Source organism: Prionailurus bengalensis, chromosome D4 (genome assembly GCF_016509475.1).
Source record: "Prionailurus bengalensis isolate Pbe53 chromosome D4, Fcat_Pben_1.1_paternal_pri, whole genome shotgun sequence".
Classification (NCBI taxonomy): Eukaryota; Metazoa; Chordata; class Mammalia; order Carnivora; family Felidae; genus Prionailurus; species Prionailurus bengalensis.
The window spans coordinates 54,336,000-54,480,178 of record NC_057359.1 but is presented as its reverse complement, the minus strand read 5'-3'; the positions used below and the strand labels follow the sequence as shown (position 1 = coordinate 54,480,178).

At 37.9% G+C, this 144,179-nt stretch overlaps 1 pseudogene; it reads right to left on the bottom strand.

Annotated features, from left to right (window-relative positions):
* Positions 1-28,785: 28,785 nt before the first annotated feature.
* Positions 28,786-30,607, bottom strand: LOC122474402 (annotated as a pseudogene).
* Positions 30,608-144,179: the final 113,572 nt, after the last annotated feature.

The window sequence follows — 144,179 nt, the reverse complement described above, 5'->3', positions numbered from 1 at the left end:
TTCAGAGATTTATCAATTTTTACATACTTAATATTATATCTTATGTAGACAAAAGAAGATAGGATACATTGTCCTTGGCCTCAGGAAGCTTCCGCCTAATTTCATGAAGGTATTTTTAGCTTTTTGACATTGAAAGCAATGCCTATAGACATAGCCATTCCTTGTGGACAATATATTGTGAAGGGGGTGTGCTAACATAAGACCCTGAATTTTTGGATAAGTGTAACAAGAATCTTTTATGATACATGAAAATACATGCCACATATATAGGTTACATAAGCTTTCTTAAGCTTATATAACAGAACACAAAATGATCCCAGTTTTGTGAAAGTTACTTGTTAAATGTATATTTATGCAAGGAAGAAATCCAGAAGGCCAAGTAGAGCACATAGTAGGTCTTTAGTAATATTAGTTGAAATTATAAATGAATGACCAAATAGGTAAGAATATGTCATTATTGATTTTTGAGTACTGGAATCAAGATTAAAAAAAAATATTTTCCTCTTGATAGTCCAAACTTTTCATAATAAATAGTATTTTATAATTTTAAAAATTAAATGTGTTTTAAAATATATTTAAGAAGAACAGTTACAGGGGATCAAGTTAAGAGGTATCTCCAGAACAAGTTAAGGTGGGGATAATCTGCTTTCTTCATGACTGAAAAGGCAGGAAAAATAAGAGTGCAATTTATGGGTTGATTACATGCATAACAGTTTTAAACCTATATAAGACTAGCTGTAACGGGTAGGTGGTTACTTTACACTCACTACTACTTCTACCCATCAATAAATGATAAGGAAGATGAAAATTTTGCTTTACCCTTTCCTAGGAGCCTCTCTACTAATTTAATGGCTGTTCACTCTTCATATACCAAATAAACCCAACTGGCACACCATCAGAGCATTCAATGACATTTCTTTATGGGACTGTGAACTCTTAGGGGTTAGATATTGTGCCTTATTCATCTTTCTAGATCCAGCAAAGCATTAGGCAAATACTGGGTATTTTTAAAAGGCCTGTTGGATTTTCCTATTACCCCTTTCCCAGCACTGGCCCCAAATTATTGTAAATCTTTCTTTCAAGTCTAGAATCCTAGGCTATCAAAAATAAGTCTATAGGAGAGAGGGCTTTGGTGGCAGTGCCAGATGGTGGCCGTGAAGCAAAAGAAGGGACCTTTTGAACATCAGATTTATGCTGTTAGTATCATGTCATTAGAAATTATACATTACAGAAGTATACAGGATAAGGAGAAATTGGTACCCATTGGTACTGCCTCTGCCCCTGCATGCACACATGCATTCACTTGTGCCCAAGCCTAGAGTTTTCAAGGAGGAATATAAATTCTGTTAGAATTAATTGGAAAACAATGGTCTGATACAAATATAACTAGAACACTCTAGCTGGCAAGTCAAAACACTTTTGGAAGTCTAGCACCAGAAAACAAGTTTTCTTACATGCATAAGCTGACTTACAGTTTTGTTCTGACTCCTTTCTTTCATGCACCATTACCTTCCTCAATCAGAAATCACATATAATTTTGTATCCTCTCTGTTTGAATTGTCTTTCTGTACCTTGAAGTCAATGAAGCTACTGGACAGTGGCTGTTAACATTGTTTAACCTCCCCTGGGGGTTATCTCCACATCTCATTAACAATAAATTTATTTCTCATATTAAATCAGCACTGCATCAAGTGCAGAATACACCCAGTTCTTCAGTTAACCAAGTTCAGGAGCTGTGTACTGGATGGGGTATTCAGTGATACTGTTAATTGATCATTTTTTGTCTTCTCTTTATTCCCAAACCTATAATAATTTATTTTTCTTTGTAATTATTTCAGAGTTGGGGTAATTCTTAGAGGCTCTCCTATCCCACACCTTTGAAAACATACTTCAGAATCTACTTTTTCCTCATGGAAGAATCTTAAGTTTAAGCTCATAGGGAATTCTTGTATAACCTCTTTCTCTAGAAACTCAAATCAAGAGTTACATTTGAAGTAAGATTTACATATTCTTTAATGAGAAGGCTAGTTAAAGCAAAAAAAGATGATGATGAGATACTTGTACTTTTAATTAAAACATTGAAAGATACTTTAACTTTTTTAGTCTGTGCTTTTTCATATTCTGTAATGTACAAAATATGGATTTATTGGTTAGCTGTGAGTTTATTTCCCAAATGTACAAAAACCTTTTTTTTAAACCATTATTCTCTTGCAAAGGGCTATAAATTAAGACTGAGGCTTTACAACTATTAAAAAAAATTTTTTTTAATGTTTTGTTAGTTTTGAGAGAGAGAGAGACAGAGACAGAGACAGAGATAGTGGGGAGAGGCAGCGAGAGGTGGAGACAGAATCTGAAGCAAGCTTTGGACCTGGAACTCACAAACTGCGAGATCATGACCTGAGCCGAAGTCAGATGCTTAATGGAATGAGCCACCCAGGTGCCCCAAGACTGAGGTTTTATAAAGCAGTAGTTAGTAAAATCATGGGAATGACTTTTAGGCCACAGGAGACTTAGGCCTCCTGGCTAGAGTGTTGCACTAGTGGTAAGGAGGAGATTTCTAGTTTGAATTTTGCTAGCAGATAAATATATCACCATGGGATAACTATTTAACCTTTGTATTCTCTGTATCTCACATGTTAAATAAGAATGATAGATGAAATGATCTTTATGGGCCATACTGTGAGACTAGGATTCTAAATCAGATGCTCGTATAAATGTTACTGACTTTGGTTATTTATAATGTATTTGATTTTTATGGAAATTATCATTTATATAGTATGGGGTATGGGAATTATGTGTTAGCTATAAAAATGAGTAAGTGAATATGTTGTGTTTGTGGGATATTTAAAATTTTATTCAATGTTTAGTTTCTTGAGAGAGAGAGAGAGCCAATCTGAAGCAAGCTCCAGGCTCTGAGCTATCAGCACAGAGCCTGATGTGGGGCTCAAACCCAAAAGCTGTGAAATCATGACCTGAGCCGAAGTTGGACGCTTAACCAACTGAGCCAACCAGGCGTCCCTGTGGAATATTTAGAAGAGGGAAGGCAAATACCTGGCAGAGAACCCACTTTTCTCTTTGAGCCATGTAGAAATGATAAGTATCATTAATTGCTCATACTCTATGACTCTATTGAGAATCCTGAGGTTGGGCTTGAGGCCAAATACTCAAGTATTCACTGCATATAGATGATAAAACTAAAATTCAGAGTGGTAAATGATCACTGAAAGTCACAACATCTTGTGAATGACAGCCCTTGGAGCTAAAGCTGGAAACAAGGTCATTAGATTTCTCATCTGTAACAAGTAAAATCCATTCATTAACAGCTTAATTTTATTAATATTTCAGCCCTTTTGAGCTAGTAATGGATGAGACATAACCAGACAACCTAATTTAAAACAGTATGCAAGTTTAGGAGAAAGTGCACGTGCGTGCACGCACACACACACACACACACACACACACACACACACGGTGTACATGCATTAGTTAGCTATTACCACAATAATGCTGTGTAACAAACCAAAAAGTTTCAATAACATTTAACAATTTATTCACTCCTATGGGAGATAACAAAGGGGTCTTATTTATTTAATTTTGTTTTTCAAAAAAATTGTTAAGTTTATTTATTTATTTTGAGAGAGGGCATGTGAGCAGGGGAGGGGCAGAGAGAGAGGGAGCTAATCCCAAGAAGGCTCCACACTGTCAGTGCAGAGCCCTACAGAGGGCTTCACATGAATCATGAGATCATGACCTGAGCTGAAATCAAGAGTCGCGTTGTTAACTGACTGAGCCACTAGGTGCGCCCAACAGGATCTTATTTAGATAGAACTGGTGTGTCCCAGTTGGGCCCTGTTACATGTCTCTGGTTCAGCTTATCTGGGCTACGACAAATAAAGAGGCTTTGTTTCATGCTCCAGTTCCTTGAGTCTGTTGTGTGTGTTTCCCATTCACCTTGGATTACTATATTATCCATGAATATTCTTCCAATAGCAATGACAGAATCCTAAGAATCCTTGTCAAAATGGGTAAAACCCCTTAAAGCCTGGGGTCTGAACTGGCACACTTTATATCTATCAGTCAGTTGGCCAAAGCAAGACAGATGGCTTCGCCCAAAGTCAAGGGGAAGAACTCCAAAGTCACATAACCAAAGGTGTGGATGCAGGAAAAGAGTGAAGAGTTGTGGTCAATGATGCAAACTACCATACCATATAGTATTAGCTACCTTCCTAAAAGTGGTTTGGAATTCTTTAGAGATAATCATGAATTTAAAATGATAATAATAGAGATTTTACAATGGAGATAAGAGAAGAAGGTAAGTAGAAAATAAAAATGAAGGTGATAGTCATATACCATATGTTCTCTACAGTTATTGAAAGAGACACGCGTGTGCAGCCTTTGTGCTTCATAGTGTCGAGAATAATGAAAGAAATGTGTTTATTCAGAAACTTTAAAAAATTGATTATATCGGAGGAAAAAGGCTATACAATATAATATGTGAAGTAAAAATCTTTACTCTTAAGAAGAGTGTATATCCATTATTGAGAAAAGGTTATAAGAAAGGCAAAAAAACAATAATGCATTTCTGTGTGTGTTTAATAGAAAAATAACTATTATTGGATTCTATTTCTTCTTAGTTGTAAGTTCATTCCTAATTGTCCCTTAAGATATATTTAATAAAGACTAACTCAGTCAAATAAAACGTAAAAAAACAAAGATCGTTAATTTATCTTGGGATACAGAATAGCAAATATCAGAAATGTTTGACTGTTTGTTGTCCAGTACACCAACTTAGGCTTAAATTCACTGTATCTGAGCAAATTTTGCTTATAATTAATATTTCCTTTTCCATACATAATTAGATAATACTTTCAAAGTGTGATTTCTGTTCCACTGCAGCCTGTTTGAGGACATCAGTAATCTGTGTATTATTATATATAATATATATACACATATACGTATAACCTACATATATAATATATGTGTACATATATAAACATATATTACTGATATATATATATGTTATATAAAAATTTTTTTAATGTTTATTTTTGATAGAGCACAAGCAGGGGAGGGGGAGAGAGAGAAGGAAACACGGAATCTGAAGCAGGCTCCAGGCTCTGAGCTGTCAGCACAGAGCCTGATTCAGGGCTTGAACCCATGGACCGTGAGATCATGACCTGAGCTGAAGTTGGACACTCAGCCAACTGAGCCACCCAGGCACCCCACGACATCAGTAATTTTCAAGCTGACAGTTCTCCTTCTATGAGTGCTAGCATCAGCTAACATAAATGAAGCTTGGTTACTTAAATATAGATTCTGCCTAGGTAATAGTGATATGACATTCCAATTCATTAGTTGAATTACTGTGATTTAGACTGACTTTCTGTTTTTCTCATTTCAGAGTAGGTTAACATTAGTGATAAAAACAAACTGGTTTTGAAATCAAATTTAGCTTTACATGGAAGGAATGTTAGCTTTATGCATTTGTCTCCTGAGATGTATAAGTCTATATAAAGTTAAATTCCCTAAAATGTATTTTTAAATGAGATAAAGACATGACATGTGAACATTATCCTTACTACATTGTTTGTTAATGTGTTATTGTTAGAGATTTAGGGAGCTAGTAATAGGCCAAAAATAATCTGATTGTGTCTGTTCCATTTACATGAGGAATGTATCCTTGAACACAGTTCTTTTACTTCTTGGTGTGATTCTGGAATTTAAAATAGTAAAATTGAAAATACCCATATGTACGAATGGGACCAATCAAAATATGATAATGCTGTACCATGGAATATCTCACAGCAATTAAAAATAATGAGGGAATGTGTATGTTCTTATGTGGTAAGATTCTCAAAGTATTGTACAATATCATATATGTGTAAGTATGTATATATGACTAAATCCTAATCTATATAAATGGAAGTATGTGTATAAATCTGTTTACACACACACACACTAGTATAGGGAAATATTTTGAAAACAATCTGGGAGCATATATATCTCAGAACAGCATCTAACTCTGGAAGGAAGTAAAATTTAAGAGTGGTGGTCAAGGAAGATGCTAGCTTTGTCTGCATTATCTGTATTTTACTAGTATAGATAATAAATATTTTCACAGGAACATTGAATTGAAATTCATTTTTGCAAGTGAATGAGCAGTCCCAGGAAGAGCTGGATAAGAAGTGAATAAACTTTATTAAGATTGTGCATAAGTGTTGGAATCAAGTGTTGCAAACGTGTTGTTGAATCTCTCCATACTTCCATTTAGTTATTGTTAAAAAGGGGTGTTAATAGTACTCATGTTGTAAGGATGTGTGTCAGGCATCTTCTGTGCCCTGTCTCACCTCTCAGTTTACCTTTTGGCCTCTGGCCGTTGACTCAACAAGATGTAGCTTGATAGGAATCTTGATTCAGCTTCTTTAGGTATATTGTGAGTTAAGTAACCATGTGAGAGGTTTGTGGAAGCCAGGTTAACTAGTGTGGCACATACGCACACCAGAAAGTTCAGGGTGACAGATTAGAGGCCCTCAGGGATCTCCAGACAGGTTAGGTCATGGCAGCTACACTTGGATTGGATTTTCCTGTTTGACTCTTCTAGTTTCCCTTGCAATTGTCTCTTAAATTGGCATATAGTTGACATACAGTGTTATATTAGTTTCAAGAGTACAACATAGAGATTTGACAATTCTAGACATTAAGCTATGCTCACGTTGGTAAGAGCAGTTACCATCTATCATCATACAACATTATTACAATGTTACTGACTATATTCCTCCCCCCCCCCCACCCCCCATAACTATATGAAAATAGTTACTGTTTTCATCCCCATGACTTATTTTATAACTGGAAGTTTGTACCTCTTAGTCCCCTTCACCTATTGTATGTATCCCTTCCTTACAATTCTCGTTCCCTAAAACTGATTCCAAAAACACTTAGATGCACTCAAACTATTTGTCTCAGGCATTGTTTTGGGGGGTAACATGGTCTGAAACAGGATATGAGGACAATTCACCCTGGGAAGAGCATAGAACTGTCTGGCAATAGTGGTAAACGTTATCACTGTTACCTTGTCATTGTTATGCAACACAGGGTTGAAGTGACTCTTAAAGGATTACAGAGGTATAATTGATGCACAGTAAATTGATGCACATATTGAGTGTACCATTTGATGAGTTCTGACTTACAGGTGCATTCATGAAACCACCACCACCACAAAAAAGACAGCAAACATTTCGATCTCTCCCCCAGATTTCCTCGTGCCCATTTGCAATCCATCCCTTCCTCCACCACTGACCATTCACAACCCCGACTCTGCTTTCTGTCACTGCAAATTCATTCAGTTAATTTCCTACGAATTCATACAGATGGAATCATATGCTCTTTTCTGTCTGGCTTCTTCCAGCGTAATGATTCTGAGAAATAATCACGTTGAATGTATCAACAGTTCATTCCTTCTTATTGGTGAATAGTATTTCATTTTATGGTGTACCATAGTCTATCTGTTGATGGACATTTAGTTTGTTTTCACTTTGGAGCTTTTACAAATAAAGTGGGTATGGATATTCATGTATAAGGCTCTGAGTGAATATATGCTTTTATTTCTTAGGAATAAATACCTAGAAGTGGTATGAGGTCACATGAAAGATATGTTTAACTTTTCGAGAAAGTGCCGTAATGCTTTCTAAAGTTGTTCTACCATTTTGTATTTCTTCTGGCAGAATGAGAGTTGCAGTTTCTCCACAACCTAACTTTTGGTCCCTTTTTCCCTCCCCCAGCCATTCTATTGGTCAGTAGTGGTGTCTCATTGTGAATTTAATTTGCCTTCTCATGATGACTAAGAATGTTGAACGTCTTTTCATGTGTGTATTTTCCATTCATATGTCTTTTGTGAAGTATAAGAATCTTTTGCCTTTAGGGGCGCCTGAGTGACTCAGTTAAACGTCTGACTTTGGCTCACCTCATGATCTCATGGTTCGTGAATTCGAGCCACGTGTCGGTCTCTGTGCTGACAGCTCAGAGCCTGGAGGCTGCTTTGGATTCTGTGTCTCCCTCTCTCTCTGCCCCTTCCCTGCTCACACTCTGTCTTTCTCTCTCTGTCTCAAAAATAAATAAATATTAAAAAAATAAAAGAATCTTTTGCCTTTTTTATTGGTTGTCTTCTCTTATGGATTTCAAATGTATATACATTTAATATTTATTATACGTTAAGATATTAACATATATAAATTAAATACCATAAATATTTGATAAAATATCAACTGAATATATAAAATATATATATCAATTAAATATATATAAAATCTATACCTTAATTATATTTCATATATATAATTATATATATAATACATAATATATAACTATAATATATATTATATATATCTGTAACTTAAATAATTATATATTATATTTCATATATATAATTATATACATAATACATAATATATATTATAACTATAGTATATATTACATATAAAATCTATAACTTAAATAATTATATATATTTCAAGATAAAATATGGATAAAATATGAACATATGCCCTTTGTGGGTATCTACTTTTGTAAATACTTTCTGTGACTTGCCTTTGTCTTTTCTTTTAAAAAAATTTTTTTTAATGTTTATTTTTGAGACAGAGAGAGAGACAGAGTACAAGCAGGAGACGCGCGCGCGCGCGCGCGAGAGAGAGAGAGAGAGAGAGAGGCAGGCACAGAGTCTGAAGCAGGGTCCAGTCTCCAAGCTGTCAGCCCAGAGCCCGACACGGGGCTTGAACCCACAAACCGTGAGATCATGACCTGAGCTTAAGTCAGATGCTTAACTGACTGATCCACTCAAGCACCCCTGCCTTTGTATTTTCTTAATAGTGTCTTTTGAAGAATAAGACTTTATAATATCCAACTTATTTTAATTTATACTTAATGAATATCATGTCTTATTTATCAAATCTTTGCCTACACTATTGTGATTAAAATGTTCTCATATTTTGTTAAACATGTTTCGTAGTTTGAGCTACAGGTAAATCTAACTGTCTTGGTCTCCCATCTCCAAATTCTATCTTCTGACCTCAAGAGACCACTAGTCTCAGTCCGTGTTTCCTCCTCCATGCACTGAGGCCTGGAGACACTTGAGAAGTGAGCTGGGACAATTTTAGGGCTCATCTCATTTCTTTCTCTTAGGAACTACTGTCCTGGTGTGCTTGGGTGCCTCAGTCTGTTAAGCATCTGACTTCAGCTCAGGTCATGATCTTACAGTTCGTGGGTTCGAGCCTCACATTGGGCTCTGTGCTGAGCCTACTTGGGATTCTCTCTGCCCCTCCCCTGCTCATGCACACTGTCTGTCAAAAATAAATATTTAAAAACAAAAAGGAACCACTGTCCTGTGCTACCTTTTGCCTAATGTCTGAAAAGTGTCATTTATATATTTTGTCTGGCCCTTTAGTTGTTTAAAGAGGGAGGGTAAATCCAGTTCCTGGTCCTACATCATGACTTCAAGCTGAAGTCTTGAAATGCTTTTTGAAGGTCTAAAGAATCTTGCATTTCAATAGGTTATTTGTATTTTGTTCTTTTTTTCTTTCAATTTTAAGCTTCACAGTTCATTAAAGATAGAGCTAGGATCTATTTAATCCTGTTTTGGAAGCCTTTCCATTTATATTGGAAGATGCTACTAATATTTAATAATCATAATGGTGATAGTGGTCATCATTATCAAGCACTCATGTCAAGGCCAGTTCAAGGTGCTTTATGTGTGTTCTCGTTTACTACAACATCCCATGAGGTAAGCAATCTTCCAATTTCTATTTGGCCTACGAGAGAGTTGAGCCTAGTGACCTAAGATAGGGTACAGTGTCAGAATTCCAAACCAGGTGATCTGAATCTCTTAACCTCATTATTTTGTAGTTTCCAAATTTTATTCAGATGTGTGCTCTGTACCAGAAGTTTTGCAATGAATAAAGTAGGCAAGCTCTCTAGCCTCTTTGAACTTACACATTATTTTGTCCCTTGCTTATTAGTATTTATCAAAGGCTTATTGGTGATATTGGTGAATGTTCCAGATCCTGGCGAATATAACAGACCTAGTTCTTGCTTTTGTGGACTTTGCATTCTGGAGGAATGTGAAGAAGGAGATAATCTGGACATATGGACAACAGATGAGAACTGCCAAGCAAAGAGGCAGACGGTTTGGGTAGATAGTGGATGTACAAACTGTGTTTTTATGGTGACAACTGAAGTGGACAGGACAAGGAATATAGCCTTATGGATTGCAAGTGAAACCTGCTTTTTCCAATGATAATGGGGAAGCCTCGTATTATCATGACAATGGTAATACCTAAAGTTCATTGAATACTTACTAAATGATAAATATGGTTCTAAAAACTATATGAGTATTTCTCATTTAATTCACATGGAAATCCACTGATGTCATTATTATCACCATATTATGGTTGAGGAAATTGAGACTTAATGTGGTTTGACTCCATAGACAGGGAAAATGCAGAAACTATACTCAAATCCAGTTTTTCTGACTCCATAATCCATAATATTAATCACTAGAAGCAAGATGAGTGTTAGGAAGTCAGTGCAGAAATATAAAAGATGTTAGAAGGGAAAGATTCCGGGCGGAGTTGACTGAACAGAAACTCTTGGAATTGAGAAGACTATAAAATCCGAAAATGACTTTGCCATTTCATTTTGTTTTGGTGGAAGTGGGAGTTGTACTGGGACTAGGTTTAGAATGGGGGAAATGTCTTAAAGTATCTAAAGACCAATTAAAGAAGGAGGTCTCGGGGCACCTGGATGGCTCAGTAGGTTAAGCGTCCAACTTTAGCTCAGGTCATCATCTCCTGGTTTGTGAGTTCGAATCCTGTATCTGGCTCTCTGCTGTCATCACAGAGCTTACTTCGGATCCTGTGTCTCCCTCTCTCTCTGCCCCTTTCCTGCTTGCATACACTCTATCTCTTTCTCTCTCAAAAATAAATAAACATTAAAAAAGAACGTCTCTTGTGCAGAATATTATGATTTAGAGTCCTTAGGAATTAACAAGTATGTACATGAATTAAAATAGACTTTGACATAGAATTGTGGCTGTCTGCCTAATTAGATAGTTATCTTTGGGAGATGTTTCTCATAATTTTTATCTCTGCTATGACATGCTATTATAACAGACACTTTATATTTTAATGATTTTATTTTTGCTTCAATATAACATGCATACACATACATACATATACATACACATATCTTTATATATGGCAAAGCCTGTCAAAGCAGAAAGGGCAAATGTAATTGGTGAAATGTTGGGCCAGCAATTGAGAAAAATTATAGATTTAATGAAAATGTCTAAGAGCTTTGAGTGGAAGCTAGTGCCAGTAAGGTACTCAACAAGTCTATTTAAACAATGGTAAATGACCATAAAGTATAAAATGTTAACTATGAATTCCATTGCCTTAGCCAGCTAAAGTCCCAGTATTCATTAGTGTCAGAAACACAAATGGTTGAGAAGTTCTTCACAGTCCTTTTGGGTTTTAATAGTGTTGTAGCCAAGATAGATAATTAGGAAAGGAAGAAAATTGTGAAAGAAGACATTTAACTACCCTTTGCTTAGGTTTCTGTTGAATAAATGAAGGATTGGATTTGGGAGTACTATTGGTAAATTGGAACACACAGAAATGAGCTCAGTGTTGATAATTCAAGCTATTTTCTGACTGTATGTGAATAAGAAAGCAAGAATAACTGTGACAGAGGGAAATTATGAATGAATGAATGCATGAATGAATGAATGAATGAATGAATATATCTCAAACAGAATGAAAAATACCCTTCCATTTAGTGATAGGTATGCAGACATGCCCTGGACCGGGTTTAAGATAAGAGACCTGGGGCACCTGGGTGGCTTAGTTGGTTAAGCATCCGATTTCAGCTCAGGTCATGTCTCACAGTTTGTGAGTTCAAGTCCCGCATCGGGTTCTGTGCTGACAGCTCAGAGCCTGGAGCCTACTTTGGATTCTGTGTCTCCCTGTTTCTCTGTCCCTCCCTGGCCTGCACTCTGTCTCTCTCCCTCAAAAATGAATAAACATTAAAAAAATTTTTTTAAAAAGATAAGAGACCTAAATCTACCAACCTCACTGTGGATTCTAGGTTTTAGTATTTCATATTTTGGGCATCTACTTATGCTTAGTTTTAAGTATATAGTGATACTGCACAATATGATCCTCAAAAACAAATTGAATATTTCATTTGTTATGCAACTTAAACAATAGGTATTATCCATTTTAAGGATGGATGACAACTTTGCTGCACTGAATGTTTGTAAGGAAAAACTTGAGAGATACGTATAACATAACACCCACTTAACCAATCATGGCTATCAGTGTGAACATTTCTCACTCCCACTCTCCTTTCTCCCACTTTCAAAGAAATCTCTGTCTTAAATTTAATGTTCAATGTGCTTAAGAATATTTTAACACTTTTAAGTTATCTTGTGAAGTTATCAGTGAAGAAACAAATAATGTCATTGTTTCCTATGATATAACTTTTATGTAAATGGTATCATATTGCACATCTCCTTTTACAACTTGATTTTTTTTATTCAGTATTTTCCTTTTGATACTTATCCATGTTGAACATTTAGCTAAAACTGATTTCTTTGCTTTATGGTATCACACTATATGAATACACTGCAATTTATATATCCATCCTTCTGTGGATGGAAACTAAGTTTTATTTTTCAGTCTTTCACCATGCAAGAAATGTTACAGTGCACAGTCTGATACAGGTTTTTTTGTTCAAATTAGTATGTTTCTCTAGGTGAATAATCATCTGTATGTCTCTACATAAACTTTTGATGTAGAGAAGTTATCTAGATAGTCAAATTTATCAACTGTCTACTTGATAGTTGTGTTCTTTGTGGTGCGTTTAAGAAGTCTCCGATGGAATAAACATATTCTAAAATTTTTGAAGGGTTTTTACCTCTAAATTTGTATCTCTAAAGCAGCAAGAATACCATTTTCTTTTTTCTCCTTGATAGATATACAGTTGTCTTGGCAGAACGAGTTGGTGTGCAGTCCATTCTTTTCTTTGTTGAGTAACACCACCTTTGTCATATATGTGTCCGTCGTGTGACATTGGTCCATTTAGGTAAACCTGTGTAAGCAGCACCCTGTGTCGGTCATTATATGAAGCCCTGAGATTTAGGCTTCACCTTATTCTTTTGTAAGAGGGTGTTGGTTGTTTTTGGATTTCCATATAAACTGTAGAATCAATGGACAATTCCAAAAGAAAAAAACAATGTTTGGATTTGGATTCCTATAAATCAATTAGTGGATAATTAACTTTATTTATAAGATTTTATTTTTTTCTACCCAAGAACCTGGAAACTCTTCATTTCTTGAGATATTTATTTAATATATTTCAGTAAAATTTTATCCATATAGGTTTTACATGTGAGTAACTTGTGTGAATGTCTGCAAAATGAGCAAACATTTCTAATAACTTTTGTCTTGATAAACAAGTGATGTCTTGTAATAGGAGTATTATGTGACACTGAATGTCACATGGTCACAACAAACCAATGGTTCTCACTCTTGATGCGAGATTGTGGGTGATCGTCAATGCAATGTCACATTTCCATGAAATCCTCAAAAGGAGGCAAAAGCAAGTGTCATTGTATAGGTTCCTTGTCAAAGTTGCATGAGACGAAAAAGATTCCCTTGAGTCAGTAGGTAGCAGTGATTCTGTTAGTGATAGTGAAAGTTGTTCTACACAATAACCCTCCTCTCTCGTCTCCCTCACAACAGCCATGAAGCTTTTCAAAGGTAAGGGTAGGTTAGATTGTTTCTTTTTCTTTTTCTTTTGTATTTTCTTTATCATTTTGTATTGTATTACAGTATTGTAATAATTTTTATATGAATACTTTTGGGTTGTGGAACGAATCATCTGAGTTTCCGTGATTTCTTATGGGGAAATTCGCTCTGATATACAAGTGCTTTGGATTACAAGCATGTTTCCAGAATGAAATATGCTCACACACCAAGGTTTTACTGTATATCTAAATGTCTTTTTTTCTCTTATCAATACTATTTATTTCAATCTATTTTAATTATAAGTTCTAATCAATTGTTGCTGGAGTACAGAACAATGATTTTTGCATATTTCTCTTTTATAACATTGTGGAACACTGTGGAAATATGTAACAGTAGATGCTCTTGGATTTTATAGCAATCATAAACTTAGTAAATAGGTTGTCAATTTTTTTTTCAATGCTGTTTTGTATCTCTTGTCTTGATACAAAACAGTGTTGAATTGGAGTACCTAGAGAGACATCCTTGTCACGATCCTAAATTTAATTCTATAGCACTATAAAACCATAAAGGTAAATGGAAATGTAAACATTAAAGGTAAATGTTTGAATTATGTATTTACTTAATATATATTTTACAAACCACTTTAAAAATTGTGTTAGTGTTTTGTAGAAGTTAAACTACAGTTCTGTTGTAGTGAGCATGATTATGCATAGATAAAATCAAAGGGCATAATTCTTTTAACATGAAGTTTGTCTATTAAAAATAATTATGTATTAATACAGATATCAGTTTCTTAGGTATCATAATATTTTAGGAAGTTTCTGAAAGAATGATTCAAGGTCAGAATGACTTATGTTTTAAAGCAATTCTGAGTATGCCTATTGACATTTACATAAGCATGAAAAAAAGATGTGTAGCGATATATGCCAAACTATTAATAATAGTTGCTCCAAAGGAGGAGTGTAAGGAGGGGTGCATTTATGCAGATTATTAACTTTATACTTTGAATTATTTGACTTGGTAAAATAAGCAAGAAACTCTCACTGCAATTTAAACCATCAATGAAGTAAAACAAAAATTAGAAACTAAACCATTTAATGAAGGGATGTTAGAGTGCACCTTTATGCCTTCTATGAGTCATTGGAATAACCCGAGTGTACATTTCTTCACAACTCTGAGATCATATAATTCCAAATAGAATGACCCTAATTTCTCCTTTATTTGCTGTATGCATACCTATTTTTAATTTCTGTAACTCGAGTGAGTTTGTTGAGCTCCAGAGTCTGGGTTTCTACTGATGGTGTACTTTCTCAGGTGTACATGGCATAAGAGTAAGGTCACATCGAAAGAAATAGTCATAGGGAGATTATTTAACTCTTCAGATGGGAACACGAGAGCAGAAAGTCCATAGGGAAGTCATAAAAACACAGGAGTTAAATACCAAACTCCATATGCAAAAATTGTGCATTATCCTTCAAGACCACAAAAATAAATAAAAATTGACTTCTTAGTGATGCATTTTGGGAATAACATTTAAGTTATTACAAGTAAGCTGCCAATGATTTTTTAATAATAATAAAAAGAGCCTGAACCTAACACATATATTTTGAAATTTTACTGTGCTTCAAAAATGTTTTACATAAACCTAGAAGTAAATTATGATTATTTATTCATTAATCAGTAGAACACTTCTGAGCACCTTCTAAATGCCAAACATTAATTGCTTTAGGTATAAGAAAAGCAAAGATGAAATGTGTTTTCTACGCTGAGGGACTATTCATAAATGCATTACCTTATTTTTTCTGGTGATTTTCTTCATTGGAATTTTTCAGTATTATTTTTCTCTTCTTTTAAAACATCTCAAATGGGCTTCTTTTCTGCCAATAATAAACTTATACCATCCTCCACGTAGTTGTCCTCAGACCAAACACTATTGTTTTGTGACCTTGTCTATCCTTTTGGTTTTCTGATTGACTTTAGTGTTTATTTTAAATGTATTTTCTTGACATTTCATGGAAGATTCAGAGATGTGGGGCTTCAAATTGCTGGGTATTTTTTCTCAGGGATTACCAAGTTAGTGCTTTTGTGTAAATTCCCTCATCTCTGTGATTATTTGTTTCACACTCAAAATAGAATACGAAGGATACTCCCCTCCAAGAATCTGGATGAGAATCAGTTGAAGTAAAATATGAACATGCTTTGTTCACTTTAAAGAGTCATAAAATCTTAAGCCATAGAAGCACTTTTAAAGCCCTTACAAACTTTCAGTTATAAAATGAATACGTTTTGTGGATGTAATGTACGGCGTGGTGATTAGAGTAAATAGTACTGTGTTATATACATGAAAGTTGCTAAGAGAGTAGGTCTTATATATTGTTGCCACAAAAAAAGAAATGGTAATTGTATGAGGATGGAGGTATTCACTAACACCAGGCTGGTAATCATTTCACAGTATATAAGTGTATCAAATTAACATGCTGTACATCTTAAACTTTTACAATGTTATATGTCAATTATATTTCAGTAAAGCTGGAAAAATGCATGGAGGATAGTAGTATTACAACATTCCTTATAGCACTTTCAAAGACAGTTTCCTATAAAATTATTATTTTCTAAAGATAGAACCACATATAACCTCTGTAATGAAAACCCATGTTTCAAAAACAGTTTCAAACAAAAACAATCAAATATGTATTGAGCATCTTCTATGTTCCAAGCCCTGTGCTGGGAAGTCCCTGGAGATTCTGTCTCTGCCTTCACAGAGCTTATAGGTTTTCTATCAAAGTAATTGCTCCCACACATCAGATTCTGAATAAATCATGGAAGCATTGCAGAAAATTTACAGAGTAAACACAGATGAATATATCCTGCAGTTCATAATCAGGACCAAATTTAGGCATTGAAGCAGCTCCTCTTGGGGGGACAGGAATCCAAGATTGCACAGAAATAAAACTGTATCATAAGCAAAGGTGTCATAATAGTGATCGGCGTTCTGGGGGAGTTGTGGCTGAGGCCTGAGCCAGGTTTCCCAAAAGAATCACTCTCTGTGAGGCAAGAATGAGAGAATCTGGAATGCCACATATAAATGGACATCCAAAGTTCGTTGGCCATCTCTCTGTTAGACTTGCATGCTCATGTGGTAAGACCCCTCAACACACTACTTCGAGAACAGCTACAGATTTCCATTGCTTGCATTTCATATTACAAAATACACTCTGGGGGACGCCTGGGTGGCTCAGTCGGTTAAGCATCCAACTCTCAGTTTCGGCTCATGTCATGATCTCACAGTTCATGAGTTCCAGGCCCATGTCAGGCTCTGCACTGACAGTGCACTTGGGATTCTCTCTCCCTCCCCCTGCTTATGCTGTGTCTGTCTCTCTAAAAATAAATAAATTAATTAAAACAATACACTCTGCATCTTCTAAATAATAACACAAATAAATCTGTCACTTTAAGAAGAGGCCAAAGCACAAAAGCCACACATTTAATTCCAGAGGGAGAATGAGATGTGATAAAATCCAACTCCCGTTCCTGGTTTGCAAACAAAACACAGGTCCTAATAAAATGCTCCTTTGCTATGACTGTAAGAATATGTATATTGCTTCATAAGGAAGTATAAAACTGAGTATTTATAAAGCAATATTCAGCATCCTTAATAATTAAGTGCTAGAAGCAGTCTCCTAAAAGGATGAAAAGGAGGCACCGTCATTGATTATTTAACATCGCTCCAGATGTACTAGCCATTTCAATTAGAGAAGAGAAAGAAATATGAGGAAAACAAAAGAGAAAGGAGGCAACAAGATGATTATCTTTATTTGCAGATAATCAGGATGTGTTCCTAGAAATCTCTAGCCTAGCAGATGACATTGAACACTATTAGAGAACATAAAATAGGTACATAAAGGTACTGGTCATAAGATTGATATATAAAAATCGGTTTCCAAGACAGAAAGCAAAGAGCCACTTTTAAAATGTACACACACACTGACCATATGAATGAATTACTGCTTTCTTTGGGCAAGGAGTTCCTGGAATGGGGGGGGGGTGTGTATCCTGTCCTCAGTTCATGGGCCATTATTGTGTGGGGTCTGTGGCCCCTCTCTTGCTTATTTAGTGATATGTTTATTCCCTTTTACCTCTGTAGCCACCTCTCACTCCCCAGCATCCTAATAAATAACTATTCTAACGTGTTTAACGTGTTCTTGCAAAATGCTGTGATCACGTTGATTCCTATATATGATTCCTTGGTGTCCATGTATACATTTCACCTAGATACTCTCCCAGTCACTGCAATGGATTTTTTAATGTTCATTTTATTTATTTTTTAATATAATTTATTGTCAAATTGGCTTCCACACAACACCCAGTGCTCATCCCAACAAGTCCCCTCCTCACTGCCCATTACCCACTTTGTCCTCTCCCTCACCTCCCATCAACCCTCAGTTTGTTCTCTGCATTTGAGAGTCTCTTATGGTGTACCTCCTTCCCTCTCTGTTTGTAGCTATTTTTTTCCCCTTCCCTTCCCCATGGTTTTCTGTTAAATTTCTCAAGGTTGACATATAGGTGAAAACACATGATATCTGTCTGTCTCTGCCTGACTTATTTCACTTAGCATAATACCCTCCAGTTCCATCCACATCACTGCAAATGGCCAGATTTCATTCTTTCTCATTGCCAAGTAGTATTCCATTGAATATATAAACCACATCTTCTTTATGCACTCATAAGTTGATGCACATTTAGGATCTTTCCATAATTTGGCTATTGTTGAAAGCGCTGCTATAAACACTGGGGTACAAGTGCCCCTATGCACCAGCACTCCTGTATCCCTTGGGTAAATTCCCAGTAGTGCTATTGCTGGGTCATAGGGTAGCTGTGTTTTTAATTTTTTGAGAAACTGCCATACTGTTTTGCAATGGATTGATTTTTAACCAAAAAGTTATTTTGAACAGATTTGCTCTTAAAAATTGTATGTTTCCAGAGTGCCGGGATGGGTCAGTTGGTTAAGCGTCTGACTTCAGCTCAGGTCATTATCTCCTGGTTAATGGGTTCGAGCCCCGCATCTGGCTCTGTGGTGATGTCTCAGACCCTGGAGCCTGCTTCGGATTCTCTGTCTACCTCTGTCTCCGCCCCTCTTCTGCTTGTTCTCTCTCTCTCTAAAAAATAAACAAACATTAAAAAACAAATGTTTGTTTCTGACGTTCCAGTACAGGCTTGTGTTCTGATTACCTCCTATTCCTGCAGTTGGTGAGGGAGGGTCACATCCCCTAAATAGTATAAGGTGGGCAAACACATGACAATGGCACTCAACACCAGTCACCCTACTCACATTCCAGGAGCTCACAACACTGGAAGCTATGCAGGGACACATGGGGGATGCAATCCAGAGTTGGGCTATAGGAAACAGGCTTTGTAGTAAGGAGGAGGTGAGGTGCTCTCTGGTTTATACAGGAGGGTGTGATCGGCTTATTTGCACACTTCCCACGGGTTGTCAGGAAAGCTAAGCCCATTAGGCTGATGACCAGGTAGAGGGCAACTGTCCAGCTGAGAGATGGAACTAGTCTGTGGGGAGGCTTAGGCGTCAGGTGTGGAGTATATCTGGCCACAGCAGGGGACTGCGTGTCAGGCCTTCACAGCCCTGTGAAGCTAGAGATGTGGGCAGCACATTTTAGACTTCACAATACAGCTTAGAATTCTTGCCCTATTTCTTGTGTCAAGGTCTCTGAGGCACCATAAAGGTGATTCTTTCTGTTTTTTATTTCCTCCCTGGGCAGCATTAGAACAACACCCTATTAGTATCCAAAGTAAGACAACCCTCCTTCCTGCTTCACTGCATTCTTTCCCATGCAACATGGGTCCACTCTGACATTTCTAGTTTTCAAATACTTAAAACATTCATAGATGCTGATTTTCTTGCTAGATCTCACACAAACCTTATTATATTCAAAAGAAGACAAGTGGTTCATGAAGGGTCTGATTTCTCACAGCTTCCCACTAGAACGGGCTGAGAAAGGTTAAGTGGTTTTATGGACTTCTATCTCAGAGAAACAATTCCTATGCCAGAGAAGAAGTCTTTGGATTAGCAGACAATGTGGGACTGAAAGTACAGGTGGGAGGATGGGACGTTTACAGTTTCCAGGCCTACCTTTTCTTCTTCTTCTTCTTTTAAATCTTTATTTATTTTTGAGAGAGAGAGAGACAGGGTGTGATCAGGGGAGGGGCTGAGAGAGAGACACACACAGAATCCGAAGCAGGATACAGACCCTGAGCTGTCAGCACAGAGCCCGACATAGGGCTCGAATTCATGAACCATGATATCGTGACCTGAGTCGAAGTTGGATGCTCAACCGACTGAGCCACCAGGCGCCCCAAGCCAGGCCTACTTTGAAAAAATGAGAATTCACTGAAATGCAGAGAGAGGGTTACCTCATTCTGAGGATTTGCTAGAGTAGAAACAGAGGTGCTTTCCTGAGCAGTGTCCAGAAATTATCCCTAGGCTGCTCTTATCAGAGTGAAACAGGCCATGACATCTGACAAGAAGGGATTATCTGGGAGAGCAAGGCAGGTCGTGTGTCTGGGCAGCAGCCCCCGCCTGCAGCATGTGGGGCGTGGAGAGCAGGGTGGGAGGCAGAGGTCACTCGGGGGTCCCCTGGGGAAAGCCAAGAGAAGAGGGGCATCGCTGGGGTCATTCCTGTGAGCAAGACTTGATCGCTGTGCCTCCTGGGCACCAGGATGGATCTTCTCTACGTTGGCCTACAACCAAGTGTTTTGTAACACAACCTTCGTGAGGTTCCCGCAATCTTGGGGCAGGAAACTTGTGGTTTCATATTAGTGTCCTCCTCCTCTTCTGGAAGTGAGGGGTGCTCCCATCTCTTAGGGGCCCAGGAAAACGAGCTGCCCAATTCCTGAGCATCTCTCCTTGGGTACTCCAGTATAGACATGCACTAAACACAAGGTTCTAAGCAGATCAACAAATGTAAGTAGAGTTGATATCTGTCTCACAGCTTTTTATCCACACTCTTTATACCTGTCTACTTACTATTGCATTTTAAAATATGTCTTAATTTATCTAATGTGTAAATATGTTTTATGAATCATGAGGTACGGGGCATGTTGTATTTAGTAGTTTCTTAAATCAGGGTGATTTCGTGGAGGAGCAGAGGAGGGGAAAAAAGGAAATGACCTAATATTCACTGAAGAACTGTGTGTGCCTCAGCCTATAATAGGTTTTTCTTTTCTCCTTTTCTTTCTTTCTTTCTTTCTTTCTTTCTTTCTTTCTTTCTTTCTTTCTTTCTTTCTTTCTTTCTTTCTTTCTTTCAATTAATCCGAAATCCCAAGTTCAAATATCTTTGTCACATACTAGTTGAGGAGCCAATGTCAAGTTTCTTAACGTTTCCGAAACTCAGTTTCTTCACTGGTGAATGGCTGTCATGGGGCTGAAAAGTTAGGAACAGATAGGGAGAAAGTGAAGTTGACCTGTTCAAGCATTTCAGCTCAGTGCCTCATACAATGGGTGATCTGTGCTCATGGAAACGAAAGAAGGAAAGAACAGTTATTTAGTATAATGGAATATTGTATATTCAACCTAAGTATCTCTACTGAAAAAAAAAAATCTAAATGGTGCGTATAGGAAAGAGTAGGACAGAACCTAGTATAGAGAACAAAATTGAGTTTTATCATGTTGTATTTTCATATAAGAAAATATGAATTTATGGGGGTGCCTGTGTGGCTCAATTGGTTAAGCGACAGACTCTTGGTTTTGGCTCTGGTCATGATCTCACGGTTCATGGGTTCAAGTCCTGTGTTAGTCTCCACACTGTCAGTGCGATTGGGACTGTACTTGGGATTCTCCCTCCCTCTCTCTCTGCCCCTCCTCTGCTCTCTCTCTCAACAATAAATAAATAAACATAAAAAATATGAATTTAGTTAGAAACATGTGAAACTCAGTTCAGGGAAAAGTCTAACACTGCTATTGACCAGGTAGTATCTGTCATAAAAGGTAGCACTAGAGTTTTGGGAAAACATTAAAAGACTTATATTTTTCTAGAATTAGTCTGGGTCACAGGGAGAAAATTTCCCAGAGAGTTACACAACATTGCTCCATCCCAGGCCCTGCCATTAATGTGCTCTGGCTTGTTCACTCATTCTGTTAAGAGTCCCTTTTGATTTGCATTTTTAAAATGTGATTGAGATCTGTTTCATTGCCCAGAAATGAAAAACTATATTTGACCAATTAATTAATACTTCCAGTACCCTTCATCCTCTTGTTGATTAGAACTCCATTTATTATTACTTTGTTTTTGCCTAAGGGACTTTTCTGTCCTGAATTGATAGAACAGATGGATCTGTTTCCTCAACTACAAAAAGCAGAAAATAGCAACTATTTTTAGCAGCAGCAACATCCACCAATCATGTCTCAGCCTTCCCAAATTACTTCTCTAATATTTACTCACCATAGACTAGTATTTCCCAGGTATTTATATTTCATAGGAAAAAACCTTGATTGCAGTTATCTTTTCTGAATAAGAACCAAGGGCTTATACACCACCATTGTGTCTATCGCCAAAATTTTATAAAGAAGTATCTGAGAGTAAGAAGACTTGTTCTGTTACCAGAATAATTGTAACTTTTTGAAAATGCATGTTTCTTCTTCCTACTTCCCAAGAATTGGTGGAAGTTTGGTCTAGGCCCAGCCCTCATATGGGATGCATATGTTTTTTTTTATTTAAAATTTTGTTTAATGTTTATTTATTTTTGAGAGAGAGACAGAGAGAGAGAGAGAGAGAGAGAGAGAGAGAGAGAGAGGGAGAGAGGGAGGGTGGGTGAGGGGTATAGACAGAGGGAGACATAGAATCTGAAGCAGGCCCTAGGCTCTGAGTTGTCAGCACAGAGCCCAACGTGGGGCTCGAACTCACAAACCACAAGATCATGACCTGAGCCGAAGTTGGACACTTAACCGACTGAGCCACCTAGGCACCCCTGGGATTCATATTTGAGAGGCACGATCACAGAATATATGCAAAAGAATCTGAATCTAGGATGATGAACTGGCTTATCTGAGAAACAAAATAATGTCAAGGGGCAGGACTCGGTATCTTGGTCCCAAAGAGTCTGTTCTCCATTGCAGCCTCGGGATGGATTCAATTTCAAATTATATATTTTGTATTTTTCATTCACAGGGCTCATCCTCCCTTTCCCAGAAACTTGCACTTTTTAAAGTAGATGTCATCATGCTGAGCCCATCATGTCACATCATAAGTACCTCACATGCCTCCTAGGATGAACCCTACGGTTTCAGAGCGATGTGTCATTGCTCTTGGTTTCCAGGCTTGTGGATCCTGTTATCTAGGCTGAGGGTCTTTGTTGCATGCCTAAAGGAAGGGCGTGAGTTCTCTAGTCTATAAAACATATGAAAACTGGTCTGAAAATTTATAATTAATCTGAGTAATGAAGTATTAACCTTAGGTTTTAACCAAAATTTTAGGCACTCATTAGGTACGAAAGGAAACTTATGGCATAAATGAAAATCTCTTCACACCTCTGGGGCTCAATGGGTTACGCATCCGACTTCAGCTCAGGTTATGATCTCATGGTTTGTGGGTTTGAGCCCCACATCAGGCTCTGTGCTGATGGCATGGATCCTGCCTGGGATTCTCACTCTCTCCCCCTCTCAAAATAAATAAACTTAAAAAAAAATTACACCACTGACTTCCCCAAGTTCCTTCAGCTCTTACAGTAACGGGACAGACCTTGATTTTTTACAAAAATGAATAAACACACAAGTGGGTGCATATCTGAACAAGAATTTTTCAGATCTAATTTTATTAGATATACTGGGTAAGTTTTGCTAACTATCTGGGTTTCCTGAATCTTCCTCATGAGAAAGCTGAGGCCATATCAAGCCATCAGTTTTTAAATATTACTATTGCTTTGGTTTCTCCTAGGTCCATTAACCTTTTTACCTTCCTGGAATGAGAATGGTTACTTATTTTCAAGAATCATTTTTTTTTGGGGGGGGAGCCAAGTGAATTGTAGTGATTTAAGACCAGTTATTATTTCTAACCACTTAGTTCAGGATAAAGTATGTACTTTTATGGTGAGGCAGAGAATGGTCAAATTAAACCAATCAGTTTTTTTTTTTACTTGAATATTCATTTGTGTTTGCCATATAAATTGGAGGGAGGAAAATAATTTTCACTGCTGGAGCATAAAACAAATTAGATATAATGGTACATAAAAGGCAAACCATAATCACTCTTTTGAAAATTAATGCCTTTTATAGGATATGAAGCCATTAAAAAAAAAAACCTGTCACAACATTTTTAACCTGTTCCAGTTTTCATGTTCCAGCAACATATCCACTCTTTATTGACCACATTCTGGGAAGCTGGTACCAATAATTAAATAAATTGCATTGTACAAAACTTAGAGTCCTCTAACATGGCAGGATATCAGCTCTTTCTCTTTCACTTGAAAAAAAATTTTCAATTACTTTTCTATTTCCTGACTCTAGAAATTTCTTTTAACAAAATGGTTTCATTACAAAATTCACTTTTCTCAATGGAATATGTAACCTCTCCTCTGTGAAAGCTAGCTTGTGTTCACAGATTTATGGCCATGAAGTATGTGCTTGTAGTCATGTTTTCTCAGTACAGCTCACATACATGAGGCCTGAAGTATCCATATAATGTGATTATTAGACTTGCATGTAAACAGAGTCTCACATGGTTGTATTACCGATTTCAATGTCGATTTCCTAGACATCAATTTCAGGTGAGGTACTGCTCTAAATCTAAGCCACATTAACACTGTGCTGGCTGTATGTGACAGATGACTGTTTGGTATAGACTCATTCTAACTTACATATTACCTTCAGGTTTTAGGTGTAGCTGAAATTTATTTTTTTATGTGTGGTGGTGAAGGGATGAATCTATTTGCATTTATTTTCTAAATGTATAGGAATTATTCCAGAAGTACAATTGTGTCTCCATTCATATAATATACATATTATATAATATATAACATAAAATATATTATATAATATGTATATTATATTTTATATAATATATAAAATATAAAAATATATTAATACATTTATTAATATTAATATCAATATATTAATAAATACATAAGCATTTGTAGAATTTATATAAATATAAATATATTGTTTAATATATTTTATAAAAGTTATATTTTATATAATATGAAATATATAGTAAAATGGGTTAATACATATTATATAAATACATAAATATAAAGTATATAATATATATGTGGGTTATGGAGAGCATGCATAAATTAAAACAAAAGCAAAGGTAATAAAGACACTGAAAAATTGACTATGCCAAATTGTGTTCTTTAAAAAGATTTTTTTTAAATGTTTTATTTATTCTTAGCACGAGGAGGTGAGGGGCAGAGAGAGAGGGAGACACAGAATCCAAAGCAGGCTCCAGGCTCTGAGCTGTCAGCACAGAGCCCAAGGTGGGGCTCAAACTCACAAGCTATGAGATCATGACCTGAGCTGAAGTCGGATACTTAACCAACTGAATCACCCAGGCACCCCATCCAAATTGTATTCTTTATGCCAAAAAGTCACTATAAAAATGAAGACTACTTGGATAAAATATTTTGGATAAAAATAATTGTTTGTTAAAGATAAAGGTTAGTATTCAGAGTACATAAAGAGCCTCTAAAGATAAGTAAAAGATTTAAAAACTCAGTAAAAAAATAAACACATAAGAAGTTATTCTCTGAAGAGGAAATACAAATGGCCTGTAAACTTATGAAGAGATGCTTAACCTTGTCCACATTCTGAAAACTGAATTAAAACAACTCTCAGATGCCCACTTTCATAGATCAGATTATCAGAAGTTCAAAGATCCTATAATATCAAGTGATTGAGCAGTAGGTACTTTTGTGAACTTTCCATGTGGAGGTAAAATTTTGAGTATCATTTGGGCAAACTCTATTAAAGTGTAAACTGTGTATGCTCAAGCATTCTACTTCCCCATCTCTCCTGAGATTCACTTATAGTGATGCGTATAGAAAGATGTTCGTTGCAGTATTCTTTATAAAGCAAAGTATCAGAAACCCCCTACATAACGAATAATAGGTGTTAAACTTAGTATATGCACAGTATATAAAATTCTATGCAATAATCAAAGAGACACATAGGGTGGAAAAAAGAATGATGTGTATAGTGTAAATTCTTTATGCAAATAGAAAACACAAAACTATGAATTCTATGTGTATAAACAAGTGTACAACCACACACACACACACACACACACACACACACACACACACATTAAAGCTTTGTAAACAAATCAATAGAAAGGATCTGGGAGAATCACAAACATTCAACAGAAGTCACCCCTAGAGAGAACAGCAGCAAGTACTTCGACTTTATTTGTATTACTTGACTTTTTAACTATGTGAAAGATTCAATTATTTGGCTAATCAAAAATAGGTACTTATTTAAAAAATAAACCTAATCTACATTTCTAGCCAATACTACTATGCTAGTGAATTACTTTCTAGCTGGGAGAGTTGAAAAGTAGAACCAAAGTGGGGTTTGGAACAAACAAAATGACAGTTCAAAAAATTAACCTCAAGGGTTTATGAAGATCTCTACACTAAGATTACCTTTCTCTTTTGCACTGACATACAGCATGACAGGGACTTAGATTCAGGAACCTGAGATTAAAATATCCATTTATGGTGGTCGGGGTCAGATCTTTGTGTTAATGAAACTATGTCTGTGAAGAGTATAAGCATTCCCAGTGAGTTTAAATCTAAAACCTCCCTGTATATTCTGGGAGTTGCCAGTCTTTGGAATGCTACTCTTCTTTGGCTAAAAACTCAATTTATCGTATTTAAAATGAAATGGAACAGGGGTGCCTGGGTGGCTCAGTTGGTTAAACATCTGACTTTAGCTGAGGTCATGATCTCAGGGTTCGTGAGTTTGAACTCCGTGTTGGGCTCTGTGCTGACAGCTCAGAGCCTGGAGCCTGCTTCGGATTCTGTGCCTGCCTCCCTCTCCCTCTCCCTCCCCTACCCCCCCCAAATAAATAAAACACTAAAAAAATGAAATGTAACAAATTTAAATACATACATAGTGAGAGAAGAAGATTTCATATACTTTTATCAAATGATATTTGACTGTCATCTACATTTCTTCCAGCTCTCTGCTTGAAGTTGAGTATGTAGGGATTGATTTAGCTGTGAATAGCTACAAACCCACCAAATGTCTCAAATTGCAAAGATATTTAATATAGTAAAAAAAGACTAAAGGTAGGTATGTCCAGATTTATTTCAGAGGTGCAACAATGTCAAGGATGCAGGATCTCAACGCTTCTGTTTTATAGTGCTCAGAGTGTTGGCTTTTCATCCTTGGACTGTATTGCCTCACTGTGACAACATGGTTGTCACAGCTCCAGGCCTCACATTTTCATCCCTACATCTTAAGCAAAAAAAAACAGATCTAGGGAAAATGCCTTTCTTTTCTGAAAGTTATGCATATTTATCTGTAAAGATAATCTCTCTCCAGATTTCCCCTGCAGGACTTCTTATGTCATTTTGTATCTGAAAATACTTATATTTTCAGATATACATCCTAGCAAAAGAGGCTGGGAAAATACACAGAAAAGGGGATTGCACTTAGACTAATTTAATTTATTTACTAGGACCAGCAAAAGGACACATTTTCCCCAAATCTGAAGGATCTACACGAGCTTACATGAAGGAATCAGTTTCTTAGGGGAGGAGATTGTGGTGGGGGGAGTCTGTTTAGTAGGGTGATGACTGTTGCATAGATTCTGAAAAATGGGAATCTTTGGTTGTTCATATAATCATAGTTCCCAAAGTGTCATTGCTCTCTCAGTGCCAAGAATTAAAGGCCGATTGGTGTTTCAGCTCCTTCCGTATCCTCAACAAGGCAAAAGAAGTAAAGGTCTTCCAAACTTCTATTTCACTTCAAAGGGAAGAATTATAGAGCCACATAAGATTCCACTTGTGCCACCTTTTTACTGTATTTGGGATAGAATTCAGTTGTCTTGTTGCCAGGTTAAATACCAGTCTTTGGATTAAGGTATTCCTGCTTACAGCACTGAGTGCCAGGAACCGGGGAGGGTGTGTTTTCTTTACTGTCTCCTCGTGTAATTCTAACAAGAACCTAGCGAGATGGCAGTTCTCTGGGAGGTTTGCAAGACATTGCTGGTGTGAGGGCTCTGTGATTAGAAGATTGTAGTGAGCAGAAAATCAGAAGAGTTTTCAAGGGGCTTCTTCCATGGTTCATAAGAAAAAGAAAAACCTTGGGCACCTGGGTGGCGCAGTCGGTTAAGCGTCCGACTTCAGCCAGGTCACGATCTCGCGGTCCGTGAGTTCGAGCCCCCCGTCAGGCTATGGGCTGATGGCTCGGAGCCTGGAGCCTGTTTCCTATTCTGTGTCTCCCTCTCTCTCTGCCCCTCCCCCATTCATGCTCTGTCTCTCTCTGTCCCAAAAATAAATAAATGTTGAAAAAAAATTTAAAAAAAAAATAAAGAAAAAGAAAAACCTTGATGTACTCTTTTTTTCCTGTCTCACAGCAGACCTCAGGTATTTAAGGATCAGAATCCTCTTGTTTTCCAACTCCACTGTTATTTGGACGGTGCTAAATAAATGCTACAACGTTCTTCTTAACCCACCCCAGACTTAGTTCACTGAGTTCTACATTCTGTCTTCATGTTGTTAACAGTCTAATTATATTAGCTTTTTTTTTTTTCCCCGAATGACTTAGATGTAATCATTGGAAGCAAACTAAATGGAAAACTTACAAGAAAGAATTGCATGTCAGCTCCTTTTGCAGACTGAGCTGGGACAGAAAGGGGCTAGGGCTGCCCTTCAGCCTGATCCCTTCCAAACAAAGATGTTCAAAATGTCCCTGGCAGTCTGGCTCAAGGAAGAGAGATCCTCTGCTGGCTCTGTGTGTTGAGGTCGCCTTTCCTGCCACTCACTCTTCTTGGGCAGCACTGGGAGCCCCGCCTTGCTGGCTCTGGTCATCACCCTTCTTTTTGTGGCCTGAGATGATGTCATCAACCCGCAGTAGCCGAACTGCTTTCTCCATTGTTGTCGTGTATGTTTGCCGGTTGACAGCCGATGGTTCCCAGATGCCCAATTCTTTCATGACAACCAAGGTACCTTTCTCACCATTTATTTTCCAGGTGTCATGGTTGTCATAGATGTGCTTGGCTGCAGGGAGAGGTAATAAGAGAATGGTGCTAGCCCTCCAGTTCTGGATAAGTATACGAGGGATGCCCTCTAAGGTTTGGGCATTGGTCCTGTATGGCCATTGTTCCACATCAGTCATGGCTTTGGACTTTTCTGTCAAAGTATGGGCCATAGCCATTTCAGAGGTTCCACCCACTGGAACTAGCTAGGGGTCCAGGAAGACACTGTGGCACAATAACATGGCATCCTGGAGGGTGCATTCCACTTCTGAGAGGATCTCTTTGCTGGCCCCATGGAGGAGAATGGTTTAGACCTTGGGGTCTTTGCACTCAATGATGAGTTTAACGTACTCATTGACAATTTTCTTGACTTTCAACATGGCTGCTCCTATCCCGACATCTTCTCTCAGCTCTGGCGCTGTCTGGGCCCACAGGTTTTAGCAATGCAATTATTGTCTTCTGGACTCTGTTGACTGCTGTGTCATTGGTCTGGATGAGGCAGTACTGAGCTAAATCTGAGATGCTCTTTTCTGTGAGGACCACACTGAAATTCTCTAAGTCTTCAAAATGAGGACATACAAAATTGCTTCGCTACCAGAATAAGAAAACCTAAAACGAAGCCAGAAGCCAAGCTAGAAAAAGCATTTAAGATGTCTTTCAGTCTTGGTGAGGGAGTGTAGAATACACTGCCCTCTACCTTAGCTTCTTCTTCTAGAGAACTGTATCTTGTTTGTGCGATGTTTAAACACATTTGCATCCTTGCTTTCATTTTCCCTTCATTATTAAGTGAAAATGTCTTCCAAGCAAGTTACCTTAGAAAGACAAAAAGATTCTTAAAGGCCTAACCCCCTTACACATGTATTAGAAGAAAAAAAAATGTAAGTCAAGGAAATGCACTGAGATAAGTGAATACGTTAGTATGTTCGTGTAGACCTTGCCGTAAAAATGGACGCAACGCAGAAAAATCTGGAATTTACTAAGAAACCTAGATTTAGCAAAAAGATCAGTGAAAACAATAAATAATGGATATCTTCACAGTCACATAACTCATTACTAAGGGATTTGGTATTTGTCAGGATGAAGAGGAGAAGCCACAAAGAATCCTGCCAGAGATTTAAAAGTTACTTCATCTTTACGCAGGTGAGATGATGCGGAGATACCTGAGCGTGATCATGGTAAAAGCAGCCACACGACATTAAAAGTGTAATCGCAGGGGCTGCCTCCTATCCCTGGGAGGTGCCTCATCACCAGCAACGGGTCCCCATGCTGAGAGTTTTCACCCCGTGGCTCCTCCTACGGTACTAGAAGTAATGGGACCTGGTGGGCTGCCCAGAGCATCCGGGAGTGCTGGCGACACCCGCCAGTCTGAACAATAATGAAGCCTGGACTCGGAAGCAGCCTCAGTCCACGTGGCAGAAGAGCCGGAACTTCCTTGGCAGACCACAGAAGAACCACAGAAGGAGGAATCTGAAGGTCCTGGGGAGAGGGAACGTACACTCTGTCATCTGCTTGCTCATCCCTGATTATGCCCCGACCAGGAAGGCCCCAAAGGAGACTCCCTTGCCAGGCGTGAGGGTAAGTGTCGGTGAGAGAATACATCAACATCCTTACCTCCCATCCCATAGGTTGGCCTGTCACTCCGTGGATTCTTGGCTTTACTGTGCAGAAGCTTTTTAGTTTGGGACCCTCCCACTTGTCTATTTTTGCTTTTGTTGCCTGTTCTTTTCGTGTCATATTCAAGAAATGACTGCCTAGACCAGTGTCCTAAAACTTTCCCCCTATGTTTTCACGTAAGTATCACACTTTCAGGTCTTATGTTTAAGTCTTTAATCCATTTTGCGTTGGTTTTTTGTGTAGCGTGTAAAACAAGGATCCATTTGCATTCTTTTGCCTATCTAGTTTTATATCTAGTTTTCCTACCACCACTTGCTGGGAAGACTGTCCTTTGCCCATTGTGTATTCTTGGCACTTTGTGAAAGATGAGTTGCCTGTGTATGCACGGGTTTATTTCTGGGCTCTCTGTTCTATTCTATTGGTCTGTATATCTGTCTTTAGGCCAGTACCATACTGTTTTACTTCCTGTAAATAAACTCTCATTCCTACCTGTGTTTCTCCCTGAGTATAATTTGGCTTCTCTCTTTTTAAAGATTTTCTCTTTGTTATAAGTGTTAAGAAATTCATTTATCATGTGCATTTGTGTAGTTTTCTTTTGCTTTGGCCCTTTTTTTTTAACCTTCTTGTATCCGTAGGTTTATAGTTTTCATTAAGCTTGTAAAAATTGGACATTTCAAGTTTTTGTTTTTTAATTGTCCCTTGTCTTCTTGGAACTACAACTGTACACATATTAGGATGCTTGAAGCTTTTCTATAACATAACCCTGTGCATTGTCCCCACTCTTTTTCTCATTTTACATTTTAGATTCTTTTATTGTTAATTTCACTAACCCTTTATTCAATAGTTTCTAATATGCCATTAAACCCACCCAGTGTATATTTTTATATCAGACACTATTTTTCATCTCTTAAAGTTTGGGTTGTGTCTATTAAATCTTTCTTTCTTTCTTTCTTTCTTTCTTTCTTTCTTTCTTTCTTTCTTTCTTTCTTTCTTTCTTTCTTCCTCTCTCTCTCTCTCTCTCTAGAGAGAGTGTGAGTGGGAGAGAGGGGCAGAGGGAGGAAGGGAGATAGAGAAAGAGAGAGAGAGAAAGACAGAGGATATTAGCAGGCTCCACACTTGTGCAGTCTGATGAGGGGCTGGATCCTACCACCCTGGGATCATGATCTGAGCCAAAAGAGTTGGATGCTCACTGACTGAGCCACCCAGGCACCTCATATCTTCCATGTTTCTAACAGTGTCCGTTTTCTCCCCACTTTTTGTATATATGTAGTAAAGTGACCACAACTTAAAAAGTGTCCTTGTCTAATAATTCTCTCACCTGTGTCATTTTCGTAACCATTTCTAATAATTTACCCCCACCCCGCCCTTAATGGTTGTCTTTTCCTGCTGCTTTGCATTATGATTTTTTTAATTAAAATACAAATGTTACACGTCTTAACTTTTTTGCATTACACACACACACACAGCCCGCTCTCTGTGTGGTATTCTCCTCTCTAGCTCTCTAGAATCCTATATTCTAGTTGTGTTGGCCTCCCTGAGCTCCCAACTCTATCTCCCTCCCTCAGTGAAACTGCTGGGCTCCTCTGGGGTTCCTTCTCTTGCACCATGTGGTCTAGAAACTCGCTCCATTCAGGAAGCTATGGCAGCCACAGGGCTCATTTCACTTCCCCTTTCTCAGATGTCACTGTCATCTGCTGCTTGATGTCCAACATCCTTACTATTTATTTCATATATTTTGTCTACTTAGTATTTTTTTAATGTTTATTTTTGAGAGACAGAGACAGCATGAGTGGGAGAGGGCAGAGGGAGAGAGAGAGAGGGAGACCCTGAATTGGAAGCAGGCTCCAGGCTCTGAGCTGTCAGCAGAGCCCGACGTGGGGCTCGAACCCATGAAGAGTGAGATCGTGACCTGAGCCAAAAGTCGGACACTCCACCGACTGAGCCACCAGGTGCCCCTGTCTACTTAGTATTTTTATGTGACAGGGTAACTCCAACCCCTGCTACTCTACTTGGTCAAAAGTAGGATTATTATACCTTTTGTGTTTTGATTTTATGGAGTGACAGATGGAATGAACAGTAGGGTAAGTCACAGTTACTTTTCACAGGGAAATGACATGTTATTTAAAGATATACATTTTATAAGATCACTTATAAGCAAAACACCAGAAACGACCTCCATGTCTAGTGTGGGTCAGTTAAGTAAAATAAATCAAACCAAGGCTTCTCATTCCTCACTCTCACACTTAAATATAGAGGACTGCTCTTTATACTTAGGTTTGAGAGACACAAATCATAGGTCACTCTGACAGCTCCATTTTCTCCATTCACTTTGTCACCCCTCAGTGAGCTACAGATGTCTGTGCATTTGTTTAAAACATGGACAAAGCAGGTTGCACTGAAATAATAGTAGCAGCTAGACTTAATGTACTTTCTCTCATTAAGCTCTACATAGAGCTGACCTTTTATTTATAAATCCTCGTTGTATGCTTATTGTCTTCTGAGATTCAAAGTTTTTAAATTATGGTTAATAGGAACATCTGGTCTCTCTGGATCAGGAAATCAACTATTTAATCCTGAAGGCATTCTATAGGTGTTTTTTCTTTGCTAAATCACCATGGGCATCCTGGACATCAAGGAAAGGCACAAGCATTATGTTGTACTGAGTGACCGTGTTCTATTTTATTCAAGCTCCACAGCCAACCCAGCTACTTCAGAAGGATATCAGCAAATCCTTCTTGTTATAACTTGATATTTTCTCCCCATCGAATTGTAAATTTAAAAATATTCTCTTGACCTTTAAAGAATGGTATTTGAGAAACCTCATTCTTAATGTCCTTTCTGTTGATTGAGAAAATATACATAAAAATTAAGTGTTCACTACAACAAACAAACTTGCATCAATCTAGACACTCACATCCTTTCTATCTTTTACCCTTTTCCTAATTTGTCAGCCCTGTTCATTCACAGGAAAAAAAATCTCTCTCAACAAGATTTCCTCCTGGAGGTCTTCGAATGATTATTATTAATTCGATATACCAGTCATATAGAACCTCTTTAAACCCATTCCCTTTAATAAATAAATGAATTTTTAAAAATGTTTTCATTTAAGTCACTATATCCGAACACCATGGACTAGGTGGCTTAAGCAACAAACATATTCTAGTGCTGGAGGCTGGAAGTCCAAGGTCAAGGTATCAGCACGGTCAGTGACTGGTGAAGGCCCTTGTTGCTTTGCAGACGGCCACCTTGTTGATGTATTCTCACATAGCAGAGAGAGAGATCATTTCTCTTACATTTCTTATATGGACCCTAATATCCACCTTCATGAACTAGTTACCACCCAAAGGCCCCACCTTCATGTACCATGACAGTGGGGATTAGGGCTTCAACATAAGTACTTGCTGTTGGGCAGGGCGAGGAGGGAGCACAAAAACAAAAACAATTGTTTTCATGTGGAGAAAACCAGCCACCCACATTCTTCCTGCTGTCACACAGAGCTTGTTTTGCTGAGCTGGAAACCTTAAGAGAGTAGGGTGGCCATGATGTGACGGGCAGTGCCAACTGCTGAGTGGCTGAGTACTTCTGTGCCTTTTTGTAGTGCACTTTGATTCTCAACTCTTTCATGGTAGGTGGACTTTCCAACAGGTACAAGACATTTTCTTGTTCTTTCTCTTTTAGAAATAAAGTTTTGAAAACGTAGACCTACTGATTAAATGAACAAGCTTGCTAAACGCTGTAGAGTTAATTCATAGTTAGTAAAATATCACAATAGCCATAAGAGTCAAAACATTTTTTTTCTGGGAAATAGGCAGTGTTGTTTGACTAGAAATATCAAAACATTAAAGTTTTGGGATCTGGGTTCGAGTCTAGGTATTGAGACTAATGAGCATTGTGATATTACACAATCATTTAACCATCCTGTACCTCATTCTTCTCTTTAGTAAAATACAGGGATAACACTACATTATCTATAAGGCCCTTTTAGAACCTGAACTCCAGATCCATGGTTTATTTATTTGGTTAAAGAAGAGGGAAAGGAAACTATGTTTTACTCTGCATATGAAGTAGAGATCCATTATGAGATAGGAAATGAGGTGTAGAAGGCCATTTGAATCCACCTTTTGAGAACCAAATTAACAATGCTAAACTCTTCATTATGTGGTCTTGGTGAGTCATTTCTTTAATTTTACTTTTAAGATGTAGCATATAGGATGAATCGGTCAGAAATTTTTCTGGAGGTATTTTGCTTTTTCTGGGTTGATTCTGGCAGCTTCGTTGGCTTTGCTAAGTGGTGGATTTGTTGTTATTGGTATGGAGTCTTTGCTCAAAGTTCAGGGACTTTAAATCCTTAATTTATGAGAAATTGGTGATAGTTTTGCAGGCATCTTTAACTACAGAGTGAATTTTTAATTAAAGGGAATGATGGAAACATAATGAAGTAATTACTTGCTCATTGCAGGTTTATAATTCATATGTCACTAGTCACTGTCCTCTTTCTGAGATGACTGCTTGGGTATGTATTTATTTACTACAGAAGGAATGTAAACCACTAGCCAGGAGTGCATAAAATATAGCAAGATAACACCAGCCAAGGGTGAATGAGAAATAGAAAAACAAACAAACAAACAAACAAACAAAAAACCCCCAAAACTACCCCCAACAGGGGAAATATAGGAAGTAAGGCCAATAAATTACTAGCACAGAAATCTGAAACTAAAAGTTGAGGTAAGCAAGGTTCATCACAGCCATGGGTTCAAATGAGATCCTGGTAAATCTCACAGCCCCTAGTGTCTGTCAGGTACAAATAATCATTGTTCAGGACAAGGACACTAACTTCTGCTTCTTAGACAAGGAGGAAGAGCAGGGTACTGGAAAATCAGGATACTCTGGTTCAGTTCATAGATGTGCCCACATACTAGCTGTGTGACATTGGGAAAGTTGTTGTACTGTTCTGTACCTGGTAGCTTCATCATTAAATGAGGATGAAAATAATATCAACCTCAGCGTGTTGTTTTGATTAAATGAAATAACGCATGCAAAGTTAGCATGGTCTCTGAGACTTAACAGACTCAATATAGATAAGATTTAGCAATTTTCACTTTTTTTTAAGAGAACATGTGAATTGATCTAGTATTCTTTACTTAAAAAAAAAACAAAAACAAAAACACTGCAATATTAGGAGTATACCAGCATTCAGACTATTGTCAGAGACCTTGCTCCCCCTGGTTCCAGATTATTGTGAGTACTGAATGAGAACATTTTAGCCACAGCCCTTTGAAAAGACAAAATTTACCCTCATCTGTTTCCACAATAAATCCTTGCAGCCTACAACACAGGAATCAAAATTAACCAAATGATGACCTAGATCCATGAAACTTGATGTATATGCTTCTCTCATTGATAATTTAGCATCGTAATGCATTGCACTGCACACAAAATAACATACAGTATAATAGAACTGTATGTGATGTGTGACATTGTTTTAAATCTCTTCACCCCTTTCCCCTCTTTCTTCTGCCTTTCTTGTCATAAAACTCTTGCTTTATAGTGTTGGAAAGATCAGTGCATCACTACTCAGCTAGGAAATGTGTCACGGGTACTTCAGAAGGGGGCAGTGCAAGAACTCAAGTTTTTCTGAGGTTCTGTGGTTTATTCTACTTGGCCTATTTCGAGTCAAGAGGAGGAAATAGAAGATAATATGGTTCAAAAGAAAGAAAAAATGTTGTCAGGAAACCTGGGATCCTGATCCATCTCGCAAGAGTAATTTGCTCTATAAATTTGGTCTACTCTCCAGACCCCTCAGTTTTTGTTTGTTTGATTTCATGTACCAGGTCTGCTCACTCCTCTTAGGAATGATAAAATGGATTTGTACTCTTAACTGTATGTTAAATATTTGGAAAGAGAAGAGGATATAAATAGCTAGAGGTTATATGCTATGAGATACTGCAACACTGTTTCCATGCAAAGGTTCGATTCCCAGCTCCTATTAAATGAGCTGCATGACCATGGATGAATCGCTTAAACTCAGGGCTTTTTTTCCTCCTTGGGGTGTGTGTATGTGTGTGTGTGTGTGTGTGTGTGTGTGTGTGTGTGTGTGTGTTGTATAATGTCTATATATAATTATTCATATATGTGAATACTTACTTTTCAGAGTATTGAGTAAGCTGTTGGGGCTTATGTGTGACTTCAAAATAGGCTGCAAAATCAATAATGGTAACATATTGTGTGGTTCTTTAGAATGAGGAGGATGACAGTTTGCTTCCAAGGACCCAAGATAGTGCTTGCAGCACTATCTATCTGAAACAATTGCTGTGCTTCTCTCCACATTGAACTCCCTTTGTACACTTGTTGAGTCAGTCCAGGGTGAGCAAAAAGGATGGAATAAAATGAACCAACCTGCACGTGTTTGGAGTTACTTGGCAACTTAGGAATGTTCACCAAATCCAAATCAGGCAGCGCTCTGAACCAGCCATGTTTAACTAAACCTCTGCAAATAACATCTAAAATACATTGCATGTTTACCATGGGCGCTGGTTCTGTTCTAAGTGCTCATTCATAAGGATCCTGTAAAGAGACACTATCATTATCTGTGTTACATTTGTGAGGAAATGGGAGACCAAGTCTAAATAAGTTGCCCCAAATCACACAGTACAAGCTATCTCAATCCAGTGCTTGACTAATTATTAATCAGCATAATACATACCCAGGGGTCTTAAAAAGATGTTTGTATAGGTCAGACATTTGTATGTTTCAAAGAGAGAAAAGATCAAGATAGTATATAAGAAACAATTTGCCCTCATTCTCATCTTTTGGCCACCCATGTCACCTTGCTAATGCTAGTATTTTTACTTTCTCATGTATACTTTACAGATATGGCAAATGTTTCTTGGCTATTCCCCCCCCCCCCCCCCCCCGCTTTTTTTAAATTGAAGTATAAAAAAAGAGGCTAGAGTGGGAGAGAGCCAAAGCGTAAGAGGCTCTTAAAACTGAGAACAAACTGAGGGTTGATGGGGAGTGGGAGGGAGGGGAGGGTGGGGGATGGGTATTGAGGAGGACACTTTTTTGGATGAGCACTGGGTGTTGTATGGAAACCAATTTGACAATAAATTTCATATATTGAAAAAAAATAAAAAATAAAAACTGAGAACAAACTGAGGGTTGATGGGGGTGGGACGGAGGGGAGGGTAGGTGATGGGTATTGAAGAGGGCATCTTTTGGGATGAGCGCTGGGTGTGGTATGGAAACCAATTTGACGATAAATTTCATATATTAAAAAAAACCTAATAAAATAAAACATAAAATAAGAAAAATAAATTGAAGTATAGTTAACCCACAATATTAGATTTGTTTCAGGTGTGCAAAGTACAAAGTCTATCCTTTTTATACCAGTTAAAATATAAGCTGCATTTTGTTTTTATTCTTTTTCTGTTTATTTTTGAGAGAGAATGAGCGAGCAAGTGTGTGCACACAAGCAGTGTAGGGGAAGAGATCAGGGGGAGCAGAGAATCCAAATCCGGCTCTGCTGATAGCAAAGAGCCCAACGCAAGGCTCAGACCCAAGAATTGCAAGATCATGACCTGAGCTGAAGTCAGATGCTTCACCAACTGAGCCGCTCAGGCACCCCATTTTTTTTGTTTTTAGTCTTGAGGGATGTGTGTTTATGGGGTGTCTGTGTTCATAACAATATATTGAGGATTGTTTCATAGCCATGCATAAAGATATTTTGCTTTCTCTCTTAGATGAGCATAATATAACAAGTTTCTTGTTTCTAACATTAGGCTGCATTGAATTTATTGTTTTTATACCTTATGTGGAATAGTTTTGTGCACATGTCATTTGTCATTTGATTTTTCAGTGTAGTATTTTGGTAACAGCCTTATTGAAAAATAACTGATATCCCCTAAACTGAACATATTTAAAGTGTACAGTGTGACGGGTTGTGACATATATATATATGAACATGAAACCATTCCTGGGATCAAAATAATGAACATATCCACCACCCCTAAAGGTTTCCTCATGCTTCTGTGTAATCCTTCCCTCTCTTCCCTCCCTGTCTTTCATTGCCCACCCTCTCCCCACCAGCTAACCACGGATCTGCTTTCCGTCACTAGGATTGTTTTTCATTTCCCATAAAACTGTGTAAATGGAATCATAGAATTTGCTCTCTTCTTTAGTTTGTTTAGGCCAGTTTCTTTACTCAGCATAATTATTTTGAGATTCGTTCATATTAGTGCACTTATCAGCAATAGTTCAATGTTTTTTTCATTTCATTGATATTTTCTATTTTCCATTTCACTCATTCTGTCTTAATTTTTAGTGTTTCTTTTTCTTTTTTTTTTAAAAATTTTTTTTTTCAACGTTTATCTATTTTTGGGACAGAGAGAGACAGAGCATGAACGGGGGAGGGGCAGAGAGAGAGGGAGACACAGAATCAGAAACAAGCTCCAGGCTCCGAGCCATCAGCCCAGAGCCCGACGCGGGGCTCGAACTCCGGACCGCGAGATCGTGACCTGGCTGAAGTCGGACGCTTAACCGACTGCGCCACCCAGGCGCCCCGAGTGTTTCTTTTTCTTCTAATTACTTTGGGTTTAATTTTCTCCCGTTTTCCTAGTTTCTTAAGGTAGAAACTGATACCATTAACTTAAGAAATTTTTTTTTCTAATTAAAGGGTCCAGTGCTATAAGTTTACTCTTTTTAAAAAAAATTTTTTAAGTTTACTTATTCTAAGAGAGACACAGCGTGAGTGGTGGAGGGGCAGAGAGAGAGGGAGAGAGATAGAGAATCCCAAGCAGGCTCTGCACTGTCAGCACAGAGCCTGAAACTCACAAAACCATAAGATGGTGCCATGAGCTGAAATCAAGAGTCAGATGCCTAACCACCTGAGCCACCCAGGTGCCCCTATAAATTTACTCATAAATACTATGTAGCATGATATTTATGATATTTATGATGATATTTATGTATACATGATATCGTGTATACTATGATATTTTAAGATTCAGTTCAAGATTAGTTTTAAAATCTTTTTTTTTTTTTTTTGTGATTTACCCTCGACCCAGGTGTATTTGTAAATGTGTTACTTAGTTTCAAAATATTGGGGGATTTTCCTGAGATGCTTTCATTATTGATTTCTAACTTAATTTTTTTGTGGTTAGAGAACATAATATGTATGGCTTGTATATTTTCAACATTTGTTGAGATTTGTTTTGTAGTCCAGGGTATAGTCAACATTTTGTTACATGTTTCTTGTGCACCTAGAAGTAATGTGTATTCTGCTGTTTGGTATGAATGTTATATAAATACCAATTGGATCAAGTTGGCTAATGGTATAACTTAATGTTTCTATATTTTTACTGTACTTGTACCTATTTTTTTGTGTCGATTATTAAGAGAGCAGTATTGAAATCTCCAACTATAACTGTCAATGTAGTACTTTCCCTTGGAGTTCTGTTTTGTATTTGACAGCTCTGTTATTGAGTGCAAAAACATTCAGGGTTGTTAGGCCCTCTTGCTAAAATTATCCATTTGCTTTATGGAATTAACTTTTAAAACATCTTGATAACATTCATTGCTCTGAAATACTTTTTCTGAGACTAATATGTTTATTCCAGCTTTCTTTGGGTTAATGTGGGCATGGTATATACAATTTTTTCATGATTCAATTCTTTTTTTTTTCAACGTTTATTTATTTTTGGGACAGAGAGAGACAGAGCATGAACAGGGGAGGGGCAGAGAGAGAGGGAGACACAGAATCGGAAACAGGCTCCAGGCTCTGAGCCATCAGCCCAGAGCCTGACACAGGGCTCGAACTCACGGACTGCGAGATCGTGACCTGGCTGAAGTCGGACGCTTAACCGACTGCGCCACCCAGGCGCCCCTCATGATTCAATTCTTTAACTTATTTGTTGCTTGTATTTTAAGTTCTTTTCATGGAGGCAGCATATATTTGCACCTTACTTTGCAATCAATCTGATAATCTCTTCTTTTTAACGGTGGCATGTGTTATTGACATGATCTTCTTTACATATATTCTATAGCTTTTCTTATTTCCCCCATCTCTTCTTATATTCGTTTTTCATGTTTTATGCCTTCTTGTGTATTAGTTGAGTATTTTTATAATTTCTATCTCCTTTATCAACTTACTAGTCATAACTCTGTTCTTTAAACAACTACTTTAAGATTTTTGTTTATATACTTTGTGTCTGTCTACTTTCAGATGATATTATAACATTTTACATATAGTAGAAGAACCTTGCACCAGTGAACTTGCATATCTCCCCACCCTCCCCACCCAATCCTTGTGCTATTTTTGCATACTTTACTTCGATATAGGTTAAAAAGTTACACTGCGTTGTTACTGTCTTTGTTTCAAGTCCATTACATTTCAGGTTGATTTTAAAGATGAGAAAAATTTTATGTATTTATACATGTAGTTGCCCTTTGAGGCTCTTCATTTCTTTGTATAGATCTATATTTACATCCCTAATCACTTTCCTTCTGCCTGAAGCACTTCTTTTGACATTTCTATTTTGAGAGTGTGCTGCTGATGAATTCTTTTGCTTTTTATATTTTTGAAGAAGTATTTCACCTTTGTTTTTCTGACAGATATTTTTGCTGATTAAAGAATTCTTGGTTATCAATTCTTGTTTTCCTTTCAGAAAATTAAGGTATATTTGAGGAGACTTCCCCATGGCCAAAAAAAGAACCATCATTCCAAAAGATTAGAGGAAACAATTTCTGGTATTCATACAGCACCAAAAACAGTGTATGTTTTCATCAGTCTGGAAAACCTTATATTCACAGAACATTTGATAATGTACACAGAAGGATTTGTGTGACCAAAGGGGAATAATTAGCTTTCGTTTGACCACTGCTCTGGTTATATGTAACCAAAAAAAAATTTTTTTAGAAGACCAAAAAGGATCAAATTATTTCCAAGTTATTGAACCACATCCCAGAAAAAGCTCAAGGATGTTTATGAGAATGCAGAAACTATCTAGCACCCGACAGGAAAAAATTCACCATATCAGGTATCCAATCCAAAATTACCAGATATACAAATGAGCAAGAAAGTACTATCCATATGATAATAAAAATCAATGAATTGAAACTGACCCAGAACTGACACAGATGTTAGAATTAACGGACAGGGACACTAAAACAGTTACGTAACACTTTAGTATGTTCAGAAATTAAAAAGAGGAATAGGTGATATACAAAAGAATTAAAGTGAACTTCTAGAGATGAAAAATGTAATTCTGTGTGAGAAACAATATTACAAGGAGGGATTCAAGGCAGATTAGACATTGAAAATGAAAAAAAAAAAAAAAAGAACCTAAAGACCTAGCAGTAGAAACAATCTAAAATGAAATTCAGAGGAAAGAAAAACAAACAAACAAACAAACATTCCATGGGACAACTTCAAGCAGCCAAAAAAATACAAGTAATAGAAGCTTCAGAGGAGGGGTGTGTGTAGGGAAATAGAACAAATATTTGGAGAAATGATCATCAAACATTTTCAAAATCTGATGGAACTACAAACCCACAGAACCAAGAATATCAATGAAACTCAAGCATATGGAACATAAAACTACACCACGTTAAATCAAAATCAAATTGTTCAAAACCAGGGATAGGAGGAAAAAAAAATCTGAAACAGCCAGGGAAAAAGTGACATATTACTTACAGAGCAATGAAGACTTTTTTTTTTTTTAATTTTTGTTGAGAGTTTCTTTATTTTTGAGAGAGACGGACAGAATGTGAGCAGGGGAGGGGCAGAGAGAGAGGAAGATGCACAGAATCTGAAACAGGCTCCAGGCTCTGAGCTGTCAGCACAGAGCCTGATGTGGGACTCAAACCCAAACCGTGGGATCATGAGTTGAGTCAAATTTGGACGTGAAACTGATTGAGCCACACAGGTGCCCGCAATAATCTCTTAAAATCCGTGTAAGGAAACTACCAGAGGGAGATCGCTACAGCTTTCTAGAGTTCTCTCCTTGTGTAGCTCTGTCCTTTCTGAGGTGCTATCCTGAAAGTCGCAGCCACCTGGATCTCCAGTTTCTTGGCTCAATGTGCTGTGCTCAGACTATCTGCTGGTCAACAGCTCTGTTGCTTTCCGAAAGCAGTAAAGCTGTGGCTGCCAAGGGGTTCACCTTGTTTCTTTCCTACTTGTCACACCTGTGGTGTATGGTGTCTTGAAAATCCTGATTTCAGATATTGTGTCCATTTTTGGTTGTTTCACACAGGAGGGTAACTCTAGTTGTATCATCTGGTTGGAAGTTAAAGTCCTCGCTGTAGTTTTATCCTGCACCTGCCATATGGCGAATAAGGATAGGTCTCTTATATAAACTTAAAGACATAGCCATAGAAACTATTAAAAACAGAACGTAGAGGAAAAGGATGAGTAAAAAAAAAATCTAGGAATTACATAGTCTTTTGTATATGAACTTTCATGTTTTTGATTTGTTTGTATAGAGATTTTAGTGTTTCTTTTCTTGATTTGCTGGGTTTTTGTTTATTAGGGAATGTGAAATTTTGTTGTTGGTATGAGTTTTAGTGTCCTGTGCTTTTCAACTCAGAGATCTTTAATTCACTCAGACAATAGCCCTTGTATATGGGCAGGAATTTTAGGTGTGCCTAAGTTTACATTTACCTTTGATCCCTGACTCTTTCTACCTTCGTGGGGACACTATCTGGACCCCTCCTTGTCCTCACTGTCACTCCCTTTTGGTCATTCAGGTTCATCTTGATTCATTTTAATAAGTTTTATTCCCTGTTGGTAAAAAAGATGTTATTTATTAGAAGAAGAAGCCGAGGCTCAAAAAATAGACTCTAGACAACCTATGAAATTGTCTCCTCTAAGTAGCCTTTAACTCTTGCACGTCAATAATTTTTCTCAAAGAAAAGGAAATGTCACGAGAAATCCTGCTGTACAACAGAAATGGATAATGGTGCTGTTTTGAAACTTGTTTACCTCACTTTATTGTATATCTTTGGCATTCATATTTTGAATGTTGATTCTATCACCACTGAAAAATGATTGCTTAGTATAAATGTTAAGAAGAACCACAACGTGAAGATAACTCTTTGATGATCATTTGTTTCCAGATTTTTTTCTAATATTTGTCCACAGTCCCTTATTTTGCAATTCTGAAACCCCAAAAGCACTTGAAGTTGAAAATGTTGGAATTCAAACCTAAACTTACCAGAATTCCTTTGATGTCAAAACATGACTAGAACTTAGTTGAAATTATTTACGGTCTGTATTTATCCCGCTTACTGTGAATATTCAGAGGTTTTGCTGCAGAAATATTAATGTTGTTTGTTCATAAAATGCTTCTTTGAATTATATAATATATGTACCATGTGTATGTTCCAAAATCAGAAAATAATTTTGAATTATGAATTATTAGGGTTCCCAAGGGTGGGTCTATAGAAATTTTGCAGTAACTATCCTTAAACATATATTTGCTAATGCTAACATATTGTGTATTGTTTATTTTTTTATTCTAAGTTGAAATTTAAAAATAAAATTTTTAACGTTTATTTATTATTGAAAGATAGAGAGAGAGCATGAGCAGGAGAGGGGCTGAGAGACAGGGAGACACAGAATCTGAAGCAGGCTCCAGGCTCTGAGCTCTCAGCACAGAGCCTGACGCGGGGCTCGAACTCACAAACCGAGAGATCATGACCTGAGCCGAAGTTGGACACTTAACTGACTGACACCCAGGTACCCTAAGTTGAAAATTTTTATAATCTTACATTTACTTGTATTTAGGCCAATGTTTACCGGCAGCATTAACAAAAACTGAGAGTTTGTTAGAATGACAGACTAGTCTCCTAGGTGACTAGGTGGCTCAGTGGGCTAAGTGTCTGACTCTTGATCTCAGCTCTTGATCTCAGGGCTGTGAGTTAAAGCCCCACATTGGGCTCCATTCTGGGAGTGAAGCCTACTTAACAACAACAACAACAACAACAACAACAACAACAAAAGTCACCCAGAAACTTATGTTTTGACAAGGTCTTCAGATAATTTTTATGCCCACCAAAATTTCAGAAGCACTTTTTTGGGCTATCCTATAATATAGTTGAAGCAAAGTTTGAAATTACAATGACTTAACAGAATACAGGTATATTTTTGGTGACATCTTGGGTTAGATGGCTCTCCTTGGGAGCTGTTCTCCAAGGTTCAGATATCCTTTCATCTCATGATGCGGTCAATACATGTCCTCCATGGTCATTGAAGATAGAAAATGGATGATTGAGCAGGGGTTTCAAGGTAAAGCTTGAACATAGCATATATATCGTACATGCCTGCATGTCATTGGATACAACTTAGGCACGTGGCACCAATCTAACTGCAAGGGAGGCTGGGAAATGTGAGATCTATGTGGGTTTCATGGACACTAACAGCCTTTGCTACCCACTTACTGGCCTTTGCTTGGCTCACTCTACTGAACAGTTTCCGTAAATGTCTCACTTCCTCACGCTCATTTGATGCTGATGTCCATGTTTGCTCCTTGCTATAACTGAAGATACCTCAGATTTAATTCTGACTGAGCTATTTTATGTCTTAAATTTGGTCTATTGTATTAATAAGTTTCCCTTTAACTCTGTTTAAAAATGTGCACTCTCAAGAATTTTCATTTTGGCATAGGAAAAATCATTCTCCACCCTAATTTAAATTTAAATAAATTTATTAGGGATTTTTTTACATATTCTGATGACTTTGTGGATTTTTAGATATGTTCTTAACCTAGTTCAGCTGGGGCATTTCTTTATCTTTTTTGGGGAAGGGCTTTTGCCATTTCTGAGGATACTTATTTTTTCTCTGAGGTTATGTTTTGACTGCTTCCAGAGAGTTTTGAAGTTAGTTGTGGCTAGAAAAATGCTATCATTTGCATTTACCATGTTTCATCTTTTTGATGTTATTTAGTTTCGTATCCGGCTTAGAAAGGCCTTCCTTCCTTGCACATCATGTAAATGTCCTCTGTATTCCTCTACAAACTTCGTGGAAGAAAAAGAAAAATTTGATGGGAATTTAAGAACTTCTGATGGATATTTAGGATCCAATAAACCTGAGAAAAGAAGAATGTTCTTTAAAAAGACCTAAAATGGCTGGTTTTATAAAAGGCCAAAAGACAAAGTGACAGCACCATTGACACAGGAGTCCTTCAATAAGCCAACCTACAATTTGTGAGCAGTTGGCAAAAGGGACATTTATGAGAAATAAGGCTCATTTATGTCACTCTGAGCACAGGGTAGTTATTTGATTCAGTCTCTTTGCCAGAAAAATTGACTGTTCTTTTTTCTGGACTGTGCCTCCCCAAATGGTGTCCTGGTCAATAGCTCCTCGGTGGTCAGAAAAACTTATACCTAAGAATTTTCTCTCTCTGGTATACCTTATGTTTTATTCCCTGCATTGAATTTGACAATTAAACTAAAAACTTTATATCAGGTTACTTAAAAAAATTTTTTTTAAATGTTTATTTTTGAAAGAAAGAGAGACAGAGTGTGAGTAGGGGAGGGGCAGAAGAGAGGGAGACACAGAATCCGAAGCAGGCTCCAGGCTCTGAGCTGTCTGCACAGAGCCTGATGTGGGGCTCGAACCCATGAGGTGTGAGATCGTGACCTGAGCTGAAGTCAGATGCCTAACTGATTGAGTCACCCAGGTGCCCCTCAGGTTACTTTTTAAAAAATTTTAATGTTTATTTACTTTTGAGAGAGAGAGAGAGAGACAGAGCATAAGTGGGGAAGGAGCAGAGAGAGAGGGATATACGGATTCTGAAATGGGTTCTAGGCTCTGAGCTCTTAGCACAGAGCCTGATGCAGGACTTGAGCTCATGAACCTTGGGCTCATGATCTGAGCTGAAGTCTGACACTTAACCCACAGAGCCACCCGGGCCCCTCATATATCATGTTAATGCTACTTTGCTCTCCCTGTTGTAGTTACTTAGAGACCTTATTTTAGAAATGTGTAATCAGGTTTAATAGCTTCTACATTCCTCCACCAGAGGCACTTACTTGGCTGCCTCTGTAACCTCAGGAAAATGCCACAACAATGTCCTTTGTCCTGCTCTATCTCTATCCCATTCATCACCTGTTCTGTCTCAGTCTTCTTTCCAAAGAAAAATGACATGGTTAATTGTTTTATCCTTTTCCTCTGCCTGTACCCAAACTTCTTGCTCAACCTTGATTGTACACCTAAGTTCCACTTAACCCTGAATAAGTAGGACTCACTGTAATACTTGGTTTTTACATTTATTTATTTTTGAGAGACAGAGTGAGACAAAGTGAGAGTGGGGGAGAGGGCAGAGAGAGAGGGAGCCACAGGATTGGAAACAGGCTCCAGGCTCCAAGCTGTCAGCACAGAGCCTGACGTGGGGGTCAACCCATAGACCGTGAGATCATGACCTGAGCCGAAGTCGGACGCTCAACCAACTGAGCCACCCAGGAGCCCCTGTAATACTTGTTTTTTTTAAAAATTATAATGTCAGATAATCCACTTATTTCAAGTAGTTTCATTCTTAGGATTTTTTTTTTCAAACTCTGAAAATCAGTAGCTTCATAAGCTCTTTGCCCCAGAAAATTGAAATGAATTTTATTTAATAACAACTTTGTGCCAGCCGTTGAAAAAAATTTTAATTAAATATGTAATTATAAAGTTATATGAGTTCTACATCCATATGTTAATTATTCAGTGAATATAGAAAAATTAATACTTGCTCTTCTTTTAAATCTATAGAAGAAACTTGATTTATGTAGCCTCTTGCAGAAATTTTTTAGTGATTATATATTTTTTATGCATAATATTTATTTTTTTACAAATGAAATGCCATTTACGTCGCTCTGCTCTTTGTTACTTAACAACAGGTCTTGAAAATCTTTCTATTTCAAGGCACGTGGGTCTACTTCATCTCTTTAAGGGCTGCCTGGGGTTTCAGTGTCTGCTTCTAGCAATTACTTACCTGGTCCAGAGCAGAGACAGATTTTCAGTTTGCCTGACCTCAAAGCTAATGCTTTTTTTCTCCTACAACATAATGCCTGGAAAATCAGTGTCCACTCACTGAATTTGACAAATGAAGTTTCTGAGGCCCAAAGAAGTCAGGTAAGTTGCCCAAAATCATCACAGATTTAGTGGAAGTGTTGGGACCGGTGTCAGGTGCTTTTATTTCCCCTCTGCCTTCTAGTGCAGACTTCTTTCGTGATATTATTTTCTCCCAGAATTAGATGTACACGAGGTACCTGTTAAACAGAAGGTCATCTGGTACTTTAAATGAGGTTAGAAAAAAAAAGCGTCCATAAGGGGTGGGTTGAAAGGGAGTGACAAGACTGCTGAGGGTAAACCCACTTCCTGTCAGGAAATGGGAAAAGGGAGAGGACTGTCTGTGTATTTTAGGGAAAACTGGGGGAGGAAAGCACTCAATTTGAAATTCACACATATGTTTCCTTTAAAACGAATTCTTTACAGTTTGTCAGGTTGGTTTTAACTGCGTTGCTATCTTAAAGTTCTATTAATGAGTGAGAAAGAAGGAAAGGAAGAGGGACTGGAAAGTGAAGAGGAGAGTCAAATTCTATAGTCTGGGAACCAGGGTGGCTATTTAAGCCCCAAACTCCAGATTCCTAGGAAATATGTGCCCTCAGAGTAACATAGGCTTCACATTTCATATTTCTTTGGTTTTAGCTCCCTTCTGGTTTGTATCTGTCCTGTGCATATTTCCTGTACTTTCTTGTGAGCATTTAAAAATGGTTATGGTAGGGGCGCCTGGGTGGTGCAGTCGGTTAAGCGTCCGACTTCAGCCAGGTCACGATCTCACGGTTCGTGAGTTCGAGCCCCGCGTCAGGCTCTGGGCTGATGGCTCGGAGCCTGGAGCCTGTTTCCGATTCTGTGTCTCCCTCTCTCTCTGCCCCTCCCCCGTTCATGCTCTGTCTCTCTCTGTCCCCAAAATAAATAAAAAACATTGAAAAAAAATTAAAAAAAAATAATAAAAATGGTTATGGTAATTTATCCAGTATCTTGGTGTTTGCATTGCAGGCCTTTTTGGAATATTGAGGTAGGCACAATACTGCAAGAAGAAGTCCCTCTGATATCATAGATCATATATATATATATATATATATATATAATTATTATTATTATTATTTTGGTAATTTTTATTCAAGTATCTGGACAGAAAAGTGCATAGATCCTAAGTGCAACTTTATGGATTTCAAGGTGAGCACAAAATGTAACATCAGATTGAGACACAGAACACTATCGATATCTGAGAAGCATCACCACTGCTCCTTTTAATCATCATGCCTGTCCGCACAAGAATAACTGCTATGCTCACATCTGACACCGTATGATAGTTCTCTCTGAGCTTGATAGAAATGGGATCTCGTAGAATGTACTTTACATGTCAAACTTCTCAAACACCGTGTTATGTTTCTGATATTTGTCCACATTATGTGTACAGGTAGTTGTTTATTCTTATTGCTGTGTAGGATTCTTTCATACGTATGAGAATTCATCCTTTTTTTTTTTTTTAATGTTTTTTTTTTCAACATTTTTTATTTATTTTTGGGACAGAGAGAGACAGAGCATGAACGGGGGAGGGGCAGAGAGAGAGAGGGAGACACAGAATCGGAAACAGGCTCCAGGCTCTGAGCCATCAGCCCAGAGCCTGACGCGGGGCTCGAACTCACGGACCGTGAGATCGTGACCTGGCTGAAGTCGGATGCTTAACCGACTGCGCCACCCAGGCGCCCCTAGAATTCATCCTTTTTTTAAAAAAAATGATTTTTGAGAGAGGGAGCACATGTGTGCAAACATGCATGTGAGTGGGGGAGGGGCAGAGAGAGAGGGAGAGGAACTCAAGCAGGCTTTATGCTGTCAGCACAGAACCTGACTCGGGGCTTGATCCCATGAACCATGAGATCATGACCTGAGATGAAATCAAGAGTCAGACACTTAACCAACTGTGTCACCCAGGTGCTCCAAGGATTTACTCTTTTTGATGGATGCTTGGTTAATAGTCCTATTCTGATCATTCTCGGACATATTTTTTAGTAAACATGTACACATTTTACTGTATATTTATGAGTATAATTTCTGTGTCATTGTGCATATTTTTACTCTCTGTTAGTTTGGGTTGTCTGTATTTTATTGATTTGTGGAGTTCTTTATATTTTCTGGATACATTCTTCACCAGATACAAATATTGAAGATATCTTCTTTTTTGGTGGCTTGTCTTTTTACTCTCAATGCTGTCTTTGATGAAGAAGATTTCTTTATTTTAATAGTCTGATTTTTCAAAAAATCTCCCTTATGATTAGTTTTTTTGTATCTCTTTAAGCTATTTTCCCACTCCAAGGTTGCAAAGACACTTTATATTTTCTTCTAAAAACTTTATATTTAACCTTTGCATTTAGATCTACAGTCTCTCTGGAATCGATTTTCATATGGTCTGATTTACTTCAACATTACCAAATGACTTATTTTCATCCTTGTTCTGCCAAAACTGCTGTGCTTTTGTGAGGATCATCTAATAACCCTTGGTCTGCTCATATCACTCTGTTCATTAAAAATATTTTATAGATTTCCATGGAAACGACAAATTTCAAACTCCTTAGCGAAGCCTTGAAACACTTCACATTTGTACCCCACGTTAAGTCTTTAATATCATGACCTGTAACCCTATGTTTTCCACAGTGAATTAGCTCTGTCTGTTTCTAGTTATGTATTAGTGTATTAATCCTGCTTTCCCCTCTGAATGGCTCTTATTCTTCTGTTACATAAGGCCCTATTCATGTTTCTGGGCCCAGAAATAATATTTTATATTTTATATAATCTCCACATCCAACCCTTGCTCCCCAAGGCAAATTTATCACGCCTTCGGCTATTCTTGTATTTATTCCTTTTCTAATATTTCCTAGAGTCTCTTCTTATATCATTCTCAAGTAGATTCTATTATCTTATAGATGAGAAAACTCGGGAACAGAGTTAAATCATCTAGTAATTAATACACCAAAATTTAAATGGATGTAGAGATTAGATGGACATGCTATCATCCTTCCCTAATAATTCATGATATCGGCTTTTCCAACACTCAGCATTATTTAAGGGGACATTATTTTTCTAAAATGTCATGAGGGGGTGCCTGGGTGGCTCAGTTGGTTAAGTGTCCAGCTTTTAATTTTAGACCAGGTCATGATCTCACAGTTTGTGGGATCGAGCTCATTGTCGGGCTCTGTGCTGACAGCACAGACCCTGCTTGGAATTCTCTCTCTCTCCCTCTCTCTCTCTGCTCCTCCACTGCTCACGTTCTCTCTCTTTCTCAACATGAATAAGTAAACTTAAAAAAAAATGTCCTGATAAGGAATACTCCTGATGTTTTTTTGTTTGTTTGATTTTGCTTTTTTAAAACAAACAAGCACACAAACAAAAACCTTGCTAGACTTGCTTTACTCAAAGTGAAGATTTGTCCAGACCCCCACATCATACTAAATGGAACTAGAAAGGAGGAGATGATACAGGGATTTGGTGTAATCTTCTTTCCGGAAGCACGGAGCCTCCCTGTAGTTCTTTCTCAGTGGATCCTGATAAGCCAAGTATGAGTGCTGCCTTGGCACGTGAGGGAGAATATGTATCTCCCTGAGTCACTTCCATTTCTTGCTTATAATGGTAACAAGGTGGATAAGTTTATGAAATCTAGTCCGTATCATGACATGTAGAATTTCATGAAAGAATAACTTCTCACTACAAACCAATCTGTAAACTTTTCTTCACGTGCCTTGCTAGGTAGCCCCTGCGATTCCTAACATGTACTGTGCATATTTTGAGAAACCAAGTGAGGCATACCTCATCGGGCAACGTGATTGTTATAAATACTAATACCGCTGCTATTTACAGAACCATGTAAGTTCTCACTCATGGGAATTAAAGTTGCTTCTGTGGTGTCATTAAAAAAAGCTGAGTTTAATACTGCCATCACCTATGGTGTTATGTGCTTCTGTATAGCCAGTGAACATCTGTCTGTGGTTGATATTCATATTCTCAGTGCATCATCTGTTTAAGCAAGTGGGGTTTAATGGGTATGCATTCTGCTACTCTGAGCAGTGGCAAATATGATTTGAAATAACTTTTGGGGAAAGGAAATAGATGACTATAAGCTGGGAGAAAAGAGATAGGGCCCATCTCTTTCATAATTTCAGGAGGTATTCTGATGCCTTCCATTTTCTTTCATTTACCCTTTAAGTCAAATTTTGTCTTGCATAGAATCCTCTTCTCTGTGTTTCAACATCTTTGCATTTATATTTTATACAATTGTGTTTCTTTATGAATTCCCTATAAGTTTCCTGCAGTTTTATATTGGGTTCTTTTCTTTCTTGAATTGTAGTTATTCAAAGGGAAGTGTCTGCTGGATGTTTGTGGGGTGACTTAGTTTATGGCAGGAATTGCCATCTACATACTGGTCATATTTATGTAGTGAAATATATAATGTTTGATGGCTTTGATGATCACCTTTCCTTAGATCCTTTCTTACCCCCAAATTTATGTTTTGTCCTGTAATTTCATGCCCTGTCATGGCTGTTTTTTGAAATATGAGAGCTAGAACCATGATAAAAGAACATGATATTAATAGAGCTAGACAGTTATGAATTATGAATTTGAAAAATTGAGACTGGCCTTGATTTATACAGAAGCCCCTTAACTTAGGCCAACTGTAATTATGAGTACTTTGTCAGGATAGTAAAACAACAAAACTTCTATTTTAAAGTTGGGTTTCAGGGGTACCTGGGTGGCTCAGATGAATGAGCGTCCGACTTTGGCTCAGGTCATGATCTCGTGGTTTGTGGGTTTGAGCCCCGCGTTGGGCTCTGTGCTGACAGCTCGGAGCCTGGATCCTGCTTCAGATTCTATGTCTCCCTCTCCCTCTCTCTCTCCCTCTCCCTCTCCCTCTCCCTCTCCCTCTCCCTCTCCCTCTCCCTCTCTCTCTCTCTCACTCACTCAAAAATAGCATTAAAAAAATTTAAAGTTGGGTTTCATATGAAGACAGAAGGAACTTTTATGTGGTGCCATAGTAAAAAAGCTGAAGGTAGTTTCTTTCTTGTGTGGAGCCTGAACAATTTCTTACTAGATGCTAATAACTACTTGGATCTTCTAAACTTCTGTCTCTAGTAAGGTGACATTTTGATTTAGAATCTAGCAACTATCAACTCAAACTTACCTAAATGCTATTTTGCTATATCTTTAACCTTTGGAATAAAATTAGAAAGTGCCTATACCACCCCCCTTCCTTTTTTTTTTTTTTTCCTCAGTTTGCCTAGGATTGTATATAAGAATTTTGATTTAGGCCATTTAGTTCATGAAGAGGTCACAAGAAAAACACACACGTAAATAATAAAACAAATGTAAATTAGAATGATCATGACGGGCTCTTAGAAACCTCAGAACCGAGACTGATGTCTCCCAGGGGTCCAGTCTCATGCAGGCATCACTCACCTCAAAATAACACACATGCACATTTCACTCAATAGAAATTTTTGAATCCACATGAAGTGTGATGATGGGGTTTTACTGTAACAGGTTATGAGTGGATCATCAGTACCAAGGCACAGAGATATTAATTCGGTGTTCTAAGCCAGAAGGTGGCTAACTACAGCCTGTTGGCTAAGTCCAGCCATGTCTATCTATTCCCATGTTGTCCAGGACTGCTTGCTAAGGCAGAGCTCAGTAGTTGCAAAAGAGACTAGATGTCCCCACAGTCCTAAAATCCTAAAGCCCTAAAATCCTATACCACAAATCCTAAAATACTATCTGGCCCTTTACAAAAAAAATACTGACCCTGGATCTGGGCTCCCCCATTTAGATGGGGGGGGGGGACCAACAACTGCTGTCATTTTTTTCATCTGGTACTATTTAATATAAGGGTCAACGGCCCAACTGATATAATTCTAGCTTAACACATATCAAAGAAATGAACTAAAGGTAAATCTCAGTCACTGGATCAGATTAGCTCAAAACCAATACATTTTGTCATCAGTCCACAATCTTCGACACTAGTGACACAAAGAATAACATGTATTTTCACACTTTCCCAAGTAAAAGCTGATAGTTTCTGTTTCTAGTGAAAAAGGAATAAACATACTTCCCTTTACCTCTCCCATTGATAATAGCTAAAATCCTCAGACAAAATTCATAGAGTAGCTACTGGAGGTCTCTAAATACTAAATAGGAGCAGGTGGACTGATTGTTGCCAGAGGGGAGAGGGGGGTCAGCAAGGACAAAATAGGAGAAGGGGAGTGGGAGATATAGGCTTTCAGTTATGGAATGAATGAGTCACAGGAATAAAAGGCACAGCATAGGGAATATAGTCAGTGATACTGTAATAGTATTGTATGGTGGCAGATGGTATACATGTGTCAGCATAGCATAAAACAGTATAAAGTACAAACTTGTTGAATCGCTATGTCGTACACCTGAAACTAATATAATATTGTATGTCAGCTGTACTCAAAATAAAAATGAAAATAAAAAATAAAAAGGAGCAGATGGATGGGGTAGGACTATCAAAGCTTGAGGAATGACCATGCTTTGGAGATCTAGTCTATTTTTAATTTTATTTGCTTAATTGTTTTGCCTTCCATGTCTCTTTGCTTAGACACGTGTATCTACTGGAATTGTGAAGAGATAGAGACAGGAAAGCCTCTTTTGTCAGAGGACCAGGAAGAAGGTATGTTGTAGGGCAGAACTCTTAAGACTTTCCTTGTCTGCATCCTAGAAGAGTGTCAGCAAGGAAACTACAACTCTGTTGCAGGAAAAATGGTGGTATGAGCCACAAAAGGTGGAAGGTGATGGTGGCTCTTGTCTCCTGCTAATTTGCCCCGAGGTAGGTGTAGTCCAAGATACACCAGGAGTCACCAACTCTGCTTTTCAGTGGGTCATTAGGAGAGCGGCACAGGAAACATGATATGCCTATATATTCTAGAGTCACGGTAAATTGGCACAACTTGTTTCAAGAAATCTTGCAAAATATGTTGAGAACTATACAAATGATCATATATATTTTTTTAATGTTTATTTTGAGAGAGAGAGGGAGGGGCAGAGGGAGAGAGAGAGAGAGAGAGAGAGAGAGAGAGAGAGAGGGAGGGAGGGAGGGAGAGAATTCCAAGGAGGCTCTGTGCTATCAGCACAGAGCTGGATGTGGTGCTCAAACTCACAAACTGTGAGATCATGACCTGAGCCAAAACCAAGAGTTGGATACTTAACTGACTGAGCCACCAGACACCCCATTCATATGTTTTGATATAATTAACTTGTAGGCATATGCCCTATGGAAAAAAATCTACATAATTTTAAAAGCAAAAAAAAAGATATTCATTTAAGCTTTATTATATAAATGAAATATTTTCATAACATCACCAGAATGATTTGTGTTAAAAACAAAAGATGTCATTGTGAACTGTGTTCACCCATTCATGGGATCATTATGAAAACCAGGGAAGAACTTAAAATCCATGTGAAAGAGTATTGTGTAAAAAAATGACTTTAAAGTTTAATTTGAAGTATGAGTAAACTACTTGAGCAACAAAAATGGTTAATTTTTAAGACTTTTCAGAAGTATTTTTCAGGATTTATAATAATAGTGATACTGTGATGTTTTATTTTTATTTTTTATTTTATTTATTTTCTTAAGTTTAAGAGAGAGAGAGAGAGAGAGAGAGAGAGAGAGAGAGAGAACACATGCATGAACAGCAGAGAGAGAGGTAGAGAGAGAGAATCCCAAGCAGGCTCTGTGCTGTCAGCACAGAGCCCGATAAGGGGCTCAGTCCCAGGAACTTTGAGATCATGACCTGAGTCAAAATCAAGAGTCAGGTGCTTAACTGACTGAGCCCTCCAGGTCCCCAATATTGTGATATTTTGAAGAGACTCATAATGACTTAGTCTTCATTTGGCTATGGCATTGGTTTAAAAAAATCACTTTTTCTAAGGAATCCTATATTCCATATTTGATAAGGTCTTTTAGCATCAGAGATGTTTATAAACTGAAAAAAAAATAAGCAGATGAGACACTGTGGCCATTAATTTGATGTTAAGCATCAAAATTCTTAATATCTTTCAGTAAATGAGAATTTGGAAAAAATCTTGTAAGAAAACTTGACAAAGCCTATCTTTCAGTTTTCTATTCCTGAAAGATTCACTAACACTTTTTTCCCTGTGCTTTTTAATTTGGCTGAACAGCTTCCTTGTTATAAAGCATGTTGATAAGGTTGTTGGTGTAAAATAATGAAATGGTCCACACACCTAGAATCTCCGGACCATGATTTTTTAAATTTCACACAGCTTTGCACTCACATATTCTGGTTGGGGGTGGAAGTGGAAGTGAGTGACAAGGATTGCCATGTGTCCGTTCCAGTCATGTTCTCTACTCCTGATGGGTGGAGTGAACTGAGACATTTAAGATATTGCTAACAGTCCGCAGTTCAATTCAGTTGATCAAACGCTGATTGTCTCCTACATGCCAGGCGTTGACCAAATCTTTCGGATTCAGAGTAGTGATATGCCTCATGGTTGCCCTTCAGAACAGACAGGCACAATACAAATAATACAAAAACACAAGGACCATGCTAAAGGAACATATTCAGTGAGATGGAAATACAGGGGACATCGTAGCCAACTCTTCTTAGGCTTGGGGGCAGGTCAGAGACTGTCACATTTTAGCATTGAATTGGTCCTTGAAGCACTGGGTAAAGAAGGTCAAGACAAAGACAGGGGTCATGAAAAACCTTATATTACAGAAAAATATTTGACAAGACCCATTTCTGATTAAACCACTCAGAGAATGAGGCGTAGAAGGGATCTCCCCCACATTGGTGAAGAACATCTTTAAAAAAACTATAGCTAACATCGTATTTAATGGCAGAAGACTGAATGCTTTTGTCGTAAGAGCAGAAGCAAATCAAGGCTGTGTGCTCTTGCTACTTCTGTTTCATGTTGGATTGGTGGTTCTGGTTCCAGTCAGTGAAACAAGGCAAGAAAAAAAGCAAAGACCTCCAGATTGGAAAGAAAGAAATAAAATTGTCTTCGTTTGCAGAAGACATGAAGATCTATGTAGGAAACCTCATGAGCTCTAAAACAGAGGCTAACAAGTGTGTTTAGCAATGCTGCATGGGTGATCAGTATGTAAAATTATATTTCTTTGTTAGCAACAAACAAGTAGAGGCAACAATTATGAAATATGTAGGAATAAATCTGCCAAAAGATAGGAGAAACTTGGTACCTTGAAAATTATAAAGCAGTACCGAGAGGAATTATGAAACTCTAAATAAAGATGGACTGTGTTCATTTGTGATGACTCAAAATTTTTAAGTTGACATTTTGCCCCAAATTGATTTATAGATGCAATAAAGTTCCAGTCAAAATCCCAGAAGCAGATAGTTTTGGAAATTGGTAAGGTTATTCTAAAATGTATAAGAAATTTGTATGAAAATCAAAACAACTAAATAGCCAAATCAGCTCTGAAAAAGAATAGCGGAGAACCAATGCTATGTGCTTGGAAGACATTATAGAACTACAGTAATCAAGAAAATATGGTACTGACGTAAAAATAGACATATCGGTGGAACAGAATAAAGAGGGCAAAAATAACCCACACATATGTAGATGGGAGTTTTGCAATATGTGTAGAGTCATGGGGCACCTGAGTGGCTCAGTCAGTTAAGCTTCCGACTTCGGCTCAGATCATAATCTCATGCTTCATGAGTTTGAGTTCCACACTGGGCTGTCTGCTGTCAGCACAGAGCCTGCTTCATATCCTCTGTCTCCTTCTCTCTCGGTCCCTCCCCTGCTTGTGCTCTCTCTTTCTCTCAAAAATAAATAAACATTAAAAATAAATAAATAAAAAGAGACTGCTTCTTTAGAAAATGTGCAGAGGTACTTCAGTGGAGAAAGAAAAATGTTTTCATCAAATGGTGCTGGAACAATTGGAATACCATCTGCAAACCCCCTTCCCCCCAAACAAAACAAAACAAAACAAAAACAAAACAACCCTTGACTGTGTCTTAGGCCATACATAAGAATTAACTAAAAATCCATCACAGGGGACACACTGCAATTGATGAGTCGTCAGTGTGATTTTAAAGAACTGGTCCCTTCCTCAAGGTATGATGGTTCCAGAATTCCTGATAGGGTAGGCTGAGTCCCCTGATGCAACAAAACTACAGTTCATCTTATCTCCCTTTGCCCAGTCCTGCATCCTTTACCTCTCAAATTATTGTCTCTGGGAGTACCCCCAATAATCCTCCTGCATTAAATTCTTAACAGAATTTTAGAGTCTGTTTCCCAAAGATCCCAGCCTAAATCAGTGATTGGAAAAGACTGTACTGGGCAATATAAGTAAGAAGTCAGATGTCTATGCTAAGCCACCTTTAATGAAGCAGCTACAGTTGCTGTTTGATACATGTGCTGTATTTGCAACTCAAACACATGAGAGGAATTGCTGAAGAGATATTTTTACAAAATCATGAATAACCCTTGATGGAGTTCTAAACATCATCCTTTCTTTACTTGAAGTTCTGTTCCACAAAAATTAAATGTATATATGAAAATAGTCTAAAACAAATTGTTTTGAGGATAAAATAAGCTACTTCTTGGCTCAGGCTATTTTAAATCTGGTTTTCTCCCACCTACCTCAATGTCTGCTGAGTCATTTGAAGGTTGTGTAGGGTGTATGACAAATCTTCCTTATACAAATCTGCACATCTAGCACCTCTATCCCCTGCCCCCTTAATGCTCTTAATACCTTTGGTCATTGTGGCTACCCTAAAATGATTCCAAAAGTTTTCAAAAGGTACCCTAGGAACCCCCTTAAGGAATACTAACCATAGAGAGCAATCTATGATGTAGCAAGAAGCCTTGGGTTTATTCTGTATGTATTTAAAATTTTTTTTAAATGGTTTATTCATTAAAAAATTTTTAATGTTTATTTTTGAGAGAGAGTGAGAGAAAGAGGCAGAGCACGAACAGGGGAGGGCAGAGAGAGAGGGAGACACAGAATCTGAAGCAGGCTCCAGGCTCTGAGCTACCAGCACAGAGCCCGACATGGGGCTCGACCCCACAAACTGCGAGATCATGACCTGAGCTGAAGTCGGAAGCTCAACCGACTGAGCCACCCAGGTGCCCCTATTCTGTAAGTATTAGGGAGGCACCGCAGCCCTTCCATTAGAGCAGTGACATGTGTACATGGGAAGATAACTTTGGTACCAGTGTGAGTGAGGAATAAGGAAAAGAAGAGTGGTCAAGATTAGAAACAGATAAATCTGTTATTAGTCTATAGCAATAGTTTAGTTCACAAATGACAGTACACTGACATAATATAGGAACACTGGAAGTAAATTGATAAAAAGAGAGATTTAGAAGTGTTCAGGAATTATAGGCTGAGTCAATATGGTGGGTAAAGGGTGCAATGTCCTGAAGGACCAGGTTCTAGATGCTCATGATCCATAAAGGCAAAATAAAAGAGGAGTGGAGATTTTTGTTGATATTTGATTTTGCTCTATTTAGTGAATGGTCAATAAATGCAGCCTTAGCTATTTTTAGACTGAGGTAAATATAGAAATAGAAGATACGTGGATATTGATTTCAGTATTCATACTTGATGTATTGGTGTGTGTGTGCAGTTTATTCTATATTCATGACCATTTGGTTTTTTCCCCACTATTTTTGAGACTGGAGTATAGCTGGCATACAACGTTACATTAGTTTCAGGTATACAGCATAGGGGCTCCACAAGTCTATGCATTATGCTGTGCTCACCACAAGTGTAGCTGTCATCTGTCACCGCACAATGTTATTACAGTACCATTGATAACATTCGCTATGCTGTAACTTTTATCCCCACGGTTTATCTGTTGTATAACTGGAAGCCTGTGTCTCCCACTCCCCTACACCCATTTTGCCCATTCCCCCAATCCTTACCCCTCTGGCAACCATCGCTTCTCTGTATTTATAGGTCTGCTTCTGCTTTGTGTTTGCGTGACGATTTGAATATAATAATTTATCTTTTAGTTAAATTTTCAATCTTTGTTCACTAACTTGGAAGCTGTGATAGAACCAGCATTTTGGTCTAATTTTCTGTTGTTTTTTTTTCCAGTCTCTAAATCATGTCTCATACATATTAAGACACCAGTAGAGAATTGCTGAGTGTGGGAATATATGCAGCCTGTGGTTGCAGAAGAGAGATAACTTTACGCATCATTAGTATATTTTTTGGAAGAATTTAATGAAGTAGATCCAATGGTCTGTGGAAAGTATATATAGGCTGAGCTGAAAAAAGAAGCGTGGCTTCTGGCCCTGGATGTGCTGCTAACTATGGGACCCTGGACAAGTCCTTGGTATTCTCAGGTCTTAGATCTGAGTTCTGTGTGGAGCTGAGGGATTGGAGAAAGACCTTTAGTTTTCCCTAAACTAGTAGGAATGGTATTTTTATTGGCAAGACAAAACAAAATTTAAAAGTTAGAACAAAGAAAGAGAAAACAAGAATGTAATATTGAAATGTGGAAAAAAAATAAAAGAAAAGGGTAAATAAGTACCACACCCAGAGATTCTAATTTAAGTGGCAGCCGTGTAATTTTAATGTACTGAAACCGAGAGATTAGTTTTGGATTAGTGTGATTCAAGATTCTGGCCTGTGGAGGGGAAAAAAAATAACCAAGATTTCTCACATTGCTCTGACTTTTGAACTAGATATATCTGGGAGGTTGGATATGGTCCATCAAAAACAAGAAAGAGGGCGATAACAGACTCCAGAAAAAAGGCATCAATCCAGGAGGAAGATAAGAGAAATTTTAAGGATCTAAGCAGAAGAAGTTTCTAGATAAAGGCTAGATTGAAAGAGAAGCCAGTCTAAATATTTAGAGCATGGAAGTTTCAGAAGAGATACCTTTAAACATTTTTTAAAATATTTATTTATTTTTGAGAGAGAGAGAGACCACTAGCAGGGGAGGGACAGAGAAAGAGGGAGACACAAAATCTGAAGCAGGTTACATGCACTGAGCTGTCAGCACTGAGCCTGATGTCGGGCTTGAACTCATGAACTGCGAGATCATGAACTTAGCTGAAGTTGGTCGCTTAGCCGACTGAGCCACCCAGGTGCCCCCAGAAGAGATATCTTTAAACAAATAAGACTAATAGTGTAAATGCTGTGTTGACCCTGTGTAACATTTGACTTAAAGGCTTTAAGACTTTAGGAAGGTGTATAAAGAATTAGCAACACGTACAAAGAAACATTAATGATGACAAAGTTAAACCTTAAATCAAACAAGAGTGCTCAGTGTTGAAAACATTTATATAGTTATATATATATATTATACATAATATATAACATATTTAATCACTTTGCATATGACTTTCAGGAGGATGTTGTGGAAAAGCAGAAAATGATAGGAAAAGAGAACTGAATTATCATCTTCATAATTTAGAGTCAATAGATAATATACATAATCGGTGCTACAAAAGGTAGCAGGGTGTGTGTTATTTAGAAACATGGAGATGTGTGAATGTCATAAAATCTTAAAAAGTAGAATGTAGTTGCCTCTGTGGAGAGGTCTGTGGCAGGCTTTCTCAACCTTGTACTGTGTGAATTTTGTTGTGGGACTCTGTCCTGTATGTTGTAGTCTGCTTAGCAGTATCTCTGGCCTCTAGCCACCAAATACCATTATCAACCCTCTCCTCAAATAGTGACAACCAGAAATGTCTCTGGACATTACCTAATGTCTCCTGGGTGGCAAAATTGCCCTTTGTGTGAATCACTGGATGGAAGGGAGGGGCAGAATTAATATTTTGATATAAACATTTATAACTTGATTTTAAAAATTACATACTTGGGGCGCCTGGGTGTCTCAGTTGGTTGAGCATCTGACTTCGGCTCAGGTCATGATCACGCGGTTCGTGAGCTCGAGCCCTGCCTCGGGCTCTGTGCTGACAGCTCAGAGCCTGGAGCCTGCTTCAGATTCTGTGTTCCCCTCTTTCTCCGCCCCACCCATGCTTCTGCTCTCTCTCTGTCTTTCAAAAATGAAAAAAACATAAAAAGAAATTTTTAAAAAATTACATACTTTTTTTTTTTTGAGAGAGAGTACGCACAAGTGGGGGATGGACAGAGAGAGAGGCAGAGGGAGAGTCTTAAGCAGGCACCATGCTTGTGCTGAGCCCCACGTCGGGCTCAATCTCATAACTGTGAGATCATGACCTGAGCCGAAATCTGGAGTCACTCGCTTAACCAGCTGAGCCACCCAGGCACCCCTATACTTGTATTGTTTTGATACAATAAATACAACATAAAATAAGAGTTGAATGAGATGGTTTTAAATATCCTTGAAAGTCTAAAATGCAGTAGACCAAATCCCCAAGTACTACTCTTCAGGTACATTTCATTTAGATGTAAACTATGTTTTCTTGACAGCAAAATCTGTACTGAATGGTTTATATAAGCACAGTTGAATGGTGTGTTTTACACAGATCTGTGTAAAACCTTTTCCCTGATTGCACATTGCTTACCAACCTATCTGGGCATTTGAGACAATCAATGATACAGTTACGAAGAGATTTTGGAGAGGTTTTGGAATCCGAGGAAAATGGTCTTAAATCCCACCTTTCCCCCCACATTAGTTCTCTGTCCATGAGCGATGCCTGGCATATTATATCCATTATAAAAATAACAGTGTTATTTTTAGCTTTCCATTATAAAAATAACAGTGTTATTTTTAGCTTTCCTTCTTCTGAAAATCTTTCTCAGTTTTATGACTATGAAAACAGATGATAATCTGTGTTTGCCAATAAATGCTATTTGTGTCTCAAGGAGGAAGCAGTAACTTACCCATGAAAGAGAGGAAGATGATTCTTAGAGGAAAGTGCAAAATAGGGCTTGTGTGTCTTAGGTTCTTAGGTCCTTGTCAGCAGGAGTTCTTCTCCTCATAATGGAAAAGATAAACTAATAACCTTCTCATCCCATACTCATTGTGATCCCTGATAGAATTACCCTAATTTTTATGTTGCCATCACAGCTGATAGCCTGCGTCTGACCACTTAAGGTATCTGTTTGGTACAAAATGCAACACAGAAATGATCTGGCTTAACACTGCTAATAAGGCTCTGGGAATGAACTTCTGTTTATTGAGTTTACAGGGTTGTTTGCTTTCAACAAATGCAAAACATTTCGTAAATAGAGATTTTTGTTTGAGTTTTTGGTAAATAAGAATTCAGATGCTTTTAAAAGTTAGGTGTAAATGTGGCTTTAAGTGGTAATTCTATTAAATGAAACAGTCTGGGTATACTTTCTTCTGATCTACCTTACCAGGATAATTGTTTGTTTTTCAGAAGAATAATCTTCTTTATCCCAAATCTGTTTTGTTGCAGTTCACTTTATTATTATTTATTAGCATAGATAGGACCAAGGGCATTTTCACATGGCATGAAGTAGATTTTTATTTTTTAAACCCAAGAACAGACTGAAGTTTGCTAGTGAAACTGCTTTGGTAAATACCATCAATTCTGATGACAGATTATTTTCAATAATCCCAGGCAATTTTGTTACACTGCTGTTATGTTTAGGTGATAGCAAATTAAAATGATAAAATGTCTTTATCTCTTTCCTGCAGCTGTTTTAGCTATCCCATAAAATGAGTTTATACTGTCAGCTGTACCTGTCCAGAAATATATAAATACCAGTGGCATTGTTCCTTAAGTATTCCTCTAGTCACCATGCTGCGTAGACAGTCTAACGGCCCATTTCTAAAGGAAATGTTTGTGTCTGTTTTTCAATTATTTGAGAAAAAGGCACATTCATTGTTTTGCCTGGTGTCAGGGTCATCTCACCATATATATTATGGTAAATTACTATAATAGGAGCACTTGGCATGTTGCGTTACAGTGAAAAGAAAAACAGATTGGATGGAAACAAGAAGAATTCATTCTTCTTCCTCGCTAGTGTATGTGCTCTGACTACCGCCAGGGGAGCTCATTAACCTTTCTCCCACTGTAAATGTTTCTAGAAAGCAGAACCGAATTGAACAAGCTGTGCAGTCAGGCAGCCTTTCTCCCCTTCCCTCCCAAAGATAAATATCTCTTTCCTAGGCCATTTAAAAGGGATGATTTAAATATAAATTTGGATTTAGTTTTATTCTCCTCAATATACTTATGCGTGCCATTTATTTTCATTTATGTATTTACATGTTAATTTTTTTTTCCTGCGTAGGAACCTAATATATTCCGTGTAGACACCCTCGGAAGATCTGTACTGAACTTGTGGTTTCACTCTTTCTACAGGTTTTTTTCTGAATTATTTTTAGAAATAGCGCCAGTAGGACTGAGTCCATCAGGAATCAAGTTCATAGATTCGCGGAGGGTTTGCCCTCTCTTTGGTCCCTTGGTACCTGAAACACAGCTCTTTTTCCACAAAGGCACTCCATGATTTTCATATTCACTTCTCTGTAGGTACGTTTCTTGGCACACGTTTGTCTGAAGTGTAGCTTTGCCACGTTTATATTTATATTATTGTTGAACAGTCTAGTACAGTGTTCCACCCCATCTCTTAGCGTTCTTCTCTAAATATCGGAAGCACATGGAGACCACCATTATTCTGGAAATGGAGCAAGCTGTCTGCCTCTGTGACTTGGACCTAGCTGCTTTGGATCTGACTTTGCTTCTGTCAGACACATCTTTATATCATTACATTCTGCTGGGTGCTCCAACTGGTTCTCTTTAGAAACAGTATACCTCAGCATGTCAAGATGGCCCTGTTTCTTTTTTTTAATTTAAAAAAAAAATTTTTTTTTTCAACATTTTTTATTTATTTTTGGGACAGAGAGAGACAGAGCATGAATGGGGGAGGGGCAGAGAGAGAGGGAGACACAGAATCGGAAACAGGCTCCAGGCTCTGAGCCATCAGCTCAGAGCCTGACGCGGGGCTCGAACTCATGGACCGCGAGATCGTGACCTGGCTGAAGTCGGAGGCTTAACCGACTGCGCCACCCAGGCGCCCCAAGATGGCCCTGTTTCTTGAGGGACTCCATTACAGTGGATTCCAGGTAGCAGATGTTCATCATTATACCAAATGAATAAGCAATTGGGAACAGTCTGGTTTCAGGTCAGCTTTAAGTCACTTCTTTTCATGTGACCGTTCCTTTGTAATTTGGGCCCATGGTGCCGAAGGGTGTAGTGCTTCCTACTGAACCTCATGCGTCTTGATCTGGGACACAGAAGAGCATGGCAGTTAAGACCAGGGGACCTGCACTCCGTATGAACAGAGCTTGCATTCTTTCTCTACTACTCTCTCTGGGGAAGTCATTTCATCTCACTGAAGGAAGTTACATTTCTTGGTGTATGTTAAGTATTTTTAGAATGTGGAAAAAAAAAAAAGAAAAACAGTGAGTAACAAATATCACCTTGGTGCAACATTTGATTTGAAGACTTGATAATGCTTTCTGAGGATCCCTGAAAACATTCTAGCTTTCTGAAAAGCCCTCCATGCCAGTATTGAACAGGACAGGACCTCCCAATAACATTTTACCCTGGGGAGGATCCTGGTTCAGACCCACTATGGAACTAATGTCCTTCAAAGGAAGTAAGAGAACAGCCCATTATTATCCAATTCTCACCATTTAGGGTTATGGTGACTGTCTTTCTTTGCAAACACTGAAAATTGTTCCTACATGCTTTGAGACTCACTCACCAATATGAGTGGCTAATACAATTCTTTTAATCTTGGAAAAATGTATTAGCATTCAAGGTTTCAGAAATCGCTATTAACCAAAAGCAAGTGCCGTGTTCTTAAAAACATCAGACACTAAGACAGTGTTTTGGGTTTTGTTGTTTTGTTTTTATTGAAAGAAAACAGAAAACTCTCATTATAATGATTTGATCTCCAGTTTGATTCTATGGCTTAGAACCTAAGTGTAGCGTTAAAGCTGCAACATACCAGGAATATTGACAGTCATTTCAAAGATGATGTATCTAGGGATACTTTTAAAGAACAGAACTATTGCCTTTTGTGTTAACATAAAGCACTTTTATCTAGATGGATATAACTGTTCTCAGTGGGTTTGTGGAGACAAGATGATATTTTCTAGGCTGATATTAGGCAGTTATTTGTAAACATACTCAGTGTTGTTATTGTGTAAAATGGTGTTATCTGTCCAATTTGGAGTGCATATCATAGATCCTGACTGAGCCTACTTTTGCAAAGGAAGTCAGTATGAAATTGCATTCTGTTAACTTGTCTGCACAAGGAGATGAAGCAAATAAAGTAATTCTGCCAAAAATGGAGCTGCATGTCCTGGATAACTGGGTTCTGGACCTAGAGCCGTTGTTCCCAATTATGGATGTGTTGGCTTTGTATTCAAGCAAAGACATCTCAACTTGTGTCCTTATTAGCTGCGTATGATATTGTGTTTGGCTGGTGATTATCTTCATCCCTGTAACCTGTTTACTGACCTGTATGTTGGGGAAAAATAATAGAATACTGTTTATAAGGATGTTGTGAAAATTAATATACATAAAGCATTTAGCAAAATGAATGACCCATAGTCTATACTTTACAAATACAAGCTCCTTCTACAAATATCATTAATATCTCTATGCCATTGTTATTATCATTATAAAAAATTTACCTTCACTTGCCTCTCATTTTACCTTTCATTTTTTTTCCTATTTGTGTTAATAAGCCACAACCTCAGATGTGAAATCCTCAATAAGAGGGAAATCAGGTTGCTTTATGTCTAATATAAATTTGCTCATCATGTGGCCAAAAGAAACACTAATCAAGTTGATTGTCACAAGTATATATGAAGACACTAAATAGATCATTAGAACATTAATTGTTCAGGCCTGGGGACTGCCATGAGCCATATTGACCCCAAATGTTTCCAAACTAACCGTATACTGGTAGGCACTGCCAGGACAATAATCCACAGGTGAGTGATCCCAAGGGTTCCACGCAAGGCAAGTCTTCAGATTACAGTAAGAGGTTGCAGTAATAGCTCTCCTCCAAGCCTCTCCCTCTGGATCTCTTCCAGGAAGTGACTAGACAGGAGTAGAATTTTTCTGAAAGGTCTGTAAGAATGTAAAAGGCAAATTGTCTTTAATACTCTCGATGTGTACTTATTCATCTATGTATTCCTTCATAAACCCATGCACGGGGTTTCTGTTAAGTGATGGGCATTTTGTTGGACTTTGGGGAAATTGTGATAAATAGGACAGTTTGGCTTTGCCTGATGGAGCTTACAGACTGGTGGAGAAGAGAGACATTGAACTTGTAATAAAAGTATAGTCAGGGCACCTGGATGGTCCAGTCAGTTAAGCATCTGACTCTTGATTTAGAGTCAGGTCATGATCTCACAGTTCATGGGATTGAGCCCCATGCTGGGCTCTACACTGACAGCGTGGAACCTGCTTAGGATTCTCTCTCTCCCTTCCCTGCTCATGTGCTCTCGCTCTCTCTCAAAATAAATAAATAAACGTTTTTTTAAAAAGTATGATGATTGAAATTAAAGGACAAGTAGAGGGTATAATAGAAGCATGGAGAAGCAGACATCAAAACCCAAAGAGGTAAAATGAAAGATTGTATAAGTTCGGTAAATGGAATCAAGGAAGAGATGAGTTGGCATCAGGATAGTGTTTCAAGAAGACAGGATAATTAAGTACAAATTCGTAAACAAAAACAAGTGAACAAAATGCATCGTGTTGCTAGAAAAGCAGTATGTACAGTACAAAAGCTTGTACAGGGAGGATGTAATTTCTATGGTAGCTGATAGAATGCTACAAAGTTTTTAATGGTAGTAATACAAACAGAACATATGTTTTAAAAAAATGTTCTGTTAAGTAGTAAGGCAGTATATGGATCAGAGGATCAGGGAGAAGTTAGAGAAAGGGCAACTAGTTTGGGGGCTCTGAATGGCATGTCAGGAGAAGATGCCGTTGGCTGAAGGTGGGGCCCAGAAGCACAGAGATCGTGGATTCAGGGATTTGGTTATTCATCCATTTTTGTATTACCTGGCTAACTGCTTTATGAATAGTCTTAGTTGTGTTAGATACAAAAATGAGGAAGGCATGGTTCTTGCTGTAAAGTAACTGGGAAAAAGAGAGAAATTGTCTTGTGACATTCTCTGGATTAAAGTTGATGAGATTATGCATTAGGTCAATTTGCTGAAAACAAATTCACCCAAAGCCTATTCAATGAAGGATCAATTCCTCTAAGTATTATTAATCATCATCATCATCAGAATTGTTGGAGCACTGTGCTAAGTTTTCTATAAGTATTATCTTACCTATTACCTTACATTTTCACCACTCAATAAACTGGGCTTTGGGCTCTACTTTTAACGTTATTTTACAAATGGAAAAATTGAGACATCAAGAGGCTAAGGAGCTTGACGAAGTTTACTCAGGCAGGTTATAGTGAAACTTGAATTGCGTTTGCCTTACTTCTGATTCCATACTTTCAAGGAGTTAACAATGTCAAACTAAAAGCGTGATATAGAAAACTTATGGGAAAAACAAGCCACAAAGCAGCATTGGAGTAGCAAGGAAAGGAGGCGGTCTATTTTTGGTTTCATGTGTTACCCTGGCTCTTTTTAAAATAAAGATAGTAAATATTTAGAAATGAGAACTAGATTTAATATTATTACTTCAAGTGCTGGGGACTTTCAAAAACAAGTTTTTAACTCATTAGGATGACTGTTGAGACAATATCTCCTTAATTGAGTACTACAAGATCCCCTCCAGTTGGAATGCAATAAAATTAAACAATACTGGACTTATGGTTGGGAGTTATGGTTCATAATTTTTTTTTTCTTTTGTGGCTCAGGGAATTTGTGCAAGTCACTAAGAATCTCTGTGTGTTCATTTCCTCATTTTTAGAATCAGAATAATAGTGTCTATCTCACAGATTTGTCGTGAAGATTAATTAACAACACATGTCAACATCTAACAATTCCATGGCATATAAATAGACCCTCCTAGGAAGTCAGTATGATGATCATGTGGCATGGTGGAAAATGCATGTGGAGAGAGGGGGAACAGTACCAAGATACCAGGGAGAGCAGAGTAAACTGGAAAGCTGTTGAGACTTCAGGCCATCAGTATCATGAAAGTGTCTGTGTATCAATTCATGACACACAGAGGGAAGAAGGTAGACCCACATCTAATCAGTAGTAAGGAGTTGAGGACAACTTTAGGGTTAAATTCACACAGATATGAGACTCAGATGAAAAATAGTAGACTCCATATAATGCAGCCATAAAGGAACCATGACTTCCTGAACTAATGGAAAAATGAGGGCAGAGCCTAGCAGCCAAGGTAACAGACTTGTCTTGCCATGAGCACTGGAGCTCCAATAAATAGACAAATACCTTCTGTGAAAACTGCTCTTTATTAGAACACAAGACTTCAATCTAACAGGCAACTAATATCATAGGTATACTGTTTATAAAGTTATGTAGTTTTTTTGTTTTTGAATGATACACATTTTTATGTTTTCAGAGCATCAAACCAGCCATGTGTGTGTATATATATATATATATACATATATATATATATATATGTATATATATGTATACAAATACATATATGAGTTTCAGACTGAAGAGAGATATATTTCATTCTGAAATTTATGTAATTTCAGAATGAAGAGAGACAAAAAAGGCCAAGAAATTCTTACATTCAAATCCTCCATGCAAAAGTTCTACATGAAGTTAGTGAAGTTACAACTTTTCGTAGAACACTTGAGGATAAGGCACAATGAGGAGTGAGAAAAATGAACAAGATTATTCAGCAAATGCATCAAAACTGTGTTTTATAAACAAGTGAAAATAGTGTGTCCATTTGTGGCTCTTTCCCACAGTCAATACTGATTTAGTAATTGAGTTAGCATTGCTAATTTATCAGCAACAATACAGCCATCAATTGGAACACTAATTACATTTTTATGCCAAGCTGGTGCTGAGACCTATGATCAAACATATTTTTCCATTGAACAGTCCGTGATATAGTAGTCATTGAACCAGATTTGCTCATTTTCTTTCGGGCATATTTTTTCAATATATTCCACTGAGTGATTGTTTCAGTAAGTAACCACGACATAGTTTACTTACATAATTCATTAGCACACAGGCATGGAGACCTATTTTTCAAATTGGGTTTTGTGTTTTCAGTAATATCAGATTTGATATTTAGGGCTAGTCTTTTATTCCTCATTTCTTACTAATGTCTGGTTGCATTAAAATCGAGATTTATTTGCTGGCCTTTAAAACTGCAAGGTCAGTGCAGAAAATTATTCAGGGAGCATCATTCCCCACTATACTCTGAGGAGCATAGATTCATGGGAACACCACTCCTCAAACTGAGCTGCGCACTGGAATCTCCTATGGTGTCTGAGTCCCACTCAAGAGATTCTAATTCATTAGGTATACAGTCCAGCGTGGGTATGGAGATTAAAAAAATCCCAGATTATTATAATTATTTTAAAATTTGGGAATCACTGAAGGAGAATATACTCCTGGGTAAGCAGATTATGTAAGAGCAAAGAACAACTTACTTCCACCTTTCCCTCTTTCCTTCCTTTCTGGAAGCATTTAGCATTTATTGAACATCTACTATGTGTCAGGAAATGTAGTAGGTAATAAAAATATAAGGTGAACAAGATGGTCTCTATTTAAATGTTTATTAAGTTGGTTCTGGCCTCAGTCTTTGACTGTGGCCTCACCTGACCACATAACCCCCAGTATGCTGAACCCCAGGTGCAGTAACCTTCTCTTAGTCCTCTCTGTGCCGTGCTCTAAAATACTATAAGGATTTCTCACAGGTGGTTGCTTCTCTCATGTGGAGTCATCTCCTATTACCTCTTCTGGTCTCCATTTAATCTTCACTGCCTTGATTTGGAACTGCTTGGAACCCAATTCTTCTGTTCATTCCATTCACCTCCTTCTAGTGGCACATACCATAGATGTATTGTTATGGTCTTACCTGTTTGATGTTTCTTTTCCAGCTAGACAAAAATCACCAGCGAGGAGCCTATCCCTGGGTTCCTTATTAAATGCTTAATAAAATATTTAATGAAGGAAATAATTATGAATGTGAATGAATATGTCTCTGCTGGTTATTGTTTGCTGCATAACAAACCACACTGACAGTTGCTTAAAGCAATATCTATTTGATGACCTCTTGTGATTCTGAGGCTTGACTAGACTCACCTGGGTGTATCTGCTATTCCACCTGACATCAGCTGGGACTGCAGCCATCTGGGGCTCACTTGGGCTGGGTTATTCAAGATGGCTCCTTCACATGTCTGGTGCCTTGGGAGGGTAGGACTGGAAGGCTGCTTTCAGTTGGGATGCTAGGGCTGCTCGGCTTCTCTCACATGTAATCTCAGGTTCTTTTCCTTTGTACATGGGCTCTGCACTTGGTCTCTACAGCACATAGATTTCTTAGTAGTCAAGGACTTCCAGAATGAACAAAGAGAGGAAGTGGAAGCTGTCAGATCTCTTAAAGACTAGGTGGCAAGTGGTCCAGTGCTATTCCTGCCATATTCTGTTAGTCAAAGAAATCATAGGCCCATTTCAGAATCATTGAGAAAAACATAAAAAAAAAAAAACAACAAAACAGACCTCCCTTCTTTATGAGAGAGTCATAATTTGAGACCATTCTAAATTCATCACAGGAATGTAACCCCAAATTTAAAACATTTATTTCCTTCTTTTTTTGGGAGGGAGGAGCAGCTCAAGGGATCTTTTTAGTTTTTACTTTGTTGTGGTAAGAACACTTGAGATCTACTCTCAACAGATTTTGTAAGATTATTTTGAAACTTTTTTTTTTAATGTTTATTTTTGAGAGAGAGAGACAGGGAGGAAGGGAAGGAGGGGGGATGAGAGAGAGAGAGACAAGGAACGTGAGTGGGGGAGGGGCGGGGGGGGGACAGAGGATCTGAAGCAGGTGCCAGGCTCTGTGCTGACAGCAGGGAATCAGATGCAGGGCTCAAACCCATGAACTGTAAGATCATGACTTGAGCGAAGTCAGATGCTTAACCAACTGAGCCACCCAGGCGCCCCTACTCTCAACAGGTTTTAAGTGTACGATACAGTATTAACTAAGTCATGAGTTGTGCAGGAATCTCTAGAATTTATTCATCTTTTGTTACAAAATTTATAGCCATTAACAACTTCGTATTTCCCCCTCCTGCCAGTCTCTGGAAATCACCATCGTACTCAGTTTCTGAGTTTGACTATTTTAGATACCTCATATAAGTAAAATCATGCAATATTTGCCTTTCTGTGGCTGCTTTATTTCACTTACCATAATGTCCTTAAGATTTATCCATGTTGTCACATATTGTAGGATTCCTTTTTTAAGGCTGAATAATATTCTAATGTATGTATATGTCTCATTTTCTTTATCTAACTTTCATTTATGAACATTTACATGTTTTTGCATCTTGGTTGTTATAAATAATGATGTAATGAACATGGGAGGGCAAATATCTCTTTGAGATCTTGATTTCAATTTTGTTTAGATAAATATCTAGAAATTGGATTGCTGGATCATGTGGTATTCTATTTTTAATTTTTTGAGGAACATATCTATACTGTTTTTATAGTAGTTACACCTTTTGACATTTCTACGATCAATGCAGAGGGTTTCAATTTCTCTACATTGTCATCAATACTTGGTAAAGGAAACAATCAACAGAGTGAAAAGGCAACCTACAGAATGAGTGAAAATATTTTCAAACTACATATCTGATAAGAGGTTCACATCCAAAATATATGAGGAACTCAAACTCAGTAGCAAAAACCAATTAATAACCTGATTAAAACTTGGGCTAAGGACTTGAATAGACATTTTTCCAAAGAAGACCTATAGGTGGCCAACAGGCATATGAATAGGTGCTCAACATCACTCGTCATCAGGAAAGCGCAAATCAAAACCACAATTAGATATGACCTCACACCTGTTACCACGGCTACTGTCAAAAACACAAAAGACAGCAAGTGTTGGTGACAATGTGAAGAAACTGGAACTCTCTATTTAAAACATTGCAGGTCTGACTCAGAGTCCACATTCTGCCTGGCTGCTGCAACTGTTAATATCAGCCATTCTTGGGGATCCTACTACCATGACTTAGTGTAATGTTGGGACACTGAGGACACTTTCTCGTCAGTCCTCACTGTTAACATGGAGCATCCTTTGTGGCAGCAAGGCTGGTGTCCTCAGAGACAGCTGTCCTACAGCCCCTGTGCTCGGGGCTTGGGGCACTATATGTGAATAAAAATGCTCTGTCTGGATCTTGCTGTATTTGGGGCACCGCTCGGTCATTCTGCCCTGAGAGCTTTCCTTTCCTTGGTTTTGCTGCAATAGAGAGCATAACCTTTGCTTTGTGTCAGGAGGAGTTGAACTTGATTACATATTCTTCGGTGTGCTTTAGGCTAGGACTGGGTTTTGTGGTTCTCCTTCACCTAGCTTAATCTCTGCCTCTTTTCTCTCCTCTTTGTTTAACTTTTTATTTTGACATGATTTCAAAATATTTTCAAGAATAGTATAAAGTAAGGGCACCTGGGTGGCTCAGTTGGTTGAATGTCTGACTTCAGCTCAGGTCATGATCTCGCGGTTCGTGGATTCAAGCCCTGCGTGGGGCTCTGTACTGACAGCTGGGAGCCTGGAGCCTGCTTTGGATTCTGTATCTCCCTCTTTCTCTGCCCCTCCCCCACTCACTCTCTGTCTCTCTCTATCTCTTTCTTAAAAATAAATAAACGTTTAAAAAATTAAAAATAAAAAGAATAGTACAACGTATTCCTACACTCCTCCTTCAAGATCCTCTAAATGTTAAGAGCTGCACTTTTTCTCTCATGTACTCTCTGTCTATATACACAAATACAGTAAAACCTTGGTTTGCGAGCATAATTAATTCTGGAAACCTGCTTCTCATCCACAGCATTCGTATATGAAAGTGAATTTCAAGAACCATTGGCTTAGTTGTGATCATGTGACATTCGGTGTCTTATACTACTCATATTGTAAGACATCACTCACTTATCAAGTTAAAACTTATTAGAAATGTTTGCTCATGTTGCAAAACATTTGTAGAACAAGTCACTCGCAATTCAAGATTTTACTGTATATCTTTCTCTTTATGCCACACGTGTTATACAATCCACATCATTTTATGGGAATAGTTCATGTCTCTTATGTGGTACAGTTTGTGGTGTATTTCCTAAATGCAAGAACATTCCCTTCTGTAGCCATAGTGTAATAATTAAAATGGGGAGTTAACATTTATACATATCCAGAGTTTTATAATTCCAAACCATGCAATTTATTCAAATATCATGTCTCCTTTATTCCTTTATTAGTCTCCTTTATTCTGGAACAGTTACTCATTTTTCTGCATCTTTAATGGTAATAGCATGTTTGAAGAGAACTGGCCTGATATTTTATAGAATGACCACCGATTTAGGTTTGTGTAATGTCTCCCCATGAGTGAATTCGTGTATTCGACTTTGACAGGAAAACCACAGAAGTGTTGTTTTTGTCTCAGTTCATGACATTAGGAAGAATTTCTGATGATGTTTGCTCTCATCACTTGGGGTTCTGCCAGGCTTCTGCCTTGTAAAGTGACTATTTTCTTTTATAATTAGTAAATATATTATGTAATTAATAAATAAATATTGTGAAGCCAGATAAGTATTCTAAGCTTGACTGTACTTTCAGTGTTTAACACGTGTTGATGTTTTTTGCCGAAATCAATTCTTGTTATGATGGTTGCCAAATGGTAATTCTTCTTTCATGACACTTGTGCTTATTTGTACCATGGGATGTGAGCCAAATACTGAATGCTCTAAGTAGGGCATTTTAGGATGACTGTGTCAAATAGGCAAGGACAAGGGTAAGAAGGCCCAAGGGATAGGAGCAACTCAGTGTCATGATTCTCTTATAAATAGGGCTGACAGATGCTGAGTCAAATTTTAACTTATGTCCTGTGCTTCTTTCCGGTGGTGCTGGTATGGTGGTTGTATGGATCTTTCTCTCTGATTGTATATATTTATATAATTTTATTGTGCTTAACATTTTGTCATTTACTACATGCAATCTGTACTCAAAAATTAAAAAAAAAATTCAAAAAAGAAACAAACCTCTAACTTAGCTGCTTGGTTACCCAGCATTATACACAGCTTTAGATGTCACGTAAAGTTTAAGGATGCTCAACACTGTGTCAGAAGAGTTACCAATGTAGGGATCATTCAGTGTTCTAAAAGTAGAGCTATAACTCTGTAATAGCATTAAGTGGTCACTTAATAACATTAAATTATTTTCAAATGAAGAAATTAAAGCCAATGTTTTCTTTTCTTTCAAAGAAATTAATTTTGGGGGCTCCTGGGTGGCTCAGTCGGTTGAGTGTCCAACTTCCACTCAGGTCATGATCTCGCAGTTCATGAGTTCAAGCCGTGCATCCGGCTCTGTGCTGAAAGTTTAGAGCCTGCAGCCAGCTTCAGGTTCTGTCTCCTCTCTCTGCTCCTCCCCCACTCATGCTCTGTCCCCATCTCTGTCTCTCTCTCTCTCAGAAATAAGTGAAACATTAACAAAAGAAATTTTTTCATGATGAGATATTTATAAATTCAAAGACGTTGCATATTGATATAAATATTTAAAATATAAAATAATCGAAAATTTGCTTGTGATGAGAATTCACGCAATTTCTTTAAGTAGGCAACTACCCTTTTGATTTTATATGTGATTTACTTTACAAAATGACAACAATTTTAGCAACTTAGTTGGTTTCATTATTCTCTATTTGCCTCTCCTCCCCATGTAAATATCCTGCCCTGGTCGGTGCCTAGGTGCTGACCTTCAGATGCATCACCAGGGCTGTTCTCGACTGTGGCATCCAGTGGAGTTTGGCCAATGGGAGATTAAAGAGAAGGAAGGATGAGTTATTTCTTTTCCTACTCCCTCTCAGCTTTGGCTGTCTAGTTTTGGTCTGATTCTCCCTTTAAAATTACATGTCCTTTCAGGAACTTCTGTGACTTCAACTCTCAGCAGGTTCCTACTGTTTCCTTCCCTACTCTTTTAGACCCAGGCTTAAGTTTATTGCAGACAGAGTGAGATCAGTACAATATATAAGGTTAAGAAATGAAGAGCATGTTACATTCTGCCATAACAGCAACCACATTTATAGAAACAAAAGAATTGTCTTGGTCCCTCTTGCAGTTGGAAGTACCTTTGTGGACCAGATCAGCAAATTTTGTGAAATATGTAGTGTGAAGGAAGAAACTTGATGGGTCTCTACAGACTTTGGCCTATCAGTATTTGGGGTGGTATTCCCTGAGTGCCCTGCCCCTACAAGTGACTTCTAACATCGGGATGCATCAGTAGTTGGGCCAGGAGATAACTTCTTTTGATTAGATAACTGTTTTAAGATCTCTACATTTTCTCCAATACAGCCACCAAGTTGCCCCTAGTCTACACTGCTTATTAGGTGGGCCCCAAAATACCATTGCTGAGACTGTGTTACATTGTCACTCTCATGGGATATGCCTAACCAAATTCTGAGCCTGGAATGTGTCTCCCATGCCTCTGTTCAATAGATAGCTTTCACTTTTGCTTGTCCTAGCATGTCTTAATAGTCCTTACTAGTTCCTTTTCCCTTCTTTGTAACTAGCCTCTTCATTAAATTATCGTAAAAACTCCAGTTTAGCGTACCTCATAATTTCTACTGGGACCTTAATGAACACAGTAACACAACTCCAGAATAGAATTGGAGGGATGAAGTTTCTATTAAAATAGCTAATGAGTGGTAACCCATAGGAAATAGACCTGGGGAAAATGAGGCCACACCTGTTTATTTTGTCTTCATTCTGTGATGCCCTTACCATAGACTCTCCAGTCACTGGAGTCACCATCTGGCAATAGTTCCTGATTATCCTCCTGGAAACTTGTGGATATATTTTTTTCTGTTTTGGACAGAAGCAAGTGATGTGAATTTATTTAGTCATACAAAACTCTTTTGCAACTATTGTTGAGAGAAGTATTTAGTGTAGGAAGCTCAGGTAATAGTTCAATACTTAAAAAAAAATTATTGGCCATGTGACTTGAATCTTTGTAAACTTTCCCGTGTATAAGCTTATTTTCACTAAAGTGTAAATCAAATAAAATTATTCTAGAATACATACATGAGTGTTGATGGAGAGAAATAGAGGAGGGAATAGGGCCCTTCAGAGATAATCTTCTGTGGATAAGTGATTAAGCACTGGAATGGATATCATAGTCAAAGTCTAGCCTCATTTGTTTTACTGATGTTGCTTCATTTCAGCAAAATGCCTCTTTATATGTTAGGCAATTAAGCAATGAATTAGAAGAATAGCTAAAAGAAAAAAAAATAGAGAGGCATTCCAGTGAGGCTGGGAGTGAATGGATATTTAAGTTATTCTCAGATTCATTAGTCTTAGAGTCTATCACTATAAAATTCAGAATCACAATCATGTAAATATATTTATTATACTTAAATAAATCAAGAAAGGCTCATTTTCAAAAATGCCAGATGTTCTGCATTTCTCTGGTGGCAATATAAATCTGAAGTTTATCTATGCTAAACATCTGTCAAAAATACACACTTGTTTAAGGGAATCACCAACAGTTCAAAATGAAGTACTTTGAATAATGCATCAGGAAAGAAAAGAACTATTGATTCTATTTAGAAATAAGCTAAATATCCTAAACAATATGATGTATTTTTATAAATATGTACATTTCATAGTAAAAATCTCCCCTATAGCTGGAACTTAAAAACCAAAAAGAAAAAGAAAAAAGAAAAAAATGGCTAATGAAATTAGGAGGTTCAACCTTTCTTTCATTTGTCCTATTTCTATTTCTTCTAATTTAGAAATTGTTCACACATATTAAAATGACAATCAACTAATAGTTTTTAACTACATTGCTTCTTCGCAGGAAAAGGAAAAAAAAATAGCAATGAAACAAAAAAACAAAAAAGAAAATCTGTAGTCTTCAAGAGAAAAAAGGGACTAAAAAGTTAGTTGACCAGACAGAGGATTTAAGTTTCTGAAGAAATAGTAAAATTTTCCCAAAGTTAAAAAATAAATCATTACAGTCATTGGATTGGAAACATGATTTAGCTTTCCCCAAATGCATTTGCATTATATTTTTCTATTTTGTATTTCTAGAGATTTGCTTCTGAGGTCTTGTTAAAGAAATACTTGCACAAACTTGAAAAATAGAACCATATGGATTCTTTCATCGCTGTTTCTGCCTGGCACTGAACATTTTTCTTCCTGGGTGTCAGTAGCAAAGGATTATGGCTGTAACCTGCTAGGGTAAATACAGTATGTTGTAAATAAAGTGCTACCAGTTCAGTGGCTGAGAGGATTCATTTTCACCCCCACACGTAACCAAAAAGAAAACGCATAGCGCCAGAAATTGTTCATTTCTCACTCTGAGCACTATTTAAGATTTGCAATGGCTTATTTTAGAAATTGTAAGATTTTAAAAGCCTCCTTACCATATGGTAAAATAAAGTGGTAGCCTGAGATGGCTTCAGTTTCAGTTTGAAGCTAATTTCCTGGCAGTTGCTTTGATAATTTGTTTTCTTTAGCAGTCAATGAGTTTACTTAAGATACTTGTTCACTTTCTCGATTTTCTCGTTTTGGTGGTTTCATTATTATTTTTTATTTTGCTTAAGACATATTTACGAAGTATGAGATGGAAAGATGATATTGGTGCTATCACACTTAGAATTTACAAGAAGTTAGCTGTTGTATCTGAATCCCTCAGGACAGAGAGCTGTAAGAGATCAAGACATGAGTGTCAGGACTCTGTTGAGAAAAGAAAGAAGGGCATGATAGGGTGTTTTAAAGACCCTCCCAATTATAGGATGGTTTCTTGTCTGTAGTTAAATTGTTTTGACTAGCAGAAAAATGTAGGGTGAGATAAGATTAAAAGAATGTATGAATGTTAAAATGGTGTGCATTTTATTATATTTGTGAATTGATTTATTTTAAAATGTCTGTATTAGATCCATTAAAGGTTACCCTAAAGAGAAAACTTCATAAAAAAATAACTAACTTTTTAAAAGAAAAAGATTAGAAGTGACATTGTTTTATAAATTTGCAAGTATCGTTAATGCCTGTCTTAATAAAAGCTGAATACTCATCAGCTTCTGAATTTAGTATGCTGTAATATATTATTTCAGGATATGAAGAAAGTGCAGACTCACTCGGAAATGCAGATGGAAAAAGATAAGAATGTTTTTGAATCTTTCATGTAATTGAGAATATTTTTGATACTATACCAAAACTTGGCAAGTGGTAGTTTCTTAAAGGTTAGTCACAACGAGGAATATGAAACCATATCAATGAACTTTTCATATATAAAGATTTACAAAATTCCTTTGGTCTCCCTTGACCCCTTGGTTTTTGCAGAGGTGTGGGGAGAGAACAAGAGCAAGTTGGAGGGAGGGACAGAGGAAGAGAAAGAGAGAATTTTAAGCAGGCTCTAAGCTCAGTGTGGAGCCCAAGGTGGGGCTTGATCCCACAACTGTAGGATCATGACTTGAGCCGAAATCAAGAGGCAGGTGCTCGACCAACAGCCATCCAGGCACCCCTCCCTTTCCCTTGTAATAATTTTTTTTTAAATATTTGTTCATTTTTGAGAGGGAGCGACAGACAGCGTGAACAGGGGAGAAGCAAAGAGAGAGAGAGGGAGACACAGAATCCAAAGCAGACTCCAGGCTCTGAGCTGTCTGCACACAGCCCAACATGGGGCTTGAACCCATGAACTGTGAGATCATGACCTGAGCTGAAGTCAGATGCTTAACTAACTGAGCCACCCAGATGACCCCTCTTTTAATAAATCTTTTACCTGTGCATGATTTTGGTGATTTGGAAATTATTGGTTCACTGAATGATATAGTCCATCCAAATGTTGACAAATTTCATTATATAATTTTTAATGTTTATTTATTTATTTTTTTAATATTTATTTATTTATTTATTTATTTATTTATTTATTTTTTTAACGTTTATTTATTTTTGGGACAGAGAGAGACAGAGCATGAATGGGGGAGGGGCAGAGAGAGAGGGAGACACAGAATTGGAAACAGGCTCCAGGCTCTGAGCCATCAGCCCAGAGCCTGACGTGGGGCTCGAACTCACGGACCGCGAGATCGTGACCTGGCTGAAGCCGGACGCTTAACCGACTGCGCCACCCAGGCGCCCCTATTTATTTATTTTTTTGAGAGAGAGAGAGACAGAGTGCAAGTGGGGCGGGGCAGAGAGAGAGGGAGACACAGAATCTGAAGCAGGCTCCAAACTTTGAGCTGCCAGCACAGAGCCCAATGCGGGGCTCAAGCTTGGGAACTGTGAGATCATAACCTGAGCCAAAGTTGGGCGCTTAACCAACTGAGCCACCCAGGTGCCCCTCATTATATAATTTTTAAAAATCACACTTATTAGTATCACTACTGATCATATCAGAAAATGCTGTAAGTATGGCATGTTGATTCCACTGTGGCAGATACAAATTTTCCAATGACAGATAATAATTTTTGTTTGAAATCTTGGATTGTATCTTGGTCAACAAATACTTCACAGTTGTTTTCTTGGAAGCGATAAGCTCCTTTTGTTCATTTTCAAGAAAATGTCAAATATTCGTTTGAACCATTAGTCTACTAGTCTCTTCTCCTCAGTAAAACTAGTGTTCCCGTGAAAAAGGAGCTACTTTACCGCTCAACTCAAACAATTGCATTTTTCCTAAGGACAATCCTAACATTCCAGAAAGCAGAAGTCCTTTACTTCATACGTATTTCTCACTTTGTCACACCATGGGCTGTGCATCATCAGTGCAAATGCCAACAGTGAAAAAGGTGAATAATATCTCAGTATTATTGTGAAAATACTGTTGCCTTACTGGACCCAGTAGAAGTCTTTGGGACCCGCAGAGCTCTGTGGACCATGTTGAGAACTGCTGTGTTGGATGCTGTAACTAAGCCCTTCCCAGGCATTGCCACGTGTCATTTTCACAGATAACCCGTAGGGTAAAAACTGGGATTTTCCTCATTTTACATATTTTCCTTTATTTTACAGGTGAAAGTACTAGGCTTAATTTTTTTCAGTAACTTTCTCACTTTACTAACTTGGATCTCTCAGTATTAAATATGAGATTCACTACAAAAGCTGTGGTTTTGTTATAAAATGATTAGTAGTTGAATCCTGACATAGGGTAGTGCTAAAAGCCAAGTGTCTTTGAAACTTGACACAGTTGACTTAGAAAACTGGTAAAAATCCTAGTGAGACTGGAGATTTCTGCCTCTTTTCGTGATGGACTAAGATGAGCAACATCTTCTCTTATATGCTTAACAGAGTTCAAAAATGCAGTCTTGAAAGAGAATACTCTCTCTTAGTATCTTAACTGAATCTACAAACATTCCCCAAGTAGGGCTAATGATCATACTTAGGTCATTATTGTTGTGAGCATTAAATGAATTAAGGAACATATGTGTAAAGCACTTAGAGTAGTGTCTGGTACAAGAAAGAAAAAAATTAAAAATGCAGACCCTGGGGCGCCTGGGTGACTCAGTCAGTTAAGCATCTGACTTCAGCTCAGGTCATAATCTCACAGTCTGTGAGTTCGAGCCCCGTGTCAGGCTCTATGCTGAGAGCTCAGAGCCTGGAGCCTGCTTCGGATTCTGTGTCTCCCTCTCTCTCTGCCCCTCCCCTGCTCATGCTCTGTCTCTCTGTGTCTCAAAAATAAATAAAAACATTTATAATAAAAAAAATGCAGACCACTTCACACCCATTAGGATAGCTAGTGTTAAAAAAAAAACGCAGAAAGTAAGTGTTGGTGAAGATGTGGAGAAGTTGGAAAATTTGCACATTGTTGAGGGAATCTAAAATGGTGTGGCGGCTATGTAAAACATATGACAGTTCCTCAGAAGTTAAAAATGGAATTACCATATGATCCAGCAATTCCACTATGAGGTATATACCCAAAATAGTAGAAAACAAGGTCTTGAAAAGATATTTGTACATCCATGTTCATAGCAGCATTATTCGTAATAGCCAAATGCAGCATTGGAAAGGAAAGGCATTTTGACACATTAGCTACAACATGGATGGACCTTGAGGATATCACGCTAAGTGAGTAAGTCCTTTGCAAAAGGACAAATCCTGTATGGTACTGCTTACATCAGTCAGATTAACAAAGACTGAAATTACAATATGGTTGCCAGGATCTGGAGGAAAGAGGGAATGGGGAATTGTTTTATAGGCACAGGGTTTTAGTTCTGCAAGATGAAAAGCATTGTGGGGATTGATTACATAGGTGACCGCATTTAACACTGCTGAACTGTATGCTTAAAAATGGTTAAGATGGTTTTAATATTATGTGGATTTTGTTATGTCTATTATCACAATTTAAAAAAGAATATTAAAAAATGTGGCAAGGCTGCTGTAGAAAATAATAAAACACAATTTACAAATACCGAGAATGAAAGAGAATTTGAACACAATAAATTTATTAGTTATAGGAAATAAACGAATCCCTTGTAAAACCTTTTACCTGAATGACACAAAATAAGAAAAACTGAGTAGCTCTACATATATTAAAGGAATTTAATTCCTTATCAACGTATTCCCACAGTGAGAACTCTATGCCCAGTTTCATTGGTGAATTCTCTCAAACATTTAAGGAAGACGTATTAGCAATCTTAAAAAAGTTTTTAGAAAACAGAGCAGAAGGAAACACTTCGCAAAATGGTGGTGTTGTTGTTTTGAGAGAAAGAGAGTGTGAGCAGGGGAGAAGGGCAGAGGGGTAGAGAGAGAGAGAGAGAGAGAGAGAGAGAGAGAGAGAGAGAGAGAGAGAAACTTAAGCAGGATCCATGCTTAGCACAGAGCTTGACATGGGGCTCTATCTTCCAACCCTGGGATCATGACCTGAGCTGAAATCCAGGGTTGGATGCTCAACCGCCTGAACCACCCAGGCACCCACCACCCGCCCCCATACACAAATGTTTTTTGAGGCTTGATATAATGGTAATTACAAAGCCTGACCAAGATAATAAAACTACCAACCAATGTCACTCATGGATGTGGATGAACTTTCTTTAGGAAATATTGGCAGTTTTTCTTTTATATATTGGAAACAGTTACTATTGGCCTACCATAAATTTTGGTGCTTTGTGAAAGTGAATGTAACAGATTTCCTTAATGCAAGCAGCTTGCATGTGCTGTTCCCTACTACCTGGTACTAAGATTCAGAACAGGGGTCTGGGGTACATAGTTGGATAAATAGGAGGCAAGTGTGAGACAGACCCAGCTCCTTGAACTTGCAGAAAACCCAATGCAGCAAATAGATAAATCTGACAACTGTGTGAGCAAGCAGCAGGTGGTGGGCAGGTTCAAACATGGAATATCTGTGGGTCGGGGGAGGCCCAGTAACAGGAAACCAGAAGCAAGGAGCTCTCACCTAAGTGAAGGCTGCCAGTAAAAGACTGGCAAGGTTCCTTAAGGTTGTTTGGGACCCTGACAGGGAAGGGTGGCTGAGGAATAAAATAAGCCATCAGGAGGCAGCAATACTCGTATTCCTCAGGTCTAAAAGGAAACATGCCTAAGGCGTGAATCTTAATTCCTGATCTACACATAATCATGGTCATATTAATTGTAATTCTAACGTCATTTATTGATGATTCACTAAGTTCCAAAATGTGTACAGAGCACTTTAAACATTCTGTCTCATTTAATCCTCAAGCTCTACAAAGGGTTATTACTAGTTGCATTTTATGGGTGATTAAATTGGAGCTCAGATTAAATATTACTTTCCTAAAGACACACAGTGGTAACGGTTGGTGCTAAGAACTGAAGGTCTCTGATGATGGACCTATCCTCCTGTCCGGACTACTGCTACTAATGCCTGGGAATATGGTTCTATCATTGGAACTTGCTCCGAAATACATAGATGAGAACTCAGCCAGCCATGGGAGATGTGGCATGAGGGAGATGGCTCCCTCAGCCAGGAGGGAGAGTTGACCGAAAACTTCAGTTTTATTCATTAAGTACACATTCCCTCAACTTAGGTTTTCTATGATGAAGAATTAATTAAAATACATAATCAGAGTGATTTCTTTTTTTTTATTATTCTATAAACAGGTATTTTTTAAGGAATATGGAATATTTTTTAATTTACCTACAAGTTTTAAATGCATCTTCTAACACCTAATGAATTATATATTAATATAAAACGATACACATTTTAAATTTTTATTAAAAAAATTTTTTTAATGTTTATTTTTGAGAGACAGAGAGAGACAGAGTGCGAGCCGGGGAGGGGCAGAAAGAGAAGGAGACACAGACTCCGAAGCAGGCTCCAGGCTCTGAGCTGTCAGCAAAGAGCCCAATGCAGGGCTCGAACCCACGAACTGTGAGATCATGACCAGAGCTGAAGTCCGAAGCTTTACCGACTTAACTGACTGAACCACTCAGGTGCCCCTGAAACAATACACATTTAAATGATGCTTGTTCATTCTTAGAAATGAATTGGAGTTTTGTTGTCTGGAACGAGAACAGAATAATTTTTTTTAATGACCAATTTCTGGGGAAAATACAACCTTACTAATTTTATAACTTTGACAAGTTGAGGTTTGACAAAGTTTTATATCCATGCTTCTTCAGGACAGCAATAGATAGGATTCACACTAGAGAAAAATAAGCTTTGAACAAAAAAGAGATGATAAATTGTGTCTCACAGTGATAACAGCATCCTATGTCAATAAAGAAGGATTAAATTCAAGTAGATACCCAATTTGCCAGATTGCAATATAGCGTTTTAGAAAAATTACGCACCCACAGGTTTTACCTTTAAGTAAATAATCAAATTTGAGATTGCCCAAGTCAATATTTTCCATCATGTATTAGGTTTTCTAAATCTATAATATATGAAGAGATATGTAAACTACTTGTATTAAAGCAGGGAAAACTCAAAACATTAATTTTCACAAATATAGCTCAGAGTCAAGATTAATTAGAGAGTTTGAAATGTGTTAAACTGTCTCCTTTAAAAAGTCATCTAGGGGCGCCTGTGTGGCTCAGTCATTTAAGCGGCTGACTTCAGCTAAGGTCATGATCTCATAGTTCGTGGGTTCAAGCCTCGCGTTGGGCTCTTTGCTGTCAGCACTGAGCCCCCTTAGGATCCTCTGTCTCCCTTTCTCTCTGCCCCTCCCATGCATGTGCTCTCTCTCTCAAAAATAAATAACATTAAAAATATTTTTTAAAATGTCATCTAAATAAATAAACCAGCCTTTTCCATTTCTTTTATTTACCTTTACACCAGAGTCAAAATAGTCATCTGAAAATAAGGTCAATTCTTTGCCATTTGGGTTATATCAAAATATGTAGCTCTTTTGCAAAAATAGCATACTACTAAAGGATCTTACCCATTAGTCTTTAACATATATTAAACATAACTAGCTGTCACCAGCTAGACCCCAGGGCCTGGCCTTTACTGCCCACCTGTTTGTACTCACTCATCTTTGTCTTATATTTTTCACTAAGGTCTTCTTTCCAGTCTTTCCCTTAATGCAGACAAATAAAACCCAACTCCCCTCTCCCCCAGGTAATGGCCATTGCCCTGACAGAAATTGCCCTCTGGCCCAGACTGCCCAGACCATCCAGACATTTTGAGCTAAACCTGACTTGCATCTGCACACCTGCACAGATGAGCCATGGAGTGACCTCTGGAATGACCTACAATCACCTTTGCCTCATTATAATACTAAAATCTCCTTGGAGGAGGAGCACAAGCCTCGTTGACATAACATTCACATTTGTATAGGCATGTTTCCTCAAGCCACATGCTAGTGTGTGCCAGCCTTTGATGACAAAGCTCCCCTATCCAAATATTCATCCTAACCCTAAACAAAAGGAATCTATTCACCATCTCTTGGAGAGTCATGGCTTTGGAAGCCATACCCGTGACCTCCTTATTTGCTGCAAATGAAAATTCCTTTGTCCAACAACTCAGCCTGGTGTTGGTGTGTCTCACCAGGAGCAAACTCGCATTGGTTCAGTTATGCAACTAATTTTAATTGTATGATCTGATTTGATTTGATTTGAATACATTGTACCTCTGTCTTATTTCAGTGAGTCTCTGGTATTAATGGCGGTTTTAGGTTCAATGATACCAATCTTTGGAGAAATTTGAATGCTGGACCTTTCATGCTTTCTTTGGATTGATTGATGACTTCAGAATACTTGTTAGCAGAATTTTATTGGCAGAAAAATCTCAATATGAGCTCTCTTTCACTCATTTACCGAACATTTATCAATTTCATATGTGCCAGCATGATGCCAGCCAGTGATGATAAATCAATGAATAATGCAGCTATTTTTTCCCTCTTCCGTGTGTGTCTCTTTTAGTAAGACAAACTAATAATAAACAAGCTCTTACTAGAAACATGGGTGTTCTAAAGCAGAAGTGTAAGACTATGTTGGAGCATTTGCCATAGGGATTCACAGTGTTCTACCAGGATAAGTTCAGAGTCAGGGACCTGGAGACGGGTGGAATTAGCAAGTAACACTAGAATAAGAAATCTGCCCGAAGTCCCTGGAGGAGAGATAGAGTGCATTGCAGAACAAATGAAATTTGAGGTAGCTGAGACCCATCAGCTGGCAGTTTTTCTTAAAAGCAATTTTAGTGAGTTTGGATCTTATCCTAAAGTCTGTGGGAATTTATTGAAGGACATCAAGCATGAGAATAATATAGTTAACATGCAGTTTTGAATAGACCACTGTGGATGTAAAATGGAGAATAATTTGGGCTGTGATGGGAATTATGGATATAGGAGAAGGTAAACAGCAGGCCATTTCAGTCATCCACGTGACAGGGCATGCTGTCCTAGGCCAGCCTGGGACACTTCATGTAGTGAGGTTCATGCTGCAAACAGCCTAACTTAAACCTGTGAAATGTGATTTTCCTGGGAAGTCCCTTATGAACCTTTCAGATTACAAAAAGGGATCTAACCTTAGAATGCCCTGGAAACTTAGGTTTTTAAAAACTTCAATCTTCTCCACTGTGCTTTGAACTAAAACTCTTGTCTACTGGATATTTTTTTGCCATTTTTCTCTGCTTGCTTATTGAAGCAGCCCTTCTAGGATGTTTAGAGAGGCTTAGTAGTAGCAAATACAATTTGAGTTTAAGTAATTTTTTTCTATATTGTTCATGTTTTATCTGCAAACTATGCCTGTGATTAATGATGACTGTTTTAATAGAATCAGTAGACAGATAGGCATATATATGACTATATATGTATTAGTAAGTAAAGAGGTGTTTTTAGTAAATAAGTCAGGTTTTCAGCTACAGGATATTATTTTGGTATTTTACATGATCAGAGAGTATTACTGGGAGTGAGGCATGTTGAAATCATTATCCCATTAGATACATGGAATAGATATTTCATCTTTTCCTAGTTTTTAAATTAGTATACTTCCATTAACCTAAATAGTAAAGATTGAAAGAAAACTGATCCAATTAATAACACATTTGGGGGGTGTTATATGGGTATTAACTATAAGACAAATGGTAATTTTAGATTCTTTATCATGAGAGAAAAATTTAGAACCACTGGAGAAGAACAAAGAAGGAAAATGTATTTTTAGTAATTTGATCTAACAAATAGAACAATCAAATGATAAATGTCTTTGCAAAGGCAAAGACTTATCAAAATGAACTTTTGTCATTGTGAAATGCTCTCTCATTTTTGACAGACCCTGATAATCACAGACACACCACTGCTCCTGCCTGTCTTTATGATAGGGTAAGATGTTTTTTTAAAAAGTGATTATTTATCTTAGAGTTTGAGAGAGAGTGCAAGCAGAGGAGGGACAGAGAGAGGGGGAGAGAGAATGTGAAGCAGGTTCTGCTCTGAGAGCAGAGAGCCCGATTTGGGGCTAGAACACATTAATCACAAGACCATGACCTGAGCGGAAGTCAGAGGCTTAACTAACTGAGCCACCCAGGTGCCCCAGATTTCATTTTTTAATTTATCCAAACACAGTCTAGGGTAAATGAGAAATGAAGCAGTTGGTCAAACTGTTAGAGGCAAGCTAACAACATGTGGTAAGGAAGTTAACTGAAGTCTGGATATGTGGACAGTGGCTCTGACGGGAACTGAGCAGACCTTGCTCTTTGTCACACAAATACCTCCGTTGTCTCCCTCACCATGAAAAGATTTTTATTTATTTATTTTAATTTATTTTTTAAATTTACATCCAAATTAGCTAGCATATAGTGCAACAATGATTTCAGGAGTCGATTCCATAATGCCCCTTACACATTTAGCCCATCCCCCCTCCCATAACCCCTCCAGTAACCCTCAGTTTGTTCTCCATATTTATGAGGCTCTTCTGTTTTGTCCCCCTCCCTGTTTTTATATGATTTTTGCTTCCCTTCCCTTATGTTCATCTGTTTTTGTCTCTTAAAGTCCTAATATGAGTGAAGTCATATGATATTTGTCTTTCTCTGACTGACTAATTTCACTTAGCATAATACCCTCCAGTTCCATCCACATAGTTGCAAATGGCAAGATTTCATTCCTTTTGATTGCTGAGTAATACTCCATTGGATATATATACCACATCTTCTTTATCCATTCATCCATCGACAGACTTTTGGGCTCTTTCCATACTTTGGCTATTGTTGATAGTGCTGCTATAGACATTGGGTTGCATGTGCCCCTTTGAAACAGCACACCTGTATCCCTTGGATAAATGCCTAGTAGTGCAATTGCTGGGTTGTAGGGTAGTTCTCTATTTTTAGTTTTTTGAGAAACCTCCATACTGTTTTCCAGAGTGGCTGCACCAGCTTGCATTCCCACCAACAATGCAAAAGAGATCCTCTTTCTCCCCCTCCTTGCCAACATCTGTTGTTGCCTAAGTTGTTAATGGTAGCCGTTCTGACAGGTGTGAGGTGGTATCTCATTGTGCTTTTGATTTGTATTTCCCTGATGATGAGTGAAGTTGAGCATTTTCTCATGTGTCAGTTGGCCATCTGGATGTCTTCTTTGGAGAAGTGCCTATTCATGTCTTTGGCCCATTTCTTCACTGGATTATTCATTTTTGGGTGTTGAGTTTGAGAAGTTCTTTATAGATTTTGGATACTAACCCTTTATCTGGTATGTCATTTGCAAATATATTCTCCCATTCTGTCAGTTGCCTTTTAGTTTCGCTGATTGTTTCCTTCACTGTACAGAAGTTTTTTATTTTGATGAGGTCCCAATAGTTCATTTTTGCTTTTGTTTCCCTTGCCTCCAGAGACGTGTTGAGTAAGAAGTTGCTGCAGGAGGGGTCAAAGAGGTTTTTGCCTGCTTTCTCCTCAAGGATTTTGATGGTTTCCTGTTTTACATTTAGGTCTTTCATCCATTTTGAGTTTATTTTTATGTATGGCATAAGAAAGTGGTCCAGGTTCCTTTTTCTGCATGTCACTGTCTGGTTTTCCAACCACCACTTGCTGAAGAGATTGCTTTATTCCATTGGATATTCTTTCCTGCCTTGTCAAAGATTATTTGACCAAACATTTGTGAGCCCATTTCTGGGTTCTCTATTCTGTTCCATTGATCTGAGTGTCTCTTTTTGTGCCAGTACCATATTATCTTGATGATTGCAGCTTTGTAATACAGCTTCAAGTCCAGGATTATGATGCTTCCTGTTTTGGTTTTCTTTTTCTAGATTGCTTTGGCTATTCAGGGTCTTTTCTGGTTCCATAAAAATTTTAGGATTGTTTGTTCTAGCTCTGGGAGTAATGCTAATGTTATTTTGATAGGGATTGCATTGAATATGTAGACTGCTTGGGGTAGTATTGACATTTTAACAATATTTCTTCCTCCTATCCAGGAGCATAGAATATTTTTCCATTTTTTGGTGTATTCTTCAATTTCTTTCACAAGCTTTCTATAGTTTTCAGCATATAGACTTTTCACTTCTTTGGTTAGATTTATTCCTAGGTATTTTATGGGTTTTGGTGCAATTGTAAATGGGATCGATTCCTTGATTTCTCAGTCTGTTGCCTTATTGTTGGTGTGTTAGGCATGCAACTGATTTCTGTGCATTGATTTTATCTCCTGCAACTTTGCTGAGTTCATGGATCAGTTTTAGCAGTATTTTTTGTGAAATCTTTTGGGTTTTCCATATAGAGTATCATGTCACCTGAGAAGAGTGAAAGTTTGACCTCCTCCTGGCCGATTTGGATGCCTTTTATTTCTTTGTGTTTTCCTTCCATTTCTATTTTTTGGAACAGCTTCAAGAGAATAGGTGTTAACTCTTTCTTAAATGTTTGGTTGAATTCCCCTGGAAAGCCATCTGGCTCTGGACTCTTGGTTTTTGGGAGATTTTTGATCTCATTCGATTTCTTTACTGGTTATGGGTCTGTTCAAATTGTCTATTTCTTCCTGTTTCAGTTTTGGTAGTGTATATGTTTCTAGGAATTTGTCTGTTTCTTCCAGATTGCCCATTTTATTGGCATATAATTGCTCATATTATTCTCTTATTTTTATTTCTGCTGTGTTGGTTGTGATCTCTCCTCTTTCATTCTTGATTTCATGTATTTGGGTCCCTTCCTTTTTTTTCGATCAAACAGGCTAGGGGTTTATCAATTTTGCTACTTCTTTCAAAGAGCCAGCTTCTGATTTCATTGATCTGTTCTACTGTGTTTGTTTGTTTGTTTTTTGTTTTTTGGGTTTTTTTTTTTTGGTTTCAGTAATATTGATTTCTGCTCTAATCTTTGCTATTTCCTTTCTTCTGCTGTTTTTGGATTTTATTTGCTCTTCTTTTTCTAGCTCCTTAAGGTGTAGGGTTAGGTTGTGTATCTGAGACCTTCCTTCCTTCTTTAGGAAGGCCTGGATTGCTATATACTTTCCTCTTATGACCGCCTTTGCTGCATTCCAGAGGTTTTGGGCTGTGATGTTAGCATTTTCATTGGCTTCCATGTACTTTTTAATTTCTTCTTTAACTGCTTGGTTAGCCCATTCATTCTTTAGTAGGATGTTCTTTAGTCTCCAACTATTTGTTACAGTTCCAATTTTTTCTTGTGGTTGATTTCAAGTTTCATAGCATTGTGATCTGAAAATATGCATGGTATGGTCTCTATCTTTTTGTACTTGTTCAGGGCTGATTTGTGTCCCAGTATATGATATATTCTGGAGAACGTTCCATGTGCACTGCAGGAGAATGTATATTCCCCTGCTCTAGTGTGAAATGTTCTGAATATATCTGTTAAGTCTGTCTGGTCCAGTGTGTCATTCAAAGCCATTGTTTTCTTGTTGACTGTCTGTTTAGATGATCTGTCCATTGTTGTAAGTGGGGTGTTGAAGTCTCCTACTATTATGGTATTAGTATCAATGAGTTTCTTTATGTTTGTGATTCCATGAAAAGATTTTGAAGGGACCAAATACCAAGGTTGTGAGTCAACTAATATAATGGAGACAGGTTCAAACCATGACTCTGAAAAAGATCTAACCTCACTGACTCTCATGAGAGTTTATCCAAATAGCTAATTCTGAAACACATGCTTATCCAAATAATGACACTAATTTTCTTTTTATCTCCTATCATATCCAAAGTAAACATATTGTTGTTTTATTTGAATAACTTCTAATTTTATTAATTCTGAGTTATATGTCTGATAGTTTATTTTATATGAATACATATGTATATATATATATTCTTTTAATGAAGGAATTTTATAAATAATATTTATTAGTAATAGTAATAATAATTAGTAATTATAAGTAATAGTAATAATCTAATAGTAAAAATTAGAATTAGGATCTAGGCCTAATAAACCTGTTAAGTGTTTTCTTTCATGACATTATCTTATGATTCCTGTGGTCATTGCTTAACCTGACACCTAAGATGTTGAGAGAAATATTTGATCCCATAATAGGTCACATTTACCGCAATGCAAAAAACCCTCTCTTAGCTTGAAAGGCCAATATAAAGATGCATTTGTTAGTAGGACACTAGGATGATTGAAAAGTTGTATAGGGCACCTGGGTGGCTCAGTCAGTTGAGCGTCTGACTTCAACTCAGGTCATGATTTTGCGGTTTGTGAGTTCAAGTCCCTCATCAGGCTCACTGCTGTTAGCCTATTAGCACAGAGCCTGCTTTGGGCATTCTGTCCCCCTCTCTTGGTTCCTCCCCGACTTGTACTCTCCCCAAAATAAATAAATACTGAAAAAAGTTGTATGATCCCACTAGGGCATTTAGAAGAGCTTTATGAAATATATTTTACAACTTCATCCCCAGGGAAAGAAAGAAAAAGCTATTTGTTAATTGAGTGCCATCCACCATTGGTCAAAGGTAGCTCCAGGGGGGCCTTAATTCTCTTGCACATATGAGTTGAAAATGCAGCAATGGCCGGATGGTTGCTCTGAATGCCCGAAGCTGCCCATCAGAGAAGCCGCAGCACAGGAATTGGGAGACACACAGGTTAACATGAGTCAAAACAATATTAAGTTGTACCTGCATGAAATTGGACACTCTGTACAGAATTTGTCACTGCAGTACTGCTTAGATAAGAGGTGCAGCTGAAAAGATTTGTAGTGTGCATAAGAAGTGTCTAATACAGATATTATCAACACTATTTTTTTGTTTTTTTTTTTTACATTTATTTATTTTTGAGAGACAGAGAGAGACAGAGCGTGAGCAGGGGAGGGGAAGACACAGAATCAGAAGCAGGTTCCAGGCTCTGAGCTGTCAGCACAGAGCCCGACGCAGGGCTCGAACCCACAACCGTGAGATCATGACCAGAGCTAAAGTCAAGACGCTTAACCCACTGAGCCACCCAGGTGTCCCTATTATCACCACTATTATATGGATAATGGCCTAGAAGTTTAGAAAGCCTTAGTTGCTGAAAGTCATATGCTAGAAAGTAGCTCAGCCAGATTTCTGTATGATTCTAGAACCCATGCTTAGAACCACTGGGTATTGCATTCTCAGGCATATATTCTTGCTAAAGAGAACATCCATGATATATACACAGCAGAACTTTTTCAGGATGACGTATTTGAAGTTGCTTATATGGCTTATAAGACATGATTAAGGTAAGGATGCAGGGCTCTGTGACTTCCTAGAGAAGCACTTCACAGATGAAGTAAACTCATCACGCAGATAGGAGAACACCTGACCAACAGGCTGGGCTGGCTGAGTATCTCCTCAAAAGGTTCACCCTCAAGTATGACTAAGAGCTTCCAGAGCCCAGAGGCACTTGAGAGTCCCCTCTGCATCCCTGTCCTGTCTGAGCCTCTCCCTGCAGCCAAAAGGCATGTTTTTAACCACTCCAGAGACGTCTCCCAAGCTGAGGAATATATCTATATATCTATGTATCTATATCTATACATATATACACATATACATATATATGCATATGTATGTATATACATATATATACACACATATGTACATATATACATATATATGTAATGATGCAGGGTTATGATTGATAACAAAACAACTCAGGATAGCTTCCACAACATCTGAATTCCTGAAGACGTCTACTTACATAGGTAATAGGGTGGCCTCGTGCTTCTCTGAAGAGAAGACCTTAGGAATTTAACCATAAACTAAAAACCAGAAATATGAATGTTTTTTATTTGTTCCTAGGGTTAGGAAAAAAAGAGCTGTCCACGAGGGGAGCAAATCCAGCACAGTCTGTGTCTGCTCCATTATTTCCCTGATATGCCTACGTGGAGGGCACCTGATCATTGCAGATGCCAAAGAGACATGGCGCATGCCGACAGAGTCAGAAAGAACTCAATCCTGCCATACTGCAGGAGACATGTTTTCACTGCCTTTATTTTATTTTTATTTTTTTAAGTTTATTTATTTATTTTGAGAGCGCAAGCAGAGTAGGGGCAGAGAGAAAGGGGGGAGAAAGAGAATTCCAAACAGGCTCCGCACTGTCAGCACAGAGCCTGATGCAGGGCTCCAGCTCACAAACCACGAGATCGTGACCTGAACCAAGATCAAGAGTCAGATGCTCAACTGACTGAGCCACCCAGGCACCCCTCACTGCCTTTAAATCTACTTGGTGTTGAGGGGGCTACGTGACTGATCACAGAAACCCCTGTTGCCTGATATTCCCAGTCCTCAGGACTTCAGTCTGAATGTGCAGGTGAGGGCAGGGGTCTTGTATTCTCTCCATTAAAATTCACCGTTCTCTTTCTGTGTTCAAAGATTATCCTCAGGACCTTTATCATGCATCTGCCATTCTTAAAAAGTGTCAATACTAAAAATTCCAATTTCTTACATCAAATAGCTTAAGTTTAAACCCAAGTTATTAACTCAGAGGAACAGAATGAGAAACAAGAATTGCTATGGTATCCTGTGTAGACTTCCTCACCGTGGGAGCCCTGACAGTCACGTGGGGTAGTGACTTGATATTTCTTCCTCTCTGTTTACCAAATTGATTTTATCCCAACAACCTTAAAACAAACAAGCAGCCATTGATTTTACACATCAAGCGTGCCTTTACCTATCACTGTAGCGTTATTTGAATCTTAATTACAATTCACAGTGTCATGGAGTTTGAAGACCTTAGGACCATAATGGAAACGCAAACAAAACAAAACATTTCTCGGCCATGGAGTTTGAAGACCTTAGGACCATAATGGAAACGCAAACAAAACAAAACAAAACAAAACAAAACAAAACAAAAAAACAACAAAACAAAACAAAACAAAACCCCCCCAAAAAAACACAAAGAAAAGAAAAAAAAACACTACAGTAATATAAAAGCCTTTAAGTACAGACAATAACATTTTCAAGTCTTCTATTCATTTCCCCCCATTCTCTCTGCATGAATTGATGTTATCAATATAGTATCAATTATGTTAAATACAAGCAGTAAATGGTGTCTAAGTGGGTGGTTGTCAAAGCAATATTTTATAACTGAGAATGACTATATATATATATATTTATTTTCTTATGTAGAAATACCTAGCAGAATTGTTCTTTTTCCCTCTCAGCCCTGCATCTTATAACATTGAGGACACAATGCCTTCTCTTCTAGGCAGTTCCTAAATGAAGATGATGACAGTGTGTATGTGTTTTGTGGGGAGGAATGTTTGTATTAAAGCAATCATGGCTTACTGATAAAGTATCAGCAATTAAGTTTTCAAGTATTCCTTCTTCTTTTCAGAGTGAATATATCTATCTCATGGTGTCCTACCTGTTCTGAAAGTCTCCTTAGATTTTGGTACAGAGGGGTGCCTAGCCGGTTCAGTCTGTTAAATATCCGACCCTTGATTTTGGCTTAGTTTATGATCTCATGATTATTGAGATCGAGCCCTGCGTCTGGCTCCATGCTGCTGGCACAGAGCCTGCTTGGGGGATTCTCTCTCTCCGTCTCTCTCTCCCCCTTCTTCTCCCCACATTTGAAAATAAATAAATACACTTAAGAAAAACAAAGAAGTTAGCACAGAGATGGTGATACATTTATCTTTTGTGCACTCTTTGGCCATCCTGCTTTCTTTTCCTTATAATGTATTTAAAATTGTATTCTAATTATAGTTTGACAAGTATTCATTAATTTGTTTATTCCTTCATTATTTTGTATGTAGATTCAATCATTCATTTGTTCATATATATGTACTTAGTTAATTCGTAAATTTGCCCAATATTTATTGCTTCATTATATGATACAGGCACTACTATAAGTAAAAGGATCTCAAAAATAAAAACACAAATAGGTCTCTGCCCTTGAAGCTCTTCCAGTGAAGTATAAATACAGATTGGCTCTATTGTTGAAATATTTGCAATATAAAAATACCAAACAATATTAGAAGGGTATATGCAGAGTGCAAAGGAGCACAGAGACGGGGCCCCTGAGGAGTGGGTGAGGGATTGTTTAGTTAAACATAAAGGTCAAAGGGCCGCTACCATTGGGTACTTTAAAATTACATCTGGCTCAGTTGGTTGAGCATCCGACATCAGCTCAGGTCATGATCTTGGGGGTTCATGAGTTCAAGCCCTGCATTGGGCTCGCTGCGGTCAGCATGGAGCCTGCTTGGGATTCTCTGTCCACCCCCCTCTCTCTGCCCTCCCCCCAGTGATACTTTCTCTCAAAATTAAATAAATAAAATTTAAAAAGTACATTATCAGACTGTTATAGAGTTGATTAAAAATGAAGGTTGATCGGGCACCTGGGTGGCTCAGTCGGTTAAGCGTCCAACTTTGGCTCAGGTCATGATCTCGCCGTTTGTGAGTTGGAGCCCCACATCGGGCTCTGTGCTGACAGCTCAGAGCCTGGAGCCTGTTTCAGATTCTGTGTCTCCCTCTCTTTCTGACCCTCCCCTGTTCATGCTCTATCTCTCTCTGTCTCAAAAATAAATAAGCGTTAAAAATTTTTTTTTAAATGAAGGTTGATCTTTAAAAAAAATCATAATCACATCCTTAATGAGTGTAGAATTTTAACACACATTTAGTATAACATGTCCTGTCTGTTTTAGAATCCAATTCCTGCAATGTGGGCAACCTCCAGCTCCTGAAGGAACTGATGCCATAGACTGACTGCTTTAGCCAGTATTGGCCTCTCTCTGTCTAATCTAACCTGTAACCCACTGATTTCCTTAGAGCAACGTCAGATTGATTCTCCAGAAACCTAACCCACCCTATAGAGAGCATATACCGACATTTTGTCCTTTGTGGTGCTTTTGACTCCAGGGTTAAAGGAGTCTTATGTTTAACATCGATAAAAGTGAACTGACAATCCATTTATTTGGGTAAACAGGTGTATTTACAAAAATTTTTGAGAAAAAAATTTTTTTCTTCATGTAACAAACATTTTGATAGTCCATTAGTTTGTATGTGAGTAGAGTAACTTAGACTAAAAACTTCAAGATCCTAATTACTGGGTTCAGAAGACAAAATACTAAATTAAAATGCCAGAGATTTTTACTTTTAACATGAAGTTACTCAGAAAAGCAACTCATTTTAATATATCTTTTGCAAAGCATCTGATGTAATACTACACACTTGAAACATTCTGTACCATCACCTCAGGGCCATCTTTTCATTATATTCAGTTATTTCTGAGGAAATAGTACGCTAAGATGTTAAAGTAGACGCTCATTGCAGAAAGACGAAGGATAGACGCTGAGGCCTGTGTAACACAAAGTATTGATAATACCGCTCTGTTTGTCTAATCTTACCACTTGTGTTAAGTGTGTTTTTCCATAGACAAAAGCAAAAAGAAGTAGGCTAATCCTGAGTGAGTTGATGCATTAGAGATATATTCAAATGGATAATTTTTATTTACTTTTCTTGAAAAAATCATTGAATCATTTTTAATTTTGACCTTCTATCAGGGTCATAAAAATGAATTGAATGGTACAAAATTCAGAATATCCTGAAATCTCAGTATCTTGAAACAGTGCATTTGTATTTTGCTGATTGTCCTCTAATATTTATCTTTATGAACAGGAACATATACACAATATTACATATATGCATAGAATCGTATCATCCATGGAGTTAGTGAAGGGCAACTCTTTTCTTGGAATCTTTTCTTTTCTTCACTCTATCTCTCTCTTCCTCTTTCCCAGGTGACTAGCAGTTAACCACCTTTCTTCAATACCATGTAATCATATACAAATATCATACATATATACACACCTTTAGTAAATTTCATTATTCATTTATAAAAATGGGGTTATACTCCATATGTTGTTCTACATCTAGCTTCACCCACTTCACCTACCCTGATGACAATTACCCTGATGACAATTGTTTTATGGGTGCTTAATTTTCATGGAATGGGGCCATAGTTTATTCTGTAATTCTTCAGCTCTTGAGTAGGTCCCATTTTCCCCGGGTTTGCTTTTTGGTGGTATCAAATATTATAATAAACATCCTAGTATTTGTTACGTGTGTGCATTCTTATGGACTGTAATGAATGTGTATATATTCTTATGGACTGGTGTGGGAGGTTGTACACCCTTTTTAAAATAACAGCTTTTTGAGATAGTCACATATCATAAAGTAGGTTACAGGGAAAAAGAAAAGAGTGAGGAGTAATTGCTAATGGTTGACAACATTCCTTTCGTGGATGGTGTCAAGGGTCTACACTAAGATAATGATGTTTGCACATGTCTGTGAACATACTAAAAATCACCAAGTTGTACGCTTTTTTTAAAAAAAATTATTTATTTATGTGGGGGGTGCAGAGAGAGAGAGCATCCCAAGCAGGCTCCCAGCATGGAGCCTGACATGGGGCTCAATCCCACAAACTGTAAGATCATGACCTGAGCTGAAATCAAAAGTCAAAGGGTTAACTGACTGAGCCACCCAGGTGCTCCAACACTTTAAAAGGGTGAGTTTGGTGATATATCAAAACTAGACAAATACACTGCAAGAAATGAAGCTGCTAAGGAGGTTTTCATGAATAGCCATGAAAAAATCCTTAGAATAGGTAGTAAATTTTAGGATCAGCATGTCAATTTTTGAAGAAGGGTCAGCTGGGATTTTTTATAGCAGTTAGGTTTAATCTTTTGATCAATTTAGGAACATTGTCATTTTAACTTTATTGAATCCTCCAAATCATGACTGTGAAAAGTCTTCCCATTTATTTAAATCTTAATTTTTTCTAACGATGCTTTGTAATTTTCATTGTACCAATTTGCGTGTCTTTCATTAAATTTGTTCCTAAGTTTTATTCTTGTTCATGCTATTGTAAATGGAATTATTTGTACCAGTTTCTGAAAGTCATTGCAAGGGTGTAGACATCAAACTGATTTTTGCATATTGATCTTGTATCTTGCAAATTTTCTGAACTTCAGTAGTTCTCACAATGTTTTGCAGATTCCTTATGAATTTCTATGCGCAAGATCATATCAACTGCATAGCAGTTTTAACTTCTTCCTTTTGAATCTAGATGTCGTTTCTTTCTTTTACTGTCCTAACCGCCCTGACCAGAAATGCCAGCCCTCTGGCACGTTGAAGAAATTCCCTTCTTTTCCTGCTTTGTTGAATATTGTTAAATGTTTTTTTCTGAATTTATGGCAGTGACGGTGAGCATGTGAGTTTTGTCTTAAATTCTGTGAATATAGTGTATTATATTGATTTATTTTAGATGTCTAACCAACTTTTTGTTAGTAAAACAAATCCCGTTTGGTCATGTTGTATGATTTGTTTTATATTTGGTAGATTAGATTTACTACTCTTCTGAGGATATCTGAGTTGTTCATTATGGAACTTCATCTACAGTTTGATTTCTTGTAATGCATTTGTTTTGTTTTGATATTAGTGTAATAATGGCAAGTGTTTTTTCCTTTTTCTTCATATAGTTCTTGAAGAGTTTCTGATGCATCAATGTTAACATTTCTTTACTTTTTTTTTTTTTTTTTTTTTTTTTTTTTTAAGAATTTAACAGTGAAGCCGTCAGGTCCTAGATACTTATTCATGGGCTTATTCTTTTTAGTTACTAATTCAGTCTCTTGTCATAAATCTAATCAGATTTTCTATTTCTTCCTGGGTTAGTTTAAGTGGTTTTTCTCTCTTTAGGACTTTGTCTATTTCATCTAGATTATCTAATTTGTTGGCATAAAGTTGTTTATGCTACTCTTTTATAATCCTTTTTATTTCTGTCAAGTTGGCAAAGATGGTCCATCTTTCACTATTGTATTTATTCATCATTCATTTAGTAATTTGATTCTTTTTTTTCCCATAATCAGTGTAGCTAAATTTTGTCAATACCATGGATCTTTTCAGAAAAATGACTTTTGGTTTCATTGATCTTTGTTACTATTTTTCTATTCTCTGTTTCACTTATTTTCATTTTATAGTCTTTATAATTTCCTTCCTTCTGCTTAGTTTGTGTTTAATTTTCTTTTTTTTCCCCCCTCTGGATGGCTAAAGTGCAAGATTTAGTAATTTGAAATTTCAAATATTTCTCCTGTTCGTTTCTCACTTTCTCCTCTGGCGTTCCCATTATGCCATTATGCATATATTATACCGACCTTTGTAGTTGTCTCACAGTCCTTGGATATTCAGTTCTGATTTTTTTTCTTTTAATATTTGTTCTCTTTGCTTTTTGGTATTTGGTGTTTGAGGATTCTGTTGCTAATCTCCTATATTAGAGATTCTTTCTTTAGCTTCCCCCCCCAGTCGGTGAACAAGCCCATCAAAGGTATTCTTCATTTTTGTTACAGTGTTTTTTATCTGTTGCATTTTTTTAAATTTTTCTTTAGGATTTTTGTCTCTCTATTTACACTGACCATCTTTTCTTACATGCTGTCTATCCATTAGAGCCCTTAGCATATTATTCATAATTGTTTTAAATTTGTGGTTTTATAATTCCAGTGTCTCTGCTGGGTCTAGTTCTGATGTTTTGTGTGTCCCCTCAAATTGTGTTTTTTTACCTTTTGGCATTCCTTGTATTTTTTTCTGGATATCCAACATGATGTACTCGATAAAAAGAATTGTAAATAATCCTTTCGTAATGTTGCCAGGAGGTATGGGGGGAGGGGATGCATTGTCTAGTCCTATGATTAGACCTCAGTCTTTTAATGATCCTATGTCTCTGGACTGTGAACTTCACAAGTGATTTTCCTCCTCCTGTGGGTGGGACAGGATGGTAGGAGTGGACTGGCATTGGGTATTTCCCTTCCCCAAGTCAGTTAGGCTCTGATCATACCCTGTCAGGTTAGGCTGTGGTGAACTCGTGTCCCCTCAGGACTGGACTTGTTAGGAGAAACCGAGGGCTCTGTCTTTCATAATGGCTCCTTTTCCCTCCCATTGCTGGAAGCATGAGGGGATTTTTTTTTTTTCCTAAAACTTACTGTGAGAACCTGCTCAAGAGCCTAGAGGTACATCTCAGGTGTCCCCCCTCAGACTTGGCCCTCTTGGTCCCCCCTTGGTCCTTGGAGTCTTTTATGATCCCTTGTCCACACTGAGCCTCCATCAGTCACTTACTGGTCAGGTTTCCTACTCAGCACTCGTCCCAGTGGCAGTTTTGTACATAAGCTGTGACTCTCCCTATATTTTCCTGTCTTGCGGGCAACAGTTTCTGCTGTGTCTTCCCACTCTTCCAGATCCAAGAACAGCTGTTTATTTTTCAGTCTGTTCAGCTTTTTATTCTTGTGAGGTTGGAGTGGCTACTTCCAAGCTCTTGACATGTGGAACTAGAAACCAGAAGCCCCCTTTAGTTCCTAAATGTGGTTTGCTTTAGTTCTTTAAAGATATTGAAAGGAGCTGACTTAATTTTTTAAATGATAATTCCACCAACATAGGCTTTCTCAGAGATAGTTTCTATTGACCTATTGACTCCCCTCCCCCCCCAACCCCCCCACAATGTATGGGCCATACTTTCCTGTTTCTTTGTGCTTATTTTTTTTCTTTTTCGTTGTTGTTGTTGTTGTTGTTGTTGAACCTGTCTATTGTGAATAATAGTGTTGCAACCCTGGAAATCTAGTTTCCTTTCCCCTTAGGGATTAAAAAAAATTTTTTTTTATGTTTATTTTTGAGAGAGAGAGAGTATGCGCACGTAGGGGTGGGGAAGGGCAGAGAGAGAGGGAGACACAGAATATGAAGCAGGCTTCAGGCTCTGAGCTGTCAGCACAGAGCCTGATATGGGGCTTGAATCCACCAACTGTGAGATCATGACCTGAGCCAAAGTCGGTTGCTTAACCTACTGAGTCACTCAGGTGTCCCTTTATGTTTTTTTTTTTAAGTTTATTTATTTATTTTGAGAGAGACAGAGAACAAGTGGGGGAGGGGCAGAGAGAGGGAGAATCCCAAGCAGGTTCTGCATGGTTGGTCAGCACAGAGTCTGATAGAGCTTAATGCAGTGCTCTAGCTCACAAAACAGATCATGAACTTAGTTGAAATCAAGAGTCCAGTGCTTGGGCCACATGGGTGGCTCAGTTGAAGAGCGTCCAACTTTGGCTAAGTCATGATCTCATGGCTTGTGAGTTTAGAGCCCCATATTTGGCTCCCTGGTGTCAACGTAGAGCCCACTTCTGATCCTCTGTCCTCCACTCTTTGCTGGAGTGTTCCCTTCCCTTCCCTGCTGTGTTCTGTCAAAAAAAAAGTAAACATTTAAAAACACTAAAAAGTAAATTTAAAAAAGAGTCCAATGCTTAACTGACCTAGCCACCTAGGCACCCCCGCTTCTCTGTAGGGTTTTTTTGTTGTTGTGATTTTTTATTGTTACTGTTAACATTCATTTAGTGACTGCTGAACTCATTCTTAAATTCGATATTCTTTCTCATGTGTATTCATGGATTATCTTAGCTTTCACTTGCTGCTTGCACAGACCTTTGACATTGGTCAGAGGTCAGAGCTTAGTGCCTTTGCGTGTAGTCCCTGGGCATGCACTTAGCCCTGCATTTGCAAATGGACTTCTGCATCTCCTGGGAAAAATCAGAGCTTTTCAAAGTCCCCCAAGAATTCTCATTCACCAGTGTTTCCTTTTAAATTCTTTGGTAAGACATCTGTTGGACCTTACTGACTTTACCACCTCCGGCAGTCGTGATTTTAGCAGATGCCACTGATTGTTTTTGACAAATGCCTTGAAGATTGGACTGTTTACACTAAGCAAGTTCTGAGTGAGGTCAAACAAAAAGGAAAAAAAAGTCCTGTGAATAGGACTTCTTCAGAGATCTTCCAGGCAGCTCAAATAGTAACTATTCTCAGGGGTGGGGCTTTGGGGGAAGCCCCAAACCTGTTCTGGCCCCTCTGGTGGCTGCCCCGTAAGAATTGACATGCACCCCAACTGCTTTATTTCTCCAGAGTCTTTCCGGGATACCTCAGAGACCTCCAGATGGATTATGCCTCAATGCCTTCCAGAAAGCAGATTTTTTTTTTTAAGTGTATTTATTTACCTTGAAAGAGAGAGAGTGACAGCAGGGGAGGGGCAGAGAGAAAGGGAGAGAGAGAATCCCAAGCAGGCTCCACTCTGTCAGCACAGAGCCAGACGTGGGGCTTGTTCTCACAAATTGTGAGATCATGACCTGACCCAAGATCAAGAGTGTGAAGCTTGACCGGCTGAGAAAGCAGAATGTGCTACTCGTCCCACCTGGTGGCCAGGATTTGGTCACCTTATCCTGTGTGCTGCACATCCTTCATGCCCTATCCTAAACAGCCCCTCTCATACTATTCCTCTCTCAAAGCCCTTGTCATCAAAAGTGGTGCCTGATTTTCAGGGAACTATCCCCCTTAGGATTATTGCATCCAATTGATTTATAACTTGCAGGCCAAATCATCAGTAGTGAAAGGTGAATTGTCATTGTGTAGAAGGCTTTCTCTTATTCATGGGGCAAATGGTACTTTTATCAGATATTGACCGAGTTTTGTTGTTAGATTGCTGATCTGTGTAAGTTATTTTAAACATGAAGGGAGGCAGGAGGAGAGAAAGGGAAGAACGACAGACACTATATTGTATGGCAGATTTCTAGAACTTACTCACCTTGCATAACTTAAACTTTATAGCTGTTGGATAACAACTCCTCACATATCCCCTCCCTCAGCCCCTAGAAATCATCATTCTACTTTCTGCTTCTTTGAATTTGACAGTTATAGATACCTAATATAATAAGTGGAATCTGATAATGTTTGTTCTTCTGTGACTGGCTTCTTTTATGTAGCATAATATCCTCCATGTTGTTGTGTGTGACACAATTTCCTTCTTTTCCTAATGCTGAACAATATTCCAATTTATGTGTATACCCTTATGTATATAACACATTATCCAATGGATGACCATTGATGGATATTCAGGTTGCTTCCATAGCTTGGCTGTCGTGAATAGCACTGTAATCAATATGGGACTATAGATAATGGCCTTGGCAATGACACCAAAGTACAGACAAAAAAAAAACAAAAAACAAAATTAGACAAGTAGGACTACATCAAACCAAAAAGAACAGCACAGCAAACAGTCGACAAAATTAAAGGCAACCTACAGAGTGGGAGAAAATATCTGCAAACCTTATATCTGATAAGGGTTTAAATACAAAATATAAAGCAAACTCCTACAACTCAATAGCAAAAAGAAAGCGAATAATCTGATTTAAAAATATACGAAGGGCTTGAAAAGATGTTTCCCTAAAGGAGACCTACAAATGGCCAACAGGTACTGAACCTTTGCTCAAGATCATTAGTCATCAGGGAAATACAGATCAAACTTGCAATGAGACATTACCTCATACCTGTTAAAGATGGCTGTTAGGAAGAATAAAATTAAAAAACAAAGATAAGTGTTGGCAAGGACTGGAGAGATTGGAATTCTTGTGCACTGTTGGTGGGAATGTAAAATGTTGAAGCTACTGTGGAAACAGTATGGAATTTCCTCAAAAAATTAAAAATGGAACTGCTATGTTTATGATCCAGAAATTCCACTTCTGAGTACATATGCGAAATAATTGAAATGAAGATCTCAACAAGAAATGAATTTAATTTCCTGAAGAGATGAAATATAAATTGTTGAGTTACTAAGTTACCAGGGTGGAAAGATACTGTTTAGAGAGAAGTCACTGGAGCCAATATTATACTGTATTTTTCAGGAATGAGTATGTTGCTGAGTAGGTCATTTGTCATGAGTAATGGGATGACAAAGGAAGAAAAGATTTCTTTAGCAGCCTCTGTAGATACTTGGAGTATACATATTCCTTAAGGTCTCTGAATTTAGATTTAATTTTTTAAGTGTCACTGTGCTTTGCTTTTGGTTTGCTTTTTGGAGTGTATTTGCTTGTTTTCAGTATGTCACCTGGTAGAGGTAGGACTATATTTGAAATAAAGAAAAATATTGCTCCGTATATAATCATACACTTAGATGGATATTCAACAAAGTGTTAATACAGGTTGCCTCCAGATATTAAAATTATGAATTATTTTAATCTTTACTCTTTTCTGTGTCATCCTAGTTTCTACAGTCAGCACGTGTGATTTTTGTAATCAGACACAGTATGAAAAAATATTTGTACTAATGAGACATTTACATTGTCACTAAGAAAAAAACAGATTAACTGGAAGGCTTAATCCCACTTTTAGAAAATTCCCTTGATACAATAACATCCTGTAACTTTGACTACAAACAGGCAGTTGTAAGGTTAATATCATCCATTTAGATTGATGGAGTTACTAGGATAATAAAGCTAGGGAACATACATATAATATATCTATATTTCAGCAGAGTACTTCCCATGATATCTCTAAAGAATTGATTAAGGTATTGGCAGGATTTCAATGTGGTCACATGGAGTCATAGTTTTTAAGTGACCATCAGAAAGTAGGTAGATTAATGTTTGATGTCAGTTCATGGGAAATTCTGTAGCAGAGTCCTGAATCTGCCCATATTTTATTTAACAATTTTATTAATGAAAACAGATGACATATTTATTGTAACTTAAGTGATAAGGTACCCAACCTAGCTGATGTCAGACCAAAGCATCTTGTTCAGAAAGAAGCGTAATTGGAAGAGACACTGAGAAAGAATAAGACATTGAAATTATTGTATTTCTCTGAACTTAGAGACATGGGTGTCAAAAGTTTTTAACTAGTGTGGAGGTTCCTCAAAAAATGAAAAATAGAAATACTATATGATGCAGTAATTCCACCAGTGGGTATTTACCCAAAAAACAAAAACAGTAATTCAAAAAGATGTATGCAGGGGCGCCTGGGTGGTTCAGTCAGTTGAGCGGCTGACTCTGGCTCAGGTCACGATCTCGCGGTCCTTGAGTTAGAGCCCGGCGTCGGGCTCTGTGCTGACAGCTCGGAGGGTGGAGCCTGTTTCCGATTCTGTGTCTCCCTCTCTCTGACCCTCCCCCATTCATGCTCTGTCTCTCTCTGTCTCAAAAATAAATAAACGTTAAAAAAAAAGATGTATGCACCCCTATGTCTGTTGCGTCATTATTTACAACAGCCAAGATGAGGCAACCTAAATGTCCATCGATCGATGAAGGGATAAGGATGTGGAATATACATAATGGGATAGTACACAGTCACAAGAAAGGATGACATCTTGCCATTTGCAGCAGCATGAATGGACCTAGAATGGATTATGGTAGGTGAAATAAGTCAGACTGAAAAAGAGAAACACCATATGATTTCACTCGTATGTGGAATCTAAAAAATAAATGAATAAACAAGCAAAAGGCAGAATCAGACTTATAGAGAACAAACTGATGGTTGCCAGAGAGAAGGGGACTGGGGGAATGAACAAAATGGGTAAAGAAGAGTGGGAGATACAGGCATCCAGCTATGGAATGAATAAGTCATCAGAATAAAAGATACAGGATTTGGCAAGATGGCGGCTTAGGAGGATGCTGGGCTCACCGCACTTCCCGCTGATCACTTAGATTCCATCTACACCTGCCTAAATAACCCAGAAAACCGCCAGAGGATTAGCAGAACGGAGTCGCCGGAGCCAAACGCAGACGAGAGGCCCACGGAAGAGGGTAGGAAGGGCGGCGAGGCGGTGCGCGCTCCACGGACTGGCGGGAGGGAGCCGGGGCGGAGGGGCGGCTCGCCGGCCAAGCAGAGCCCCCAAGTCTGGCTGGCAAAAGCGGAGGGGCCTGACGGACTGTGTTCCCACAACAAGCACGACTTAGCGTCTGGGAGGTCATAAGTTAACAGCTCTGCTCAGAAAGCGGGAAGGCTGGAGGACAAAGGGAGGGAGAGCTGCTGAGCCCCCGGACAACAGAGCTCAGTTTGGTGGGGAACAAAGGCACTCGCCAGCGCCATCTTCCCCGCCCGTCCCCCAGCCAAAATCCCAAAGAGAACCAGTTCCTGCCAGAGAACTTGCTCGCTCCGTGCAAACACCCAACTCTGCGCTTCTGCGGAGCCAAACCTCCGACAGCGGATCTGACTCCCTCCCGCTGCCACAGGGCTCCTCCTGAAGTGGATCACCTAAGAAGAAGCGATCTAAGTCTGCCCCTCCTGCCCCCCTGCACCTTAGCAACCCACCCCAGCTAATACGCCAGATCCCCAGCATCACAAGCCTGGCAGGGTGCAAGTAGACCAGATGAGCCACACCACCGCACAGTGAATCCCGCCCCTAGGAGAGGGGAAGAGAAGGCACACACCAGTCTGACTGTGGCCCCAGTGGTGGGCTGGGGGCAGACATCAGGTCGGACTGCGGCCCCGCCCACCAACTCCAGTTATACACCACAGCACAGGGGAAGTGCCCTGCAGGTCCTCACCACACCAGGGACTATCCAAAATGACCAAGCGGAAGAATTCCCCTCAGAAGAATCTCCAGGAAATAACAACAGCTAATGAGCTGATCAAAAAGGATTTAAATAATATAACAGAAAGTGAATTTAGAATAATAGTCATAAAATTAATCCCTGGGCTTGAAAACAGTATACAGGACAGCAGAGAATCTCTTGCTACAGAGATCAAGGGACTAAGGAACAGTCACGAGGAGCTGAAAAATGCTTTAAACGAAATGCATAACAAAATGGAAACCACCACAGCTCGGCTTGAAGAGGTAGAGGAGAGAATAGGTGAACTAGAAGATAAAGTTATGGAAAAAGAGGAAGCTGAGAAAAAGAGAGATAAAAAAATGCAGGAGTATGAGGGGAAAATTAGAGAACTAAGTGATACACTAAAAAGAAATAATATACGCATAATTGGTATCCCAGAGGAGGAAGAGAGAGGGAAAGGTGCTGAAGGGGTACTTGAAGAATTCATAGCTGAGAACTTCCCTGAACTGGGGAAGGAAAAAGGCATTGAAATCCAAGAGGCACAGAGAACTCCCTTCAGACATAACTTGAATCGATCTTCTGCACGACATATAGTGAAACTGGCAAAATACAAGGATAAAGAGAAAATTCTGAAAGCAGCAAGGGGTAAACGTGCCCTCACATATAAAGGGAGACCTATAAGACTCGTGACTGATCTCTCTTTTGAAACTTGGCAGGCCAGAAAGAATTGGCACGAGATTTTCAGGGTGCTAGACAGAAAAAATATGCAGCCAAGAATCCTTTATCCAGCAAGTCTGTCATTTAGAATAGAAGGAGAGATAAAGGTCTTCCCAAACAAACAAAAACTGAAGGAATTTGTCACCACTAAACCAGCCCTACAAGAGATCCTAAGGGGGACCCTGTGAGACAAAGTCCCAGAGACATCACTATAAGCATAAAACATACAGACATCACAATGACTCTAAACCCATATCTTTCTATAATAACACTGAATGTAAATGGATTAAATGCGCCAACCAAAAGACATAGGGTATCAGAATGGATAAAAAAACAAGACCCATCTATTTGCTGTCTACAAGAGACTCATTTTAGACCTGAGGACACCTTTAGATTGAGAGTGAGGGGATGGAGAACTATTTCTCATGCGACTGGAAGCCAATAGAAAGCTGGAGTAGCCATACTTATATCAGACAAACTAGACTTAAAGGCTGTAACAAGAGATGAAGAAGGACATTATATAATAGTTACAGGGTCTATCCATCAGGAAGAGCTAACAATTATAAATGTCTATGCGCCGAACACCGGAGCCCCCAAATATATAAAACAATTACTCATAAACATAAGCAACCTTATTGATAAGAATGTGGTAATTGCAGGGGACTTTAACACCCCACTGACAGAAATGGATAGATCATCTAGACACATGGTCAATAAAGAAACAAGGGCCCTGAATGAGACATTGGATCAGATGGACTTGACAGATATATTTAGAACTCTGCATCCCAAAGCAACAGAATATACTTTCTTCTCGAGTGCACATGGAACATTCTCCAAGATAGATCATATACTGGGTCACAAAACAGCCCTTCATAAGTTTACAAGAATTGAAATTATACCATGCTTACTTTCAGACCACAATGCTATGAAGCTTGAAATCAACCACAGGAAAAAGTCTGGAAAACCTCCAAAAGCATGGAGGTTAAAGAACACCCTACTAACGAATGAGTGGGTCAACCAGGCAATTAGAGAAAAAATTAAAAAATATATGGAAACAAACGAAAATGAAAATACAACAATCCAAACGCTTTGGGACGCAGCGAAGGCAGTCCTGAGAGGAAAATACATTGCAATCCAGGCCTATCTCAAGAAACAAGAAAAATCCCAAATACAAAATCTAACAGCACACCTAAAGGAACTAGAAGCAGAACAGCAAAGGCAGCCTAAACCCAGCAGAAGAGAAATAATAAAGATCAGAGCAGAAATATACAATATAGAATCTAAAAAAAACTGTAGAGCAGATCAACGAAACCAAGAGTTGGTTTTTTGAAAAAATAAACAAAATTGACAAACCTCTAGCCAGGCTTCTCAAAAAGAAAAGGGAGATGACCCAAATAGATAAAATCATGAATGAAAATGGAATTATTACAACCAATCCCTCAGAGATACAAACAATTATCAGGGAATACTATGAAAAATTATATGTCAACAAATTGGACAACCTAGAAGAAATGGACAAATTCCTGACACCCACACTCTTCCAAAACTCAATCAGGAGGAAATAGAAACCTTGAACAGACCCATAACCAGCAAAGAAATTGAATCGGTTATCAAAAAACTTCCGACAAATAAGAGTCCAGGACCAGATGGCTTCCCAGGGGAGTTCTACCAGACGTTTCAAGCAGAGATAATACCTATCCTTCTCAAGCTATTCCAAGAAATAGAAAGGAAATAGAAAGGAAAACTTCCAGACTCATTCTATGAAGCCAGTATTACTTTGATTCCTAAACCAGACAGAGACCCAGTAAAAAAAGAGAACTACAGGCCAATATCCCTGATGAATATGGATGCAAAACTTCTCAATAAGATACTAGCAAATCGAATTCAACGGCATATAAAAAGAATTCTTCACCATGATCAAGTGGGATTCATTCCTGGGATGCAGGGCTGGTTCAACATTCGCCATTCAATCAACGTGATACATCACATTAACAAAAAAAGAGAGAAGAACCATATGATCCTGTCAATCGATGCAGAAAAGGCCTTCGACAAAATCCAGCACCCTTTCTTAATAAAAACCCTTGAGAAAGTCGGGATAGAAGGAACATACTTAAAGATCATAAAAGCCATTTATGAAAAGCCCACAGCTAACATCATTCTCAACGGGGAAAAACTGAAAGCTTTTTCCCTGAGATCAGGAACACGACAAGGATGCCCACTCTCACCGCTGCTGTTTAACATAGTGCTGGAAGTTCTGGCATCAGCAATCAGACAACAAAAGGAAATCAAAGGCATCAAAATTGGCAAAGATGAAGTCAAGCTTTCGCTTTTTGCAGATGACATGATATTATACATGGAAAACCCAATAGACTCCACCAAAAGTCTGCTAGAACTGATACAGGAATTCAGCAAAGTTGCAGGATACAAAATCAATGTACAGAAATCAGTTGCATTCTTATACACTAACAATGAAGCAACAGAAAGACAAATAAAGAAACTGATCCCATTCACAATTGCACCAAGAAGCATAAAATACCTAGGAATAAATCTAACCAAAGATGTAAAGGATCTGTATGCTGATAACTATAGAAAGATTATGAAGGAAATTGAAGAAGATTTAAAGAAATGGAAAGACATTCTCTGCTCATGGATTGGAAAAATAAATATTGTCAAAATGTCAATACTACCCAAAGCTATCTACACATTCAATGCAATCCCAATCAAAATTGCACCAGCATTCTTCTCGAAACTAGAACAAGCCATCCTAAAATTCATATGGAACCACAAAAGGCCCCGAATAGCCAAAGGAATTTTGAAGAAGAAGACCAAAGCAGGAGGCATCACAATCCCAGACTTTAGCCTCTACTACAAAGCTGTCATCATCAAGACAGCATGGTATTGGCACCAAAACAGACACATAGACCAATGGAATAGAATAGAAACCCCAGAACTAGACCCACAAACGTATGGCCAACTCATCTTTGACAAAGCAGGAAAGAACATCCAATGGAAAAAAGACAGCCTCTTTAACAAATGGTGCTGGGAGAACTGGAGAGCAACATGCAGAAGGTTGAAACTAGACCACTTTCTCACACCATTCACAAAAATAAACTCAAAATGGATAAAGGACCTAAATGTGAGACAGGAAACCATCAAAACCTTAGAGGAGAAAGCAGGAAAAGACCTCTCTGACCTCAGCCGTAGCAATCTCTTACTCGACACATCTCCAAAGGCAAGGGAATTAAAAGCAAAAGTGAATTACTGGGACCTTATGAAGATAAAAAGCTTCTGGGGGCGCCTGGGTGGCGCAGTCGGTTGAGCGTCCGACTTCAGCCAGGTCACGATCTCGCGGTCCATGAGTTTGAGCCCCGCATCAGGCTCTGGGCTGATGGCTCAGGGCCTGGAGCCTGTTTCCGATTCTGTGTCTCCCTCTCTCTCTGCCTCTTGCCCGTTCATGCTCTGTCTCTCTCTGTCCCCAAAATAAATAAATGTTGAAAAAAAAAATTTATTAAAAAAAAAGCTTCTGCACAGCAAAGGAAACAACCAACAAAACTAAAAGGCAACCAACGGAATGGGAAAAGATATTCGCAAATGACATATCGGACAAAGGGCTAGTAACCAAAATCTATAAAGAGCTCACCAAACTCCACACCCGAAAAACAAGTAACCCAGTGAAGAAATGGGCAGAAAACATGAATAGACACTTCTCTAAAGAAGACATCCGGATGGCCAACAGGCACATGAAAAGATGTTCAGTGTCGCTCCTTATCAGGGAAATACAAATCAAAACCACACTCAGATATCACCTCACGCCAGTCAGAGTGGCCAAAATGAACAAATCAGGAGACTATAGATGCTGGAGAGGATGTGGAGAAACGGGAACCCTCTTGCACTGTTGGTGGGAATGCAAACTGGTGCAGCCGCTCTGGAAAGCAGTGTGGAGGTTCCTCAGAAAATTAAAAATAGACCTACCCTATGACCCAGCAATAGCACTGCTAGGAATTTACCCAAGGGATACAGGAGTACTGATGCATAGGGCCACTTGTACCCCAATGTTCATAGCAGCACTCTCAACAATAGCCAAATTATGGAAAGAGCCTAAATGTCCATCAACTGATGAATGGATAAAGAAATTGTGGTTTATATACACAATGGAGTACTATGTGGCAATGAGAAAAAATGAAATATGGCCTTTTGTAGCAACGTGGATGGAACTGGAGAGTGTGATGCTAAGTGAAATAAGCCATACAGAGAAAGACAGATACCATATGGTTTCACTCTTATGTGGATCCTGAGAAACTCAACAGAAACTCATGGAGGAGGGGAAGGAAAAAAAAAAAAAAGAGGTTAGAGTGGGAGACAGCCAAAGCATAAGAGACTGTTAAAAACTGAGAACTGAGGGTTGATGGGGGGTGGGAGGGAGGGGAGAGTGGGTGATGGGTATTGAGGAGGGCACCTTTTGGGATGAGCACTGGGTGTTGTATGGAAACCAATTTGTCAATAAATTTCATAAAAATAAATAAATAAATAAATAAATAAATAAATAAATAAATAAATAGAAATCAAAGTAAAAAAAAAAGAATAAAAGCTACAGCATAGGGAATATAGTCAACGAAATTGAAATAGCATTGTATGGTGACAGATGGTAGTTGTACTTGTGACTATAGCATAACCTATAGAGAAACTGAGTCACTATGTTGTACACCTATGGCTGCTGTAACATTGTGTGTCAGGTATACTCAAATTGAAAAACAAAAAAGATGTTAGCCAGAAAAGGAGCTTCAAATCGATTGCTAATTGATTACAAAGTTTTTGGAGAGGTGACGTCAGAAAGCCTAATTTGTGATGAATAAAGCCAACAAATTGCATATACAAATGGAAATAAAATACATTGAACCTGATATGTCTTGAGTCTAAGTTTTTCTGAGGACAGTTAAGAAGCCATTTTAAGACTACAAGCTTTGTGTACGTGCGTGCGCTTAGTTTTCAACATAGTTTATGACATTTCTAAATAAATCTCAATGTGACTTACTGGTAAAATGTACAGATTCCTTCTATAAGTGTCCTTCCTGCCAAGTACTCATAAATTGTAGGGGGGTTCATTGAAAGGCTTCTATATAAATTTATGGGGCTATCAATTTTCTGGTTAATTGATCTTCTACTTGATGATTCCAAACATGTTCAGCTCCATTAAATGCAATGTCATTCTTTTCCCAGGGGCTAGTTGATTTCAGTGTCTGTAAAAAGTGTTATAAAAAAGGAAAGGTTTTCTATCATCCTTTGCTCTCTGACCATATACAAATTATTTTTTAAAACATCATATAATCTTGGGAGTAGGAAATGCTTTTTGAAGCATGACACAAAGCCTATGAAGCATAAAGGGAAAAAATACAAACATGCTTCACTACACACACACACACACACACACACATATGAAATAAAGAAATAAAAATGTATTTGCAAGAAATTTGGAAAGGGCTAATGTATATATACAATCATGTGGTCTGTAAATGAAAAACTGGAAAGGTATAGATGAAATGATTAGCAAGAATAATTAGGCAAAGAACTTAGAAATATATGATTTTTACTTCTTACACTTTCATATTTTTAGAAAATCATTTGTGTTATTTTATAGTAAAAATTTATTTTAGAAACGAAGTTTTGTCATGCTGCTTTTTTGTCTACTTACTTTTTTTTCCTTTAAATAATTTATAAATAAGAAAACAAATGTATTTGGAAAAATGCTTCTATCCTTTTGTGTGGTTCCTCAGGGAATATGCTTAAATGTCAGCACTTTAGTGGATGTCACACTTTTCCTCTATTTCCTATTTTCCCAGTACACATTTATTCAATGTATAGATATGTTAAAGGTAGGGGAGTCTGGGTGGCTCGCTTGGTTAAGCGTCCAGCTTCGGCTCAGGTCATGATCTCACTGTTGTGAGTTCAAGCCCTGCATTGGGCTCTGTGCTGACAGCTGAGAGCCTGGATCCTGCTTCAGATTCTGTGTCTCTTTTTCTCTGTGCCTCTCCCCAACTTTTACTTTGTCTCTGTCTCTCTCTCAACATTAAATAGACATTAAAAAAATTTTTTTTTAAATAATGTTAAGGGTAAAGAGAATATTTACTGGCTCTAGATTAAGGGCCCAGGAATTTGGCTGACCTGATCCCTGGAGTGGAAATGGCTAAAAATGGAAAAGAAAATATTCAAGAGTAAGAAAAACCATGGCCATGTTTGTTTCCTAGGTGCTGGCCCATTACTGAGTAGAGGCCACAGGACTCTGCTCTGGAACCAGCTTACTTCGGTAGAAATACCAGTCTAATGAGTCTGGCAGATGTCTAACTGACAAGAAGACCAGGTAGGAAAAGACAGATGTTCCCAGCTGAAGGGTATGTTCTGCAACACTCTGTGGGCAGGACACGGGGGTGCAGGGGTGACTCCATGGCAAGCAGAGAGTATGGAGGGAAGGATTAGCAGGAGATAAGATTAGAACAGTGACCAGGGCTGCAGGGTGTGTTAGAGGAAAAAAATCATGTCGTGACTCAGGAACGGCCCGCAGCTGTCTGTTTTTGGCACATACGGATGTTGTTTGTAGTTCGTGGAGAATTCCTCGCATCCAAAGAATGTTTGGTTATGATCCCCACTTCTGAAGCGATCCCTTTCAGCCTGTAATACTTTAAGAGAGATAAGGAAAAATGACATCACAGCCAGAAGAACAAGTGGGTAAGCTGGGTGTCCTTTTGTGCTTGGCTCCTTTCACTCATCATATTTTAAAGGCTCGTCCACCTGTAGTGAGTATGCATATGATTCATTCCTTCATTCTTGCAATATTCTTGCTCATTAAAATAAAAACACAGAATCTGATCTGAGGATGCTGGCCCTCAGTTTACTTGATGGGACTAAATGAAGAAATGGACATCACACTATTTCAACTCACCATCTGAAGACCAGTAACAATGGAAGAGCACAATTCTTTTTCCTTCCATTTAAAATACATTATCTGCAAAACTGACTTCACTGTAATTTTGTTGATAATGCATAAATGGCTAAAACATTTAAGTACAGGCAGCTTCACAAGAAAAAACAAGTTTGCATTTATTCAATTCTTGGTCTTTTCTGATGATGCCAACAAGAATAGAAATGGAAAGGAGTCTATAGCAAATTCAAAATACTTATTTTTTGGTAAGTTGAAATTTCTGAGTTTGGACATGTAAATGAGACATGTTGGAATAAGTGAAAAAATTGTATTCAAAATGGTTTCATATTTAAAAAAACTGTAAAAACAAAGGGAAAAGTATTCACGAAATGTTCAATGTTCAGTAGCAAAAAAGTACAGAATAGTATATGGGGTATGATCCCAATTTTGAAAAAGAAAAAGCTTCTTCTACAAACACATCTAACCTGTGTGTGTGTAGACAAAGTATACATGAATATACAAACATACACACACACACACCACTACACAACCTGTGTGTGTGTAAAGTATATATGAATATACTAACATATATATGTATACACACACACACACACACACACACACACACACCCAACACTAACATAAATTTATTTTCTCTGGAAAGTAATATAGCAGTATTGGGGGCAGTAGGGATGACTTCGTGGTTTAGTTCTTGTATGGTTTCAACTCATCTTTACAAAATGCCTTCCATTTGTTATTAGAGAGAAAAAGTACAAGCCGTAAACTTGTGCTATCACTTAAGACATTATACCAAAGCATACCTTATGGTCTCTACTTGAAAATGTATCCAGTAGTTGAGTTTTCAGGGAGAAATATTATTACAATGAAATATTAAATCTTATGGGAATAATCAGATACTGTAGCTGGCAATGTGAATATCTATAAATATGTATATTTATGTATGTAAATATGTATGTTTTCTGGGAAAACAATTTGATGTTAAGTACTAAGCACTTAAAATTTTTTAAATTGTTCTACCTCCTTTTGAGGAGAATAAATAGAAAGTACTCCAAAGCATATAATTAGTTGGCAGGGATATTAAGTATTCATATTCAGGGTGGACTGGATACAGAGTCATAAATATTCACTGCAGTGTTATTTATTGTAACCAAACACTGTAAACAATCTAAATTTCCTGCAGTAGGCAGATGGTTAAATAAATTGTAGTTAAGTTCTCTCAATGTCTTTTAAACCAGTATTTATTGACATGGGAACAAGGTCATGAAATAGCAATTTTGTTTTTTAACAGACTTGCAAATGGTATTCACAAAATGTTATTTTTTTTAAGTAAATATATACTCATATGTAGGAAAATATGGGAAGAACATATAATAACTTGTTACTAGCCTTTATCGCCGGTGGTAATGAGTTATATGTGGTTTTTCATTTATTTTGAAAATAAATTGGTAGTCTCTAATTAGAGAAAACAGGATTGTGTTTCATTTGTAATCAAAAAATCAGAAAAGAATGTTTTTTAAAAGGGAGAAATTGTAATACATTTCCCATAGGGTTTATTTTCAATTCATAAAGATTAATGGTTTTTTAAAGGCATTTATTGGCCTTGAGTTACCTGCTTCTCATGAAATTCTCTAAGATAAATATTATTTTCCATCTTTATCAAGAAGATAAATACTATGACTGATGATATTTATGTAGAAAAATAATTTTTCTTTACTATTTAGCGAAAAGGAGCTATTTCTCATCATCCACAGGAGAGAAAGACAGTAAATCTCAAGTATTTTACAACTGTCAGGTCCATGCAGCACATTTTTCTATCAAAGAATGCACCAAACTGTGAGAATGTATAATCCCTGCAAATGCTTCTATAGAAAAATGCCAATAGCTTCCACCCATAAAATGAGAGAGAATGACGCATTGTCATGAATGATGAGAAGAGGGAAGCATTATGTCACTAGAATGACATTTTTAGAATTTCAACTGCATGACAAAAGAGATGTCAGAAAAGACTTTTTTTGTTGATGTTCATAGAATTTACAGTCATGGATGTCACATATATTGTTATTTTATTATATTAATTTTTAAGCCCTTTCATAGAATCAAAAAGCATTTCATAATACTTATTAACAATTGCCTTGTGCCAGGCACTGTTCTAAACCTTGGGAATACAAATTTAATTGGCTCTAGAGAAACTCACCATCAAGGAGACCTTATTGCATCTATGTTCAAAAAGGATTCAAAGCAATTACAGAAAAGAAACAAGGCAATTATAATGGCTGTGCCTGCCTGTGTTACCAGGAAACAATTAGATTTAAAGCATCATAAATATACCCATATCCAGAATTGGGTCTTATTGTTTCTTATTCTTGTTCTTTCTCCTTGGATCTAATCTGGCATCTTGACATAAGCAGAGTTGTTGATACAAAACAATAAGCAAGGCATTCTAAATTTGGTGGCTGGTATGTGAAGCAGGTAATTCCCACTTCGCTCATCCAATTATCAGAATGTCCATCACCTCAGTGACAAATGTCAGAAGAGTGGGCTCCATGGGAGCCTTGTTGAATTAACAGCATGACTGTGTGAGACTTGCCCTTGACTCAAGGGAGCATAGTGGAATTTCTCATTTAAGATCAATTATTATTATTGCAGTATATATTGTCAATTCTTTCACCAATTTACAGAGAAATGAATATAAATGATCAATAGGTGTATGAAGTCTTTCTAGCTCTTGAATATAGAAATAAAGCAAAATAAGATTATTATTATATTAGTAAACATTTAAAACACTCTAACATCCAGTATAGATGGAGGTCGGAGAATTGTTTACCCATATACTGTTAATGAGTTTGCCAATTGATAAAACTTTTCTTTGCGGGGCAGTTTGACAGTGACTCTATGTTGAGGCGGAACTTCTACCCATCCTCCCACTGGCATAGGCTCTGTTTTCCTTGTGCCCTCATCTCTGGTCTGTGTTGTCATTGCCTTTGCCCCACTTGCTCCTTTCAGAGTCCAAAATGTTGACAACTTCCTTACTTATTATTATGAGAGAGAGTGCACTTAATTCCTGTGGAAGTTGCTTTTCTCCCGGTAGAATGTTCTGGGCCCTGAGTCATTTGGGGTATGTCCAGAGTGTTTCTTATCCATCTCAGGCACTTTGGTTCTATTGCCTATGTATATAATGCAGTGCATTTGTTTCAGATACTCTTGACAATGATTAGATCAGATTATAGTGGGAGAAAGCATTGTTTTTCTTCTCTCTGGCTCCAGACCCTTTCAGAGCTTCAGAGATGAAAGGGGGCTAGCATTTCCACACAAACTGCCAGGTTCAGGCTGAAGCTATTTCCCATGTAGCCTGGGCCCTCTACAGTGGACACCTGAGCCTCTTCCCTGATGACAGGCAGATCTTACGGAGAACGGGCCACCAAAGGATAGAATGTGTAGCTTGCTTTGTCTTTGCTGTGCTGTTCCTCAGAATGTTTTGTATTGGTGACCAGCTGCAGAAAGAGAGGCATTCAATGCTCCAGGGAGAAGGAATCTTAGCAGACTCCTGAGGACTAGAAAGAATCCAAGGTGAAGAGGAAGGACCCAATCTAGTACCTTTACTGAGATAGGTCCCAGAGCATCAAGGGCCAGACAAAACTATGATCTGAGCCCATGTTCAGGGTAATGTGGGTACAGGGAAACACAGTGATGGCAGAAACGAAACGAGTACATTTCTCTGAATGCGTCTCAGGCACCAGTCCTAGGAGATAGGAGGATCCTAGGCCTCAGGGCCCATGATAAAGATGGATGTGGCCAGCGGAGAGGCAGAAAGAACTTTGAAAATGTCTGAGTTCTATCAAAGATAAAAGTATTATTACTCATTAGTATAGTGATGTTTGTTTTCAAACTTGGTATCATTAAAACAGAGGGGAGTCCAGGAGTTTGGTAGTCAAAATTCTCCTGTAAAAAAGGACCCATAAACACTAAAACTGTCAAAGGCAATGGCTGTTTTTCAGCCTATCTCAGTTCAGTGATGGAGTTGATTTCTAGATAAAAGTAAGGACTATTACATGCTATCAAGGAAGCAGACAGTTGTACTGGTGGGACATGCGGAAGACAGGCCCTGACCCGGGCAACATACTTCTTAAAAGGCACTGACCTAGCAGTATATGTCTCCAGAAGGGCTAGCCTGGGGAAATGCGGGCTACAGACTGTATCATGTGGCATATGGTTATGGGACTAGGGAAGTACAGTCTTTGATATCTATATAGATATTGCCTTGGTGGTTTTAAGCAGATAGCTGAAGAACTGTTATGTGGAAGAGATATGCATGTATATTATATGTACATATAAATATAGCTATATATAGCATGGATGTGTGTGTGTGTGTGTGTGTGTGTGTGTGTGTGTGTGTATTATGCGGAACAGAACAGTTAACGTAAATGTAACCCAAAGCACAACCAGGATCCGTCTTTACCATCCAGTGCTCACTTGCTCTCTGCTATTCCCAGCTGCAAGAGACAGTGGAAAAAGAGCTTTAGGTGAAGAGAACTGGGATCGCCATGATGGTTTAGACCAATCACAATTCATCCACCAAGGCTGGCATTTCACTGCTTAAAAAAAAAAAAAAGCTGTGCTCTGAGTTGTAGGAAGAAGGGCAACAGTGGGGGGTCGCCAGCAGTCAGTGCCACCCCACATAGTTGTTTTTGCTTGATTTCCTCCTTTTCTCCCCAATGCCTTGTGAGATCCCCAAGGGAAAGGGTTCACCTTGGGAAGATTTTGGTCAACTAAGCCTAGTGTCGAAAGCATGGATTGTGAGATACAGCTGAACATTACATGAATGAGTAAGTTAGCAAAAATGTGTAATGATGCCAGGATCCTTTTTAAAACCTCTGAGTCACTTTTAGGAAAAGTTTGCAAGCTGCCTCAGCCGCCATCACATGCTCGACTCCAAGTTGCCAGCCTTTTTCCATACTATAGCCTCTCCCTGGAGTGCTTTTCCTGGTCAGGATCTCATTGCCCGGTCCATCCAGTCTGGTGCCATTTATGCCCCCCATACCCTGCTTTCCATACCCTGCTCTTTGCTATCCAGCACCACCTCTTTGTGAAGACTGCTCTGGCTAACCCACACGAAATGTGTGTACTTTCTTTCTGGGCTACTCTGTTCCATCATCGCTTCCTGTGATTTGCTGTGATGGGAAATCCTCTGCTGGGTCCCAGCTGCTTGGAGAAGGGTTGGATGTATCCCTAGCATTTAGCACAGGGCCTGTCGCAAAGTAGCTGTTCAATAATGGTATCTTATTCTTATTTTTTAAATTCTTTTACGTTTATCTATTTTGAGAGAGACAGAAACAGCACAAACAGTGGAGGGGCAGAGAGAGAGGGAGAGAAAGAGAATCTCAAGCAGGCTTTGCACTGTCAGACACAGGGCTGGAACTCACAAAACCATGAGATCATGACCTGAGCTGAAACCGAGAGTTGGATGCTTAATTGACTGAGCCACCTAGGAGCCCCTGAATAATGATATTTTAAAATCATATACTCAGTTTGCCACATACTCAATGGTTCCAGTTTGAAAACTCTAAAGGGTACTATGAATACTAGGAAAAAGAGGTTCAAGAGAGTTATACTTCCCTCAGAAAGACACGAGAGTCACAGATTCATTGCCTTTTTCAAATCCCTGTTTTTGTGATAGTTGAAATATATTATTTCCCCACTTTAAGACCTGGTCATCATCAACCGTAGTTTTTTTTTAAATAGAAACAATGTTAAAAATTAACGTTGCCAAAGCTGCCACCTTTAGCTTGAGCCAAATTTTATGAAAAGCTTAGTTGTCTTCATTTTTACTTTTTCATGCTTATTTAAACTTTTGGAGAGAGTTTCTATTCTCTCATATTACCAAAGTCTAAACAACAGTTTTTCTAAAGAGGCATGCCTCCAGGCCAGCTGTTACAGCAATTATCAACAAAATTAGCTTTTGAAAGTACCATTTAATTCTCTTTCCAGTCTCACTTCTCAAGAAGGTAATTAATGAACTAACTATAATTACACATGAATGATAAAGCAGAGGGAACTTTTTAAATTAAATCATCACTGAACTTTTCTGTGCTATCTATCAGTTGGGACTCAGGTACTACAGGGCACTGAGCAACGTGAGAATTCAGGTCACTCCTGTCCCTGCCACCACCTTCTCATTTGTCATTGCTTGCAGTCATGTGTCTGTCTGACATATTAATGTAATCAAAATGCCCCACCCGAGTTAAACTCTCAAGCTTATGGGCTATCAGAAATGTATTTTAAAATACTCTAGGAGCTGCAAAAAATAAATGTCAGCACGGATCTGTCCAGTACCTGTGAAGTAAGTCTCCTGTGACCCTGAAGCTTAACGCCTAGTAGGAAAAATGTGTCCAGAGACTGTCCACACTCTTTCCACACCCTATGTGCACCTGCAGCCCAGACCTCATAGCTCACGTGGAGATATAGAACTTTAAGGAATACAAAAAGTAGCTTCTCTCCAGAAAAATATTGAGTAACCCACTAAAAAATATCTGTGAATCTTGCTTCTGCGGGGTTGTAATACATACAATGATACTTTTATTTATGGCAGCATTAAAAATGCAATTTATTAGTGTTGTTTCTCTTTTAATTGCAAATAGTAGCTACTGTCTTAGAAGAATTGATAAATACAGAAAAACACAAAAAAGCTCCAATCAGTGTTCTATAATCCAGTCACCAGACCTAACGTTTTATAACATTTTGAAATGTATTTATACATATCTCTGTATGTGTATATAATAAACACATACATATATAACACACAGATCCCATTATTTATATTTACCCATTTCTAATGGTATTTTTTCTACCTATTTTTTAATGGCTATAGAGTATTTCATCTGGATATGCCATAATTGATGTAATCAATCACTTATTGGACATGGAGGTTTTAATCTTTTTACTATTTTGAACATTTCTTATTAAAGAACACTTTTGTCTATATCTCTGATTATTTCCTAAGTATCAAATTTTAGAACTAGTAAGTCTAGCTAAAGGAGTTGTCAATTATATTTATCTTAAAAAAAAACCTCTTTCATTGATTTTTTTTCCCTATTGTATTTCTTTTTGGTTTAATGTTTATTTATTTTTGAGAGGTGGGGGGAGCACGTGGGGGCAGGGGCAGAGAGAGGGAGACAGGATCCAAAGCACCCTCTACGCTAGCAGCAGAGAGCCCGATGTGGGGCTTGAACTCATGAACTGTGAGATCATGATCTGAGCTAAAATCAGACACTTAACCAACTGAGCCATCTAGCCACCCCTCTACCACCCCTCTATTGTATTTCAATTCTTTGTTTCATTTATTGCTCCTCTGATCTTTAATTTTCTTTTAGCTTGCTAACTCTGAGTTTAGTTTGTTCCTTTTCTGGTTTCTTGAAGTGTAAGACTAGCTGCTTATTTGAGCTCTTTCTTTTTTAAATTTTTTTTTCAACGTTTATTTATTTTTTGGGACAGAGAGAGACAGAGCATGAACGGGGGAGGGGCAGAGAGAGAGGGAGACACAGAATCGGAAACAGGCTCCAGGCTCTGAGCCATCAGCCCAGAGCCCGACGCGGGGCTCGAACTCCTGGACCGCGAGATCATGACCTGGCTGAAGTCGGACGCTTAACCGACTGCGCCACCCAGGCGCCCCGAGCTCTTTCTTTTTTAGTGTGGATCTTTATCACTATTATCTTCCCTCTCAGTTTGCTTTTGCTGCATCCTCTAAGTTTCTGTATGTTTTATTTCCATTTCCATTTTCTTCAAGATTTTTTAAAATTTCTCTTTGACTCCTTCTTTGAACCAGTGGCTGTTCCAGAGTACATTGTTTAATTTCCACATATTGTGAATTTTTCAGTTGTCCTTCTGCTACTGATTTCTAGCTCATATCTTGTGGTTTGAAAAGATACTTGGTATGATATTAACCTTTTTAAATTTGTTGAGACTTGTTTTATGATCTAAAATATCTATCCTGGATAACGTCCCATGTGCACTTAAAAAAAACGTGCATTCTGCTGTTGCTGGGTGGAATGTTGTGTATATGTTGGCTAGATACACTTGCTCTATAGTGTAGTTCAAGTCCACTATTCTTTCATTGATGTTCTTTCTGAATGTTCTATCTGTTGTGAGTTACTGAAGTCTCCTTTTATTCTATTGCTCTTTCCCCCTCTAGATCTGTCAATGTTTGCTTTATATATATACCTGCAGTGATGTTGGGCATTTATAGATTTATAATTATTATATCTTCCTGATGAATTGAGACTTTTATCATTATATAAAATTATATATATATATATCATTGTGATTTTGTGAACTTTTTTGACTTAAAATCTATTTTGTCTGATATAAATACAGCTGCCTTTGCTTTCTTTTTCTTACCATTTGCATGGAATATCTTTTTTAGTCCCTTTTCTTTCCACTTATATGTGTCTTTAATTCTAAAATGAGTCTTTTGTAGATAGTATATAGTTGGATTTTTAAAAATCATTCAGCTACTCTGTGACTTTTTTTTTTTTAACGTTTATTTATTTTTGGGACAGAGAGAGACAGAGCATGAACGGGGGAGGGGCAGAGAGAGAGGGAGACACAGAATCGGAAACAGGCTCCAGGCTCTGAGCCATCAGCCCAGAGCCCGACGCGGGGCTCGAACTCCCGGACCGCGAGATCGTGACCTGGCTGAAGTCGGACGCTTAACCGACTGCGCCACCCAGGCGCCCCACTCTGTGACTTTTGATTAGAGAATTTAAACCATTTATATTTAAAGTAATTGGTAAAGACTATTGCCATTTTGTTAGTTTTTTTCTGTCTGAAATGTGGTTCTTTTGTCCTTCATTTTTTCTTGCTATCTTTCTTTGTGATTTCTTGCTTTTTTTGTAGTTGTATGCTTTATTCCTTTCTCTTTTGTGTGTCTACTGAAAGTATTTTCTTTGTGGCTACTGTGGGACTTATTAAACATCTTATAGCAATAGCTGTCTATTTTAAGCTGATAACAATTTACCTTCAATTGCATACAAAAACTGTACACATCTACACTTTTACCTCTCCCTCCTTCACTTTATGTTATTGATGTAACACTTTACACCTTTTTGTATTACATATCCGTTAAAAAAAGTTTTATAGTAGTAGTGATTCTTAGTACTTTTGTCTGTTTATTTTTATACTTGGGTACAATATGAGACAACATGGATAAAACTGGAGGATATTATGCTAAATGAAATAAGCTGGTTACAGCAAGACAAATACTACATGAATCTACTCATAAGTAGTAAAAATAGCCAGACTCAAAGAAATGCAGAACAGAATGGTAGTTACCAGAAGCTGGAGGTAGTCCCTATGAGGCAGGGAGAAATGGGAGTTGTGGTTTGGTGGATATAAAATTTTAGTTACGTGAGATAAAGTACATGAATTAGAGACCTGTTGTGAGAAAAGGACACAAGGAAACTTTTGGATGTGATAGAAATGTCTATTACTTTGATTGTGGTGACGGTTTCATAGGTGTATGTATATGTTGAAACACATCAAATTGTATACATTAAATATGTGCAGTTTTTTTTTTTAATTTTTTTTCAACGTTTATTTATTTTTTGGGACAGAGAGAGACAGAGCATGAACGGGCGAGGGGCAGAGAGAGGGAGACACAGAATCGGAAACAGGCTCCAGGCTCTGAGCCATCAGCCCAGAGCCTGACGTGGGGCTCGAACTCACGGACCGCGAGATCGTGACCTGGCTGAAGTCGGACGCTTAACCGACTGCGCCACCCAGGCGCCCCTGTGCAGTTTTTTGTACATCAATTATACCTTCATAAAGCTGTTTACAAAAATAAAGTTAATACTGCTTGGGTGTATTAGTTTTCTGTCACCTTTGAAAGCATTACCACAAATTCAGCAGTTTGAAACAAAACTTCTTTATTAACTCGTAGTTCTGTAGGGTAGAAGTCTGGGCATAGTGTGGCTGGGTTGCCCGATTAGGTTCTTACAAGACTGAAATGTAGGTGTCTTCTGGCTCTGTCCTCATCTGCATCCTGAGGTTCTTTTCTGAACTCATGCATTTGAGTCAGAATTCAGTTCCCTGCAGCTGTCGGACTGAGGTTTCTGTTTCTTCGATGGCTGTCAGTGGGAGGCCACTTTTCCTACTTCTTGTCACGTGAAGCTTTCAATCTTTAAAACATGAAATGGACAGTCTTTCTGTGTTAGCCTGCTAGGGCTGCCGTGACAAAACACCATAGACAGAGTGGCTTAAGCAAAAGACATTTATTTTCTCATAATTCTGTGTGCCAGAAGTTTAAGATCAAGGTACTTAAAGGGTTGATTTCTGGTGAGGCCTCTCTTACTGGCTTGTAGATGGCTGCTTGTTTGTTGTGGTCTCGCATGGCCTTTCCTCTGTGTGTTTGCAAATGTTGGGGGGAAAGGTCTCTGGTGGTTCTTCCCCTTCTTATAAAGATGCTAGTTATATTGAATTAAGGTCTCATATTTATGACCACATTTAACCTTTGTTATCTCCTTATGGACCCTGTCTCCAAATATAGTCACAATAGGGTTTAGAGTTTCTACCTATGAATTTTGGGGAGGGAGTCACAGTTTAGTCTGCACTGCTTCCTTATATCAAATTCCCTCCTGCTTTGAATTGTCTCACCAGAGAAAATGTAGATATTTTAAGGTTCCGTCTGATTAGGTCAGATTCACTGAGAAAAATCTTCCTATCTTAAAGTCGACTGATTTGGGACCTTAGTTAGGTCTGGAAAACCCCTTCAGAGCAGCGCCTAGACTAGTTTTAAACTGAGTAACTGGAGGTTCATAGTGTACATGCAGAAGTTATATTACATTGGGGGGGCGGCGAACCTTGGGGGCCGTCTTAGAATTTGGCCTACCACGCTGACTCCGACTGTACTGCTGTGTGGGACTGGTGTACGATTTAAAGGTAGGAGTGAGACTGGGCATTCAGTGTCAGCTCTGCTACTAACTCACTGTGCACGTCACATGACCTCTCTGAACTTTAGTTTTCTTGTCTGGAAAACGAATCTAATGACCTCCGTTGTTCTGATTTTCTGACCTGATCTATTACTTCTTAAGACACGAGAATCACCCTTTTGTGCTGCTTACCAGTTTTCCTTACTTTTGGTATTTGTCCACACTTGTCCTTTGCTGCTAGACACTGACAGCAGTAGCAATTTCTGCAAAGTTTAAAAAGGATACCTGTACAAAGGTGAAAAAAGTAGAGATTAATTTTCCTCTTCTAAAAAGCCTCACAATGGTGAGAATTCCCAGGGCTCTTGTAACGTGCCCATGACTTGAAATGTGCCCCTGTAGCTTCTTTAGATGGTAGTAGCTCATGTCCATGGGGCCATATTTCAACACTGGGTGACAGGCATTCGGGGAGATTTTAGTATTTTTTAGTATTGCCCTTGTCATTTAATAGGTTCCTTCAAAAGAGCAGAACACAGCATGATAGTATGGAGTCCTATCCCAAGAATGTCTGATCTTTTGCTTTCATATTGAATGACGACTACACAACTCCTGGGGGGTTCATGATGCCTATTTTCCCATTCTAATTTATCAGCACCTCCTCTGCCTTTCTCTTCTGTGCCAGCGCTCCCCTGCAGTGCTCACCAATGCATTGTCAACAACCATTTTTGCATTTACACAGTCATCCTGACTGCCTGAAGGGAAAGAAAAAGGAATTCACCTCCATCTTCATTATCAGCTTGTAGTGATTCCTGATAGAACAAAACTCTACACCTTTGCAAACAAATACAGTTCGCATTGTCCAGTATGCATTACATTACCAGTTATACATTTTCCTACATTCTTTTAGGAGCAAAGGGCCTTTACAGACGATTTCAATAGAACCTGAGCACTTGTCCATGATAGGAGATTATGTTTGGAACCAGTACAGAGAAAAATGTTTATGATGCTTAACTTGCTCTGTTTTTTTTTTAAGGTGAATAATTGGTGTTTGATTATTCTAGTACACGATCATAACTTTCATCTTAACATTTGCATTATAATCCTTGTTTCATTTAGCCAGTGCAGCAAGTGGCGATAATAATAATATGCTAACTTCTAATGGGTATGTATGAAGTGTCAGGTGCTGGATTAAGCATTTTACATGTATTCTTTCATTCACTCCCAATAAAAGCACAGTTAAGTAGGTATTGTGATTATCCTATTTTACATACGAGGAGACTAAACATGGAGATCCTAGATAACATGCCCAGCTTACAGAAATAATAAGTATAGATAGATGAATCAGTCATGTCTGAGAACAGAGACTGTTCTCTGTCGTTATACATTATGAAATATTTTAATAGACTTTTGGGGTTTGTTTTATGCCTAGAAACATACTGTGGGAGGGTAGACAGAGCAAAGGCTAAGGATCCCCACAGAATTGTAATCAAATTCTATTTCAGTCACTTACTAGTTTGTGTCTGTGTCTAAAGTACTTACTCTTTGTACCTTGGTTTCCTTATCTCTCAATGAGGAAATATAACAGTCTGTGATGGGTATATTGTTTCTATTTTGTATGACATACGTAATCAATTAAGAGTAGCTGTCTGGATCTCTGTACTGAGATGGGTGCTATTGCCGTTTCCATGGGAAACTATTGTGGTAGATTAGTGATGTCCAGAGTGGAGACTGAATTAGGTAGTCATCATGAATACTCCGTATTTGCTATCCCTAGCCTGGTGCCTAATGGAACCTGAGAGATAAGAGGTAAAGTTTCTCTTCTCCTATTACCAGGTTTTCTAATTCCATGACTATATATTTAGAACGCAATTCAGCATTTAAGCTTCTTTTCTTTGTCAAACATTGAGTTAGCTGTTAGGCAAAATAAGATGAAGTAGTTCTTTTGTTTTGTTTTGTTTTGTTTTTTTTTATTTTTAAATTTTATTTAAATCCAAGTTTGTTAACATATAGTGTAGCAGAATTTAGTGATATATCACTTACATATAACCCTCAGTGCTCATCCCAACAAGTGCCCTCTTTAATGCCCATCACCCATCTAGCCCATCCCCCCCCCACCTAACACCTCTCCAGCAACCCTCAGTTTGTTCTCTGTATTTAAGAGTCTCTTAGGGTTTGCCTACCTCTCTCTTTTCTAAGAGTTCGTGTTTAAGTCTAACTATGGAATGGAAGAAGGGAGAAAAAAGTCAGGCAATGGCTAACTTTGGGGAATAGTATCATAAAAATGCAAAAGTTCTCAATCCATTATTTTATATCAGAGTAATCTGTTGCACCCTAAGTTGAACTTTTAATGGAAATTGATAGGTAAGATGTCAGCAGCAAAGCATAATCTGACAGGGAAAAATTAATTTACTTTCCTCCCAATATTGTCAGCACATGTAAACACTCTTTACATGTCCCCACTCTTTATGTCCCCACTTTCCCCTAGTTTACTTCCCCACCTGCTTGTCTTATCCTAAAATATTGGCTCAGGTTACATGAACCGAGATTTCCCAGAGAAAGAATCAGACAAAAAAATCCCAGAATAAACACTTGTACAGAATTTCATTTGTCTCTAGGTCCAGACTGGGCCTACAATGGGCCTCTCTCTCTACGACCCTATGGGACTAGACATCTGCTTTGTGCTCTGGTTAGCCCACATGCAGGTACAATAGTCCTGGCAGGCCAGCTGACACATGGGCTTAGAGCAACATTTCCAGACATCTCCCCAAAGTAGTTTCACATACAGTAAAACCTTGGATTGCAAGTAACTTGTTCTGTGAGTGTTCCACAAGATAAGCAAACATTTCTAATAAATTTTAATTCGATAAACGAGCGAAGTCTTGCAATACGAGTAGCATGTGATGCCGAACGTCACATGATCACAACTGAGCCAATGGGTCTTGAAATTTGCTTTGATATACAGGTGCTTTGGATGACAAGCATGTTTCCAGACTAATTATGCTTGCAAACCAAGGTTTTACTTTATTTGGGATCTCTACCTAGTGCCCCAAGAGCAACAGCACCATGTCTGTGACCTCCTCATCCTCATGTGGTTAAGCACCAGCTGTGTTCTCTTTTCTAAAATACGATTTTTTTCCAGGTGGCTATTAAGTTATTAGGGTATATGTTCCCAGGATGAATGGAGCAGGTCATATTCTAGACCTCAAGTATATTAGGAGAGTAAGGTAGTGTCTTTTCTTTAGACTTAGTATTTTTTTTCCAAAGAATATATGGGTATTAGACAGTCTCGAATACGTACAATGGTTTAACCTAACCACAGGTAGACAGGTAAATCAGTCATCACTCACCAGTTCTGGGAAAGTCAACAAGCCCTACCAGACTTATAACTGACCCTTGAACAATGTGTGTTTGAACTGGATAGGTCTGCTTACATATGGATTTCTTTTTCATACAGTACAGTGCTGCAAATATATTTTTTCTCCCTTAGGATTTTCTTAACACTATTTTCTTTTCTCTAGTTTTCTTTATTGTAAGAATACAGTATAAATTACACAGTATTATTATATGGAACATACAAAATGTGTGTTAATTGACCATGTTGTCACTAGGGCTTTTGGTGAACAGTAGGCTATTAGTTGTTAGGTTTTGGGGGAATCAAAGTTTATATGCAGATTTTTGGCTGCATTGGAGGTCAGCACCCCTAACTTCTGCATTGTTCAGGGGTCAGCTGTACTAGTTGTAGCTTTTACCTAGGACCTTGATGAAACAAGTATACTCTGAAGGCAGGAAATGCCTGTGTTTAAGTGTGTACATGTACCTGTGTGTGTGTGTGTGTGTATGTGTGCGTGCATGTGTGTGTGCGTGCATGTGTGTGTGTGTGTATTTCATACATTCTTTACCTAGCACATCTCACTTTGTGTTTGGGTATCTTGGTTTTTGGAGGCTTAGTAGATTCTCTTATACTTGAAATGTTTAATTGGAGAATATGAATGACTCTAGCTTTAATCTACATTAATTATAAAAAGAGACTGAGTTCTTTCATAGCATTTCTAATTTTATGAATGACTATATTTTTTAAGAGAATTTACCCTATTAATGTACTTGGTGTTTTTCAGAGGAATATTGAATTTTCAGACACTTTGTTTTTCATTATCATGCCTTAATGCCACATTTCTTTCAAAAACTCGAAGAATAATAGCATGGCTTAGGTCTCTTGGAAATAACCGTTCCCAAAATGACCTTGTTAACTTACTTTCTTTTCCTGAACTATGGACTATTTAAGTCTTACACAAAAGTACCAATATTTTCACTTTAGAAATGTCATAAAGATGGTTTGATTATCACAAACAAATATATACCGACATAACAGTCTGGCTGTCCTTAGAATAACTGTGCTTAACTTTAGGCTTTAATGTAATTGCTGCAGTTAAAGAACTTTATCTCTCAAATATTTATGCACTGCAACCCATGTGCCATCTTCTGCTGTAAGTGTTAGGGATATTTCATGAACAACAACAAAAGCACACACATACACACACACACACACAACTGAGCAGCCTGGTATTAGGTTTTTATTGTTTATTAAAACAAACTTAGTGGCTTAAAATAAAACATATTTGTTATCTGATGATTTCACAGAGTGGCTCAGTTGCTTTTTCTACTTAGAGTCCTAAATGGCCGAAATCAAATACCAACGAGAGTACATTCCTTTCTGAGAGGCTCTGAGGGAGAATCCTCTTCCAAGCTTCATTCCGGATCTTGACAGATTCAGTTCCGTGTAGTTATAGCTCTGAAGTCCCAGTTTCTTTGCTGATCATTCTCAGCTTCTAGAAACTTCTGACACTCCCTGGTTCCTGGTCACCTTTCAAGCCTGTAAGGGCAGCGAGAGGCATTCTCATACTTCACATCTCTCCAACTCTCCCTTCTGCCTCGTCTCTCTTGCCTTGTTCTTCTGCTGCTTCTTGCTCTTCAGCTCTCTTCTTCCACATTTAAAGGCTCATGTGATTACATCAACACACCAGAAAATCTAGGATAATCTTCTTTAAAGGGAAGTTTATCTTCGAAGTCCCTTCACAGCACGGCCTAGCTTCGTGTTTGGTTGAATAACCAGGAGGTCAGAATCTTGGAGGGACATCAGAATTTTGCCTACCACACTCTCTATATTCTCTATGAAGTTTTGAAGGTGTGTTTGGGGGCAGTTGTTTGACCCATAGCATATGAAAATGCATGGAACAATGAGAAATGACCAGCAAGGTTTTCTCATTGCCATTTCTCAATCATCAACAAATATCTTAGAGGCATTGTTCTCTTTACTTACAAGTATGCCAGTGAGAGAATTGTCAAGGTAAACTCATCTTTTATTTTGTCTCATTCTCAAAAATAATAGTGACAAATGACACTGAGTCAGCTTAAAAAATTAGAAGATAATGAATGAGTAATAGAAATACAGTTTGCTGTCAAGTGATGCCTGACTCAGACAGAGTCTTCATGGTTCCAAAACTTTCCAAGAGAAGTTTTCTTTGCATTGGACTGAAGGATATATAATAAAAGAGAATTGTACTCTGAATCATTAGAGAAGATGTTTAACACAATTCACAGACATTTCTCATTTGAAATATTTCCTGTGACAACTGCTTCCTTAGGGGGCCAGCTGTTAAAGGGGTCATTGTCACAATCCTGCTGAAAATGATCTCAAACTGTTCAAAATATGTATTATCATCTGAGTGGTCCAGACTATATCCTTGCTAAGTCCCACTCTAATTTGTCTTCTCTTTAAACTTAATTTTGAGGGTAGGTAGAGGTAGTGAAGGGGTGATGGTGGTATTGAGGCGATGAGAATGGCAGGAGAAGGGAAATATCGACGGTGTATGTATGTATTAGAATATGTGCGTCATGAAATGTTACAGTATTAAAAGTGGAAAATGGAAAACATTTTGGACAAACCACACAATTATCATGCAAAATCATTAGTTAAAGCTGTATGTTTATTTATAGTGCTTCAACTAAGTAGGTGGTTGTTTTTTTCACATTTTTGTAAGTTAGTTTTCACATAAAATAATCTTACGTATTTTGTAGGTTATAAAATAGTGATGCTGGCTCTTGCATCAAGAAAACATATGGTTGCTAAATGTAACCTCCTGTAAAGTACGGTCTTAGCCCTATGAATATTTTCCCCCTTTCAAAATGTATTAATAATATTCTATGATCACAGTGTTTCACAAATCCATAAAACTACTTAAGATTTTCAAGAATGGCATTGGTTTGCAAAAGAACCCTTCAAATTTACCATTTTTCAGAAAAAACTTAAGTAAATGAAACTTAAGCTATCACTTTTTGTTTGTTTTTTATTTATTACACAGAAACTAACCTGTGAGGGAGGGGTGTGTGTGTGTGTGTGTGTGTGTGTGTGTGTGTGTGTGAAGAGAGAGAGGATATGGATGTGTGTCAGGGTGAAGCTCATATTCAAAATGAAGTTCTATGTATATTCAGCATTTAAAATAAGTTATTGAGTGTCTAAAATGTGGCTTTAGGAGGCATAGTTTTGAAAGACAGGATCCCTGACTCTTGAGAATAGAGAGTAATTGGGTGGAAAATGGCCTAAAATAAAAAAGCCTGGGTAAGGACGTGTATGTGAAAGCTTATAAAATCAACATCAGACTTACCAGTCTAAATTTTAGTAGCAAATAAAAAATAATGTAATATAACATCACAATGTCTTCCCCTTTATTTTTATTCTTTGTTTGCTTTTTGTTTTCCCTTAAATATAAGAAAATATTCCAAAATTTGTTGTAGGTGCTTGTGTATAGGGAACACACCCACCCACTCACCCCCAACACACAAGATAAATCAGTTTACAGATGACCTTCAATTATTTTAACCAAGGCAATTATTTCGATTGACTTTTGAACAAATGTGAAATAATCATGAAACTGAACAATGGCCAGTGCCCATTACTGAAAGTTTCATTTGGCATTTGAAGATAATAAGGGGAATATAGAAGCCACTGACTCATTACAGTCAATTTAAATTAATGTCTTTTCAATTTTGTGTTTTCTGTGCTTATCCAGTCTCAGTAATGAACAGAACTTCTAATGGAAATAATGTGAATTAGTACGGAGACTGAGACTGAATTAGCATCACACAATCTTTCAGTGATGAGCTTTCTAAGGAAATAAGAATATGTGACACAAGCAGCATTAAGAATATTATTGGCAGCACCTACACTAAAATTCAGGATGAATTCAGTTTATTTTCACAAGCCTTCATGTCATCAAGGAAAAACAGCAATGCTAGAAGATGTATTGAGGGAGTTGAAAGATCAAAGTAGATATATAAGGGTAGCTGTTTGTTTTTCCGTGAAGTATTGTCTATATTATTTCACATAGAGATTACAGAATTGTAATATAAATAGCAAAGACCAATTGTCTACTGAAACCCTGGATCCTGATTTTTTTAATGTTTATTTATTTATTTTGAGAGAGAGACACAGAGCATGAGAAGGGGAGGGACAGAGAGAGAGGGAGAGAGAGAATCCCAAGTAGGCACCATACTCAGTGTGGAGCCCTACACGGGCTCAATCCCATGAACCATGAGAACGTGACCTGAGCTGAAATCAAGAGTCGACGCTAAACTAACTGAGCCACACAGGCACCCCTCCCTCCTTTATCCTGATTTTTGAAGAGATGGTCTACATTTCCCAGTCTTTCTTGCTGTTAAATATGTCTTGTATCCACATGCTAGAGAACATCTTTCCTTCAGGGACCATAAAATACCCTCCCTCCTTTTTTTTCTCCTTTGCTAACTGGACACAGATGGAAAGGAGGTCAAGGAAATGGTGGGGACAGAGGTAAAAGGAGGCTGGATCCCTGAAATACTTCAGGGAGAAAGGCCACCCTACCTGAGAGAATATACACAAGATTGTTACATGAACAAGTAATAATTTTTATTTTTTTCAGCCATTCACATTTTAGAATCTATTTATTATCAATAAAAATATCACCAGTCTGTCCTCAAACAATTCAGAAAAAAGATCTCTTTTTCAAGGTTAATATTTATGCTATTTTTGTTATATTTTGGGGCTGAGAACTCACAAGATCGTTAATCAAAAAGCGGCTCTAACTGGTAAGGAACATTTTATTTAGTTAAGCCTAGATTTGCCTATTTGTAATATTCACAACTGGTTCCAAATTTCAAAAAACAATCAATACAAATGTCTGTGATTCATTCAACGTTTTTTTTCCTATCCTGTCCCTGTTTTCAAGCAGAATAATATTGAACATTTCATCCATGAGTTAATATACTTTGAGCACATTCTCTATCAAATGCTAGAAGCACAGAGTGACCAAGGCAGGTATGACTATGCCTTCAGGAGGTTTGCGGCCCTGGAATAGATAGTTATTAAAACAAATAATTCCTGGGGCACCTGGATGGCTCAGTCGGTTGAGCGTCTGACTCTTGGTTTCAGCTCAGGTCATGATCTTGCGTTTTTGGGTTTGAGCCCCGCATCCGGCTCTGTGCTGGCAGTGTGGCGCCTGCTTGGGATTCTCTCTCTCTCTCTCTCTCTCTCTCTCTCTGGCCCTCCCCTACTTGCTCTCCCTGTCTCTCTTGAGATGAATAAATAACCTTAAAAAAACCCCAAAAATTCCTATTTGTTCTATCCTATTGTTGGCATGTCAGTATGCAAAGAATCAGGTGCCTAAAACTTACCTGTTTTCATCACCACATTAAAATCATAGATTATACAGAGGAGAAAGTAATAAATCTTACCTAATCAATGACTACAATTAATAAGTGGGGGAAGTGAAGCCAAAGAAGGTGGTGGTTATCCTGTATTCACTTATATTGTTCACCTTTCATTTAAAAATACATTTAAACAATGAAATCACAATGCCCAAGTTATATCAATAGAAAAGTTGGATACATTGAACTGAAGCATGATTTTATGCCAGCTCTATTTTATAAACATTGAAAATTTCTCAGTTCCTTTGTGATATTTTCATTTTATTAATAATTTGATTATCAATATGTTTTGAAATGTCAACTGTCTAGGGTTTGACTCACAGCTGTTTAGAATTGATCGGAAGGTCCCTTGTGAATCATCTAGTTTTAGAGTCAGGACATTATAGATCTAAGTTCCAGCTCTGGCACTAATTGGTCTTATTTTGGCCTGTATCTATAAATAACTTTTCTATAACTCGTTTTGTTTTGTGGTTAATCCTTGGGGATCTACATTACATTGATCAAGAATGATTCAGAAGAAAATAAGTTAGAACTCTTTAGAAATCAGCTCAAAGAGGAACCGGTTTATTTAGCTCACATAACAGGAAGGCCACAGGTAAGTGGCTGCTGGCATCAGATGGGCATCATCAGCAGTGATGTCACAGCCAACATTTCTGTGATGTTCATCCCAACCTCATGCTTTCTTACCTCACTGTCCCCACTGGATGCTGTATCACTTGACATCATTTCTGCCTTCTGCAGACATGTGAAAAGAAGAGAGAATTCTGCCTTATTTATTTATATGTACATATTTTTCAAGAAGTGATGCTGTGTTCAGGGAGTTCCACATATCAGTTTGGCCAGACGTTTTTCACCTTGTTCCTGGCATAAGGGTGATGTGAGCTTTAGACACTGCACACTTGAGTGAAATCTCCACTGTGTTAGTGAAAAAAAAATGGGGGAATGGCTGCTGGAAAGGCAAATAGCATCTGGTAGATGTAACTATTTGCCTTATAAGCTGATATGAGAATTAAATAAAATAATGGGAGTGAAGCCCTTAGCAGAGTGCCCTGAACAGAGTAAGGCCTCACTCCAGTGAGCTATTACTGTTATTCTTTACCCAGTACCATTGAACGTATCAAAATGCTATAATATATATTTTAATATTATGTATTAATAGAACATATTGGTGTATAATAAAGGTTTCTGGCTATCTCTTGTAGCCAGAATAGCTTGGATTTCACTTCCCTCTTGAAATATGATCAGCAAAATATGAGCAGAAGTGACATGTGTTACTTCTGCAGCAAAACTTTAAAAGTCAATATGCAACTTGCTGGGCTTCCATTTCCTTCCTTGGTATACTGACAACATTCTAGATGGTAGATACTATGTAACCCTGGGTCCTGGAGAGAGGAGGGTAATAGGGAGTAGAATGGTCAGCTGCCCAACCACGATGTACCCGGAGGATGAGTCGGTAGTAAAGTCTGTGGTTTGAAGCCGCTAAGATTTTGGAGTTGTTTATTGGCCAAGCATAGACCAGCCTATCCTGACTGGGACATATATTTCATTAAATTCTTTTGATAGACAAGCCTTGCTAATTTGGCCCTTTGAGTTCAGAGAGTCAGGGGTTAATGATCTTCCTACAGTCACACAACTAGCAAGTGGTGGAATTCAGATTTTCACCCTGGTTTTCCTGTTTTTACAGGTCATTCTAGTGAGTCCTGCTGGCTGGCTTTAGGACAGTAATTGAAACGGAAGAGATAACTTGACTGTGTGAATTCTTACTCTTTTTTTTTCTTGCTAGACCTTTGTCAGTCCTGGATTCAATGTTTTATTTCCTCACTGATAATTTTATGATGACAAGGACCTTTAATATCGAACAGTAAGATAAAAATAATGGGAAATAAAACTGCTTAGGATTTATGATTATTTTAACTTTCTTTACCTTTCTCTATATTCTCTTACCTTAAGAGTAGAGGCCATACTTCTTTTTTTTTTTTTTTCAACGTTTATTTATTTTTGGGACAGGGAGAGACAGAGCATGAATGGGGGAGGGGCAGAGAGAGAGGGAGACACAGAATCGGAAACAGGCTCCAGGCTCCGAGCCATCAGCCCAGAGCCTGACGCGGGGCTCGAACTCCGGGACCACGAGATCGTGACCTGGCTGAAGTCGGACACTTAACCGACTGCGCCACCCAGGCGCCCCGAGGCCATACTTCTTAATATGTATGCTTTTCCAAAGTACTTGGAGAATATCTTATTAATGGTTTATATCACATAAACTATTTTCTTAAGTTTATACGTACTCTAATTTTTATGATATCTCCAATCATTAACCATCAAGTTAAAATCAAATTGTTAGAATTATTATTAAAATATTACCTCTTAAATGATCAAGTTTTTCTTCTAAAGTCACAAATATCAGGAGGCAAAGTGGCAAGAACAGCATTTATTTTCTATGCAAATAGAATATATTTCACCTTTTTTAGGGTGACTAGGAACATCTACAAAGATTGAATGCCATTAGTGCCTTTTGAATTTAAGATTGCACGCTGAACCTTAGAGGGATGAACATTTATGGTGTTCTCAATGCATCAAATTACTTTTCATCACACCTGATTCAAGAAGTATTTTCTATCTTCAAAGTTTGTAGATTAGAACATAACCAATGCCTATTCCCTTAAAGAAAAAGGGAAACTTGCATAGCTTTGATTGCAAATGATCTCTACTTGAACAAGACTCTGTAGGAAAAGAGAGAAACTGATCATTAATTTAACAAATATGTTGAGAACCTTCTGTGTGCCAAACACTGTCCTAGGCACTGAAGGTGTAAACAGAAATTGATCTGGCTTGTAATCTCAAGTGCAGCCATTGGGAAAAATAGGTAAAAATATAATTAGCCTACAATGTGTTAAGGGCTATTACAGAAGTATAAGCTTGGGAATAAAAGGAATGCTCATTTAGGTTTTACTGAGTCATGGAAGGCTCCATGCAAGAGAAGGAATGAACTACTCTTTTCATGATGTGTTGGTCACCAATGGACATGAAAGAAAAGGGCATTTACCGAGGGTGTACATATCCTGGATTAAGATCTGGTGGTACATTAAAATGCCATGTTCAGGAAACTCAAAGAAGGTAGTTATGCATGGATCTTAGAAATCATGTAGAGGAGTAACTGTTAGTGATAAGACTTAAGAGAAAGGATGGCAAATTTAGGGTATTCAGATCAGGAAGACATATTGTGTGGTATTAGAATGGGTGTAATTTTGCACATAAGTGGTAGAGATGCATGATTTTACTTTTTGTTCCCATGGAAAAAAATTTGCCTTCTAGAAAGTTTACCTGGGCATCAGTATGAAAGCTGGATTTCATAAAGCGTGAGGGCTAGAGTCTGTAGGACCATTTGAAGTCTATTCCAAAACTGCAGAGGAGATAGGAGCGTAGAAACACTGGGTATGGAGAGGAAGCATAGATGGAAGACATAAGTAAGAGATGTAGCTGAAAGCTCTTTGTTGCTTCTCATGGGGAATGGAGAGACGAAGTTGTTAAGGATGAATCACAGTGTTCTGATTTAGGTGATAGAGTGAGTGCTAAGCCATCTATCTACCAACACAGGAAATGTAGAATGAGCCACATATTTGGATAAACAGAGGAATGTTAAATATGGCACATATTTCATACTGGAATTATACAGCAGGAAGTTGATTATGTAGGTCTGGTTATAATAGTCTGGACGAGAAATACACATAGGAGATTCATTGTTTTGAAGGTGGCAGTAGCATCTTTGATTTTGTGTATGATTATCAATAGAGCATATGGAATGAGAAAAGAAAATATGGGGAAGAATGTCTCCAGTAACAGAGAGAAAATGAGGAGATGATGTAGAAGACTAAGGAGGGTTAACAGGTTGGAGAAGACCCAGCAAAGTGGATTCATACAAGCTGAAGAAGTTCCCACCATTGGGAGAGGCCAGCAGTGTAAATGCCTCCCAGAGAGCCTATGTGATAAAAGCAGAAGAGGGTCCTGTGTACGTGGAAAAAGGAAATCATGAATGCTGACATTAAGAGCAGCTTTAGTACAATGGCTAGGGCAGAAACCTGGCAGTCTTGTGTTGGGGGAGAGGAAAATGAAAAAGTAGACAATTCTCTCAAGAGAATAGCTTTGTAGGGAAAGAACCAGGCAAGTTAAAGTTAAGTTGTTAGAAAGGTACGTAGGCTCAAAAAGGTGTTTTACTTTTCATTTTTAATAGAGGAGACTTCAACTTGCACATATGTGAAGACTAGAAATCAGGAGAGAGAGGGTTTGAACTGATAGCGTTGCAGACACAGCAAGAAGCATGATGACTAGAAGGGGTTGGGATCTAAAGCTTGGATAAAAGGATGTGATAAAAGAAGAAAGAGGTATAATGAGTGTGGAAACAGGTGAGTGTGGTGGTAGAACAGTTGAGAGAGAAAGCAGCATTGCTTTCAATGATGTAAAAGCAAAAAAAAGTCACATAATATTAACTCAAAATAGGTAATAGACCTAATTTATATCCTGAAATTATAAAAGTCCTTGAAGAACATAAGGGAACATCTTTCTGACACGAAGTTAGGTAAAGATTTCCCAGATGCAACACCAAAAGCATGATCCATGAAAGATTCACTTGATAAAGCGACTTAACTGAAGTTAAAATTTTCTGCTCTGTGAAAGATACTAAGAAGAGAACAAAAAGAATAAGAGAGCACATTTGCCAATCACCTATTTGATAAGGCATTTTTTAAAAGTTTATTTTGAGAGAGAGAGAGAGAGAGAGAGAGAGAGAGAGAGAGAGAACACCCCAAGCAGGCTCCACACTGGCAGCACGGAGCCTGACATGGGGCTCTAACTCACAAACTGTGATGTCATGACCTGAGCCGAAATCAAGAGTTGGACGCTTAACCAACTGAGCCACCCAGGTGCCCTAAGGCATTTATTTAGAATATGTAAAGAGCTGTAATAACTCTGTAATGAGAAAACAAACACCCAACACAAGATGCAAAATATTTGAATAGACACTTCGATTTTGGCAAACAAGCACATGAAAAGATGCTCAACACCACTGTCTTAACAAAATGCAGATTAAAAAATGTGGTCACATGCTAGTATATACCTATTAGAAAGTGTACAATTAAAAAAAAATGACCATAGCAATTTTTGGCAAGGATATGGAACTTTTAAGACTGCTGGTGGGAATGCAAAATGGTACAAGTTTAGCAGTTTCTTAAAAAGCTACACATACACCATATGACCCAGCCTTTTTAATCCTAGATATTTACACAAGATAAAAAACAATCCATAAGAAGCTTGTAAATAAATATCCATAGAAGCTTTATTTGTAATACTCCCAATCACAAAACAGCACAAATGTTCAGCAATAGGTGAATAGATGATTAATATAAGTCAGTAATGAAGAGGAATGCATTTATACAGCAACAAAATGAATGGATCTCAAAGAAATTATGCTGAATGAAGAAAAAGCCAGACCCCAAATATACATTTATATACAATTCTAGCAAATTCAACCTTATCCGTAGTGACAGAAGAGTAGTCAGTTGTTTCTTAGTGTATGTTTGCTAGGGCTGCCCTAACAAAATAGCACAGACTGCGTGGTTTAAACAACATGAATTCACTTTCTCTAGAGGCTGGAAGTTCGCGGTTAAGTTGTCCGCAGGTTGATTTCGTTTTGAGGTCTCTTCTCTTGGCTTGCAGATGGCTGCCTTCTCCTTGTGTCCTTATATGGTCTTTCTTTGGTGCACATGTGATCTTTGTGTCTCTTTGTGCGTCCAAATTTCCTCTTCTTACAAGGATACCACTCAGATTGGATGAAGGCCCATGGGAATGCCCTCTCTGTAACTGAATCACCCCTTTGAAGGCCGATCTCCAAATACATTCTGTGGTGCTGAAGGTTAGGGCTTCAACATGTGAATTTTGAGGGTGACACAATTCAGCCTGTAGCATCTAGCGATAGAGGATAGAGAGAGGGATTACACAGGGACAGGAGGAAATTTTGGGGGATGACAGAAATGTTCATTGTCTTGGTTCTGATGATGCATTCATGACAGTATACATATGTTAAATATGATCGAATTGTACACTTTAAATGTATACAGCTTTTTATGTGTCAATTATAGATCATTAAAGCTGTCGAAATATGTTAGAGGAGATGTGGCTTGAACTTTTGTAAGATGTGCTAGAGTACAAGAATAAATTATAAATAAATAAATAAATAAATAAATAAATAAATAAAATTTATATTTAATAAATAATAAATAAATTAAATAAATAAATATATATAGCAGGATATATTCTAACTTAGATGCCAGTTACCAGGTATTTTTGAGTGGCTGTTGTTGGAAAACCTTTGTTAGTTGAAAGTATACAATCCTCCTTCTGAAATCAGAGATTTCACAATCAGATTATGAAGATACTGCATGATGTGTACGAAAATGAAATAAATTGGTTCAAAATATTTATTGTACGTCCAATCAGTGAAAGCAATCACTAGAGAAAATTTTAGGAAAGAGAAATTAATAAGACCTGGTACTCTGGGAACTTCAGGTATAAGAATATGACTCCCTTTTATAATTTCCATGCAGGGGACCTCACTTAAGTTTAGATTAAATACATCCAGAAATGCACAACTTCCTAAAGCAGCTCAGTCCAATTTAGGGACATGTCAATTTCTGGACTGCAAAAAAGGCAAGAATCAATGAAAGTAGACTTAGCATAAATCATACAAATCTGGATGAATAATGGCTGAATTGTACCATAGATAATTTTGCTGAGTGACATTCCTGTGGGCAGCAGGATCTCAACCCAACAGGTCGCACTGTTGAGAAATACTGTCTTAGTAATCTGATGGGCTATTACTTGTGGGGTCAGTCTTAAACAGCAAAATGGCAGACGATTACATCTCGAGGAGACTGATATTTTTACTTGGCAAGTTGGGTCAAAAATAAATAAAAAGATAGGGGAGGTACAGAGAGCACTTCGTGCTAGACAACACATTTATTTCTGATTATTAAAAAAAAAGAGGGCACAGGTTTTGTTTTCCATTATTTTCTGTGTGTTAATTTAGGCTACTGTTCTTCTCAGTGTTAGTAGAGAGTGTGCATAGCTGACACTAGATGGTATTGTGGCTCCTTCAATTCAGCTGGTTTCCTGAGTGAGAGACACTTTCTGTCTATGTGTAATTGGTGTGCTGTGCATGCATCTTATGTGAGATCAGTACCTTCTAGATAAAAATATAGCTCTTTGTTTATGAAGAATGATATAAAACATATAAGGCCAGCCTCTTTTCCAGTTTTAAACGTAAGAGAATGTGTTTATGACACTCATAGTATATATATCCTCAAATGCTATTAGTTGAATTTTGTCCATAAAATACTATTGAGAATAGAAGGACAGAAGGAGCCTAATAGGACAGATGAGAACAAAAATTGTGCTGTCTGTTGATGTTATATTTTAAATGCTGCAGAAGGAGTTAGTCTTTCTCTAAAACAATACCGTGGAAAGACCAGTTGCTTATTTCCTTTTCTTTTTTTTAAACTTTAATGAGCTCTTCAAATCAGAATTTTATCTTGCAAATGAATCAACTAGCATTTAAATCTAATACTGAAGTTTGAACAAGACTGACCAAATAATTTTCTTACTGACCAGGGTATTATTAATAACATTTTGCAGCTGCATTGTATCTGGAAGTTAGTAACACCAAAAGCATTCATCTTTAGTATAATATTTGATTTACTTGTTCCCTTGATCTGGAAAACCCTTCTTTTTCATTTCCACTTCAAAAAAGGTCTGCCCATATTTCAAGATCCAGTTTAATGTCACTTTCTCAATAAACCCAATCCAGTATTCTAGTCTAAGTGAATCTCTTCAGCTCCCATCATGCAAAATACATTTCTTGCAGCTCTTAGAGAAGCCTACTATGTCACAATTACCTCCGTAAATGTGTGTCTCCTCTATAAACATGTAAGCGTTTTAGAGCTAAGGACAATATCTTGCTCCCTTTGATCCAGTGTTCTTAATGCAGGGTAAATAGTAAGCCTTTAATAAATGTTCACAGATTGACCTTTTACTTTAAAAAAACAAAACACCATAAAGACAGAAATCTTGTATCAAGCTCATATTTGCTCTTCTATGGATAAAGACTTTGAGACTATAAAAATGACTCTTTACTCTGTGTTCACAGGGGACTATTACTTTATCACGCAGGATCTGCTGTTTACTAGAAAAGACTAGTTTATTTCCAAACTGTTCAGTATAGTCAGATGCTAAGCTCCCAGAGGTCAGGACTATTTTGACCCTATTCAAGAATTCTATGTATTTCCATGTGAAATGTTTGATTCCTTTCTGAATAAGCCTGTTTTCAAGGGCAATTAAAAGTGGCCATTTTCTAAGTGTTTCCAGGACAACATATAGGAAAGCCAATAAGGGAACTAATTAAATTGTGGGTGTAAATTAGTTTAGGCAGAAAGGAAAGAGGGGAGCAATTCCATTATTAAAAAAAAAGTATAATATAGGAAATTACGCTTTCTTGATTACATGTTTTGGGGGATTATAGTCCAGGAGAATGAGACCAATTCCATAGCCACAAACTGTGATAATTAACCAGAAGCCCTGTGATGTTAGGACTCCTGGAAGTTTTGGGTTAACATTTCAGGGATGCCCAGTATTAATATTAATGCAGTAGGAGTCAGCAAGTGTTTGCCATTAAGGAACCAGAGAATAAATATTTTCAGATTTGCCAGCCATATGGTTTTAGTTACATGGTTCAAATTTGTCACTATTGCCAAATAGTCATCATTGATAAGTACATGGACGGGGTAGCTGGATTTGGATTTGGGTCTGTACTTTTCCACCTCCTGGTTAATAAAGTATAAATAATCATTGATTTATTTATTTGTTTAAGCAAATCTATTTTTTTTGACAAATCTGCACAAAAGAATAGATTTAAGTGTGTTGACAGGTGTTTTAGTCAGAAAGTGACTGTATTTTAATTTAAGCAATTACATAGTGCATTTATTTCAGTTCTTACAGAGACTTTATGAAGCCTTTTTAAACTGCTCAGTCTGAGGACACCTGGGTGGCTCAGTCGGTTGAGCATCGGACTCTGAATTTTGCCTCAGGCCATGATCTCAGAGCCTGCTTGGAATCCTCTATCTCCCTCTCTCTCTACCCCTCTCCCACTAATGCACTCTCTCTGTCTCTGTCTCTGTCTCTGTCTCTCTCTCTCTCAAAACTGAATAAACCTTTTAAAAAACTTCCCAGTCTGAATTAACCTTTTCTCATTACCGCCATCACAACATGCACCCTACTGCCATAGTATGTTTTTTCTCGGTATCCATGCCATACATATATTTTTCTTTCACTAAAATGTAAACTTGACATCAGGGATTATGTATTATTCATCTTTGTTTCCAAACTTTGAAGTATAAAGATCATATTTTAATATCAAAATATTCTGTGGAATCCCAGATGTTTGCAGTTACATTTTAGAATCCATTTGAAAAGTACATAACAACAAAAAAACTGTGAATCTAGAAATGTTTAAAACAAATTGCATTTAATTAGTTACAATATCTAAAAACACTAGAAAATGAAGAACATTATCTAGGAAACATTATTTATTAAGTTCATAAATAATACTTGGTGTGATTATGGATTATGTGAAATTCCCCAAACTCCACTCTTCCCCAGAATTAAATCAGGCCTATCGTCAAGACATAACTTGAAGTGCAGTGTCTTCTTCAGTGATGGGAGGAAAGCGTTTCTGTAACACAATTTGCCACAATGCCTTTGCATCTGGAGTTAAGACTTTATGACTACTTAAATATAATTAAGCATCCAGTCAAAATAAGTAATGAAAGATGAGGCGATATATAGATACAAAAGTGTTTTCATAAAAATGAAAAAATGAAAATTCTAGAAATATCAAGTCATTATAATGACTTTAGAGTGTTAAAGTGAGAGCAGGCATGTGAATTAGAACTACAAATGTTGTTAAAATGACTATAGTACCCAAAACAATC